General features: G+C 38.6%; 9 protein-coding genes across 15 annotated transcripts; 7 read left to right on the plus strand and 2 right to left on the minus strand.

The window, feature by feature from the left end:
* Window positions 1-10,735: 10,735 nt before the first annotated feature.
* scx (scleraxis bHLH transcription factor) lies at window positions 10,736-22,317 on the minus strand. Its single transcript, XM_004077782.4, has 3 exons — window positions 21,353-22,317; window positions 20,994-21,210; window positions 10,736-11,281 (listed from the first exon to the last, which is right to left on the minus strand). Exons 1-3 carry the CDS (start codon window positions 21,739-21,741, stop codon window positions 11,243-11,245), a joined length of 645 nt encoding a protein of 214 aa, XP_004077830.1. The 5' UTR covers window positions 21,742-22,317; the 3' UTR covers window positions 10,736-11,242.
* A 21,646-nt stretch (window positions 22,318-43,963) lies between these two features.
* On the plus strand, window positions 43,964-52,345 carry LOC105355898 (B-cell receptor CD22). Of its 2 annotated transcripts, none has more exons than XM_020710068.2 (19): window positions 43,964-44,581; window positions 44,688-44,751; window positions 45,335-45,433; window positions 45,659-45,770; window positions 45,864-46,009; window positions 46,153-46,273; window positions 46,363-46,499; window positions 46,698-46,820; window positions 48,151-48,297; window positions 48,389-48,494; window positions 48,583-48,746; window positions 48,898-49,047; window positions 49,197-49,328; window positions 50,153-50,234; window positions 50,365-50,413; window positions 50,556-50,645; window positions 50,741-50,874; window positions 51,075-51,194; window positions 51,503-51,550. In XM_020710068.2, exons 1-18 carry the CDS (start codon window positions 44,570-44,572, stop codon window positions 51,169-51,171), a joined length of 1,965 nt encoding a protein of 654 aa, XP_020565727.1. In that variant the 5' UTR covers window positions 43,964-44,569; the 3' UTR covers window positions 51,172-51,194; window positions 51,503-51,550. The 2 variants fall into 2 exon arrangements, with proteins under 2 accessions (XP_020565727.1, XP_011483382.1); XM_011485080.3 differs by lacking the exon at window positions 51,503-51,550 and adding an exon at window positions 51,781-52,345 and having other exon boundaries at window positions 43,966-44,581.
* A 1,337-nt stretch (window positions 52,346-53,682) lies between these two features.
* On the plus strand, window positions 53,683-57,622 carry LOC105355972 (B-cell receptor CD22). Its single transcript, XM_020710069.2, has 10 exons — window positions 53,683-53,874; window positions 53,955-54,284; window positions 54,361-54,585; window positions 55,312-55,590; window positions 55,714-56,004; window positions 56,120-56,201; window positions 56,317-56,347; window positions 56,579-56,703; window positions 56,785-56,894; window positions 57,212-57,622. The coding sequence occupies exons 1-9, from the start codon at window positions 53,835-53,837 to the stop codon at window positions 56,825-56,827; spliced, it is 1,446 nt and encodes a 481-aa protein (XP_020565728.1). The 5' UTR covers window positions 53,683-53,834; the 3' UTR covers window positions 56,828-56,894; window positions 57,212-57,622.
* On the minus strand, window positions 57,491-72,525 carry hpn (hepsin). The gene is made up of 13 exons (XM_004078051.3): window positions 72,379-72,525; window positions 71,593-71,749; window positions 64,706-64,813; window positions 63,432-63,473; window positions 63,183-63,312; window positions 62,890-63,009; window positions 62,664-62,704; window positions 62,302-62,467; window positions 61,570-61,760; window positions 61,092-61,187; window positions 60,713-60,855; window positions 60,403-60,567; window positions 57,491-59,835 (listed from the first exon to the last, which is right to left on the minus strand). Exons 2-13 carry the CDS (start codon window positions 71,627-71,629, stop codon window positions 59,791-59,793), a joined length of 1,284 nt encoding a protein of 427 aa, XP_004078099.1. The 5' UTR covers window positions 71,630-71,749; window positions 72,379-72,525; the 3' UTR covers window positions 57,491-59,790.
* Window positions 72,526-72,687: 162 nt separating this feature from the next.
* On the plus strand, window positions 72,688-78,269 carry LOC101171522 (sialoadhesin). Its single transcript, XM_011485081.2, has 9 exons — window positions 72,688-72,799; window positions 72,999-73,295; window positions 73,462-73,598; window positions 73,824-73,906; window positions 74,441-74,646; window positions 76,675-76,938; window positions 77,052-77,354; window positions 77,660-77,738; window positions 77,948-78,269. Exons 2-9 carry the CDS (start codon window positions 73,238-73,240, stop codon window positions 78,009-78,011), a joined length of 1,194 nt encoding a protein of 397 aa, XP_011483383.1. The 5' UTR covers window positions 72,688-72,799; window positions 72,999-73,237; the 3' UTR covers window positions 78,012-78,269.
* A 2,734-nt stretch (window positions 78,270-81,003) lies between these two features.
* LOC101168235 lies at window positions 81,004-84,193 on the plus strand. Of its 3 annotated transcripts, none has more exons than XM_011485084.3 (6): window positions 81,004-81,346; window positions 81,542-81,684; window positions 82,475-82,701; window positions 82,940-83,087; window positions 83,222-83,344; window positions 83,429-84,193. In XM_011485084.3, exons 2-6 carry the CDS (start codon window positions 81,603-81,605, stop codon window positions 83,470-83,472), a joined length of 624 nt encoding a protein of 207 aa, XP_011483386.1. In that variant the 5' UTR covers window positions 81,004-81,346; window positions 81,542-81,602; the 3' UTR covers window positions 83,473-84,193. The 3 variants fall into 3 exon arrangements, with proteins under 3 accessions (XP_011483386.1, XP_004077832.1, XP_004077831.1); XM_004077784.4 differs by having other exon boundaries at window positions 81,005-81,350; XM_004077783.4 differs by having other exon boundaries at window positions 81,007-81,330.
* Window positions 84,194-90,107: 5,914 nt separating this feature from the next.
* LOC105355900 (FXYD domain-containing ion transport regulator 11) lies at window positions 90,108-93,910 on the plus strand. The gene is made up of 7 exons (XM_023964308.1): window positions 90,108-90,174; window positions 92,215-92,268; window positions 92,450-92,482; window positions 92,820-92,834; window positions 93,041-93,115; window positions 93,713-93,737; window positions 93,874-93,910. The coding sequence occupies exons 2-7, from the start codon at window positions 92,235-92,237 to the stop codon at window positions 93,902-93,904; spliced, it is 213 nt and encodes a 70-aa protein (XP_023820076.1). The 5' UTR covers window positions 90,108-90,174; window positions 92,215-92,234; the 3' UTR covers window positions 93,905-93,910.
* Window positions 93,911-95,301: 1,391 nt separating this feature from the next.
* On the plus strand, window positions 95,302-112,487 carry LOC101168648 (FXYD domain-containing ion transport regulator 3). 4 transcript variants are annotated; one of them, XM_020710071.2, is made up of 9 exons: window positions 95,302-95,527; window positions 101,768-101,899; window positions 103,686-103,737; window positions 107,299-107,328; window positions 107,556-107,579; window positions 110,289-110,363; window positions 110,465-110,501; window positions 110,607-110,650; window positions 111,676-112,487. In XM_020710071.2, the coding sequence occupies exons 3-9, from the start codon at window positions 103,704-103,706 to the stop codon at window positions 111,705-111,707; spliced, it is 276 nt and encodes a 91-aa protein (XP_020565730.1). In that variant the 5' UTR covers window positions 95,302-95,527; window positions 101,768-101,899; window positions 103,686-103,703; the 3' UTR covers window positions 111,708-112,487. The 4 variants fall into 4 exon arrangements, with proteins under 4 accessions (XP_020565730.1, XP_004077836.1, XP_020565732.1 ...); XM_020710073.2 differs by having other exon boundaries at window positions 95,311-95,527; window positions 111,612-112,487; XM_004077788.4 differs by lacking the exon at window positions 101,768-101,899 and having other exon boundaries at window positions 95,308-95,527.
* A 1,698-nt stretch (window positions 112,488-114,185) lies between these two features.
* LOC105355901 (proline-rich transmembrane protein 1) lies at window positions 114,186-119,629 on the plus strand. Its single transcript, XM_023964307.1, has 3 exons — window positions 114,186-115,640; window positions 116,414-116,644; window positions 118,889-119,629. The coding sequence occupies exons 1-3, from the start codon at window positions 115,485-115,487 to the stop codon at window positions 119,033-119,035; spliced, it is 534 nt and encodes a 177-aa protein (XP_023820075.1). The 5' UTR covers window positions 114,186-115,484; the 3' UTR covers window positions 119,036-119,629.
* The last annotated feature ends 13,904 nt before the right edge of the window (window positions 119,630-133,533 follow it).

A 133,533-nucleotide genomic window follows, 5' to 3' on the forward strand; every position in this document is an offset into this window, starting at 1 on the left:
TCTCCGTTGCGTTGTGTTGCGTTGACAGAAAAAACTACGATGTTCATTAGTAATCAGAATGTTTACATCGTCTCTGTCATGTCTGTATCTGAAGTCCGACCCTCCGCTGCGCAAGCTTTTTGCAGGAGTTCTACTTCCAGTCCGCCAACAACAACACAAATTTTGTAAAAAAAAAAAAAAAAAGTTAACAAACTCCCCCAGTGTATATTTTGTTTTTTTAGAAAATATATTGGGCTTGCACCTTGGACCGGCTCTTTCATGGCTCCTCTCTCTTTGTGGGGAAGGGGGGGCCTGGGGGATGGTTGCTTCACCAATTGGGGGCCAGTCCAGCAGCTGCCCCGACCTACCCTGTACCGCGAATGTCTTATACCTATCTGTAAATAGCAATACGCGTATTGAATATGCACATCATCAGGTTTTGTAAAAAGGGGTGGGAGCAGACAAGATTTCTCCTTTTCAAGCACACGTTTTTTTTTAATGTCTTTTTAAACCAGTGTGTTACTTTGTCATTTGTTTTGTGTTTGAAATAAAAAAAACTAAACTGAAACTGAAAAACCCTCTTCCTCATATAATCACTTATCAGCCTGCGATGCACCTCAGGATTAGGAGCTACTTGGCAGTGGTCCCCCTCCCATGGTTGCCACACGGATTCTGGCCCCTCCCCTCTCGGTTTTGACTGCACCTTAGACATGTAGGGCCCTTGGTAGGGGGGATGCTTGGACATCACTGTGAGCAATCAGGATATGTCCTCTCAGTTCCCTACCCGCCAATTGAAACACCACCTTTTAATACACACACCGTTTACCCAGCAAAATATATGCTCCAGCACCCAAGCATACACAAAAATACACACACAAGGAAGGTGGGACCTCTGATCTTCTGTCCCCTACCCGATCCCTGGCAGGGGACTGAAGATCAGAGGGTGTTGGTTTCCTGGGCCCGTCGGCCCTTTTTACATTCCATCATCCACCTCAGCAGAGCATGAACACTCACTCGGACACAGGTGTTACCTCACCTCTGCACAAATAGTATGTGTGACTGAATAAAAATGTATGTCTGTATGCATAAGTTTGCCCTTGGGAACTGTCGTTGTATTGTGTCCATGTTTACCTGTTTGTATATGACCATTATTGGAGCCAACAAGTATGTTTGTAACATTTGAGTGTGTATGTGGACAGGCCCCGCCTTTTTTAGATTTATTATTCATTTACACCTGACAGTAATGACTATAAACTTCCAGCAACTTCTTGCTTTATAATTTGATATGTTTTATGATTTTACACCCTCCCCCCTTTTCTAAAATCATCTTTCTATATTTCCCCTCTCTAACATCCCTCTATCTTTTCCGTCCGGTCCAACCAAAAACAGTAAGATATATAATTAATACAAATAAAGTTTAGCCTAAATTACAAAAGGGGTTTATTCAAATATACATCTTGCGTGTCAGAAGATTCAATACCCCATGTTGTAACAGTTAAATATGTCCATCACAAGAGACCTTCAGCTCTCGCGTGTTTGCTCAGCTGTTAGACAGGACAAGTAGAAAAAAATCAAATATATATATATATATATATATATATATATATATATATATATATATATATATATATATATATATATATATATATATATATAATATCCCAACATTTTACATATGGGATTTAAATGGATTTTAGACATAAGAAGCAATTCAAGGAAAAGATCAGTATATCACTAAAGGCTGAAACGTCAAGGCATATTTTCCTGAAGTGAGAGGTGGAGTAAAGAAGACATACTTGTTGACTAACCTGCAGCTCATTCAGAGCCAGATACCAATGTTGGTAGAGGTTTTTCTTGCTTCAGGTGGTAGAAAAAAAAGAGTTCATTAGTTTCACACATGCCATTTGATGCCAAATGCCACTCAGCGAGTCAGTAATTGACACTCATCAGCCAGCCAGTCAATCTTTCATTCTGTCAGCTAAGTTCGCCAGCTTGTCAGCGCCCAGCAAGCCCATCAGCTCCACTGTTAACCAAAGAAATTACAAAAGAAAAAACAAAAACACTCAATCAGCCGGCGAGACAAATCAAATCTCATCATGTAGGTTCAGAATAGTTTCCCCTCAAGCAAATCTGATTATCCGTGAAATAGACAGCAAGAGAAACCGGATTCTACATGAACCATGTCTGGAACATACTTCCTCACCAACGAATGAAGGGAGATACACATCTGTGTGTGTGTCCGTGTGTGTGTCTGTGTGTGTGCGTTTGCCGGTAGATCCGAGAGTTATTTTCTGTCATACCCCCAGTTTCATTTCAGGTTTGGTTTTGGTCCAGGTGGTTGGCTTTAATGCAGTCCAGATGGAGAGACGCAGGGAGAAGAGTGGCCAGATTTTCCAGAGCTTTTGTCGAAGTAGGACTATGCTAATAAAAGCAGAGGAGATTTTCACAGTTCCGCAGACAAAACCTTGCGTTCTAATTCTCGAAGGGGAAGAGAGAGCGAGTAAGACCGCAATGTTATACTTTGTTTTTATTAAAGGAGCTGATTGACAGCTTGGAGAGAATTTTCCAGCATTAAACGAAGGGTCTTATTGGAGAGGACAGAGTGGAGTGCAGAGGGACCTGGCGGAGCAAAGCAATGCTGCTGGCAGGCTGCTACTGACTGAAGGCTTGGCGTCTTTTCTAATTTTCTATTTCTTACCATCCGTGTCTTTCTCCAGTTTCTTCCTTACAAAAGAGTTGCTGGTGGTGTGAACCTGCTAATCTTCCTAAAAGAGACGCCTTTCCGTTTGATCAATTCTCCAAAGTGATCAGTTTTTACATTGTGCTTCACGTTCTTTTTTTCTAATTTTTTATTTTTTATTTTATCTCAACTATGTGTTTTTAGTGCACTTTTAATAATAAATCTGTGCAGACTTTTAAATGCAAATTAAACCTTATGTGCCACCTGGTTTGCAGGTAGGCTGTAATATAAATCTCTTTCAGCAGTTTGTGTCACTTGTCTCTGCATATTTTGTTTTATTTTGGTCCACCAGTCTCAATCACTTCCATGTTTCATGTAGGTGTTGATTATGCTTGACAGCTCAATGGTGCAGTGATGGAGGTCATCAGCATCACTTGTTCAGCAGCTTTGATTGCTTGGTTCTTACTCATTTCCTGCAGCTGCGATCAACCATAAACCTCTCCATGATGGAACCCCCTCCCATATTGCGTGAATGTTATCAGGTTTTATCTTGCATCGGGCAAAAAAAAAAAAAACTACAAAAAACAAACAAAACGTTTTGTTTGTTCCTTCTTGTTCATTTTTTAAAGGATTGAAATAATATATTTTTATACAATACCAAAAGGAAATCTTGAGATCAGACTTTTTTTTTTCAGGATGTGCCTAAGATCTCTGCACTGACAACACTCCAGGCTGTCGTTTGTTTGTTTGTGGCCTAAGTTACAGAAATGTAGGCTTCTAGCTAGAGGGTCCCTGCCTCAGTTCATGTACCAACGGGATGAGATCTGGGTGGGACAGATGTCCAGCAAAATTTGCTTCACCCTAAATAACATTTCTGTGGTGTCCTTTAGCAAGGCACTTGACCCTAAATTGCTCCAGTGGAAGTGCTCAGTGGTCAAAGGCAAGTCTGTGGTTATACGGAGCAGCTTCCAGATGTGAATGAATGAAGGGGAGTCCCATTCTTAACAGACCTTCCCAGTTCACGTAAAGCTTGAAGAGAAATCGTGGAGGGAAATCAGTGTCGGCACTCTTAGTTTTTCAGGTTTACATGCAGCTCCTGCCATCCTGTGTTTTTCCAATTATATTTATCCTCACAGCTTTGGGCCAACAGGCTCTCATCTTTACAAAGCAATTTACCATTATGCTCTACTTATTTAAATCCACTCATTACCATATTACCAATCATGACCTTCTCCACGTGTCCAGACTCCGAGGTTCTTACCAAATGGATATAATCAATAATTGTTTCTGAAGACTTTCACACAATCACAAACTAAACTCACGTTCATTTACCAATAAATTTCTTATTGGAACCAAAGTAACCAGGTAAATGTTTTTGATTCATTTTCAAACACAACAAATTGTTAATTAAAGAATTATGTCTTTCAGAGTATAATTTTTTGCATTTTCCATAGTTTGGCCAGTGGTGCGACTTATTCTCAGCTGTGACTTATTTACTAAATTCACTTTAAAAAGGCAAATTTATTAGTTATTTTCCCACTAACAGCGAGGGCACTGTAGGTGCGTGTATCAGTATTCACTACTGACATCAACACAGAAGAAGAAGCGATACTCAAACAAACATGGAGGAAAATCTGTTTATTTTCTTCCTGAACTCTATGATATTTTTCTTATTCATATCAAGAAATTGAAACTATTATTTTCTTTTTCTGTCTTTGACTATTGCGAAACAGCAAGTCATCAAAGTGGGTTACTGAGAGACGGAAGTATTGCTGAAAGTGGCCGTCATTCAGATGCAGCTCCTGCAGTTGATGGTGATTATCACCTTACTCGTGGAGTCTCTGATCTCAGGAACCCAGCCATGCAGACATGTTTACTGATGCCTTTGTAGAGCTCTACAAAAAAAAACCCTGATCTCTCATCACCCGTGTCTTGTAGTGTAAATGAGATATATAGTCAAGTTGGGACAAGTGTCGAGCAGATTTGACCTGCACAAAGAAAGAGAGGGGGCAGAGGAAAATCTGACAAGTGAATCATGTTAGGTGTGAAAGGAGGATAATGCCAGGCTTATCGGAGTTCTTCAGGAGCGTTGCACTTTTCACACAAAAGTGCGGCTTTTATTCTTTTACTTGGTTCACTCTGCAGCGACTCTGTAGTCACAAAACTACAGTGGCAAGTAAGAAAGGCACTATTTTTTTATAAATTTAATTTATAGTCCCCCTCCAATAAAAATCATGTTTTTTTGAGTTTTTGACATGTACATGTCGCATTTTCTTATGAAAGAGAACAAATGTAATAAAAACATCATTTCATTTTTGCATTTCTGAGTATCCCGTAATACCAAATTGAACCCTTCCTCTAGTATCAAGGGTGGAGCTAATCACCTCAGCACCAAAAACCACGCCCAAGTAGGTGAGATTTTGGGCTTCAGATAGAGATGAATATGGCTTTTTAAGACATTTAGGTTGTGGGATTTTGGCTAAAAACGTCATGTTCATAATTAAAACTCCAGTTAGAATGTTTTTATTAAAAAAAGTCATAGTTTGACTTTAAATTATTCAATTTTAGCCTCAAAACAAATGTTACAACCCATAAATTCACATGGTTCCTGCTTTTCTGCCCTACTATGTCTTTTAACACATCCTGTCGGGTGGTATCAAACAACCAAAAACTGATGCAGTCTACAAATTTGTAGGAAGCTCCTGCAAGGACACATTTGGTAAGTGAACAAACAATTCTTCCTGAAAACACATGCAGTCAAAAAGGCTTTCAATGGCGGCATTCTTAACAGGAAATGTCTTTTTAACAACCAATTAATGATGAGCCAGTCGGCTTACTTGTAACATGAATGTTTACCCTGCAGACCTGTCAGGGAAGGACAGAGGAAAAGATTCATGGAGGAGGGAGGAAGACACGGTAAGACAGGGAGAAGTACGACGAAAGAGCCGGAGATTTGGCGCTTTCACAGGTGTGCACAACAGGGGATTAAAGGAGGAAGAGGTTTGTGTAGATGTGTCCAACTAAATGCACACATGTGTGTTACAAGGTGTGTGCATGTGTATAAAGCTGCCAAACTGGCCACCTGTCTTTTCCTCGTTGTAGTTTTAGTGTTTCCTTTCATCCGGCCCTCAGCAGCACAGCTCCCACTTGGAGCGCTTTGCCTCCTGCCGCATGTCTGTGTGTGCATGTGTGTTTGTGTAGCTCTGGTCCCAGCTGGGCTAGAAAGACTAATGTTCCTAAAGGCGCATTTCACTTTTCCCTCCACCTTGCTATATCTTTGTTCTTCATGTTTTATAGAGACAGCTCAAGCGGGGGCAGGAAGTTGGCCTGAAAGCCCACAGAGCAGAGGAGGACACCAGAGGAAGCTTCTCTTCTAAAGTCAGCAGGAGGTCACGCTTCAGGAGAAGGCCGGCTACCAATCCAGCTTTAATTAATAGGCTTTATTCATCCAGGTGCCTTCTCGGTGCAAAACATGAACAAATTGGGAAGCATCCTGTCTTCTTAAGTGATTCTGATATCAAGAAATTTTAAAAAGTTGTGTAGATTTTTCAGGGAAGGTCCTAAAGCCCTCCTGTCCACTTGTTATAAAGGAAGGTTTTTATTTGTAAAACCTGCAGTGCAAATCGGCTTCAATTTTTCTAACTTTATTTTCATTTTCCAACTCAGTGGTTTATGAATCCACAGAGCAAGAAAAAAAAAGGTTGAAGCAGATACTCCATCAAACCAAGCAGTTACTGCGAATTCATGTTTTTGTTATTCTAATAATGGCTTGTTAACTGGATTTATCAATATTTTTACAGCAATACTGTTATGACAATTGTTTAGGGGATTTTAGATGTTAGGGGATGTTAGAATCCTTTGAGGGATTTCAGACTTTCTTGTTTAAATTTGAGAGAAGGAGTGGAAAAATTGAGATTGTTGCTAATACACTATACTTTCGTAGGGTCACCTTTGCACTTTGGTTGACATTCATGCTCAAATGAATCAGGATATGTTTGCTTGGTTGACTCTTGGATCCCCGTACAAAAAGATCTTCCCATGTGAACACTTTCTATAATGCTTTTTGTTAGGTCTTATTCTCACCAGAACATTCCATTTGTTCCTTCTTTGGTCCTGATAGAGTCCGGATTCATTTATCTTGGTTAATATTCCCCTAGTACTTTTTGTAAGTGGACTACAATTTGTACACATGCATGTGTGTGAAAATCACTGCTCCAACCAAGTGGGTCAACACACATTTAGTAAAACAACCATGAAGGTGTTGCATGCAGGATTTAAGATAATTATTCAGATAGGAATTTTTGAAAATGAATGAATGAATTTCACGAGCAGCAGTTTCATAGTCTGTTTCAACTTGTTCTGCTTGCTGTAGCTCAAAGCATCAACAACAATTTAGGAAATCAAATGAAACCAAGTCCCCCCTCTTAGTGACTGTATAAGAAAACTGGACTGAGTGAGCCTTCCCCATCACGTTCCAAACAGGAAGTGCCCACTGGTTCCAAGAAGCTAAAATCCCATAGACTTCCATTAAGAAATAAACAGCTATTACTAAGTCATTATATTTGTCAGAATAACCATTCTTTCTCTGCAACTTTTTTTACTACCAAGTTCTTAATAATCCTAATTTTTTTATGATATTTTTTACGTAGCTCAAGTTATTCAAGTTATAAAATGGCCAACCAGATGCCTCAATAAAAGGATATGGTAGCGCTGGTGCCACATCAAACATTCAATGCCAGATTCTTCCTATTGAAAGGGGTGTTGACTTCCAACAAACCTATGTTAAACACTCTCACTTGCAAACTTGCACTGGAACAAACAAATTTCAAACAAATGGTGTTCTTATTTATTTGTTGTGAGATTTTGTTCGGTAACTGGTCATGTGCCATGTATGCAAATGAAGTAGGAGAATGCTATTAGCCTTCTCATGGGGTGATAGTAGATCCAGTCATCACACCGAGAGACTCAGGGTTTGAGAGCAACAATTAATGTTTATTTATTCCTTAATTCTGCTGCAAGTCAGACTGACAACTGCTTGTCAAGCAAGAATTGATTAGTAAGCACATTGCTTCTGATTAAATTGGTAAATTTGTAATTAATGGTCAGATCAGAGAAGATCTATTATTTTAGTTCTTTAACCCTTGTGCTATCCTAGGCACTTTGACATTGGGAGTTGGGTCATCTAGACCCACTAGACAGTGCGCTGAACCTTTTTTCTTCAATGATTTGTGATCTTCACTGGTGTCCATGGATTACATGAAATCTATCCACCATTATTCACCTTTGTCATGGTAGGGAGAACACGTCAATGCAAGGGTGGGGTCACCTAATTTAGCACAAGGGTTACACACAGAAACACTTAGGTGTACTTTGATATTTTTCTGATTAATTCATGATTTCTCGATTACAAACTAGAAATGCTAAACCATAACCAATATTGATAATATTTTTTGTCCAATACTAACCATTTCAAGAATAGTTTGGACGACAGCAATAGAGATACAAAAATCATTTCTTTGTGTACTAAACCATCCTACCACCAGTGTTTTGAAAAGATTCTGAAGAGGTCGAGACTGAAGTAACCTGATAGACCTGACCTGAAAGAAATATTATAGCTGCACATACTTCTACTGTATTAATCACTTTACACACAGCATTTAGCAACTCATCTGAGTGGTGGACAAATTTGAATGTAATAGCAGTTTTTGGTTTAATGAATTAGAACTTTAGTTTCTTTTTCATATATTTTCCAGAGATGACAAGGTAACCAGCAATACAACAAATGCTGCCATCATAGTAAATCGTCTAAAATGGTTTCACATGGCTTCGATGGGTGGATTGATGATCTGTTGTCAGATGAAGAGCAATATTTCAATCCAAACATTATTAGTATTGTATTGTGGTTATTTAATCAGAAGAAAAGCTTACACTCTATTTTTTTAGTTTAGTCTGCCACTACTTTGGCATTTTTATTCTTGTTCTGAGATGATGATTTTATCATTCTTTCCACTGTCAGTCTTTTTAAGCACACTGTCAAATAGAGCATTATTGACAGACTATTATATGCATAAAAACAGACAGTGAATACTGCAACCTCCAGTTCACCCAGATCCAAAAGCTCCCACTTCAACACGGAGCAGCATTTGCCCTCTCAGCTGATCTGTTTTATCAATGTGAAATACAGAGATCATTAGACAGCTAAGCTATATCACAGATCCTTTGCTTTAGTGCGAGTGTGTGCACACGCAGGCGTGCGTGTCCATTCATAAAGCACACTCATCTATTTGTGCATAGGCTCATTGGCACAGGAGTGTGTAAATGGTCAACTGTGTGTGCTAAATTGTGTGTGTAGGCGTATGGGGAACCTGATCTGGTCTGTGTGGGAGGAACCCAGTTCCTTTCTCCCCCCTTTCTGGTGTTCAGACAGACGGCCTGCTAGAGAGATCAGACTCTCCGACTAACTGGACCAGAAGTCATTAAGAAACACTAGACACACAGAACTTCCTTCAAAGCTATTGCATCTTTTACACATACATATATTAAAAAGTAGAAAGATTATCTGTCTTTCATGGGCTCATAATGGGACTAAGGAATTTTAAACAAGATGCACAGGACTATTGGTGTCTCAGAATTGAGAGAACAGCAGGAATTACTTTACTTTTCTTTTTTGCTCTTCTATGTGTTAAGTTTTTAAGGGAGAAAAGCAGCTCTGGCACTTGAGCTTATGAGCATTTCAAGCATAGAATGCCATAATTGCATTATGTATTTGGCATGAGTGATTTTCCAGACTTTCCAGAGACAACAGTCTCTGGGTGAGGTTTGGACTGCAGTTCCTTCAGCTAGACAACTAGTAGAGATGCTCCAAGGCTGACAGCAAGTGTTCAACACTATTTGCAGTTCAACACTGTTTGTTTAGAAGCCCCCGTACAATGAGTCAATTAGGTTTTATATTAGCTTTAAATGCTGTGCGGAGTGGTGTTTGTCATTTTTGTTGGTTGGTTTTCGCTCACCAGACAGTTTACACTCTGTAGGAAAAATCTCCATAATTGGCACCTCAGTCTTAGAGGCAACTTGTTAGCGTTGTTTAAGGAAAATTATTTAAAAAGCTGTTTGTTCCCTTTAGAAGAAGGGCTCATTGACACGAATTTTAACTGTAAAATGTAAATAAGAGAAAATTTTTCTGGTTTTTGTCAAATAGTAGAGATAGTATTTAAATTGATTCGATTTTTATTTTTAAAAAAGCACCAAAATCTTTCTAACAAAGCTTAAAGGAAGTTTTTTTCCCTCAAAGCTACAGTTATGAGTGACATGTGCAAATGATAATTTTTCTTTTCCGTTGACAATTTCAGCCAACTTTTAACACATTTAAAAGAGATAAAAGCGTCCCCCCCCCCCCCCCCCCCATGCAAAAGAATTGCCATTGGACATGTGGATGGCTGGATCAGTTTATACAGGGACTGGCAGACGAGGCAGAGAAAGTAAGTGGTGTGAGGAAGAACACACTGGAAAGCCATCACCAACCAGACTCTGGCCAGTGGCACTCCAGGGAACTGAGAGGAAGAGAAGAAAGAACAAGCATGTGGAAAGGTAAGGAAGAGACAGCAAAGGGACAGAGGCAGATGTCCAAAAGGCCATACCTGTAAATTCAATTTCGATTCCCTCCCGGCTTTTCCTGCGCTCCTTGAACCTGTCTTGTCCATCACACCATTTGACCGTCTTTGTCTAAGTTTGCTCTGCTTTCTGGTCAACAAACAGCAGACGGAGGATATTTGTTTCCCCAGAGGTGAGAAAGAAGGCCGATAAATTTGAAAAACAAAAGAAAACAGGCAGGGATTACGGTAAAATTATAATTCATGTGAGAAACTCTAGTTTGTCTCAAAACGTGGTACTTCTTCTTGATTGAGGGCGCAGTTGAAGAAACGTCATCTCACTCTCATTATTAAGAAATAGAAACATTAAAGTTTTATTATTTGAATCTAAAGACGGCCTAAGGAAGAGCTATGAACAAAAAACAAACAAAAAAAACATGGGCATGAATTGTTTTTAGTTTTACATTTTATTAATCCCTTTGAGTTATTTTCCACGTTTAAAAATTTGTTTATTCTGCTGAATGTTTCTTTTTTAACCAAGTTGAAGCAAATGTTTGTAACTTCATAAAAAATGAACATTGTCAAGAATGTTAGACAACCGTTAAATAACATCATTTCATTACATAATGTTATGTTACATAAATATACATTTATATTTCAGTTTACACAATAATAACACACAGCCTTTGATTAATGCAAAGTTGTGGGGTTTGTATGATCATGCGCCAAAAACAGTTAACACTGAGTAAAAAGTCACTGTGCAATACAGGGAGAAGTGCTTGATTGTCATTGGTAATTGTGTAAAAGCCCTCTGAAAGTATTATTGAGTTCTTTGTAAAAAGCAATGGAAAAAGGCAGGTCCTGGAAGTGCTATAAAAAGTCCTTCAAAAGTCTTACAAGTGGATTAGGAGCTTGTGTTCCAGCTGCAGTGATAAAAAAAAAAATCACTGTCAAAGAGATGAGGATTTCATCTGAGGGACTGTCAATGTGGCTGTTAGCTCCGGATGGTAGTTTTCCTGTCTCTGTCTTTGTTCTGCAAAAGAGAAAAACAACATATTATCAAGAAATTCATATAGAAATCGATTTATCGACAAAATGGACAAAATTAAACAGGAAGTATTGGCCTTAATGCTGACATTGACACAATCCCGTCTGTCCTCAGTGTATTTATACACTGTGAATAAATGTCCTTGGCTGTGAAAGCTCAGTTTGTTGACACCTTTTTTTTTTCTTGGAGGCTGAGGAGGGGCCTCATGAGCTCACATTTTTTACAGCAGCCCGTGACGACACACTCCATTTATCTGTGGTATCAGAACCCAGAGGCTGCGATTTCCTGGCTGGTTCGGAGCCCTTCTCTATCAGGCCAGGAAAAATAACATCACATTTTCCCCGTTGGCCTGACCTGCTTAGTGCTCACCGCCCAGACCCTCCAACGCTGGCTTTCAAAGCAATGGTGAAGACATTTTAATGAACCAGGGTTTGAGAGATATGCGATGGATTGATTGAGGACAGAACTTCCAAAGATAAATCACAAGGCTCAAAACGGGCTGAGGAACAAATAAACCATATTTGTTTTCAACACTGAGTTAAGTCCTAAAAATCTCAAACAGTCAATCAATAAAGGCAAATATAATTTGGGAGAACCAATCAGTTTTCTAATCAAAGTATAAAGTAATTTGTTAGTTTAAATTTAAACTTAAAAACAATAAGGTGGAATTTTGATCTCTTTTAGAATTGTATTTTTGAAAAAAAAAAAATTAAAAAGTATGTTTGTTTGTTTTTCATGGCAATAACTTTGTTACCTTTGGCACTCGAGGCGCCTGAGGTGGGGTTCTCGCCCCTCGCTGTGCCCCTGTCCTCTCCTGACTTCTCTCTGCCCCCACCTCAGGCCCCCCTCTCATCAGCCCAACACCTGTTACACATTTCCTCCCAGACAGAGTGCAAGGTGTAGGTGTTTTGGAAAGGCTTTTTGACTGACATCAGCAAAGGTGTGTAGGTGTTTGGAAGGATATAGGGCAGTAATAAGAGAGTGAAATCATAGGATCTGGACGGGAATCAATCCTCCCACTGATGAAGGTGAGTAAACGGAGAAAGGAACTGCTTTTATTCAGCTGGAACAAGCACTGTTTTGCTTAGATTGAGACTCTACTCGGATCAGTTTATAGTTTTTATGAATTCCTATGCATTCTAGATACAGGAAACAGAAGGAAAATGAAGGTTTTGGCAAAAAGACAATCTATCACTTTATGTCTGAAACCTGCAAAAATCAGAGGGGTTTTCCCTTGGAGAAAATGTGAAACTTTATCGAAGACATGAGAAAATGAGTCTGTAAAGCTTCAAACGTTTTTGAATTTAAAGCAAAGGTCTTTTAGTTTGTGCTAAATGAGAGTGAATGCCTTGGTTTGGTGAAAAAAAATCATCCCTTAAAACAAAGTTTTACAACAATTTCTGGGCCAAGGTAAACATTTGATAAAAATCCCACACTACTAACTGAAAATGTAAAAAAAAAAGAAACGGTATTGTGTATTAACAGCAGTATACATTTATTGTTATCAACGTCTCTTGGATAAGCATCAAACGAACACAAAGAAAAGAGTAATTTATGATTTTCATTTTCCTAACTAGTCTGTGTAAAATCTGGGCCTCTGGGTGAACACAGAGCTGATATTCTGACCATGGTGAAAGTTTTTTTACACTAATTGGATAAAATGTAATAATTTTGCAAAGCACACCTGATCATCTGTCACAGCGCACTAGGGTATTGTGGCGCACAGATTAAAAACATTGATTTAAAAGAAGTTATCAGTGATAGAAACTCTAATATACAATGCTCTGTTACTGCAAAACTTGTTTCTGTCTGTTCAGAATCCCTGAGTGTAAACAGCAATGCACTGTTCTTAGGGGGATACTAGTGTGACGGCTTTATGAACTTTAAAGGGATGTGAAAGTTTTAAACCTCCAAAAGGAAAAATATTAATAAGAAGTCCTGTCTTCAAACTAAAGGTTTTCTTGTAATTATTGCTTGTTATTTCTTACATATGTCTGAGTACAAACAAGAGCCTATGAAGCAACATCTTAAGTGTGCTTCACTTTTTGGACACCAAAAACACTATTAGATTAAAACATGACTGCACTACAAAAATAGGCCACTTAAAAATGAGTCAAAAATTCTTACCCCATTGGCAGATGTTTTTTAAATGAGCAAAAAAAAAAATCTGCCAATGTGGCAAAAAAATGGTCCAACCAAGAATTTTCATTTTTAGAAAAATAATTTTAAGATGTGCTTTTTCAAACTTTTGCTATATTGGCAAACTTTTTTGATAGGATTATTTTTCTTGCAAGACAGAAAAAAAGAAAATTTTTCTGGTAAATAAAGGGTCTTTTTCCTTTTGTTAATATTACGTTTTTGCAGTGTGAGGAAGTGCCAAACAGCTGATTAAAGGACCATTTTACAGGCAGATCAAACTGTTTTTTGTTGTGTCCTGCACTAAGGATAAAGCTCAGTTTCACAACCTTGACCCCTCCAGAGACTAAAAAACTATTGGAAATCTACCAGACCGCATTCACAGTAGCTCTCTATGAAGATTGAGAGTGGTAGTCCATCTAAAATCAACTTACTTCATGTGCCTCTATGCCATTATGTGAACCCCAAAAAAAGCAAGTTCAAGGCCGAGCGGGGGAATTTGGAATTTGGCCAGAGAGCCTATTTTCTCCTGAAAGAAATTGCTAGAGTATGGGAAACTTTGTCTCATTTCAGCATTGCTGTTATTGTTCTTTTTTCCTGGGACACACACACACGGAGACACACAAAATAAAACAACAGCTGGAAGACGGCAGTGGAGCCGTGCTCTTTGGTTCGTAGGAAAGTGCTGTGGAAAATTGAAGGTATTTATCAGTGAAGGGAAAAGTAGTGGAGGTTTGAGAAAGGGGATACACGAAAAATTTCACTTAAAGCTCATGCGTTACAATTCGATGATTTCCCCAAATTACATGAAATTACAAGGGAATCACTTGGAAGCACTGTGCGAGCGCTTTGTGACTTCAGTGAAGCACAGCTGCTGCTGGTGAGGCTGGTTCACTGGTTTAGTCGAAACAGAGAGGACGGGGAGCTCTGAGGCAGGCCTGGCAGTCAAAACAACTTCTTAAAGACTAACAGGTCACAGTCGAATGACATCTCTGCTCTCTTTCCAAACACACACTCACAGACATACCACTAACTCCCCAAGGAGTGATTTGTCCAACACTAATGCAATTACCTGCTGATGTTTATTTTTGATTTTATAAGATATCACCACCCTGGAACATAATTGTTTAACCAGCAAATTTAAAAAAAAAATCAACGCTTTTTACCCAGCATCTTGTCAAATACCTTTTATTATAGCTTTTTGTCTATGCAAACTTTATGTTTTAGCTGTTTCCATTCAGCTGGTCCGTGGAAGACAAATATCTAATTTAGTCTGGCTGCATTCGAACAGGACTGACTGGATGGAAAAATTAATTCCGCTTTGGCATTGGTCTGCAATCTTATAAGGAGATTGGTATTTAACCATTAAATAAAAAAGGGTCATATCCTTTAGCCTATTGAATAAAAATATTTAAGTCTGTGTTGGTCCCTGGAGCGGCTTATATAAGCTGTAATTAGCCTCATAAATGACCCTCAATTAAAAAAAAATAACACATTGAACATTTATGCTGAACTACCCAACACACTGAATAGCTCCAGTCTGCTGGTGTGCAGCTTGGAAACAGCTCCGCATTTGTGGTTATGTGGCGTCAATCTTGATTGTTTCTGGGGAAAAAAAAACCTTTTATTTTAATTTTTCTTTTTCCAACCATCCAACCACGTTGGATTTTAAAGATACTCTGTAACAACTACACAATCTTTTCTTGATTTTGATAAAACTTCATAGTGCTACCTTTGACTTGAGATGGTAAGATAGTCACCTTGGCCATTAAATTCAGCTTGAGAAACGGTATAATTAAAACACTCAGCCGCTGCTTTTGTCCTCACTGGGTTGCACACTGACCGGCTCAGTTGTCTGTAGTTATTTTTTAATTTGCTTTGTGAGCACTCTTCTTTCCCTGAAGACTATATGACAACAGACTGATAGCTCTGCTAATAGATTTTGTTAGTTATCTGACCCGGCTTCTTTTGTTGGTTTTAAATTAGGGCCTAACAGCTTCCATCTGTGCAGAAACGAAACAGACAGGTTAATGCTTAATTGCACACAGTCATACACAAAACCAGGCTCTTACACTTAACTTGGGGGAGAAGGTTTTCTTTTTTTTTTAAAACTGCCCACATAAAGAAGGTACCCTCAATGCATCCCAGCAGTATATTTTAAAATAATAGGAGGTGAAGCTTGGGAACTTCAAATCAACTTAAGTTTAATTTGGCACCAAGGATAATTTGCTTTTCATATACTAGTCTTAAAAATTGTTCTTTAACCCTGCTTCTATAAAAAAAAAATCAAAAACCGCATTAGCGTGCTCCTTTGTGCGCTCTGTCCCACGGACCATTTGGTCTTCATACGGAAGCAAAGCGTCGCTTCAGTAAAACTCAAACCAACTTCTCCAGACTGGAAGAGAAATAGTTTGATTTTCCCACAAGTCCCCTTTCTCTTCACCTTCTTTCTGCACACTATCAGTTCAAAAAGTCTTGAAGACAGCACTTTTCATAATGTATGTGGCTAGAAGCAAAGAACTTCTGTCTGGTTAAAAAGATGAGAAGAAAATGCACAAAATACTGTTTTTCATAAAAGGCTCTATGTGGTGGATTGTGCACAAGTGCGTGGCAGCATGTGTGTGTATGGGTCACTTGTGTGGCTGCAAGTGTAAGCAGGAGGGCGTTTCACAGAGAGTGGTTTCCAGGCCCCTTTAACATGACCATCAAAGCCCAGCGTCAATGTGTTTCTAATAGCAGTCGCTGAATTAAACACTGGCTGTTCAGCCTCAGCAGAGGATAAATCATTTACAGAACAATTAGCTCATTTGTTGCTCTGCTCTGTTCTGCCAATGACTTCCAGACACAGAAACCCAGTCTGTGCGTGTGTTTGTGTCTGTGTGTTTGGACAGACACACAAGACACAAATATATCCCCATTGGATTTGTCATTCACAATCTTCTCAATGAAGAAAATTTGCAAACATTTCTTATTTGTCATTTTTTACATTAGTAGTCATGGTTGACATTCATTCATATGTCATGTGTTATCACATAAGTTTACACAAATGGGCGAAGATTTGGAAAAATTACTCAAATAATAAAAAAAAAAACTATTAATAAAAAAGTTTAACAAGTACATAAAAAAGAACTGCTTACATTTATTAGAAGCAGTTTTATCGTTGATGTCAATATAGACAACCTTCTAAAAGTTTAAGAAACTACAAAAATAATAATAATCCCATAGAAAAAAAGCCTGTGTTCTTTCACAAAAGAATTCAATTTAACAGAAACAACATTTTTACTGCAGCTTTGTCATTCAAATCTAGCTTTGATGGTTTAATTCTTTTTTTTATTTCAGACACAAAACTTCTACTCTCCAGAAAATGGTCACATTGGAAAAACTGAACTTGTAAAGCTAAATATGAGAAAACCCTCCCAAAGATGAAAAATATTGTAAAGAACACTTTATTTTTATTCTTCATTGAGTAAATCGGGTTTTCTTCTTCGGACCTGAAAAAATAATAAGTGACCATCTTGGGAAAAGCTGTAAAACTCAGCAGACTGCTGCAACCTGAAGTAGACACATTAGCACATTTGAAAATGTTATGCACTGAATAAACACCAATTCAACAATTTGGAGCAGCTCTGCTTTCAAACCTTTGAGCAAAAAGGTCAAGTGAGCAAAAAGTGCTCAAATGAGCCACATAGCAAACAAGGATTGAGGGGCACATTTCTCTGAAAATCTGGCATTATTGAATCGTATTCTCTAAAACAATCCAAAAACAGTTTGATCTACAATCTTAAAATGGAAGAAAAATTATTTAACAGGTTTTTATGGGATTTTATTGACACGTTACTTAATCATGGTGTGAAATGAGTTTGTTGGGAGAAAGATTTATGTGTGTAAACAACACAAACACAAGTATTGTATTTTTGAAAGAGATTTTTTCCAGAAATGCATTTTTTAAAAATACTGAATAACAGAAATGATGTCAAAAGACAAGAGAATTTGTTTAAACTCAAGGAAATAGTCCACAGAAAAGCAACAATGAGAAGTTTTAAAATCTGTTTTACATTCACTTTCACTGACGGCCCACTCCTAAATAAAGACAATGAAAAACAGAAAAGCATGATTACTTATAATATCCATTTCAATCTCCCTGAAGCCTGAACTTAAAGACACACGGATAATGAAATCACATCAGTATTCACCTCACAGTTCCTCTGAATATGGAACATGCAACAGTTAGCCCTGTGCACAGTGGTCATTAGTACCACGACTGTTTGTTTTGCAACAGTTATACTGCAGTCACACATAATAAGAGGAAATGATTGTACTCTTTTCTCACTCTCACCTTCTCTTGCATTAGAAATGAGTGTAACTGAGGCGGCTGGTCTAAGCAGACCTGACAGCTGTGATGAACCTCAGTGACCATAAAAAACATACAAAAGAGAGAACTCAGGACATAGACTGTGATTTTCCTCCACACTCGTTGCGTCTCTGTAATCACCAGCACTCACTCTGCCCTTCAGCCCACTCAAACCCACTGCGGAGAGCTTCCAATAAAAATAAAACACTCTCAGGTGCTGCCAATCACAGATCTCTGGTATTCAACCCCTAAAACATTTTGAAAGGTTGAAACATCCACTTTGTTCTGAGACTCCACATTTTTACAGAAATAACAGCTGAATTTAGGTGATGCTGGAGCGATGCACATTTATCAAAATAACCCAAGGACATAAAAATCAACAACAGTTTGCTACAGTAGCAAAATATTTATTTTGACATGATTAATTTGCATATTCTTGCTACCATAACTATGGTGCAGACGGGTAAAAAAAATGCAGTCATAAACCTTTTCTAATTAAACTTAAAGTTTTTTGTTATTAGAATGGATATTACTGATATGATTGCTTCACCGACCAAAACACTTTAGCTTCATTTTTGTGTGCTTAAAACATGTGTTATTGTCTGGTTTAATGCACAGAAACAGCAGATGTCGTTTGTGTTGTGTTTGTGTAAGCCAGGTGCATTTTCACCTGCTTTTCTTTGGCAGTTTTTTTTTTCTGTATAGCAGGCACACTGCCCTCAGTTTCTAAGTTTGGTTTCTGATTTTCATTTTTTAAAAACAAATATCCAATATTTAATGGAATAAACTGACAGAGGGGTTTTTCCTCCAATTGTGCTTTCACTTTATCAAATACGCAATAATTTTAGTTAAACCATTCTGCCTCCCATAATATAATTGTGAAATACACGTCATATGTTGTCTTCTACTTTTGCAGGTGTAATTAACCCCTTGATGCCTGAATTAATTTCCAGGTATGAAATAAAAATCACTTGTGTTTTTGCTCTCATGTAGATGCAAATTTAAGGTAATTTTGAAGTGGCTTGGTGCATACCAGTGTTGAGAAAAAAACTTACTTGTAACACAGGAGTCATGGACTGCATTTTGATTTTGACAAAGAAACATGGTGAGTTAAGGGATTTATTGCATTTAGAAGTAACCTGAACAACACTGTTCATTGGCTTATTGGTGGGTGAATACTTGGCATAGTGCACATAAATCTTAAGTCAGAAAGGGGACACAAGTCATCCTGCTAATGAAAACCCGTGTGTCAGCCAGAAACACAAGCCTTTGTCAAAGTCTAAGCTTTTGAATTGTCTGACAAGAGTTTTTTTTTTTTTTTTGAACCATTACTGCACAGCGTGCATTTACAGGTCAGTCATGCATCTGCAAAGATGGGTTGACAGCAGTAGATAGTATTACATGGCCCCACGTGACAGCTCTGACCTTCACTAGCCTGATCGATTTGCACCAAGCCAGTGGGGGTTGCAAGTTAACCAGGAAAAGAGTAAAAAGAAAGAGATGCTGGGGAAGAGGGGGGAGGGGGGGGGTTGTGGATAAATATGAAAGACTTGGGGAAGACAGTCAGAAGAAGAAAAATAGAAGACAGAAGGGTGAGAATGACACAGGTCTCAGGCTAATTATCTCTCAGCTGAGGACGTCTGGGTTTAGACACTGAGGACATCTAGGCTTTCACTTGCAAAGGTTCATTGTGGAGACACAGGGTGGGGAGAGGAGACTCGCTGAGAGTCAAGTTATCCCTCAGCTAAAGGGACGGAGGAGGGTATTAGCTTTCACACACTGCTGGGGTAACGGGGGAGTCTGCCAGATGTCAGCTCCCTACCCATAAATCCTACTAAATGGGCAGCAGCTTTGGTTATAGAGGGAGAAATAAGAGGAAGTCAGCTCTCTATCATCTTCTGCGGTGTTTGTCAAAATCTGAGCCGGGCTCATAAATATTTGCTTTCACTCAGCTGATGGTAATTCTTCACTCGCTGTTATTTCTCATCAGACCAATGACTTTCTTATGCGAGATTGTTCTTGATTACATCAGTTTCCTGGATCGTATCAATCAAATGTGAGCAGACAGCTCACACTTAGTCAAGTTATGTTTGCGCTAAAGTGCAGGTCACCTAAATGAGGAAGGCAATGAGGAATTACAAAATTAAAGGGTCAGATTCAGTCAGTTACTAGTGTATGATATAAATCTTAGCTTTCTGGCCATCTTACACATTTTTTAAGCTGTCACATTCTGACTCATATCAAATCCCTCAGAATATCATACCCACAAAGGGATTATGAGCTTGCAGTCATTTCTTTCCTGGCGTAAACACCCCTAACATGCACATTTTATCTTAGATCATGTTTTTTAAGAAATTAAAAAAGGTTTTTTATTCTTATGCTTCCCTAAAAAAATTCAACTTTTTTACATGAAATGTCACTACGCCTAGAAACCTTTACTTTTGAGTAAAATTTACCCCTAAGACTGAAAAAACTGTTGATAGGTGTTTTAAAATCTCTATTAGCCAAACTTTACATGCACTGTCACTGATCTCAGGTCAGCTGGCCCTTAGCACAATAGTAGTACAGTAAAGTTTATTTTATTAAGGATAAGTGTGGTAAATAAACTATCATATATGTGTGTAGTGTACAAAGTATCCTAACTGAATACTTCTATAGATTAAATTGGAACATTTTAAATTTACAATACATAGATAGTGGATGAAAAGTAAACTTCAACTATACGGCCACACTTTTAGTATAAATGAAACATACTTACAGTTGCAGTATTACTATTGATGCACTATATTGGTACTGTCATATACAAATGTCAGTTGCATGTTTTGTCGTTTGCCAGTGCCAGTCACTCTTGTATTTTTTTTTTGTTTCCTTTTGTCAAACGTGAAATCTCATTGGAATTATAAACATAAAAAAACATATACTTTGTAATACACTTAAATAGACCACTTTTTGCAAAAGGGGTAGCATTAAACCCATCCAGATCTCCATGCAGCTGGGATGACCAACTTTTTAATCTTTTATTTTTTTTTAATTCTGTAAATTTTCACAATTCACTTAAGTTGAAAGCTATAGCACAAAATGTATTAATAGCTTCTAGCTTTTTTGAGTTCATAATGAAATTTTGTCACAAGAGCTTTAATGATCTCATGTCCAACTTTCCTAATTTTCTGTTTATCTAACATTTGTCAGACTCATTTGTTTTTTGCTCACCATTCTCCTCTGGTTGCTCAGGCAGAAGGTGCAGATGTGCTTGGGCTGAGTTGATTGGTCAGATCCTCGGGTGGGGGAGGAGCTGACATGGAAAAATGGGGGCGATGGCGCGTGGCAAGGCTGTCCATCATGAAGCCCTTCACCCAGAAGCAACACGTTTCCCAGATGGCTGATGTAGCTGCTGGCCAAGCGTAGTGTCTCGATCTTCGACAACTTCCTGAAAGCATCAGAAATGTGTGGAACAACAAAAAACTTTTTAGACCAGGAACATCAGAAACAGGGAAATTGTTGCCTTGACAGACAAAAATGGCAGAAGTTAAAGAGATGTAAGTGTGAAAAAGGTGCATCAGTCAAAGTACCTGTCTGCAGGCTCAGTGGGGATGAGAGTGCGCAGCGCTGTGAAGGCTGTGTTCACAGAATTGGTGCGATCTCTCTCCCGGGCATTGGCGGCGGTCCTCTGGCGGACCTCCACATGAGGTGATGATCCAGGGGTGCCCAGCCTCCCCACCATGGCCCCCAGACCTCCACCCCCTCCAGCCACACACATTTTTCTCTTTCTGTTCACCTTGATGTGGAAGGACGTTGGGGACGACGAGGAAGACAAGCGAAACGCAGAGGAGTTGGTGGTTCGCTCCTCAGAGCCAGAGCCTTCGCTGCCATTCTCCTCATCGTCTTCGGAGAGGAGAGCGATGTCGCCGTATAGGAAGCGGCCTGCAGGAGGCGCTGTGCGTAGCATGGCGTATGTCATCTTTAGAGCTGTGGATTTCAATGAGTCCTCTGGAGAAGCCTCAAAGGCAAGGTGCAAGCTGTAGGAGACAATGATGCTCGACAGCGACTGGGGTTGGCTAAAAGTGTGCACCACTTTGTTCACCAGGTCTACCTGAGATTTACCTGGTCCCAGGGATTATTCTTCTTTTCCTAACAATGAAGCATATGTGAAATGGTCCCAAAGTGCAGGTCAAAGAGCTCCACCTCAGTTCTGCTGTCAGGTAAATGGAGATTCCTGGTTCTCGTTGATTTGAACAGAAAAAAAGCTTCAAATCCCAAAAGATCCCCGTCTCTTGCAGTTATTCCTTTTGAATTAAAAAAAATCTTATTGTGGCATTTTAAAGTCAAAACTTGCCTTTACTTTGCTACATTAAACCTTCACCCTTCTAGTTTGTTTTTTTAATATTTGTCATTTATGAAAGCCAAACTAGCAAAAACTGCTCTGTTGCAACAGCATCATGATCTCTTGCTTTCTATTGGTCTCCTGCTCGTGCTGCTTTTTTTCCGCCTCTTTGCTCCACGTGTGTCTGCAGTCTGAGTGTTTCAGTCTGTCTCTGATCTTATAGCCAGTGGGAGGTCCAGGGGACTGCTTGGCTCCTCCCTTTGAGCTGCGAGTCCCTCGGCTGCTGTCTAAAAGCAGACCAGAAAGACCGGAGGCAAGAGGCAAACCATCGGCTGGAGTTTGTTTTGGCTTCATGCTGATGCGTACCAAGGGAAATCCATCATTCTTGCATCAACCCAGGAGCCATCTGCAACTCACTATGCAGCCGACATGAACACAGTTAAAAAAAAAAGATAAAAATATGTCTTCTGAAAGGGTTAATACACAGTTAAACTATAAACAAACAAATGTATCCTTGTAGCTTTCTTTTGTTTGTTTTCACAAACAAATGCTCTCTGCATTTGTGCAGGACGGCAGCCCAGGGGGTGGTGCAGTCATGGAGCCAGAAGCTGGAGGATCAGGCCGATCTTGTGAATGAAAGCTGGAACAGGATTTATTTAGTCATGGCCAAACTTTTTTTTTTTTTTATCTACTCAAGCCTTGACACCAGAAAGTAGTTTATCCTCAAGGGATTTAGATGTTTTAGGGTGGAGTATTTGGATAATGGAAGCAAAATTCATAGATTTTCAGTCTGTGCTTTCCACTCCCTAACCATCTGTCTACCTTTAGATAGGACAAGTGAATGACACAAGAGTCACAAAGCTGAGGATAAGACATAAGAAAACAGCAGAGGTAGACAGAAAAAAATCCTAATCTTTATATTTATAGCAAGACATAATGGAAATAAACTTTAATTGTTTTTACCACCTAACCTCCTGGGATTTTATTAGCCATGACCGAGCAACTGAACACTGTACATTTTTCTTCAGACTCTAAGTTCACGGTGGTTGCAAACCGATGTAAAACTCAGCTAAGAAGTCCATAACCCTCAGTGGTACCTTACTGAAAACTTTAAACCCCACTGCCATTGTTGGCATGCTTCTTTTGTGTAGATTGGCAACAGTAACCTGCTGCTGAAAACTAACTGCACAATGAATAATTCGACAGTTACACAATGTTATAGTCAACATTCATCACTCTCAATTTCTCTGTCTTTTTTTTCCCTTTGCGTCCACTTATCCCCCCCTCCTCCTCTTTGCCTATCTCTGCTCTGCAATCATCTGCGCTGTTTATGCTGTGGTAGTGAGCGAATGAACAGAGGCCAGCCGTGGTTTCAGTGATTGATTTGAGAAGGAGAGAGCTTGAAACTGCAAGGAAAGGAAAGGAGAAAAGGTTTAGATGGAGTTCAAACATTTGTCTATTAACGAAAACTGGGGCAAAGATGTGGGTCCATTTTCCTCAAACGAAATGTTTTAATAATAGTTTAGAAATTAAAATAATAAAAAACACCATACCCTGATTAATTCTACATTAGCAACCCAATTAAGCACATGTCGTAGCTACAAACACTAATAATGATTGTAATATATTTCTACAGAAACATTATTTTACATAAATCATTTTTACTTGCAGTTAATGCTACAGTGTTTCATATACTGCATAGTCAAAATGAACATTAGTGAATTAGTAGGCCTATTAGCTAAAAATACCTGTATTGCTCACAAGTAACTTTTTTAATCTTTAACACAGAGTTGGTCAAATAAATTAGCAATTTAACAAGAATTTAACAAGAATTTAAGAAGAATAGTGTTTCTTTGGGAACCTTTATGACATTAAGCTTACACCATAGCTCCTAACAGTGGTCGGTTGTTCAAATACGTATTTAAAGCAACATGATCTATAACTTCCTTATAGAAAGTCAAGAACAGAAACAGAGCAGTTATCTGTTGCTACTAATAAAGGTGTGACAAGGTGTGTACTTCTTTGAGCTAAGAACCAATATTAGCTGGTTGGTCTTTATCCAAGGAATAAAAGTTTGGGGTCAAGTTACCTAAATTTTTAAATAGATCAGTGTTGCTCAAACGTACACACGGAAAATTTACAAAAATGTGAATTGATTTCCTTTCTCCAGCCAGCTCATAGTGAGCATTCAAGGATCTGCAACTTTCAAGGCTAGATAGGTTTCCATGATCAAGGAAACTTTAGACTTACAGATGGAAGCCTGCTTTAAAAAGCAAGTGATCTGATCCAAGTCACCAAGGAACCATGAGAGGGCTAGGAAGTTCCAAACCATCCATCCATTCATTCATCCAGGTTGCCAGTCTGTTGCAGTGCAAGTTCCTAATAACTCCAATGAAAAAAAATTCAACATTTACAACAAATAATTATACTTGCTGTCAGGTTTTGTTTTTTACTTTTTTGCCTCTGGCATTAAATGGCTGATAACCCAATCCCACGGTGGTGCAGTGGTTAGCGCTCTTGCCTCACAACAAGAAGTCCCCTGGTTCAAGTCCCGGCTGGAAGATGTGAAAAACAACATTGACGGGGACCTTTCTGTGTGGAGTCTGCATGTTCTCCCCGTGCATGTGTGGGTTCTCTCCGGGGTCTCCGGCTTCCTCCCACCATCCAAAAACATGCTTCATAGGTTGATTGGCAACTCTAAATTGACCATAGGTATGACTGTGAGAGTGAACGGATGTGTGATTGTGAATATTCTACCCTGCGACAGACTGGCGACCTGTCCAGGGTGTCCCCTGCCTTTGCCCATAGGCCGGGATCAGTTCCGGCAGCCCCGTGACCCTGAAAGGGAAAAACGGTATAGAAAATGAATGAATGGCTGATAACTGTACTAAGGATGCATCTTTTAGAACCTTGGTGATCAAATTTGACAATGCACACAAACAGACTAACAAGTGATATTTGGAAGTTTAGGTATCATGAGCCTTAAGGCTAAGTAGAGTGTTGTTGTTGTTTTAAACAGGCTTGTTTGTCCCGGCCAATCTTTTGAGAAAGTTTAGGATGTAAAATGTAACTGTTATGCGGACAACTTCATAGTTATAAAACATGCCTTAAAGTTGGTTTAAAGTTGGTTTAAATCACCTGCTGTACCATTTTTACATGATTACATGATTATTCTTATTTTTTCTTTTAGATGTACCGGTAACTAACTTTAGTCATTGGATTATAGTTGTGCTGATTGTTTTATTTGCATTGGCAAAATCATTCTACTTGACCAAAAATATTGGCGTAATAAAATTTTCCGTTTCACAAATTCTACACTGTATTTCTTTGCATTTTAAACTTTTATTGAATAGGATTTTTTCCAAACCAGTCACACCCGCTGTGGTCCAGCATCAAATGCATTAACATGATCTTCCTCTCATTTGCATCTCCCTCAGGGGGCACCTCATCAGTTTCATTCTAAATCGCAGCCCGCAGGCCGGAACATGTTGGAGAGGAGACAAGGTTATCTGTGGCTGGTTGTAGAGTCATGTGTCTGAATGTGTGCAAAAGGGGAAAAGCTGCACTGTAGCACAATATATACTGCATTACTTTAAAATGATAGGAAACAAGAATTCTTGTCCACAACTCTTTCAAGACCATATATAAATAAGTAAAATCTAGGTCCTTCCAAAAATGTGGTCAGAAAACACTCACACCCTTTATGTATATTACAAATTACAATACAATTATAAACACAAGCAGCAGCTGTGGTAAAAATAAAACCAGATGTGGCAGAAAGAACTTAACATATTGGAGCAAACAACAATTGGTTTTGACTAAATTCAGAATAAAAAACAAAACAGAAGTGGAAAAAGATAAAAATTTAACTGACAGTAAGGGCAGGACATTTGACCTGATTTTGACACACTGTGCAATTTTGGGAGAAATGTGTCTTTATTCCTAATGACTTAGGATATGCATTCAGACAGTATGTCAAATATGTGCATTTCTTATGGACTTTGTAAAACAAAAAAAACTTTAAACTGTGCTTAAAAAAAGGAAATATTTAAATAAAATTGTTGCAAATTGGAGGGAATTATACAATGCTTAACGTCTAAAAATTTGTTTTGTATTTTTCTCTGTTTTCTTTTTTTCAATTTATTTATTTTCTTATTATATGTGTTGCCATAAAATACTTTTTCAACAGAAGTGGTAAATTGCAGTTTTAAGGAGTTGATTTGCAAAGAAAACAACAACAAAAAAACCATGTAGCTTCCTACTTAAGAAAAATATTCAGACTCAGTAAAACGCTGAACTAAAGGCTTCCAACGGGGTTCATAAATGGTAGAGGTGACATCATCTGACCATCAATTCTATAAACAGTCTGCGGGTTTGAACCAAGCAAGTGAAAGTGAAAAGTGTGTTGAGTAAGGATCCCCTATTTGACAGTTTTCAGACTTCCAACTTTCTTTTTACTTACTTTGTCACTTTTTGTCAAAATTATGGAAAAAAATAGCTCTGATAATTTACATTTCAAAGGGGTTCTCCCGTACAGATGCAGCAGTGGTGGCAGCAACAGTAGTAGAACGGCATCTGATAGTCATTACTCCTCCCGTCTCCTCCCCCATCTTTTCCCTTTTCCTTCTCCTCCTCCTGCTCAATAGTGTTTTCTCAGCTCAGACGTATTATTCATTAGTCTGATGAAAAACACCCACCAGCTAATCTGGGCCCAGTCTCACTGGCACAGACATATGCAGGCAAAATAACAAAAAGACAGATACACAGCACACACACAGTCCCAACTCAGCTGAACCGCTCTGGTATGGGTCAGGGACGCGTCAAAATACGGAAGCGAGTCTGGACCTAATATGGTACTAGCGCTCAGGCAGTGGGGGACAAGCACTTCATTCCTTCAGGTCCTTGAATTGGTCTTTTTTAGTTCTGACCTAGAGGGACTGAGAAAGCAATTTTTTTGGGGGGGGGGCTCACACAGTGCCATTAAGCAGACGTCTGGGGAGTCAAAAGGGACTGTCTGCTTTCCACAGCTGGCTCACAGAAAGTATGGCAACAGGAAAAAGACAGGGGGAAGAAGACAGAGAAAGCGAAGCGGGAGAGCAAGACAGAAAAGAAAAGAGGGAAAGAAAGAAGACTGCCAAGAAGGCGACGGGGAGAGGCGGTGGCGTCCTGCCAGCTCTCCAGACTGCACGCTGTATTATATGGGGAAAATGATCGGAAGTGCATGCTCCCCCCCAACTAGCATCCCCCCACCAGCACTGCTAGCCCCAATTTCAGCCTCAGTCAGCCTTAGCGCCAGCCACACTCTACTGCGTTTCCCAAGAGGGCCAGACCCTACAGCTGGCCTTATTAAACAGAGAGAGGCAGAGAGACAGAAAAAAGAAGCAGAAGGAAAGAGAGGTCACACAACTGGAAGACATCAGTTGAAACCGTGCTTGCTCACTTCGTTTTTTCCATTCATATCCCATTTTATGATAGAGTTTCTCACAAACATGCTTGCGGTGCACTGGGTTCAGGCACACAGTAAAAAGTTATTGTTTAATTTGACGTCCTTCAGAATGCTGTAAAACAACGACAAAAATGCTGGGAAATTGAAGTCTTTGTGACTTTTATCTCATTCGTCTGAGAACGTCCTGAAGGCTGACACACATTCGTGGCATGAGGGCAACTCTTCCAGTTCTCGTGGAGCTTGCTGCATTTCTGAAAACGGCGGTGGATGAAAGAAAAGTGGCAGGCTGGAAATATTTTTCCAGTCTGTAATCTGGGATAAACTTGGAATTTGCCTAATTTTTATGGGCTAAAATTTAGCCTCTACATTTTTTTCACACAAACTCATTTCTGTTTAGTCAGTCAGTTGCACAAATTTACACCTGCACCAAGTTTGACCACAAGCTCCTTCTGGTCATTGAACTGTTTTTGTCGAACCACCACAATTCTGAAGGTGTGCTTTTATTTTCAGCGATGAAAACTGACCATAGCAGATTAATACATCTTTTAAATCACGTGTTTTGGCTCTCTACTATGAGATTTGTTGGAAAGTTTTTTTTCCCCCTTTTTTTTTTATCAATCACAGCTCTTTAATCATCCATGAGGCTTTCTGTAGGCCTCATTTACCAGACAAAAAGTTTTAACCACGCTTTGGAAATAGTTGAATGTTGCCCATGTTGAAATTTGATGCTGAGTCAGTCTGATTTTAATTCAGATCTTAATAAGATTCGGCAACAACGTCTGTTTAAAAAACATGTAAAAAAAAGTGTATTTGTTGTTGACAGTAAGAAATGCCTTTGTCACATGCACCCTTACGGGGGTTTACTTGTACTGGTGCTGCAGGTTTTTGGGTTGTCCGGGCCTGTGAAGGGTCATAGAGAGGTGCCGTCGCATCATAAAGGGAGCACAGGTGTGTCTTGCAGTTCCCTTGAGGCTCATGCGGCCACCTTAAGGGAGGTCATGAAAATGGAACATACCAATGGCGTGCATGTGCTGAGTTCATCGTGAAGTATTTGTAAGGATATTGTAAGTCAAACGCAGTTATGGCTTATGGGTAATCCTGTCGTACGGTGCTCTTTAACTCTGTTAGTAAGGTACACAAATTGGCTCCTTACATTTATGAAAATGCTGCACGCACGGGGTGTCCACGTGATATATAAGTGTCCTTAAGACACTCATAGGATGCCGACACAAACCACACTCTGTCTAATTTCTTCATTTCTAGCAGGTTACGCACAAGGGATGCCCAATTGGCACGCAAGGAGTTAGGAGTAATCATATGAACAGCACTAACATGCTCCTTGTGCAGTATGCAGAAAATCCGTACATCACGCCCGTGTCTCACCTGTTGTTTCAAAGGCCTATATCTGTCATGACTTGCTATGCGAGACAGACCCAGACGCTGAAACCCGGAAGGAAACACAGGAGATTGAGATGGTGAGTAATGAGTTTATTTTCCTGGACGAGGATCCAAAGGTAAGTTTGTTGAAGAAGCGCTGGCGATGCGCCGATATTGGTTTGGTGAGTGAGAGCTATGGCTTGAAGGCGTGGCGTGGTTGGAGGTCTTGGCGTGGCTGTGAATCATGGCTTGGCTGGAGTGTAGCGTGGATCAGGCTGCTCTTGGGAAACTGAGACTCAGGTGAACACTCGTGGTCTTTGATCCTGTAGGCGAGGTAGAAAACAAGATTAGTGAGGAGCAAGAGCACATGAGCATAGAGGACTCACTAGTAGACCAGGCTAAGCACCATTAGGGGCAACGAACTGGCGATGAAAGCTGGAGCTGGATCTCCTTAAGAAGGCTGGTATTAGATGAGGTGAGCGTCCACAGCTGGTCTCAATCAGAAGGCAGAGCAGAGAGGGGAGGAAGAGGAGAGACTGCCAGAGGCACCACGACAGTACCCCCCCTCAACGACCGCCGCCGGGCGGTCCAGGGTGAGCCCTGTAAAAGTCCTCGATGATGGACGGATCCAAGATGAGAGAATGGGAGATCCAGGACTATTCCTCAGGACCGTAACCCTCCCAGTCCACCAGGAACTGGAGATCTCGACCCTGGCACCGAACAACCAACACCCAGCTAACAGTGAAAGCCAGGGCGCCATTAATGATACGGGCAGGCGGGGGGAAAGCGGACGGTGGGCACAGAGGACTTTCTTGGATGGGCTTAATCTGGGAAAAATGGAAAGACGAGTGTACCTTGAGGGCCGCAGGTAACCGAAGGTAGACACAGGAGGGGTTGATGATCCTCTCAATGACGTATGGACCGATGAAACGGGGAGCCAGTTTGCGGGAAGTGGACTTAATGGGGATGTTCCGTGATGACCCAAACCCTTTGATCAGGCTGGTAAGTAGGTCCCACCACCCGGTGGCGATTGGCGATACGGCAGTTGCTCTCCTTGGTGCACAGGAGAGCAGCCCTGGTTTGACGCCAGATGCGCTGGCATCTTTGCAGATGGTGTTGGACCGGGGCACTGCCAAATCGAGTTCCTGTGACGGAAACAGAGGTGGTGAGTACCCAAGGGAGGCCTCAAACGGAGACACCCCTGAGGCCGAAGATGGGTGAATGTTGTGGGCATACTCAATCCACACCAGGTGATTGTACCAGTCAGAAGTGTTCTGAGCTGCCAGGCAACGGAGTGCCGCTTCCGGCTCCTGGTTCGCCCTCTCCACTCGACCATTCCGCACTCATCTATGTCACAATGTGAGAACCCACTTGTTTTTAATGGATTGTAAGGGGCGGGCGCACAGAGACCGAGTTTTTAAAGGAATACTCAGAAATGTGTGGATGAACTAATACACCGCTTTGAGGTTGTTTATAGAGAGGAATTAACGTTATAATACACTTAAAAGATCAAAAAGTCAATTTTGCATGATGCAGGCCCTTTAAGTGTTCACTAGGACATTCAGCATGCCCATAGAAAAAATGTGCATGAACCTTTACACCCTATGGCTCACAACTTTGATATTTCCTGCACGCCCGCCACCTGCATACCTCGTAAAGTTTTGCCCATTTTTCACCCGCAGACAGTGCTTATGGGCAGTTCTTACTAAGGCATAAGGTTCTAAAAATCAGATTGACACAAGTGGGCAAAATGGATCACATCTAAAGGTAATATTTTTTCTTGCAACAAATATGCCTTTTTGACTCCAACTGCCTGATCGGGAATTCAATGATTTCACACATCACTAAAAGAAATCAAAATATAATTTAACTAAATGTTTCAGGATTGCATACCTGAACCTCATGCTAATCTGTTATTGGGTTTGATAGTGTAGCTATAGCCATTCGTTTTTCAATGGAAATTGCAAATATTTATTCTGTAAGTCTGTGTAAACTCATCATTTATGAAAAGTTTGAAAAGTGCCTAAAATTCCTCGGGTTAAAAGATGTTTTTAATCACAATGATCCAACATTACCCTTTCTGAGCTGTTTTTTTTTTCTTTTATTGATCATTTAAAAAAATGCAAGTATTGCCAACCCATAAATGCAAGTTTTTGTTTTCACATAATATTTTGTGTAAATCTTCAGACATGCAAGCAACACACAAAAGTTAGTCAAAAACGACCAAGTCAAGTTTACTCTGTTTCTCTATTTATCAAGAGATTGGGTGACGTTCCCAAATGTAAAAAACAAAAACCTGTGGGTTCAGAAGGTTTCTGTCAATCATTTGTTCCTCCTCTCCAACTTGGCTGTAGGAAACTGTATGTGAAGTTGGCAACTCTGTCTACCCCTTCCGTTCCCCAGTTTTATGTTTTTTCTCAAGTAAGGAGGTGACTGTACATTCATGTGCGAATGTGCTAAAACTCCTGCTTACAAGGTCAACGTTGTCATTCCGTTTAATGGTGTCATGTGTTCCCATGCCAGCAAAGGGTGGTGGAGACTCAAGGAGATATATTCCCTTTAAGAAAATGTTGTCGTTGTAAAATTATTTCCATAAATGTAATAAAAGTTTTGCATTTTCGACATAAATGTGTGCGTTATTTCAAGGGTTTTTGTGTTAAAACAAAGTAATGACTACAAAAAATATTTGAGCAAATGTAAAAAGTTTTGCTTTAGAATTGCAATGACTTTTTCTAAGGATGCACAAATTTAGTTTGAAGATGCAAACCTTACTTACAGCTTTACTTTTGAAAAGAAATTAACTTTTTGTGACTTTGTAGTTGAAACACCAGATTTTATCTCAAAGTTTTCATTAGAACGCTCCTGTTCACAATAGGAATTCTAAAATGCTCATTTGAATCCTAAATCCGAGGCTGTCAAAATACATGTTTACAATTCTCTCAATAGTCATTCCTAAATGAATAACTGTGGTGTTTGTTTTATATAAAACAATTGTGTGATGTATTGCATTGCTTTGGTAGCTGGTAGAAAACATATAATTTTCTCTATCATTATGTTCAAACGTGTTTGATAGCAGCCATATGATTCAGATACATTTTTTTCTAACTTAAGTGACAGATCTGCTTCATGTCAAAGCATAAAAAGTTTTGGTTTTCAGCAGTCAGTCAGAGCCTAAGCCCTATTAAAAAAAAATCTCCTTGTATTTAGACTTTAGTTTGTCTAAAATGAATGCTGGACACAAAAGGTTGAGTCTCCTTTCAAAGAGAAAATAACTGACTAGTATTGATGGGAGTGAGTTTTGATGATCAAATGAGAATTTTTCATTGTTCATGTATTGAAAATTTTAAAGCTCCATGATGGAGTAAATACATTAAATACATACAGTAAAGACATTAAGTATTAAATAGTTGTTTTTTTTTTCCAGTAGCATAAAACACAGCAGCCCTTCTATAATAACGGGTGCGGCCACTGACAGTGAAAATCAATTTTGTAATTAATTAGCAAAATAAAAGCCTGTCTAATCAGTGCAGCTACAACCTATGTTTCTTTCAGAGTTATTGATGAGCGCAGCGGCTCTCCTCATTCGGTTTGTCTAAACTCTCAGTGACCAGAGGCTGGAAATCGGCTGTGATGTCTACTAGCTAATGAGGAGACGGAAACAAAGTGAGCAGCAGACTCACTCAACACTTCATCTCTGTCTGTATTTTTAACGTTCTCTTAAAGTCTCTCAATCGCTTCCCCCTTGCTTTGTCTTGCCAGTCCTGGTGTGACCATCTTTGCCCCCCCGCCCTTTTTTTTTTGTTCTCTGCCTGGGTCCTCCCGCGGTGATCCTATGAAAGAAGCTGTCCTGCTGCTTGTGGCTGACTCCGATCATTTCCAGAGCTTTTACCCTCCAATGAAGCCATTGGGAGGTTAGAATTTGTGGAGATAAACTAAAATCAGACCCAACCTCTAATCAGAGACCAATGATTTATGCTGGTGGGGGTCTGTCTACTGTAAAAAGCAACAATAAATAAAACCTTTACACTCTTTGGTTTTCCAAACTCTTTGGGCTCAAGTTGGCTCCAGTATGTTCCATGGTGTAATGACTGGCTGCCTCAAATGCCAGGGAGCTCACATCACTAAAAGAAAGACAGAGGAGGAACAAAAAGAGGGGGGAAATTTAGCATTCAACATGAAGGGACATGGTTAAAGTGGTTATGAGTCTGCTGGCAGAAATGTATGATGCTGATTAGCTTTTACAAAAGATAAATGCACAGAATGTTTTTTTTTTTTTACCATATTATTGTGACTGCTGTCACTGAAACACAACAGTATCACTACATTATAAGTAAAAGTCAAATTAAAGATGAAAATGATAGGAATATAGTTTTTATGCTCAATAGAGATAATAAATAAGCAATGTTTGTTTAAAATGTTGACAATGTGAGACTACATGGCTGTGCAAATGCAAGTACACGCCCCTGAAATAACACTTAGTGTGGCCGAAGGCCTGATTGTACCAGCCAATAAATAAAGCTTTCTTAAGTCAATGACGGTGGTCACATTTAACAACTGTGGTGACATTTCTGTAACCTTTGAGAAACAGCACAACATCTGAGTTTGCATTCTTTTTTACTTTTGTGGCTGAACATAAGACCCTGAAGACATAAAGTATCTAAGTAAAAGGAAAAAAAAGACCACATTTTAAAAATAAAAGGCTCATTTTAAAATGGTAATAAAGTCACTGGCACTTGAGGCTGTGCTGCAAACAAAGCAAATCTGTTTTCTTATGCTACGTGTGGATCTGCAAATAGTGTGTCTAAGTCTCTAGGTTCCGAATCAAAAAAGCCCAACCATCATCCCTGAATATGAAAAGAGAGAATGAATCTAACAAGGAACTGCATCTCCTAACTAATGTGTGAAGAAAGTTATTCAAATAAGTGTGCTCGGAACATTTCTTTCAAATTTGTTTGCAAAACCTATGGAAACACAAAATAAAGCCAAATTACTTAACATGTAATAAACATAAACAGGCATTATTTTTATTTTCTGCTGAAATACCACTTTTCCAATACTTAGCATGAAGCTCCTATGATTATCTCTGTAAAAACTTTTGCTGGGGGGGGGCACAGCTGTCTTAAAGGGTCCAACTCAGGACAACATGATGGGAAGCTGTATTAAAAATAAACATAAAGCACAAAAGCAGTTTTATGGCAGGTCAAGTGCAAGCATTTCATACTTAACTCAGCATTTTATGATGGTTGTACTGCTGCGCAGCAGTCAAGCTACTTTCACACGAACGACCTTGAAGAGTGAAAACTATCCTTCATTACAAGTGTCACTGAAATCGCAGGAGAGCAGAGGGAGCTTTTTGCTCCTCCTCCCTTGGTGAGGTCAGAGGTTACGGTCACCTGCAGGGATCCACCTGTTGAGCTCATTCTTGAGAATTTGTCCGTTTTTCCCAGGAGTCCTTTTTGCACTCTCTTGATACATTGACTCCACCCTTTTTACACACAAAAAAGTCTCTTACATCTCACACTCCACTGCAGAAAAACTGTTATAAGCTCAAAAAACACTTTATAATAAAAGTTGGTTTACAGGAGGGGACAGATGAAAGATCAGTGAGAAATGGAAGAAAAGAGGAAAGTTCGTTTGATGACCTTGTTATGGGAGGCACAGGGTTGAGGGGGAAGACGTGTGAAGTCAAAGACCTGTGTTAAAAGTGTGAGTATGTGTGTGTTTGATGTTATAGTCTTGTAAAGCAGCAGCTGGAGAGGGCTGTCCCCTGAGAACCACATCAGCTCGCTAGTAAACCTCACACACACACGTACACACGCACACACGTGCACTGTTTCATAAAGCCATTGCTGTGAAAATGAACCAGACACCACCAGTCAGATGTGACTGACACCCTCACATTTATATAGATCTTCTTATTTTTTTTTAAATCAACTGGTTTAAATCAGATTCAATGAACACAGGAGCCAACATTTTACCTGTGGAGCGTGAAAGAGAAAAAAAGTTTGAGATAAAAATTGAGACATAAGTCAAGACAGTTTAATGTGAAATTTTTCTCACTGACGTGTGCTCTTATATGTATTTGCCTGCATATGGTTCTACTGTAAAACTATAATTGTACTGTAAAACTCCCCCATCCAGATGTAGAGTTGGTAATACAGGCCTCAGTAGGGGGGAGCACCTTTCGAGTGCTACAAAGTCCGTGAGAGTCTTTAGAAAAGCGAGCCGTGTGAAATGCATGCAAAGAGTTTTACTGTGTTTTTGTGATTCTTCTTTTTTTTTTTTGTTCTTTCTGACCTTCATTTAAGCAAGTTTTTGTCAATGACACATCGACATTCAGACAACCACAAATGGAGCTGTCAGTCAGTGTGCACACAAACGCAGTCCAAGCATAGGAAACCACTTTGCTGCACTCACTCGCGTGTCATCTAATATCTTTTATTTCCCTTGATTGTAGCAGCGTGTGACATCATACTGCAGCTGACTGGGAGCAAACACTCCTATTTTAAAGCAGTGGACCGTTTCCAGGGAGATGATATAACATAGTCCAGATGAGCCCCTCCAAAGATTGCCTCATTATCACACATACCGCAGCTGCACCCAACCACTGTGTGCACGAGCGGTTCTGTTTATGTGTGCAGGCATGTAGCCGCTGCCTGTGACTGTGCAGACATGTGTGTGTCTGTGACCATTTAAGCTCTACTCGCAGTCAATTACCAGAAAATGACTCTTGTGGACTGTTTTTCTCTCCAGAAAAACAAATTATAGGGTTTAGGTTAGGCTGGGATTGGGGTTGGAATTGCAGGAAAGTCCTGGCTTAGCCTGTTTCATGTGAAGGACATGAAACCAGGGGGTTGGGCCAGGAAGCTACGTCTATGAATAGCACTCCAAATTTCAATTTGGAATAGTTTTAGGTGTTTTGGGTTTCCTAACATTAAAAAAATACATTCTAATGAGTCACTCATGAATATTTCTGCTAAAAAAAATATTGGGCAAATAATTGTTTATATATTCCATAAATACATTTTATGTGATGCTTCTGACAGTAAGAAATAGGTTACTGCATAATTGAATAATTATGAGTTTTGGTAGAACAGAGAAAGGGTTCATTCAGTTCCCTTATAACTATGTTGCCACAAAGGGGGGCCCGTCTGGATCCTCCTGTGCAGGTCCCCAGCCTGGATTAAACACAGACTTGTGTCAGGAAGGGTATGTCTGCCTGTTCAAATCAGTGAAAGCTGATTTACTGTGGTGACCCTAAAAGTATTTGCAGGAGGTGAACAACATGGCTATAATCTACAGAAAAGAAAGTCTTCCTGATTACGGGAATAACACCTGAAATAAATTATGACGAAAGACAACAATAAATGAGTTACATAAATTGTGGTTATTTTGATTTTATGAGAAATCTTTTTATTTATTTAATTATTTATTTTTTACAGTGAGTCTTAACTGACTGTTTAAGTTATGGGAAAGTATTCAGATAAAACATTGACATTTTTTTGGGTCATAAACTCCAGCTTATAGCAGTAAATAATTACATTATACATTTATTTTGTATAAAATCTTTTTCCTCCTCCGTCTTTTTTTCTTTTTTTGCAATTGACCCTTCATTTTTCTAATATATGAGATGCCAACATTTAATTTGTTTTTAAAGTTTCATTGTTAGTTTATGCAGGGTTAAATTTAATTGTTCTCTCTGGTCCCTATTATAAGTGTACCATTTTTGCAGTAAATGATTATCTATTTGCTTTTTAAATAGAGGGCATAAAAAGCAATGAGTTTACTTAATAATGCTTTTTCTGAAAGTGTACTTAAAGCACATCTGGATAACCACAATTTAACAGTTATAACCTTGTTGGACTTGGCGTGGACATCATATTTTGGATTGCAACACCACAGTGGTTAATTCTGCTTTTAACTGCAGCCCTATACTACATGTTCAGAGGGTCAGCTAACTATAAGCTCAGGTCTTAAAAGGTTAAACAATGTAAAAATATTTGGGCCTGAAACGTGGCAAATGTGTAAATTTGAAAAGTAATCCTTATTGTACTCATGAAGTATTCCATTGCTAAAAGTATTTTTTTAGGATAAATTTCAAAATTAAACATTTTCATGATTTTTCCCTTTTTAAATATTTCCACATTTGAAAAATTTACAACAAATGATATTTTTTAAAGTTTTATTCTGTTTCATTGTAACAGCAGCAGGAAGTTTTATTGTTCAATATTGGTGCCAATTGAATGGTTTCTTGCTTCACACAGCTTTTTTTCAGTTTATATTTGTTAAGATGAAAACTTTAAATCCTAGAAAGTTTAAGTTCTATTAACTTTATTTTACAAAGAGTAAAACAGTTTTTTAAAATCTGCTTCCAAAATCTAAAGATTAAATGTTAACCTCTTGAGACCAGAGATCTAGTTTAATCTGTTTTTGCATAGTCACAGGGCCCCAGGTAATCAGAATTAACTACAGTAAAAATAAAAGCCTCAATGTGACGTCCACGTATGTGAACGCAAGGTCTCAAGAGGTTAACAATAATAAATATTAATGGATTTATAAAGCATTGCGATAAATGTTAAACAGGAAGCTTGATGTGTGTACAGAATTTGGGTCTGATCATCTGAATGGGGGAGGAAAAGGAAGGGGGGGGGCATAGGTTAGTAGAGGGAAGGTTTCCGACAGTAGCCCCGACCTGACAGGTTCCTTCATTTCCAACTTCATTCAGTCCCATACAGGGACTCTGCACATGGTAAAACCATCACAGACAGGCAGAACACACACACGCACGTCTCTCACATATAAAGGACACATGTTTGCTTTCTTCTTAACCAGGAAATGGGCTTCATTCTCATTTGAACACAGGAAAAAAAAAGGACAGACAGACGCAGAGGCAGAAAGCTATTTAGCTGTCAGGAGACAATTTGTGCCACTGCTGACACAGATCAGGATTCCCCACTGGGAGAATTTTGGACTTGAGATGTTAACAAGATGTACTTGTCTCTTCTTCCGAACCATTTGCCTGTGAACTTTTGATTTTTTGGCAAACAGTTGAATACCTTTACGACTGAATATATTTTCTCTAGATCTGGTTTACAGATCTAAGGTTTTTTTTTTTGTCTGGAAGAGAAATGCAAAACAAACAAAGGTCGAGATTAAAGTCATTGATTTTAAAGTTACTTTTTAAAATTGATGTACATGTTGTTTCTCAGCATGCAAAAAGTTTCTGTTTTTTTTTTTTTATTGGAGTCACAATCTAGACACAAACCTTTACATTTGAAATGTCTTTCAAGTGTTATCATTTCTGGAAAAAAAAAAAAAACACCAACACCCACAGAAACACTGTGAACCTCATATATTTTTCTTTAAGTAGATGAACAAATGACCAAGGTATTCTACATTTACCAGTTGTTTGCTGGTACAACAAAGCCAAACAGTTGCACATCAACATGATCAGTGCGCCGGTGGTAAATTTCTTGAACGTGTGCTTAAAAAAAACCTGGTTAGAATTGATATTTGAGTCCAAAGTCGTTGATTGGCCACTTAAGGTTTGTGCAAAAATTACAACACTCACGTTCGGTCTCGAATAACAGTTTCTACCAAGCTTAATGTCAAGTTTTCTATGTTGATGAATACATCAACACACTCATCAGGTTCAGGCATATAACCTGCATGAACCCCCCCTTTAGCCACGGAAACCCGTCCTGTCCGGCTCACAGGTTCGGATTGGTTCAAACGTGTTCTTACACCACACTAAGCAAACTTGGATAATTAACTCGCTATACTTGATTACACGAGACCCGATCTTTGCTGGATGAGGTACAAAAAACATGTAATTTTGCCACTAGACAGGGTGAGAGTCTAAGAGGAGGGGGGGGGGGGGGGGGTCAAACGCCTGCCCATAATAACCACCAGACATGACGCATTCAGCGTGGAATACCACAGCAGCCACAGACAGGTCTCTGGCAGACGAGGGGCAGAAATCCGACCCTACAGCCAGTTTGTGAATGGGACAGGAATGAGTAAAACCAGGCTAAATGTAATAAAACTTCAATAACTTTTGAAGATTTAAGAGCTTTAAGAAATCACCAAATGTTTAGTTTGGCTTATTTGTAAAACTGAGTGTGAAATTGACTAAACACTGTCTATTTCAGCTTGTGGTATAACATTTTTAAAAATGGAATATATGTCTTTTATGTCCATCAGTTCCAGTTGTTTGTGTCTTTTACTAAAGTCCCTAACGAATCCATTTGGCAAACATCAACTCATCAAGCCCTCCAGTAGACCTCCTTTAGGACAGCACACAGACAACATATCACCCTGTCAGATATGATTGTAGTGCTGATCATCGTCATCCTTGCCCAGACTCCCCGCCACGGGGAGCTCCGCTCAGTATGAAGACTAACACATGTTGGACAATCGAATCATTATTTGCTTACATGGACTTCAGCCAAGAGAGCCTGGAGAGCTAAAGTTTCTAATCCGTGGGCATAAGACATAGCAAAGAACTGACATATTGTAAAACTCAAAAAGTGTGGCAGGGGGGAGAAAAATTTGAGTGGTCACATTACATGAAAACAGCAGGCAGGAAGTGTTTTGCAACAGCGGAAAATCCTCAGGTCCAGTTTGACCACCAGACGGTCACACTTCATTGGGCCTGGAGGCTGCGGTCAGGGCATGGATACCTTCCTCACCATAAGAGCAGAAAGACTGTCAAATATTTGTCTTTGTCTTTGATTAACAATTACCTCTTATCTACTCATCCCCCCTTTTCAGCCACCTCTCAGTCCCAACCCTCAGGCTTCCTACCCTTACTCTCCATTCTGTCCTCCTCAGCAACTTTGACACATTATGTTTGTTTTTTTTTGCCCCCTCCAAATCACCCTTCTTACCATTTCTCGTCAAACTTTCTCATTGCTCTCCCTCACCCTCCCTCTCTCTCTCTCTGTTTGTGGTCAGTCACACTTAATCTAGCTTCATCCATCTGTTTCTCTTCATTCATTTAGGCCCGTCTGTTTTCGATTAAGATTACACCAGGCTTTGACCTGTTAGTGTGCCACGATCCTTTTGAAGTCATGCTGTGGTTGCAGGTTAAACTCAAAGCCCACCAATCTTTATACTCAACCAAATACAGATTTGGTGGAAAGAGAAAAAAAATGGCAATAATGGGTTCTGAAACTCTTTTTTATTTTTTCTTTAGCCAGGAACCAAAGTCTGTTGCTTTTTTTTCTGTGCGAGTTTTGATCATTAAATCATGTAGGAGTTCTACAAATGAGGACACACACTCAAAGAAGGCCTGTTACCCATTTGGGTTCCCAACTCATAATCCAACCTAGCAAGCTGTGAACTGGAATATATTTTAAATTTAAGTTCACATCCTGAGGATTTTCATTGTAGTGTAAAGGTAGGTTCTGTTTTCCATTATGGTTTCTCTTTAAGCCGAGTGTTTCCACTAAGTATCACGGAAATTTTGGGGGGCCAGATGAAGAATATAAAGGGCCTTATCTAACTAAACACTTCTCTCAGAATTCACATTAAAACGACACCCTAATAACCTTGTTTATTTCTAAAGGCGCATGAAAACAAAGCGTACTGATTCAAAAACCTATTGGATAAATGATGGATTTGATGGCACAGGCTTCCTGTTGTCTCCCTCCATCATCCACATGATCAACTGGCTAACAAGGCAAACGCCAACCTTCATTTGCAGACATTAAGCAAGATTTCTTTAAACCTTACAGCTCACTTCACTTCTCTCCCTTTGCATGAATGCCTTTGACCAAAGATGAACTTCAACGTTCAACAGTACATCATCATTATTCCTGGGTCAACGCTGGGCGAGTAGCCAATACGCTGACTGGTAACGCTGAACTGACATCTATTGGCCAGGTTGTGGCAGGGTAGGATGTTAAAGTCATTGAAACTCATCAGGCTAAGTGGACGCAGTTGACTGAGAGGTCCTGAACCTCCTCAAGTCTGGTTGCGGGTTGCTTTCAGTGCCAGCAATTGTCAATTAGGGCAGAGAACTTGTGGGCTGTTGAGCCTGCTTGATTTAAATATATTAATATGTACGTGCCGGCTGGGTTTTATGTCATACTTGAGCTACATGTGTAGATCAGTAAGTCCTGCTGTGCACAGTTCATCTCAGGATTATCACGACATCTTTGCTTTTACCCTGCATCTAAAGAAATCCTGCCCTTTTGAATGTTAAATAGAAAAACCAGACCTGATTACTTTTGACTTTCTCCATTTATATGCTCGTTCATGTGGCCTTTTCATTTCCTATTTTTATCAATGCTATAACTTTTTGATCATATAACATATCACATTTTTCCCTGTTCGCTCCTAAATGTTTGTGCTGGTTTGTGTCTTCAGGCCCAAGTAAGCCTGATTTTGAAAGTCTATATAAAAATATTCCAGTCAAAATGGACTCATTGATATATCATTATGACATTAGTGCAATTTGTCACAATGAATAATGAGAATAAAGAAACTGAAAACAATTTTTTTTTGCTTTCACCATAAAAAAATGCAAATTCCATAAAGGTTCTAAAAATACATGGGCAGCAGTCCAAACAAAGACACATCTTCAATTTTGTTGTGTATATTAAAAAAACACATTTTTTTGTTAAACCATTCCGAGGTGATTCTTTACTGTGATTCTTCAGGATGAAGAAATGAAGTACTTGCTCTGCTGCATGGTCTGCGCTCATCCTTGTTATGGAGAGACCGATCCTAGCCACAGACATGTTTTGTTAATGGCAAAGGAGGCAAAGTTCCAGGTCGGTTTGACGCACCAAAGAGAGCTGCAGTCAGACAGGTTGAGCAGATTGCAAGCATAAGAGAACATTATGGTCTCCGCTGGATCATAAAGAAAAATTTCTCAAGATGTAAAAATTGAAAAGAAGTACCAATTTAGACAAGTTAAGATGTTGCACGTTCTCATCTAATTGACTCTGGAGTGAGCAGCGTCACCATGGACCCATGCTGTTTTTAGGTAACAGATCTGCAATCACAAATCCAAAAGGGAAATACAGGTGTAAACATATCTAATGCTTCTGTTTTTTCTAGAGACATCGAATCCTGCTTTTCCAGAGTCACGGACCGGCTGCTGCTCCAGTACTTCAGACCCACCACACTGTAGCAGCTGGAAGTCATTCTGCATGAAACCTTCCACCAATGTGAGTAGATCACAACAAAAACATTTATCAAACAGAACCTGAAGATCAACGAAGACCTGTGGAAACAAAAGAACAACTCTGCTTTGCTACAGCTCATACTATCCTCTTTCTCCAAAGTGCCAAAATTTACCACAAGCTTGTTTTTAGCACCTGCTCTGAGGAGCGCCTTCAGCTGAAAGATCTGCTGCGACATCCATGACTCAGAGAAAGCACCGCACAAACACAACAAGCAGTAGTGTCATGTGTTAACATATCTTCTCTGTTCCAGGACCCCTGCTGCTGGATGTGCTTCACATTATGCGGTTTGCACACTTTTCTGCAGCCTCCTTTAAACCGCAGCTATTGGGGGAAAGGCGATCTCTTTTTCTTTATGGTTCTTCTTGTCTGGTTTTCATAGAGAGGAATGTGAATAATCCAGATCCGCTTTTCCAAATTTTAATTGACAGTTTTTAAACCCAATTGGAAAAAAAAAACCTGTTGATTTTTTTTATAATTGCTACAAGGTTAATACATTTATTTTTTCACAAAGCTAGACATTAAAAACAATGACAGGTTTTGATTTGCTATGGTAGAAAACACTAGATGGAAAAAAATATATTTTTTATTTTCAAACAGATGCAAACAAAACTTTCTGCTTATTTTGAATTACAGTTTAAAGTAGATGCAGCTGTGGGAAAAATGAACACATTTGTTTTTCTGTATTCAGCCAAAAAAACGGGTTAAATTTAAGGTAACTTCTGACCTTGATTGGTATAAGTCAAAAGTCTATTAATGGTTGGACATTTGTTATTACAAAGATGTAACTTTACATATTTACAGAAAAAAACAATAATTTCTGTAAACAATCCCATGTTTCCCAGGAAACAGTGGTGTAGCACCCAAAATGTAACTTTGGAGGAAACTCAGAGGTTTAATGATATAAACTGAAATAAAAAAACAAACTATGAAACAAAGCAGAAATAACAAGTGTGACAACACAGATGACCTGAAAAACAGAAATCTCGACACACTGGGAGTGATTAACTTCAATTAGAACAGCTGTGGATGATTAGAAACTTGAACCTGGTGTGACTGACAGGAGGAAACAGACCTTTACAAAAAACAAAGAAATATGAAGAGCACAAACCTCTCATATTCTTTGTAAATGTTCTACCATTTCTCCAAGTTGTCTTTTTTTTCTTTTAAGAAAAACTGGTTATTTAACTTATGCAAAAAACACTGACTTCTCTTTTAGCACTAATAGATGTGAATACTGGTAAAAACGTGATCAAACGTATTTCTGATTTGTCATGACGTGAATATTTTATTGTTTCTTGGTGTATTTTTTGTTTAGGTCAAACATAAAAGTAGTTCAAAAGTTATGAATCAAAACTGTAATATCAGTGCTTCCTCAGTGGTGGTATTTGGTTTTGTTTTGTTCTGTTTATTCTGTGTTTTGTGTGTTTGGATTTGTATCAGAGTGGGACTTCTGTGTTTTTGTGGATCTTTGTGTGTTTGTCTGTGTGATTATTTCCAGGTGTTGTGCTAGAAAGAGTGTGGCCTCCATTTGGACCCCAGCTGATGAAGGCGGCCTTTAAAGGCACCATTTGGACCTCCAGCCTGCGAATTGGTTTTGGACCTCCAGCCGTAACAAACAGACGCCTTTATTTGAGGCACTATAGTTTAGCTTCATATTGAGCAGATGCCATAGAATTTGTATCAAAAAAGTTAAAGTGGTCCTACACTTTAGCAACTTCATTACACACACAAAAAAACACTGATAGGAAGGTCTGGATGCATCAAAATCTCATAAAAAAAATAAAAAAAAGAATAGCATCGCAAAAAGTGAGAAAATCTCTAAAAGTTTTAGGATCACAGGGAAAAAATCCTGTGTTCCAATTATTTTTAACCTTTTTGTGCAAAAATAATTTATTTTTATGCATTCTTTTATGTATAACATCCTCACAGCTGCAAACGATACTTAATGCCTAATTTCACTGCATTTTTTAAACCAAATATGTAAAAAACCAAAGCAAAACAGTTAAACTTATACTTTTGCTGATGGTTTATAAACAGTCTTGTGGCATGCAACATGTTTTAAACTATACCTAAGAGAGTTTAACAAGCAATAAAAGTGAACTGAGACAGCTGTGGAAGTGTAATTGTCACGAGGATGTCACACTGTCACTGCATCACTTTAGATGAGACTATCAAAAACAAAAGAACCCTAAAAGTGGTTCTCAGACAGAGAAGTGGGAAGAAAAAAACCTAACAGTAAACATTCTGATAACCAAAGATCTGAGCCTGACTCTTCCCCATCATCATCTCTCTCTGGACTCTTTCATTACTCCTCCCATCTCTAACCAGACCGTTCCTGTCTCCACTGCAACAACTATCAATAAAAAACCTCCCTCACTGTAAGGGTTGGAGTACCGGTAATCGTTCGGGTTTGAAGCTTTTCCTTCCCATGCTGCGGTGGATGTAGATGCTCGAGGATGTGAGTACTTTGTATTGCAACAGCTGGATATTTCTTTATCTCGATTTATTATCGGGAGCAGTTCTTCACGTCCTGCTGTTCTCCTTCTCGGGTGACATTTTCACAGCTCGTGTCAGCGGAGATGTTGGCAGGTGCATTACTTCTGGGCACCATCCTTACAATTTTTCCAGGTAAGAGAGGAATGCCAAAACCCTTGAGACATTATTTCTTTAGTCTGCGTGCGCACCAGACTGAAACTGAATAAGGTGTTTAAAGTACTTTGGGAATTTTTGAGGGGATGACGGATAATCCTTTAGATATTTGTATTATATTCCAAATTTTCATTTCTGGCTTGCCATAAATCAAGTCAAAAGCAGCTTAAAACAGTAACGGGATGTCTTTTTGAAAGGCATTATATGAAAATGCTTCTGCAGCCAGGTGCCCTTGCCTTTACACTCAGGTTACTTTATAAGTATTGATTGACTTTTGTGCAAGGTGGTCAAGTCAGACCGACAAGTCAGCAGGATGACACCCTGACTGCTAATCAGAGCTCTTTTAAATGTCTGAATATTTATGATTTTCAGCCTAATCAAAGCCAGTAAAAAGTCATTTTTTGAAAATATGGAAAACTTGCAAAGGCATCAATGTTGATTGTGTGAGTGCCTGTATTGCTTTTAATTCTACAGGTGTACGCTCAGAATTATTCTGTGTTTGCTCTTTCACTGACACGTTTATTTGCAAGATTTTCTTCTCTTTCTTTTGTGCCTTTCGCAGGCACGCAGTGCAGGTGGAGTGTGTCATTCTCAAGGAGGGAAATCTGTGTGTGGGCAGGAACTTCAGTCACTTTACCCTGCCGTTACGACCACCCCTCGGGTAAAAATAAGCCCATTTTATTTTGCTATGATAGAAAATTGATGTTATTTCTTTCAGTTTTATTCATTCAAAACACAAATCTTTACAATACAAACTGAAAATGATTTGTCTCTCCAGTTTGCATGTCCCATAGCTCTCATTTTTCTTTTTACTCCACTTACATTTTCTTCATTTGTGGAAAAACTAAAGCTGAATTTCTTTCATAGCAAAGCCTTGTCTTCCCAGGTCACACGGTGAAGAATGTCATGTGGTTCCGTGTGTCAGCCCAGGGTCAGAGGGAATTTGCTCACCACACTGACACCAACTTGATCAGCCTGTCGTACCGCGGACGAACCCGGTGAGCAAAATTCAAATGGCAGTTGTTTCAAAAAATGGAATTTTGGTCTTATTGGCCTTCACAATTTTTGATTACATCATGTTCATGATCCAGCTACATAGGCGGCAGCTATTCCAGCTGTTCAGTCCAGATTCGGAGTGTGAAGCTGAGCGATGCTGGACAGTATCACTTCAGGTTTGAGACGGACAAGCAGCTAGGAAGATGGACTTCCCCGAACACTATTACCCTAGATGTAACAGGTTGGTTCATATTAACAAAATCTTCTGTGAACTTTTATTATATTTTATTATAATATTATATTTTATTTTATTATATTTTATTATAACTATGACACAGGAGTAAACTCTTCTGTCTTCATCATGCTTTCATGTTTGCATCTTAGACCTTAAGGTCCTGGTTCATCCCCCCAGAGCTGCCAACATGTATGGCTCTGGAGAAACGGTTTTCGTCGGCTGCCAGGCTGGGGGGTGTGCTGCTCCTGGTCGCAGTCTTGCCCTCTACAGGTGAGCACACCTGTCAGATGCACTTACAGTTCATCATCAATTCAAAGTGTTAGGTATGATGTCAACGACTTTTCTACGTGATGCTGCAGGAACGGACTGAACCTAGGCTCCTATGAGAAGTGGATGACAATCAGCCGCTTTGACCAGCAACATGCTGGAGCTTACAGCTGCAGACCAATCCCCCCCCAGAATGTACAATCACCATCTGTCACTCTGACTCTGGGGTGTGAGTAGACAGTCAACCAAAGCAGAAATTCTGCCTCACTTGTATGTGTAACCTGACAATGACATTAGAAATGAATAGGATCCTAAATGTTTAACTCCTGGTAACGTGTTTGGTTTAGTTAGATCACATTACACCACTTCTGTCACCAAATGTAAGTTTGATAAGTGCAGTTTGCTCTTTTCTCATGTTTTTCTGCAGATAAACCTCGCTTCACTTCCATAACCATTTTCCCTGTGGGGGAAGTTTCAGAGGGAGGGTCTGTTACTCTGGCTTGCAGCAGTGATGCAGCTCCTCCTGTGGAGAGTTTTGCATGGTTTAAAGGTGCTTCGCAGCATAATTTCTAATTTCTTCATACAAATTACAGCTAAATGCTCATTTGATTCAGTTATATCAATCTTACACAGAACTTACATTGTAAATCGAAAAAGGCTTTACTCAGCCTGGTACTCAGGTTTTACCTGTCATATATAACTGGCACCAACACTATTTAAGCCTGGATAACAATGGGACTCTTACAGGTGAGGTCAAGATTTGTTTGAGGTGGACCTTCAAGTTCCATCTCCCAAAGAGCTACTGGAAGGGCTTTGAGGGATTCTATTAGCTTGCATTCATGGCCTCCAGTGCTATTGCAGTAGAATGTTACAGTTGCTTAAGGGTGGATGTGACAGATGCAGCAGAAACACCTGAAGTAAATTCTTTAACAACTCTGAAAACACTGATGGCGTCTAACCATCACTGTCTGTCAAAGGGAATAGAGATCAGAAATACTATCTCTGGATTGGGATACTTTAAAAGAAGTGCTCTAAAATCAAACTGCTTTGGAGTCTTTGTCTGAAATGGTTAATTCCTGATGGTTGTTGGACTCCTGTTTGGCTGTCTCATGTAACAGAGTTGGTTAATACCTGTCATGCTTTGATAGACAGTTTCAGTTTGGACTGCACTCTGGTCAGCACATGACTGTGTTTCTGCTTCTTGTGGTCATGTTTTGCTTCACTGAATGGGGGCCCCCTAGCAGTTTTTGAGGGGGGTTTGCAGACAAGTGGGAAATCAAGGGTTTCTTTCTCTGAGGTGGGAATTAGCCAGTACCCCAGTGGAGGAGTTAGCTTCAGGAGTTAGAAAGTAGCAATGATGGGGAGATTGAAAACATGATCCCAGAGAACAAATTAAGCTATGTAAAATGGTTTCGACATTTGGTTGAAATGTTTTGTGGAAAGACCCAAAAATCAACAGTAACCTATCAGCATGGTATGAAAATGATGATGAGGGAAGTCCAGGAAGGTCTTGATGTGAGTGATAGCAACTTCAAGACAATGTCACCTCGAGGAATGAGAGTCAAAGTCCAGGCATCTTACTAAAAATGACTGGATGACTGGATGGATGGATGGATGGATGGATGGATGGATGGATGGATGGATGGATGGATGGATGGATGGATGGATGGATGGATAGATGGATGACAAACTATGTTCTGCATTTGAGAAGGCTGATCTCAGTTGGATGGATCATCCTTCCTGTCAGGAATAGTTTTTTTTTAATTCTTACAAACAATTGACACTTTCCATCACATTTGCTCTTTTTGTAAATGCTTGTGCACATGTCTTTGTGTTATTCTAATGTGCTATGACTTCTTCCATTTTTTTTTTTGCTGTAGACATGGAAAGTGGCAGCATCCCAGACAGCTTCAGCCCTCAGCTCCATCTGTCCTTCCTCAGACACACTGATAGAGGAGAGTATTACTGTGTGGCACGCAATTCACTGGGAACAGATCGCTCCAAATCAATCCTACTCAATGTTACCTGTATGTCTGTTCTGTTGGTTTGTTGGTTTTAGTTTACATGACATAAACCACATTAATGAAGAGGAATTGAAATTGCCTTCTGCCCGTTCAGACTCACCAAAGGACACTCATGTGCTTGTGAGTCCTCGGAGAGACATCAGAGAAGGTTCTCATGTAAACATGAGCTGCGTCACCTTTTCTCACCCTCCCCCCAGCAGGTAAAGCAGTCTAACATAAATACCACTTTGATCACTAAATAATTCATCACTCAAATGATGAGAAACACTGTTACAATTACTGCTTTAGGTATTCTTGGTATCGTATCCAAGGTGACCAGTTGATGGCTAAAGGTAATTTTCAGAACCTGATCTTTCCGTCTGTGCACGCCCACCACACTGGTCAGTACTACTGCGTGGCATCAAATCGATTAGGATCCCAGACCTCCCCTGTCGTAACTCTCACTGTTCTCTGTAAGTAGATGGCTGAGTGTGACACAATGTCTAGTAGTTATGAAGTAAACATTGCTCTGGTAATACTCCTCTGATTGTCTTCTTTTCTGCTGCTGGTGTCATGGACAGTAGACTGGACCAGCTTTTAAACTTTGTTCTTTCTTCCATGCAGATCCTCCCAAAAATACCTCCATTCTGGCCCGCCCCTCCCCTGTGGTGGACGCGGGTCGACCTCTGACCCTGACCTGCAGCAGTCAGGCCTACCCGGCAGTGGACAACTTTACCTGGCACCGTCTAACTCCAGATGGAGGCTCAACACAATGTTAGCAAAAACCATGCAATTCCACTTAAGGTTTTGACTTTTAAAAAAAAAATCAACATTGATCTGCTGAGATTTGAAGTCTGTACTTTCTCTGTATTGTTTGCAGGTATGTCAGATTTTTCCTTTCTTTTCTGCTCTCTGCTGTTTAGCGTGGGGCACAAAATCTGGTCCTGTCTTCACGTTTTCAGAGGTTGGCCCTGGTGAAAGTGGTCAGTATTACTGTGAAGCCAGGAATCGAATTGGAGCAAACAGCTCTCCGGTGCTCACCGTCAGAGTCAGAGGTGCGTGCTAACTCATGCACGGTCATACTTCATGCCTCATTTTTCTAAATTTATACCTCAGAAAGACCCTCCAGAGGCAGCCATACCGTTCCTGTTAATCCTTGACTGTTCCCCCAACAGCACCGAGCTGTCAGCCTGAAACATCTCAGCAGCTGCTGAGCGGTCATCAATTCTGGTATCACCTCTTATTATTTGACACATTCACATGCAGCCCGAAGACCTACGGTGGCTCATCTCTGCTGCACTATCACCAACACCTACATGGATAGTGCACGGCGTTCCATCACGGTCTGCTTGTCTGTCAGAGTCAGAGACGAGCTGACGCTGAAAAGTGAGAGTGGAGTCCTCCTGCCTCTCATTAACAGATATGTTTCAGATTATTTCAGACATGTCAAGACTCTGGCTTGAGTGTTTACCTGCGATTATATGACGGGTGATGAAACTTGCCTGTCACTTCCACAAAGGCTCTGGCTTTCATTGTCTCATGATTCCTGGCTGCTTTTGTATGAGTCACAGTGAGTCATGTTAAGTGCTCTGACTGTAACAGAAGAGGGGAAGGTGATGAGGTGCTGTGGAAAACGGCTATTAGAGTCTAAACAGCTAAAGAAGTGCAGATTTGGAAATCAGAAGTGGAAACATAAGACTTGAGTCTGGATGGCTGCTTGTTGATCCACAGGTTTTAGTTCCTCCCTCCACTGTGTTCTGTTTCTATTGTGGTGCCTACTTTTGATTTTTAACTTTTTTCTGTATTTCACCACCACGTTTGTGGAATTCCTCGTTGTTTCCAGTCAGACTAAAGAACTATATGATCCTTTCATTGGCAGGTCGTCTGAAAGTAATTGCCCTGGCATCCGCAGTGGGCGTGTCTGCAGGACTCATCACTCTGACTGTGGCCATCATGATCAGGTGACTTAAAGTATCACCGTCACTGCAGATTTAAGCCCTGTATCCAACCCCAGCAGTTAAAAAAATGTACATTTTATGAAGTTCTAATACCTTTTTTAAGTATTGTCCTGTTTTGGTCTGTTTTTTACAGTAAGAACATGCACAGAGTAGACACTGATACGGCAGAAGATCCAACCAAGGTGCAGCATCTGTTGTTTTGCAGAAGTTTTTTGAAGGATCTGCTGTTCCTAGCATAGAATGATTAATCATAAAGTTTTATTGCTGACTCTTACTTAATCTTGATCACATGTTTTCTTTTTTATGTTGCTTGTGACCCCACAGCGTTTACCAGTGACAACCGACAGCAGCATGTTCCATGAATCAGCCGTACAAACATTTCCAGTTAGAAAGGGCAAGATGTCAGACATACCAGTGAGAAAATGACTGTGTAATCAGAGGTTTATGCAACCGTGGAAAGTATGCCGGGGCTGTTTTCAATGTGCGTGTCTGTGTGTTTGTGTGTGCAGGAGGAACCTGAAGAATTGAGTGACAGCTCTCATCCTGCCATCGTTCCTCTGAGAGATGCTCCACCAATCACTGAAGCCGAAAGTTGCAGTTCTGCCTCCAACTGCATCTCTGTTCAGTATTCCCGGCTGTCGAGGTGAACTTTTTTCATTAACTCTCTAGTTTCAGCTCTCAAGTTTTTCTTTTGTTATCATTGCAGAGATTTTTATCGCTCTGAGAGCAAACCTTTTTTTTACTTGTTTTATGTGATTTCTGACACAAACTTTTCAAGAATATTCACTTTTTTAATGGTGATTTTCAGCTCATGAGATGTATTCTTTTTTTTTGTGCGTGTAGTATGGATGAAGTACAGGTGCACAACCTGACTTGTAAGAAAAAGTCAAAGGATTCCTCCAGAGTTGTTTATACTTTACTTCCTGGGCCTCACTACTGACCAGGAGATAACAATCTCAAAAGGTAGGAAAGTCACTTTAAAAGATATTTTTAGGAGTTTCAAAGAATTTTCACAATTAGATTTATGTTTCGAGTCTTTCCCTAGTGGAAAGGATTTTTTTTCTTTTTTTATGTTTATTTGTTGCTAACATTTTGGTGACTTTTTCCAGTGCCACAGTAAAAATTTGAGACCCTTAAATAGTATAATTTCAAAGTAAAAAAAAAATACAGTTAAACTGCTTTAACGTTTTTGTGAAAAGCAAACTAATCAAGAAACAAATGAGAAAAGTGAAAAATGAGTAACAATAACATTAACCCTTGTGCTATCTTAGATGACCCCACCCTTACTTTGACGTGTTCTCCCTACCATGACAAAGGTGGATAAAGGTGGAAAGATTTCATGTGATCCATGGACACCAGTGAAGATCATAAATCATTGAAGAAAAAAGGTTCAGAGCACTGTCTAGTGGGTCTAGATGACCCAACTCCCAATGTTAAAGTGCCTAAAATAGCACAAGGGTTATATTGCAATCAACACTTTCTGTGACTTGACAGGTTCCTGCTTCTTGCTGTAATCAGTTCCACTGTCTTTTGTCCTGTTTTCCTCCAGTAAACAGCTCATGGGTCCATACAAACCAGCTCCTTCTGTCTCCACCCTTCTGTGACACAGAAAAACTTTCCTCACTTCTGAGTAGTGAGAGTCAGACTCTCATAAAAGGCAGCACATTGACCAGGATTTGAATAAAACTCATGAATAACATTGCATGCCTTTCCCTTTTGGGTTTGATGCATCCCTCAAGACTGCCTGATAAAATGGTAATCTAAAAGCATATTAAGTTTTTTTTTTTCTTTCCTTTGAACAGGTGTGTATTCAGTGTATATTTTTTGTAAGGATTCCTCATGTTCAATCACACATTATGTGTTTTCACTGGTTGCTAGATTGCATTGCATTGTTGGACTGTTAAAATTCAGAATTTGTATGAAAATAAAACTAACTTAAAATGCAACTGTGCAAAACATTTTAACCTGCAAGTGGATCTACTGTATTTGAAATGGAATGGACCTGCATTGTGCTTGTTACGATTGAATGCTCTGCATTATTCATTCAACGACTGCAGATAATTTTATGAAAACATGCATTCCATATTATAGATTGTTACAATAAAGACATATGGAAAGAAACAAAATCTTACTGCTTGGCCTGCTGTGTTTGGTCTTTCTAATAAAATAAACTAGTTCGGAATTTTGCACATCTCCTATTAAAACATCAACGCATTTTAGAAATAGCTGTGTGATAATGTCACTGAACAGTTTACTGCAGTTAGAATTTAACTATACAATTTTTAGTTTGAATATTTTAAACACATTTTAAAAAGGAAAAAAAAATCCATGAAACATTGTAATAAAGGATTCAGTTCTTGAAAGTTTTAAACATGTCAGGAAAAGTATTAACACAGCAAACATCAAATGAATGGGAAGGTGTGTCCAAACGTTTGGTCTGTACTGTATATGCAGTATATCAACCCATTAATTTTCAAAATTAATTGCTTTTGCCAATTGTGTTAAAAAAACAAAACACAAAAGAAAATTGAGGTTTTCAAAAGTCGTACTTTTACTTAAAAAATGTGTTTGTTTTTAATATCTAAGCACAGGTTTATGATTTACCTTTGGAGTAAATATTTTTTTACCACTAGGTTAAAACAAAGAAGCTTTAAAATTTTGTTGCAAAGTACCAGATTTGAACATGCTGCTCCTTCTTTTTTCTTCTTTCCTTTCTTAATTTATTTGCTAATGTGGAATGTGTTTTATTCCACATCTGTGGGCAGAGCTAAGATCAGGCAGAGCCACAGAGAATTGTTCTTTAACCTGTTTCGCCACCTTGTGGATTTAGGAAAAATGTTGGCATTGATGAGACAGAAACAAACCAATGCAATGAAACCTAACAAGTCATATGGTGACACTTTTTGTTCATCAGTTGACAATCTTAAATAAAAACGAGACAGACGTTCCCATCTGTCAGATCCCAAACGATGGAAAGGATGATAAACAAATGTGGCTTTTTAATCTTGATTGCGACTAACAACATTTGTGGACTTTAGCCCTTCCCTTTTGAATTTCACTTACTAGTCCTCATCAAAACAATCTGGATAAAAGCAGCAGCATCTATCACTCCCCAAACACTTTCTCCTCTCATTAGAAAAGGAGAAAGGAAAAAAGGAAGCGTTGTTTTAGGGGAAAGTGAACATTTTGTAGCTTTGATGACTGTCCTAACAGAAGGATTCTCTTAAACTGTAGTGGAATAAAACATTAAACACAACAGATTTGAGCAACAGATTGAATAAAGTGTGGGTGGTGTGGCAACAATAGAATCCCTGACACAACTGCTTTGTGACATCAATGTAGTTTTTATTCTGAACACGCTGTACTGTGAGTCAACTGCTGAAGACCAGAACTCTAGACATCCTGTCTGGCAATCACTTTAGAAAGTGAGTATCATGAGTTATTATGACATGATGGGAGGAGGGATAACTTTTAACTTCTCCTTTTCACAGTCAGATAAAAAATTCTGAGAAGGAATATTAAGTTTGCTTTGGATGGGTATAATATTTTTCAAAGCAAAATAATAGACTTTAGTTTCAATTGTAGAAACTGTGATTTCCGACAATGGAAAGACTGATTTTGACAACAATGCTAGTTATATCAGGTAAGGAAAATTTCCTTTCACTTTTCTTTTTCTTGTGCGTCATTTTGTAAATGGTTGCTGTTGTTGGATTTTGTTCAAAGGTGTCTCGAGTGACGAGATCCTGAAGCACCAGTGTGCTCTAAGAGGGACGTCAGTGGTTTTAAAGTGCAAGTACAACAATATTCCTGGGTTGAGCGTCCTTTCCATCAACTGGTACAAAATCCAAAAAGTGGCAGACAAGTTAAAGTATTTTCTCCTATCAGAACTTCCCTCACCCACCAACCACGTTGAGTACATGTTTGACCATCAGAATGGCTGTAGTCTTAGAATTAATGATGTGCAATTCGGTGATGAAGGAGAATATGCTGTTGGTTTCGTAACAACACATAAAGAAATTAAAGGTCACGTGCACACTTTTTTGTCTGTGAAAGGTAATGGCACAAAACTATGACCAGATTTGTGTGTCTGATACAGATTTGAGTGATAATCAATTTGTCTCTGTGTCAGAACTGACAGCTGTGGTGCACCCACACCAAGTGGATGAGGGGGACACCGTGAGGCTGACCTGTGTGTCAGGCTGTCCCGAACAGGCAGACATTATGTGGATGAGAGAGGGGCTACCTGTTAACACCACGGTTTTCCAGGCCACCAAGAAGGATGCTGGGAGATATTACTGTGCTGTGTACCAACAGGATTCAGCCAGATCGGCCTCTGTTGCTCTGACTGTTCTCTGTGAGTAACTGGAAATACTTAAAAGTTCACTCAATCTAGGCCAGAGGTCTGCAACCTTCAACACTAAATGAGCCATTTGGTCTAATTTCCTGCTGACCAAAACCTAATGAGAGTCACAAAACCAGTGCTTGTTTTATGTATAAAATGTAGTTTTTAAATATTTACGATAGTAAATTCTAAAAGTTGTGCAATTTTCTTTACATAATAATTTTAACTTACCGGTACTTTATTTTTACAGATAAAATATAAAATACAACAAATAAAATACAACTTGTGTAAAACAAGATCCTCTTGTTACAACAGATCTACTTGAACTAAAAATGTAAGAAAGACAAACATTGCAATTTTCTTCAACAATGACATCATCCTTATTCTCATTTTACTCTCAAATATCAATATGACAACAGTGGTGTAATTTTTCTCTCTTTTTTTTTTTACATGGGATTTAACCTTCTAATAATAAACCACTCTTACCATCATTTTTCTCAGTTATCTGACATGTTAAACATCAACATGACAAAACTTAAAACAACTAAAGAAAACTAACTAAAAGGATGTGGCTAAAATTGTTTATCCAAATTGAGGGATGAAAGAGCCTCATGTGGTTCCAGAGCCTCAGGTTGCAGACCTCTGATCTAGACTCACTACTAATGATGTTCTTCAAACACTAATATTAATTATATTCTGTCTATTATTTACTAAAGTAGTTTTACTTTTGTTAAACAGATGCTCCTACAGGGGTGTTTCTGTCTGTGAGTCCGGCAGGAACCGTCAACGCAGGAAGCACTGTGACCTTTACCTGCAGCAGTGATGCCAACCCTTCTGTTACTCAAACAGGCTACAGTCTGTTCAAAGACGGAAAACTCGTCCACTCTGGGCAGAACTTCATCATTTCAGACATTCATCCCAGCCAGACCGGCCAATACCACTGCATTGCCTGGAACGGCATACGCTGGAGAGGCAGTAGCCTAGTAAAGTCATTAGGGATCCATCTAGAGGTTCAGTGTGAGTATGAAGACGATCTGATCCATCAAAAACATCACACATGTAATTCATTATTTCAACAAGGGAGGTAAATAAGTGAAGAAAATCTATACAAAGTGATGAATCTGCTAACGTTTCTTTCAGACCCTCCCATGAACATTACAGTGTCAGTAAATCCGGAGCGTGCTGTTGAAGGCAGCAGTATAAACCTGACCTGTAGCTGTGAAGCTAACACTGCAGCAGACACCTACACCTGGTACAGGAGGACGCTCTCAGACAGCTCCAGCACTCCGGTCCAGGTCGGCTCGGGAAAGATGTTGTCTCTCGTGTTCATGATGGAACTCCATTCCGGTCTATACTTTTGCAATGTCAGAACCAGTTTCGGAGAAAACAACTCAACTGAAGTCCTGCTGGCCATGCCAGAAAGCCCTCATGGTTGGTGCTGCACATTTACACTTCAGACTTTTACATCTTTTAGAAAAGGGTTAACTTATTGTTGCTGCTGCAATTTAAACATTTCCATTCAAAGATGATTCTGTGTCTACCACAGACAGAAATCTCCTCCCAATCTTAGCTGGAACAGGAGTCTGTCTTTCTGCAGTGGTGCTGCTGATGGGGCTGCTTTTGTTCAGGTGAGTCACTGTTTGAAGAGGAGAGTTGTTGTTTTCTTGATTTTTTTTTAATGTTGCTCAGTGTTCATCAACATTCTCTTAGCCTCTTATAAAGTTTTTTTTTTCCTCTTGGCAGGAAGACACGGAAAAGCACTTTAAGCCAAAAGGTGAGCATGTTTGACATATAATTATGTAGAATTCTGTTATGGCAAAATGTCAATGCTGCAAATAACCAGTTAGTTTCAAACACTGAGCTTTCAAGGCTTTTATACTAGCTTTTCAGCGAAGACATTTTTTTCTTAAAAACCCAATAAAGTTTTTATATTTGAATTCAAGAGCAGAAAATGTTAACACGACAAGTCAAAAACAGATTCATTTTGTTGAATTGTCTCCAACAGACAGCAGTTGACCTCAGGCCTGGTGTGAGAAAGTCAAACTCTGATCCCAATGCTGTTTATGCCAACATTACCATGCTACCCCTTTCTCCTCTGCTGCAGCTTCTCAGGGGGATTCACATCAAAATGTAAAACTTAGACTAAACAGTACTTTTTCGGTTGACTAAAACAGAAATTTGCAGGAAACCAAATATTTTTGTTTTTCTTAGGCTTCTACATCGTACGAGGATGAAGTTTCTTACTCCACACTAAACATCAAATGCAGACACCCGAAGTCTTCAGTCAGTGTTGATGACAGCAGGGGATCACATGGCTCACGGTTTGTTTATTTTAATTGAACTAGTAGCTCGTCTTTATTGTTTTTCTCAAAAAAATCTCCCCAAATTGCAACCAATCAGTAACTGAACGATAAATAAGAGTTTTTGTCCTTTTTGATGAATTTAATTGTAAATGATGCCAAATGATTATTTCATGGTTTTAAGTTTCTTCAAGTTGTTGTTATTTACATCAAACGTGAGTTTACTTTGTTTTAATATAAATTTGATTTTTCTTAATTATTATTTTACATTTTAATAAAGACCAAAAATAAAAATAGAATCATTCTAAATTTGCTTAAAATGTTTTTTTCTTTCACAGATTCAAGGAAGATAACTGTGTGGTTTATGCCACAGTGGTCAAAACCAGCTAAGATTCTCTTCTGCTGCAAGTATTTTAAAATGTTCAAAAAACACATTATACATGCTATATTCATTTAGGGGCATTTATTTTACAGTAGTTTTTAAACAAAAAGTAAATACTAGTTGTTTAAGTTGTTTCCTTTGCTTTACCTTTTTTTGCCTTTCAAAAAATATGTATTGATGATCATAAAAAAAACACGTTTGTGTTTGAAAAAAAAAACAACATTATTGCCACAAGTTGTCAAAAAATGTTATTTATTAACAAGTTTCAGTTTACATTGTTTATTTACTATGTCCATGTAATAGCTACAAACATACATTGGCTGATCTGCTATCTAGCAGCAAGAAAATAAAATGTACATAAATCAACCATTTTCTTTTACTTTTTTGTCTACTATAAATGTATATTTAAACTGCATTATTCTCTTTAGCCAAGAGACTCAAAACTTTGTTGCATTCACTTCAACAGCAAAAACGTATAGCAAGAGCTGCAGTATTTTGTTTAAATGATGTGCCTTTGGTTTCTTCTTATTTCTAAACACTTTAAAAATATGTGTTCTGATTAGCCATTGTACTGTTTACAGAAAAAAATGTAAAAAAAAAGAGGTGACATGAGAGGATGACACTGCAACCTAAACTTCAGAAATTAGGAACCCACTTTAATAAACACAGAAAAACAGATTTGTTTTTCATCATAATAAAATGGCTGATATTTGTGTTTTTATTGTTTAGATTTTGTTTTAATCATGTTGTACATGACCGTACAGTTAATATTATATTTTATATTACTCATTATACAAGTAGCTTAGTTTATTTAAGTCATGTGAAAAAAGTAAGTACACTGTCAGGACTAAAATTTTACCATTCAAGCCTAAAGGGACGAAGGAAGAAAGATCAAATCCACTTAATTCAGTAATCACCTTCAAAGCTAAGGACACACAGGACATGTGACGCAAGATCATGAATGCGTTTAATGCAGGTTCTTCAGTACGCTTTTAGCCCTTAGTGTTCACACTGGACAAGCAGGGAGGGGATTCTGCTGTTTCTTTTTCTACTAGCGCATGTTCACCACATATAGTTGGAAAAAGCTTGGTGCAAAATGTTAAAGCAGCCCAAATCCCAGGACTCTTGCTCTAAGCTTTTACTTTCACAGCTCTACTCCAATATATGAAAGATATATAAGATATATAAGAAAGATATAAAGAGATCGCAATTATTAATGATCAATTTTCATACGGGTGACACTTCCGTGAATTGAAAAGGATTGGTCAATTGTCAAGACTGACAGTGATGGTTAATAAGTTCTGGTTTTGCTGCCATGCAGCAAAGTTTTAAAGCCTTTAATCAGTCATTAAAGCTCTTTGTTTTAAGTTTAAATAATTTAAAATTTAAAGGTTTCCTTGTGCATCCAAATGTTCACTTGGGCAGTTTGGCTCAGTGGAGATTCATGTCACTAACTTCTACAAGACTGGATTCGTTTTTAACTATCTTATAAATAAGTTGGAGTAATAGATAAAATATTTAGTCATTTTAAGGCTGTAAAGGTTGTGTTAAGTAGCAGGTTTATATCCTGACAGTTAAACAAGTGTCCTCAGTTTTCCACATGACATGATGTTTGTTAACGCGGGAACGTGGATTCTGGGTTGAAAACAGTGAAGTAACACAGAGAACAAAGAAACTGCATCTGCTGAGAACATGTAGCATTAACTGCACTTGAATCTTAATCTTTTAAAGATTGTAACATGTTTGAAGTTTCAATGATTATGACTATTTACAACCTAATGACTGGAATATGAGGAACCGTCATCATTATAAGATTTTACTGAATGAGATTGTAAGTTTCCATGAGACAAACTAATGTACATAAAAAGATGAGAATGAATGACAAAAGTTCTCTATTTCACACGAATGATGTAATCTGTTTTGACTTTGGAATATTCATTTTATCAAATCAATCTGTACTGCTTAATTCCTAATACTTAACATTTTTCCTTTCCTGCAACTTTCTGTGCCAGTTATACTTAGAATTTGTCAAATCTGTAGGAAATCTGGCCCTGAAGACTAGGATTCTATAAAGCAAACTAATAAAAACATCACAAAAAGATACATTTTATTAACCTAGGATCAATAAAGAATCGTTGTCAGGTAAGTTTATGCTTCAAACATAAAAATATTGTTATAATTTATGATGTATTTTTGTGTTTTTTAGCTTTCTCAACAACAACAAAACCTGAAGAAAATAATATAATTCTATTTCTGCAAAATACAAGACAAAAAGACTCAGCTTCTCCTCTTTGACCTTATTATGTCATTGTAACTCAATAGGAGCTATTTGGCCAAGTTCCTTCAGTCTTTTTCTGATGAGTCTTTCTTTACACTTTTAATAGGACTTTTTTTTTAATTCTCAGTAAAATATTTTAGTGAGAACAAAATATAGAGGATTGATCACATCCTTACATCCATCTGCCACAAAGTCACAGTATAATAATCAAAACTGTTCATATTGCAATTAAATAGAAAGCTGAGCAGACAAAAACTTCATATTCGGGCCATTTTGTGAACACCCGGAATGTTGTGATAGTTCTGGAAAACAAAAGGAGCAGACAATCTGAGTCAAAGAAAATTGAAATGTGTGTGTCTGACAAGAGAACTATTTAACAAATTCTTAAGTACATTTAATGATACGACACTAAAGCATCTGTGATTGCAACATAAAAAACTTAATTTGTCTCAAATATAAAGAGACATTTTTTTTAGCTGTTCCAAGCTGACACTATAAGTAATATACAGACTAAAAAAAGCAGTCAGTTGGTTTTATGTTTGTTAAACAGCATCTACCAGCTTTAAAAAGAAATTAAAAAACTGACACTTTCTGATATTTCCTATTGTTGCAGCTTTGAGGTTGGCACATCATACATTTTTTGTGTTTTCCTAGTCTAAAGAATGTATAACTTTTCCAAAACCACGGCTAATTGAACTAAATTTTAAATATTTTTGCGATCCTGAATAGCATGAAAGTTTTATAAGGGCAGGCTCAGAATCACTGCTTTTGAAATTAGCTTTTTATAACAGAGCTGTGATAAGTTAAGTACAGCAGATTTTAAAAGGATAACTTTTTTTTCCTATGTGAAAATATAGTGTGATTCTTACCCTCATGGCTGTAGATATCCATGGCAGAAATCGTGACACTCTGGTGTAGACACCAGGTTTTTTGGCCATGGCACAGCCCGTTCCCCAGCTCACCACTCCCAATAAACGATAGCGACTAGTCTTTGACAGACAGTCAGTGGCAACAAAAGGACCCCCACTGTCTCCCTAAAGGCACAACAGCAGTTGATCTCATGACAAAAAACACCTTCCGATATCACTGATATTCAAGTTCAAGCTAAAAACAACAAAAGATGGCAAATAAAAGCACAGAAATCTAACTGTCCTACGGTAAAAGCTCTCTCCCTCTCACCTGACAGGCATCAATGCCTCCTTTCTCATAACCAGCACAGAACATGCTGGTGGTGATTTGGTTATCATAGTAATCAGGGCCGTTACAGACAACATCACTAATGATGGGGACGTTTGCTTCTTGGAGAACATCTGCCAGAGCCCCTGTAAGCAGATAAAAACACATAAAAAAAAATTTAAATATGCAAAAGCACACGTTCACTTGTCAGGACTCATTCACAGAAAAAGCTCCAAAGTATGACTTGTGGAAACTGGTGTCATAGCACACATACTCAGCAAACATGTGAAAGCAAAAGCATGGTCATCCATACGTAGTAAACCTTTCTGATAATCAGGAAGTTGCTGTCAAAAAGAGAGCTGTAATGACACTGAGACCTTACCATAGTAGCCAACATTTCCCCAGCCTGTTACTGTCCCAACCTGTCCATCTATTAGCCTTTGACCATATGTGGGCAGACAGACAGGCTGGATATTTTCTGCAAGCACAAATACATGTGTCAAAGAAAAAGAAAAACACCATCAATTATGAATTGTGAACATGATGAAACCAACAACAGATGTGACCAAATCGATTTATATTTATCAGCTAGATTCAATTTTCCTCAGCTGTTTTTCTACTTAAAAAATCTCTTAGACAAGAGATGTGTCTAAGAGAAAAAAAGGGTTTGTCAGTAGGGAGGTGCCAGCGAAGCTTTGTAAATCAAGTAAATCAGCCAAATTCCCTAATACCCCCAACAGTAAAACATTAACCACACAAAAAAGCCTCATAATATGGTTAGTATAAATTCTCATGCAACCAAATGTGCACAGACACATGGTGTTGTCCCATACTTGTATCTGAAAAGCATAATAACTTACCGCTGAAAGTGAGAGGTTGAGCAAGAGCCAGGACTGCGATGTCTCTGCTGTTGTCATCAATGTTAGCATCTACAAAGGGCAGGTAGCTGCTGTGGTAAACTATGGTCTTCACTTCTGCAACATTGGCGTTGACTGGTTTGTTGTAGATAGAGCCCAGCAATACACGCCACCGATTGACAAAACGATAACGCCTGGTGTGAAAAAAAGCACACAATATGATATCTTAAACAGGGTTTTATCTTAATTTCATAAACTAAAGACAGAAAAGGAGAGACCTACATTTAAAACTTCAGCGTGTTTAAAGAGCCACTCTAACGAAAATTGTCTTTTTGGTGTTTTTTAATGTGTTCTTGGGGCACTTTTCTGATAATAGAAAAGATATACTACACATCAAAATTAAGCTTAAAATTGCATTTCTGAGTATTTCTTTATTTAAATTGTTGTAAATCAGGAACAGACGCTAAAATGTTGTTGGAAAAAGAAAATACAGCCCACAAGCTCCCTGCTCCAAGTTCAGTATTGGAGAGGGGGAAGCAGGGGGTTTGCCCTGTGCCTACAGTCCCCACCTAATGAACTACTGCCACTCAGCTGAAACTATGTCCTAGAAGACAACACAGGTTTTTTGATTTTGGCTAAAAAAATCCGGCATAATCATAATTAAAAGACCTCTGGGAATACTTTTAGAAAAGTAAAATGATCAGAGTGGGTTTTTAAGAGCTAAAAGGAACTAACTCTGGGAAGCAGTGAGCTGCAGAAATAATCCAGTGGTTGGAGATGATGGATCCTCCACACTGGTGAACGCCATCATACTGCAAGCTGACCTGCCAGGGCCAGCTGCCCTGACGTGCATCCACGCCCCCCACTATACGGTCTGCAGCAAAACTGCGCCGGCCACAGTCTGAGAGAGGAGTGAAAATACAAATATATAGTCACAGTTAACCAATAAAAACTGCAAGTATTTCTAAAATGAAAAAAAAGACTATAGGCAGACAAGAAAATAGGTACCAAACAAATAAGACAGTGCTTGGTTTAGATATCAGCACATAAAGTGTGCCAGTGTGTTAGACAGAAAGAGAGCAGATCTGGTATCTTACCTTGGCACAGCAGTGTGAGAACTTCCCTGCTCTCACAGTCACTGGAAAAGAGAAAACAGTAACAGAACAGACAGAAAAAGTTACTTTTCTTTTGGAATACCAAGAGTGAAAGAAAACTTGTTAGAAAAAACTAAAACAAGTTTGGATTAAAAAACGTGTTTACATTTTTCCTTTTTGATATCATTTATCATTTTTGTTGGAATACAAAAAGAAACCAAATACTTACCATGGATATAATGAGTCCTTGATTTTTTTGCCAAAGCTGAGTTCTTCCTGTCTGACACAGAAGAAATCTCCAACATCACCGCTGCCCTCTGGCACTGCAGCCACCGAGTAGTTTACCACACTGAAACAACACGGGCTTTGGTTATTACAACTATTTCACTTGTAAATATGGAAGGACAGGACAGGAAATGCTGGATCAGCTCTTTTTTACATACTGACGGTTTTCAGATTCAAATTTAAACCATCAGATTACAATACATTAAACATTTGCGATGCTTAATTGAAATTCCTCACCTGACAAAACCAACTTCTTCACAACTGATGCTAGCGAGGAGTTCATTGGCTGAAGAGGAACACACCTGACGCCACCTCCTCTGGGCGGAGTCAAAGACTCTGAGACGCTGGTCAGAGGAGTTCACCTGAACTGCAGGGAGAGAACAAGTTAATATTAGCATTAATTATAACAAAATTAGAAAAGTAACAACAATTTATGTAAACATATTCAGGTTCAAGTGAACAAACAAAAGTTTCTCTTTAACTCACCATCATACAGCCCTGTCTCCTCTTCTGTTGTGCAATATGTGACTACAATGATACAATATATATATATACATATATTAAATCAATGGATGTAAAAAAGGTGTTTTTATTTTTATCTTGTACAAACAGAATCACACAATTACACTCAATGCTGCAAACAATTTCAAGAGTGGATATTTACAGCAGACAACATATTTTAACAGACCTAACAACTTAAACAAATGTTGTTTTGCCTTCCTTTGGAAAGAATAGTGTATATTTATAAAACCAAACAACACCTACTGTATTTGAAGACATTTGTGGACCCTTTATCAGTTATATTCAAAATCTAGACCTAACAGACGATTCAACAGATTTTTGATTTCAACTGCATGGAATTTTGCAACCTCATCTTAAAAGCTTTTTGTTAAGGAGTGCTGTGACGGTATCAGATAAGAGAAGCAATGTTCATTGTTTTTAAGTTTTGTTTTAAGTAATTACTATTTTTTATTTTGTTTGTTTGTGTGTAGATATGTGTTTTGAGTAAAATTTCATACGATACAGCTTATCTTTTCTTCTTCCTTTTTTTTCCTTTTTTTCATGAGATAGATAGATAGATAGAATTTATTCCAGACTCATAGTCCAATCAGTATAAAGGAGTACACAGACCCACTACATTTAAAAAATACACAGTGTCAAGAATACACAGTGTAATAATAAGGAAAATGTAACTCGTATTATTGAAGTTGCTGTGTTGTCATGACTCATTCTTTAATAAAAAGCTGTGGAAAAATAATAAAATAAATTCTATTCATTCTATTTCTGTTGTTTTGTTGTGATTTATTAAAAAAAAATAATAAAAGTTCCTGCACTTTGGGTGTTATTATCGCGTTTAGATGGAGCAAATTTAAATATTATGCTACAAAATGAATGGAATAAGTGTTGAACCTTAATAAGAAAAAACAGCTTTCTGGAAATAAACAATGACGTGTTGTGTTTCCAATTTTTGTTATGAATTCAAGATAAAATCATCACCCCTATGATAGAAGTACATTAAATACCTTCCTTCTAGTTCTAGTACTAGTTCTCCCACTGAATCAAGGTTGATTTCTTTTTACTTTATGTCAAGCTCAAACTTCCTGATGTAAATTTACTTCTGCTGGTGTAAATAGCCATACCCTGAATTTTATAGTTTGTTAAAAACATTTAGATTTGTGCTGCACCTGTTGGATTGCTTTTTGTTGTGAAATTAATGTATGAGACAAAAACATGTGTATGAAAAAGAAATGCAATCTGACCTACGGCCCAAACAGCAGCTCCAATGGCTCCCAGGATCATGACAGTTACACACACCCCGATCAGCCGCCAGGGGGTCAGCACGCAGGTCAGAGAGATCCCCCTGCTCCCTACACTCAGACAGACACCACAAACACAAGTCACTCACAAAATGCATCAAATATTTGTCTAAACTGCATTGACAAGTTGTAAAATGTTGAGAAAATAATTTAAGGTATTTGGTTTTCAACGTTAATAATGCATTGATATGTTTGCACAAGTGATCTGGTAAAAGTGGAAATTCATTCTATATTTTATTCTTGGACCATAAAGTTCTAGTAAACGGTGGTAAAATGCACTCAGCTCAGTTGACCAAAGTAAAAAAAAAAGAAAAAAGCCTGGCACAGACAGAAAGGTACAAATGATACCGATTCAGTCAATAGTCTAAAGTCTATCCTTTCTCCACAAAGCAAGTACAAACTCTTAAAAGTGGGATATAGTGCCATGCCTGTCCCATGTGCACATGTAATTTGTGACCTGTGCACCTTCACACAGATGTTGTTCTCAGAGACCTTCTCTGTGTGTCGTTTTCCTCTGTTCTGAGCTGTATTTCTCAGTTTGCATCTTATGTTTGTAATTATAATTAATCTGAGTCCATATATTTTATTTAAGAATTCTCCCTTCAAAGTCATCGTTTCCCTTAGTTCTGTGCTTCTGCCCATCAAGGCAATAACACAACTATACTTAGAAACCTGCTTTACAAAATGTGCACTGTCAGTGTGTCTGCACGCCCGTTATCACTTGGGACAGGTCACTGCCTATCATTTCCCAGTGCACAAACCAGTGGTCATCATCATCATCATCAAGGTTAAAGCAACACAGCAGACCAGACAATAGCTGGAGGTTAGGGTCACCCTGCTAACACAGAGTCTGTAAGACAAGAAATCAGATTCTGCAAGCTGCAAGTCTCGACGGTATATTTGAATGCAGGATAATTCAGTTTTTAAAGGTTTTAAGATGTGGCTGCAGAAATAGTCACCTGTTATAATGACAGCAGAAAAGAAGCATGCTATTGCACAGCATACAACAAGATCCACCTTTGATTTTGCGAGTTTAGAATACTTTGCAGGTAATAGACATGCACAATGCTGAATGAGCACCACAACACAATTGTTTATCTAAATTACTCATTTTGACTGTCGGTTGCAGACTTGTTTCTGTCATTAGAGTCTCCCAATGTATTTACATTTAAGCGATCAACAGGGACAAGCCCTGTTTTATCTAACACATCTCAAGTCATTGCAACACTGATACATCATAAACACATTATGATCACAAACACATTATTGAATTATGAAAAGCACTTTAATGTACATCATATAGAATTAGATTAAGCCTCTTAACCTGATACTTCATCGTGTCTCATCTCCAAAAGTGGACATTTGCTTCTTACACAATATTTTATCCTGGCTTTAGATACAATGAGGCATGCCAGTATGTTGCATCCTTTAGAGCAGCATATTCCACTGTGTTACCTGTCCCTGCAAACCTTCCTACTCGCCCCATGCTACTTTTTTATTTCTTTTAGTGATCTTTGTTTTGTTTTTGTTTTTATTGGATTTACAAAAACTTTAGTTATTGTTCAGTTATTCCTGCAACGCAAGTATTTTTCAAACAAAAACTTTTATTCAAACAAACATTTAATTTGAAAGCAAGAGATGTACTGTATGTATTGACACAATTTTACAGGTTGTGAAAGATTTAGGACAACTATCTGCAAGCACTGAAGATTGCCATAAGCTGAGCAACAATTAGTCTTGAACAATCATCAATAATTTGCCTTCGTTGAGGCTTCAACACGCACAGTGTCTGAATCATAGTTAAGTGTTCAGGCTGCAAAGATCCTACTATTGCATTGATTTTTATCTTTATGCATGTTTAGAATAATTTCTAATTTCTTAACGAGTTCAGTGACTTCTATTTACAAGCGTACAAAATAAATAAATAAATGAAAATATCTCAGAAAAGACCTGGGACATTTTCATTATAATTGGACACCATAGTTGTGATTGACAATGTCTGTTATGTACTTTCAGTCTAAGTACACAAAGAACAAATGTTAATGTGTTTTACGGACTATCAGATAATTTAAAATAAAAAAACACATTTCTCTTTAGGAAGAAATTAAATATTTAAATTTGCATTTGGAAGGAATTTATTGAAGAGTAGAAAAAGTGCAATAAAAGTGAACAACAACACTTAACAAGAACTATAGGCTGCCTCACACTAAATAATGTTAAGGTCTTTAAGGAGGAGTTATACGAGGTTACTATATGTTTCAACGAGTGACGGCCATGCCCATGTAATAGTTATCTATGTTTATGTTTATTAGCTATAATAATGTACTATCTAACTTTCTATTTCCTGAAGACAAAACCAAGAGTCCATCTGCATTTACTACCATAATAAAAAAAATTAGATCTTGCTTGATAGGTCTATGCTGGCCAGTGGGGCAGCCAGGAATCCATAAACTGTATGTGTGTATTTGGAAGGGGTTGTGTAAAAACTCCTCATTATTGCATTTTATACACTTTTGAGATTCTACAATCTAAAACTGTTCCCTCTCCTTCGTTTGTCAAAGGTAACTGTGACCACACAGATGGCAATTGGTTTCTTTGTGGTAAAAAGTGCTCAGTTACAGATCAGAACTGATAATAGACACACTGCCTGTTCAGGGTGAGACTGATGCACCTTTGTTGTGTTTTGGCATCGCGTTTGAAAGCAAAGGAGAGAGTAACGGGGCTGACTTCGGCTAATAACCTTCCTTCTTTTGTCAATGAACAGTCTTGCTTTTCCAGGTGTTTTGAAGTTGAGTCCTGACATCTGGACTTAAGAGCTTCTTTCTTGAGATGTTTTACCACTCATTCAAGAGCTTTCATTAGGGGTTAAGTGATGAGGCCTCTTGGATGAGTGGGGAAACATTTCAAAACATGAGACAATGACAAGAAAACCCACTGTATGTCCAATACTTAACCAATACTTTCACCTATGGGTTAAAATACAGCATTAGATTTATAATGTACTAATCTCCTGTGATTTATATAGAACAAAACTAGATTTTTCCAATATTTATAGTCCACTAAAAAATAAAGAATAAAACTATCTTGACAGGTAATTACATAGCCATTAATCTGTCAATAGCCCAATCACATCAATCTGACCCTTAAGTTTATTAAGGATGAATGCAGCAATGATTACTCTGACGGAAGAAACACTACATGTACCAGTAGTCAGATTATTATCTGTCATCACAAATAATATTGCAAAAGTCTTGAACAAAGAAAATCTCAGGTTTATGCATCAAATCATACAAGAAGTTTTTGATAAATTTACATTTTCAGCTCTTTTCAGATCTTTGCATGGTATCAGTCAAATGTTATTTCTAGGGATGTCACGTCCAAGTTTTTTTGGCCCTATACCATCCCAAGTCATTTGATTTTGAGTATTTGCCGATCAAGTCCTGATCTGATACTGTTTTAACACGTTAAAAAAATGAACAAATGCAAAATAACAGATCTGATTTGTTCCCCATTTTTATTTTATTCACTTAATTTGTTCATTTAACACGTAAAAAGAGCACATCTGTGAAGTAGCTTGAGCAATCAAGTAAAATACTTAAATCAAGTAGGAAAAACAATGATCTATTAACTAGTAAAAATAGATGAAGCATGTGAGAAAGTTTTGTGACCATAGCTTTAGTATCTTCAGAACTATTGAAGATTTTGGTCATATTTGATTCAAATCTCCATTTAAAGATCCTAAAAATAAATGATGACTGTCTTCCAAAATTGTTGCATGAATAGCGCCTCCTACTCAAACTGCTGCTGTAATCTGCCGTCCTTTACAGCAAAATAATGTCAAGATCTGTTCATAACAAGTAGACTTCTCATAGTGGATTTATCTGATAATAATATTTATCTGATAATAATAAAAACAAAATAAATATTCGATCCCTGATTGGGACACAACATCAGATACAGATCGAGTCTGAAATTACTTTACAACAGCCACTAATAAATAAATAAAATGATTAATTAAATGTTTTTTTTTAATATGGCAAAACAATAAATAAACGAATTCTATCTATAGTCATAAAGCAAGAGATAAAAAAGATAAGAGACATAAATGCCTCTGTGCTGTTGTTACATATTAAAAGTTAACATAATCAAAATGTTACAATTTTAATTGTAATGGATCTGAATGTGAAAATGTTTTTCCTAATCCTACCTTTCCCACCCCCCCTTTTTTAATTGTTGTACTGTCTATACTCCACAGTCTGTCCGTTGATAACATTCCTGTTCAAAAAAAAAAAAATGACAAGAAGTCCGTGTTGTTCTGGGACAATAACTGGCTCTGTGTTTGCTGACTTTCTGTTTTTCCATTTCGAAACCTGATATCTGTGGAGATTTGATCATTCAATGACCTTAAAGCCTCTTCTCTAGACTCCACACATCTGTGCACTCTCTGTCCCTCAACATCCATTCCCCTCTCTACATTTTCTTCCATTTATTTGTCTTCACATGAAACTATTTAAACTGTTTTCTTCCCAAAACAGCAAGTTAACGTTCAAAAAATAGTAAACACTCTAGATTTGATAAAGTGCACCCAAAAACAACGGAAAACAGTGAAAAAGTCAGATAATGACAATAGTCTGACAATTTATCATGGGCTGAAAGAAAGCAGCATATTACCAATTTCTGTTTTTTTCATTCAGATTTAGTTTTTCTTGAAAACACCTCACCTCAGTCCCAACATGTACAACAGGTGTGGTTTCAATGAGTCATACCGTTGTCATTGTCCAACAGGCCAAAAATCTAATCTCTTTGCTTGTCATTCTGTGTTTTTGTGTGTGTGTGTTGGGTTTTTATTTTGAGAGGTGCATGTGTAATATATGTTTACTTGTCTGTCTTCAGTTGTTTGTTGGGAAATGGGATTTATCTGAACGTTTTGTAACAGTTATTTAGCTCTGCTGCTGACAAACCGGTAGTTAAGTGAGTATAGAGTCAGTGATGCACTGAACTTAGAAGCTCAGACATTCACACTTTGACAAAAAGACTCAAAAAGAAAACAAACAAAAACAATCAGAGCAACAACAAAAAAAAAGCAGATTTCCGACTCTGACTAATGCATGTCGTAGTTGTCATGGTGCAAAAGCAGAAACTAACAAAACCATGGTGTGTAGCAGAGATGTAATGAGGCCTGTGGTTGCCGGGAATGCATGGCTGTTTGCTTATGCTTCTCTATGGATGTGGTGAGTCAGTATGCCACAAAGAAGGCCAAAAAAAACAGACAGTTTCTGAAAATAGTAGGTGTTGGCCCACTTGATCTCAGCCCAAACATGAAGAAAATAAACCACACCATATGTGCCACTCCTAGTTCCACTACCTTACTCTAGTAATTACTGTAGACACACAAAAAACACTTCACTTTGCGTGGACCTTCGGCTGAATACAAGCAAGCTTTGAATAAAAATTGCAGCAAAGACAGAAACCAAGAAGAAAACTTTAAGGAAAAGAAAAGAAATCCTGGAATAAGATCTTTGAAGCAAAGATAACTTCTCTTTCGCTGCTGATGTGAGGTAAGATTTCAGTACAAGAACTCTACAGATGTCAGGATAGGTTTTTTTGGCAGCAACAAAATGTGAAAGATCAGCCTTTTTGCATGCATTACTAAAAATGTGATGGCTTAATTGTGTGATGCTTTCTAGTACTGGTACTTGTATAACAGCACAGCTTTTAGGTCTTATGTTTCCTTCACTGACAGCAACACCTCAAGAGCAGACATTACACAGCTGCAGCCATCATCAAGGAGCAGGAGAACACATCAGTGCCGTCTTCCTTCTAATGCACATAAAACTGTTGGAATATAGAAGGAAAACTTAATATTTCTTACTGATGCTGACAACAAATATTGCTTTTTCAGGTGAAGATCTTGAAAAAAATACCACTGCGTTGACTCCAGAGCTAAGTAAAAGTCTCCAACTGGATTTTTGCATATGTATTTGCTGATCTTAAGTCTTTTTTCTGAGTTAAAAGATTGCGTTTGACATATAATGAGCATGCAAAACTGAAGCAGGATTGTTAAATGTGAGTAACCTTCACGGAAGCATCCATGACTGCACTTGGACTCAAACCAGTGAGCTGTTCATGAGCCCACTGCACCATAGACTGAGTGACCACTTGGAAGAAAAAATTCAAACTGACTGTTGATGAAGTTTATAAAAAAGAATGGTAAAAGACTGTAACAGATCCAGTCACATCAATCACGTTTCTACCCTTTTTTCTGCATTGATATCAAATGTCAAATCTTTTGCCCGTCTGTCGCTTCAGCATGCTGGGTCATGGATCTATGGTTAATCATGAACTCAAGGAGAAAGGTTCAGTTTTGCCTCTCAACACAGAATTAAGAAAGAAATATGACTATGATGTCAACACGCATGCTTTAGAGAGTTAGAGAATAAACAAATTCCAAATTCTGCACACAAAAAAAATCTCATTTGCTGCTTTATTACATTTAACTTGATGTTTTTTCTTCTTTTAAATGTGAATGGTTCTCACAAATTCATGTTTTAATTCCTGTCAAATATTACAATGAGAACATGTCTGTTGTCTGAGCTAAAAAATCAAGTTAAAAATAAATGCAGGGACAATGTGGAGCGACAGCCAGCAGTTCTGAACAGGCCAGTTAATGGTTAACTGCAGGATGAGCTGATGTCTTTGCCCACATAGAGAAAACAAGCAGAATGGCCTCCAACATGGCTGCAGAGCCTGTTGATCCCTGCATGGTAAGTGTGAGTGAGTGTAAAGAAAGAGGAAAAAGAAGAAAAGAAATAAAACGCTGTAATACTCACCCATCTTTCCATCCGTCACTACCTTCTCAGCATACATGTGTTCACAGTAGGAAGCAGAGGCTGACAGCTGATAATGATAATGGTACTTTCCTCTTTCCTTCCCTCTTTTGTAGGCCACACTGGGCAGGTGCTCTGGGTCCTTGGCAGCGCTTAATGTCTGAGGGTGTTTTCAAAAACACAAAAGTCATCAAATACAACAAAAAAAAAGTTGGATTTGTTAGTAGCATTAAACTGCAGTAGCATTAAACTGAGTTCTTCTAAAATTTGTAAAAACAAAAGGTTTATTACCAAATTAAATTTCACTGCTTATTAGTTTGAGTGTAGCTTTATTATCTATATCTGAGATATAGACATTTGTTTATTCTTAGGAGCTTTACTACAGTTGAATAACTAGTTGATTAAAAACACTGAGTTCCCTAAACTTGCTGAAAAAACAAAAATCAGGTTTTTATTGGGGTTTTTTTTGCTTTTATTTTTGGTTGTTGCTATTATTTTAGCCAATTTAATGATACGTTACTCATTAAAAATGTGGGTAAGTAGTGCTTGGCTGAAAACTGAATAATTAATGACCAAAAGAAAGAACAACAGAGCAACAATGAGAGAAAAGAGCCCAAAAAGAGTTCAACAAAAAAAGAGCCCAAAAAAGTAGTTTTGACTTTTTTTTAAGCTTAAGATGTGACAGTCTGAATGACTTTAAAGCATTTTTTTTCCATTTCAAATTTGACTATATTTAATAATTACATTTCTGTGAGGTATACTGTTGTTTTTTTTTAAAGAAGGACTTACCTTTCTGAAAGTGGATGTCTGCCTTTTAACCTTTAGAGAAAAATAAATAAAATCCCCTTTTGTTTATTTCCTCTGTGAAATGATAACCACAGAAGATTGACTTTTCTGTGGATTTAATTTTAACAAAAATTCCTTGTTTCAGTTAGTCCTCTCTTCGCAGGTTACTGACTCCCCCCACCAAAAAAAGGGGGGAAAAAGAAAAAAAATGAAGGTAAAATTCCTGCCAGCGTCTCTATCAACCAAAACCACCAGCGCCCGCTTCTAATAGGAAGGAGAGCAACATTTGGAAGACTGGAGTAATTAAAGTAGAGCAACTGAAAATGTTGGAAACTGAAGTTTGGCCGCTTGGAGAGCTGCTGTCCTTCTGCGCGCGACCACCTGTACTCCAGTCAGAGGGGCACGCGTGACGTCAGCGTCCCACGTGAGTCTGATTTCACCTGAGTGGATCCTTTTTTATTTAAAAATATAAGATTTTTTATTTTTTTTTAAATATTGGATTTTGTATAGTTATTAAAACTATTAATACTAATATTATTTTTGAAAACTGCATTTTGTTTAATTATTAAAACTCTGTTTTCATAAGCTAGTTGTTTTTGTTTGTTTGTCTGTTTGTTTTGCAGTGGGAAGGAAAAAAGGACAAATTGACTGAGGCAGCTGTGTGTCAAGTTCTCTCTGATGACACACAAAAACCCAGTGGCTAACCAAGTTCCTTTTGTGCAAAAAATAAAGACTAAAAAGGAAGAAAGACTGTTAGACGTTTGGGACTGAAACCAGCAAACACAGAAACACTCAGAGGCAGTAAGAACTGGGAAGGAAGGAAGAACGAGAGACAAGAAAACAAACATCTGTAGCAAAGATCATGGGAGACATTCATGGACAACATAGCTACTACTTTTTTGTTGCCTTTTGTGTTCAGGGTAAGTGCAATTCTCAGTCCTATTCTCAAACCAAATCAGTCTTTATTTACATCACTAAATACAAAGAACTGTGCCATCTCGATGATTGAAAGATGGATATCAGTCTCCTTCAGTGGCTAGAATTCTCTGCCTTTTTTTGTAATTTAACACAGCCTTTTCTCCACAGGTATTCTGGCTGGTGATTGGTCTGTGGACATCCCATCTGGTCCCATTTGTGCTGTGGTTGGTTCTTCAGTTGTCCTCCCTTGTTCCTATGACTACCCCCAGACCGCAAAAGAAACTAAAGGAGGGCTCTCAGCTCAGGTAGTTTGATAAAGAAAGCATTGTTAACTTGGGCAGCAGTTCATCTTGGGGGGTGGAGGGTGGGGGTTTGGAGATGGTCCCAGAGAAACTTCACTGCAATGTGATGCTCTATGAAAATATGACAACTAATAATAGCTTATTAATCCAAAAAATGTATATTATTTTGTAAGCTTGCAGGAAGTAATTTGGTTCAAATTTTTTCTTTCTTCTATTTTTCACTGTTAGGTTACAGGAAGTGAAGAGTTGCCAGACTACAAAGTGTTGAATGAAATGTGGTGCCTAGAAGAAAGTCGTTGTATTACACAAAGGTATGATGTAAGATCCACTTTAAAGACACACTCCAATGAAAATTGTGTTTTTGGTGTTTATAACATGTTTTTGTGGCATTTTTCTCATAATGTAAGACATGTAACAAGAAATTTAAGATTGCTTTTCTGAGTATTTCTTTATTCAAGTTGTGAATCAGGAGTGGACAAAAAAATGCAGGTTGAACAAGCCTGAAGTAGTGTTATAAGTGGGCTAAAAGCTCCCTTCTTTGCTCCATTCCAAGGCGTCCACTTACAGACAAATAGTTTCATGTACGTCTTTGTTTTCCTCGTCTGAGCTGACATCTGGCTCAAAACTGTAATGGGGTGCTGTAAGCTAGCAAGAAAGAGTGTGCACAAATGGATGACAGGAAGTGGAGGGAGGCTTACTCCGCACCAACGGTCCTGCCTGCAACTCAGAGGCGAATTTCTGATGAACTCCTGCAGCAAAAGTGGACTTGAGTGGGACTTTAAAGCACACAATACCACCATGTGATGAACAATTTATCTACAAATGTTCAACTGTGTCTCTGTCAGATATGTGTTCCACAGTGCGGGAATATTTCCAGACCCCTCATATCAGAGCAGAGTGAAGTACCTTGGACAGTCAGGAACCAAGAACTGTTCTCTAAGAATCAATGATCTGAAACAGACCGACACTGGAACCTACGTATTCTACCTCATCACCAACCATCCAACGGAGAAAATGCCTGCTCAGACAGGAATTCAGCTGCTGGTGACAGGTGAGAACATTGACATTTACCATCAAAACATTTCACAAACTGAGCATGAAGTAGAAAAACTTAAATCTATGATTTATTTTCAACATAATTGAATCTTTAATTGAATTGAATCTTTCGTGACTCTTTTGATGTTGTGTTTGCTTCTTTCATTCAATGCCTCATTGAGGAGGATAAAAGCATCTGTTGCTACACACAGATCTTTTGGTCACACAGTCTTCTGTTTGTTGACCTCTAAGATGCTTTTGTTTAGTCTCTGTTTTTGGGGTTTGCTTGTCTGAACCTGTTGTCACATTTCCGTTGTGTAATCTTTTGTGACACATCTTGTACTATTTAGAGGAAGCAGAACTGAAATAGAGAATGGCTTCCTTGTAACAAAACGCACTTGATGTTACAGGTCTGCTGTCTTAGTGCAGCCTATTTTTTAAAGAGCCAGTTTCAACATTAAAACCAAACCATAGGCTGCAAACGGGAATAATAATTTGGTTCACGGTCAAAGCTAAACATCCGAAAACAAACAGTTTGTACTGTTTTTGAGACAAAGGTCACATGATTTTAGGGAAATAAAACTGAATCCCCACAGACAGCAGCTGAGCTTTTGTCTGTGGATCAGCAGAACTGATGATGGGAAAGCTGAGGAGAAAATCTTTTGTAATGGTGCTGGTGAAAAATAAAAACTTTGAATTTCTTAAGTTTTATTTCATTTGTTGCATTCTATTTGACATACCGCTTAAAGTCCCACTCCAATCATCTTGCGATCTATTGTAAAAGACTTCCCAGTGGTCTTTTAATTATGATGATGCTGTTTTTAGACCAACTCAAAAATCCTGTGTTGACTTCAAGGACATAGTTTCTGCAAAGCAGCAGTAGTTTATTAGAAATTTGCCTCAGAGTTGGTGTGAAGTAAGCTCACCCACATCCCAATATTTATGTATTTGTTTACACTCTCTACTGCTAGTTTGCAGCCCCTCACAACCCCAATCTAAAATTACCAGTTTTAGATTTGACGTCACACCTACAAGCATTTTCCAACAACATTTTTGCGTCTGTTCCTGATTCACAATAATTTGAATACAGAAATACTCAGAAATCCATTTTAGGATTAATTTTCTTTACATTTGCCCTCCATCATGAAAAAAAAATGCTACAGGAACTTTTTTTTTTATTAAACAACTTTTTATGGGAGTGGGTCTTTAAAATACTACAGCTGCAGATTTTCATGTTTTATCTAGGAAATTGGTGATAAATAAATGAAATGGTATTAAAATTCCCAAACTGTGATCAACTTTACAGACTCCTTGAACTTTGCAGAGACACACTAAAATAAGAACAATTTCTTTCACCAGTTGCTATCAGACTCTTACACTGTTTTTCAACCCTTCCTTAAAAGACCATATATTGAGTTGGATGCATTTTTAATGATTTCATCTGGACAACTGACATGATAATTATGTCATTGTTATTTTGATGGATTTGTCTGCTGCATTAGACACCATCGACCTCAAGATCTTGCTGTTTAGGCTAAATGGTTTGGGGGGTTTCTAGTACGACTCTTCATTGTCTGCCTGTGCATTCTGAGTTCATGATTCTGAGGTCTAAGGGGAAGCTCAGAGGGGAACAAGCTTATTCAGTCTTTACACAGAATCTGTGGAATGTGTTACCACTGAGCTTTTTTCAAGCATCCTCATTGTCCATTTTTAAACACTTCTTAAAATTCCTTTTTACATCCAGGCATGACATTCTGCTCTTTGGTTGTTTTACATTTTTTACCAGTTAATTTGTTTTTATCTGTTCGTTTATACTTTGAATTGTGTTTTAACGTTTTTTGCTTGTAACTTCGGATGCCTCGTGTGACCGCTGTCATGTTTGGGCAGCATATAAACTTTTCTTTACTTAAATGTTTTGTCCTGCTGAAATATGAGTACTCAGTGTTTTATCAATGGGTAAAATAAGGGGTTTTGAACAGACCAGGTTAAACCATTGTCTTATTTACACTTTTCTTTTTTTACTCTATATCTTTGTCTGTGTCAGAGTCCCCCAATGATGTGGCAGCTTTAGCAGGTCCATCAAGCTTCATCACTGAAGGTGCAGCTTTACGTCTGGCCTGCTGCAGCCCCGCCTCAACTTCTCAGAGTATTTTCAGGTGGTTTAGGAGCACAAATCCCAGTCAAGTACATGATGGACAGGTGTGGAGGTTCAGTAAAGTTAAATCTGACCAGTCTGGCAGCTACTACTGTCAGTTACAGACTGGAGAAAGAAAGCAGAATTCAACAACGGTGGCTATAGATGTAGAATGTGAGTAAAGTTTAAACCTATTTTATTTACATTATGTCATACCCAATAATATGCAATACAAATGTGAAGGTATAGACACTTGCAGTAGTAATAATCAAAGTCCTCTTGTCTAGATCCTCCTCGAAACATGACTCTTTCAGTCTGGCACCCTGACTCGGACGATGATCTACGGGTAACTCTGAGCTGCAGCAGTGATGCTAACCCGCCTGTGCACTCCTACATCTGGTACCAGGGTGAATCCTGTTCCACTGCTGCAGACAAAAGCTTTTTTCAGGGTAGACAGACCTTGGCTTCATCAACAGGAAGAGGCCCAACATTCAGCAACATCACCACTGAGAATCGTGGGCAGCACTGCTGCGTGGCGCTCAACCAGCACGGCTCACAGGCTTTAACCATTACACTCAGAGGATCTACAGGTGGGTCAGTGAAGTTCAGACACAACACTCAGTTTTTAAATTTAGGAGAAATCCCAAATCCAGAGAAAAAACATTTTTAAAAATTTGATATTGACTTTGCTGGAATCAAAAAATAGGCGTTAAGTATGGTTTCTTTTTGCATAACAATTGCAACTTAGACGTTTAGGTTTCAATATTTTTCTCTGTACTCTGTCACTTTAAACGCAAAGCATTTTATAGGTATATGATATAGTTGTCCAATCAAAAGAGTTGGTTTAATTTTAGAATATTACATTGTTATCCTTTTTTGCTCTCATTTTTCATAGCATCCGTTGGTCTGGTCGTTGGAGTTTCTGTTGGAATCCTACTGGTTATTTTAGCTACAGTGGCGTTTCTAATTACAAGGTGGGATCTGAAAAACTGTTATTTTGTGTACCGGTACTTTAAAAAATGAATGTTGAATTCATCTGTGTGTTGCTTTTATTGAAATATAGAGAATTCTTAAAATTTACAACTTAAAAATTAAGTGTTTTCAATGCTAAAAAATAGTATCAAGACACAAATGTTTTTGAATCAATCGATCAATTTGTAATTGATCTTTTTGCGTTTTTTAGGAGGCAGAAGTCAACAAGACATCGATCTTATGCTCTTACTGAAACAATCACAACACAATCCTAAGGACTCAGTAAGCGCAACAACCAGCTGCCAATAATTCAATTCAACTCAATTTTATTTATATAGTCCAATATTTACAACAGTAGTTGTCTCAATGAGTTTCATACCGGTAATTGTATAATAAACGGGAAATCATAGTGAACATGAAGTCCTAGAATAAAATAGGTAATGGCTAAACTAAACTAAACAGACTATGCTAAACTGGGCATCCCTGCCCTTAGACCCTCCTTCTCGGTAAGGAAAAACTCCTAAAAAAAAACCAGATTCCTGAGAAAAGTAGAAACCTCAGGGATGTCCACATGAAGGAGGGATCCTCTCCCAGGACAGACAGGCGATTTACCAGAAGAATTAGCTTATCTACTCTATGACTACATGTTTAAATAGTCCAGCAGATGGGCTTCCTCCAGATGGAGTTAGGGGACGGCTGGGGGTGCGAGACAAGCCAAAGACGGAGTCCACGTCTAAGTGTGGGAGCAGGAGCAGAGACAATCCAGTACACGTTCAGGTACAGGAGCACGGACGGACCAACTGGAATCTGGAATCACTTGAAAGAGGGACAATACATGAATCACACTGCACCAAACAGAAGCATAGAGAACTAAATGATAAATAAATGATCAGGAATAGAGGAGCGGAGGAGAGTAGAAGTAGACGAGAATAGAGGACAGAACACCCCCCCCCCCCCCCAATAGTGCCAGCACATTAGATATGTTAGATAGAGTTTTGCCTTGTGTTTAAGCTTCTGTTGTTTGTCAATGCACTGTTTTACCGGAGCAGCATTGTTTTTCTTGCTTCATATTAATGTAGGTGTCATTTATGTAAGATGTAATGGATGACCTATAAATGTTCATTTATGCAATATTCATTATTGTTTCTTGTTGTGTTTTGTGACTAACGCCGTGAATAAGGAGGTTTTCTATAGTGTCAGCAGCTGCCCAGTTTCCCACTTAGAATATTGGGCCATATGACAACATGCCTGCTGCTGTGTCCAACAAGCACCAGATCTTACATGAAGCTGGAAATGAAATTCTTTTTTTATCAGTAAATGAAGTGTATTGGGATTTTATGCTTCCATGCAAATTGCAATGCAGTTGCTGCCTTATTTTCAGACTCATGACAAACTTTTTAGGCAAGTGGTTTTTTTTGAGGGAAAAAGATAGACTTGAAAAGCATCATGAGCACAAAAATCCATTCATCCGTCCATCCATCGTCAGTAAATTCCTTTCAGGGTCATAATCCTGCTGGAGCCAACCAAGCTACTGTCGGGCAAAGTCGCCTTTATGTTGTAGGACACAAGCAAAAACATTATAATAATATTTTACTTTATTGGAATTAAAAAGGAAGCGTTACCTTAATTGGAATAATAAATTTAATGCATATGAACATCACAGGGGTTTTGCCCGCACTGCTCGTTCCCAGCAGCATATTATAACAGTTTTTGGTATGAGCAATGTTCTGACAGATTTTAGCAATGACCACTTTACTCAACAAGATGAGACAAAAAGGCCGAAATAAAGGAAAGTGTATTCAGGTTAGAGCATGTTCCATGTGTACCTTTCTGCCTCCAGGTGGCAGCAAATCCACCACCATGATGTGTGAGTGCAGTGGCAAACTAACTATTTATTTAACCCTTGTGCTATCCTAGGCACTTTAACATTGGAAGTTGGGTCATCTAGACCCACCAAACAGTGCTCTGAACCTTTTTTCTTCAATGATTTGTGATCTTCACTGGTGTCCATGGATTACATGAAATCTTTCCACCTTTATCCACCTTTGTCATGGTAGGGAGAACAGGTCAATGTAAGGGTGGGGTCATTTAACACAAGGGTTAAATAAAAAATGTTAAAGTTACAGCTAACTGTCAATATTCTTCACTGAATTCCTTATTAACCTCACATGTTGTTTCCACTTGTTAATTTACACAATTGGTGCACCAGATGTTTTCACAATCATGGCTGTCCATTTGAAAATTTTAGAGAAATTTGATAAAATGCCCATATCTTCTCTTGAGCAGAACTTTGTTTCCTGCTCTTACATCTTCAGGTGCAGCAAACCATTGCCGCTCCCTTAGAAATGAGGATAGTTAATAATCAGAACACATATGTTAGAATATGCAGAATTCCTTGTGCTTCACTTATCTCCACCAGCCCAGACTATAACCACTAAAAGTAAGACCAAAATGACAGTTTTGACTTTATTACAAATTAATAACAGTAAAGAAAGAGAGAGGTTAACTTCAAGGACTACAATTTCTCTGTGTATTAAATGAAAATATAGGTGGTTTCAGCCTCGCAAAGACAGAAATGTGTGAAAGACCGTAGAAGGGTAAAGACAGAGCACCTGTCCAGCACCAACCTGGAGCAGGGAGCTGGACTTGCACATGTTGTTCCTTTATTAAAAGTGTTTTCTGCAGGGTGTGTGTCACTGTATCAGGTCACCACTGCACACCGACACACTGCTGTTATGGTTGACCTCAATGAGCACATTCAGTGGAAAACCTGTATTAAAATAAACAAAAAGGCTTTGCTGTTGTGTATAATAAACTTTTTCTTGCTGTTCTACTTCAGAGTTTTGAGTTTCTAAATAAAATGCATTAGGGTGTGGTAGCTTGCAGCATGAACCCAGATGGAATTCCATCAAAAGCTGCATGACTCAAACACTGAAGGCTTTAACCCTTGTGCTATCCTAGGCACTTTAGCATTGGGAGTTGGGTCATCTAGACCCACTAGACAGTGCGCTGAACCTTTTTTCTTCAATGATTTGTGATCTTCACTGGTGTCCATGGATTACATGAAATCTTTCCACCTTTATCCACCTTTGTCATGGTAGGGAGAACACTTCAATGTAAGGGTGGGGTCATCTAAGATAGCACAAGGGTTAAATGAGGACCTAAGCAGATCCTCAGAATGGTCTTTAGATGCATCGGCATATTAAATGTCACATTATTAACATTAGGAGGAACATTAAAAAATAAGACAGATACTTGCTGCTAATGAAAAAAGATTGAAAAAGTGACAACTTTCTTTGTTTTAGCTGCTGAACCAGGTTCAGGCCCGGCTTGTTCAACCTGTTTGCTGCTTCAAAAATCTTGCTTGTTATTCAGGAAGATGTCCACATTCCTCCAGATGGTTTGGAGTTTTTAGCTGACTTCTCCCTTCATCAGGGTTACAGAAATGAAGTAAGAAAGACTTGAGAAGACGTTCTATGTCTTTTAAATGACAGGCGGAGCACAGAAAAACAAGGAAACCTATTGTTTTTATCAACACATTCTCTAAAGGAAAGGACATTCCCACTAAAGGAAAGGACATTACCAGCTACCAAAGTTAGTTCATCCTGTGGTTGGTAAACAATTTTTATATTCTATTTTTAAATTCATGATCAGAAAAGTAAAATTTGTGTTCTTGAAATAAAAAATCTTGTTCTATTTTGTAAATTTGAGATGTGTTTTCTTTTTGACAAATTTAATATCACTTGTTTATGTCCTTTTGTATAAAAATTGAAAAGGTTATTTTTTTAATATCCAAAATTCACAGATCACTCAATGGAACAAGAATCACAGATCGTACGTTAATCAAGGACAGGAGGAACGAAAAAATGGAAAGAATGGAAAGAACAAAGTCTTTGTCATTGACAATACTATTTCTGGTGGTCCTTTACAAGAACCCACTCGCCTCAGGTAACTTAGACAGATTTGCAAAAAATATTAGTTTGGAATTGTTTCACTATAAAAAGCTTTAAATCATACCAATTTATTTTGGTACGGTTTTCTCTGGTAAGAAAACAACCTGTCAAACAACAAATATAGAACAAAATATAAAATCTATGAAAATCAAATAAAATCACAAATCAGACAATTAAAGTGCTGTCATACGCAAGGAAAATCAATTTAAAAAGGTCATTTTATCTCAAAGAAACATGTCTTGTTACAAGTTTTGTAAATCATTTAAATTGCAATTTACAATTTGTGTTAATGAATATTGTAGGTTTTGATTTGTTTTTGAGTGTGTAAACAGCACTACATATTTTAATAGGATTTGAAAGATTTCAAAAAAACTCCAAAAATGCTTCAATAATGAGGAAATAAAGAAGTTACATGTTCACTGTTTTTCCAGACAGTTATGTGCAAAAATAATCCAGTTTCCCACAGCGATTACTGCAAAATGACCATATTGACTGTCATTAGTGTTTTTCAGTCTCTAAGACTCTCAGCTACATTTACAGAGATCTGTGTCAGTCTTCCTCATTGTTCTGTTACGAGTCTTTCTTGCCTTTCAAGAAAAAACATAAGGGGAAAATGTTGTGTTTCCAGTTCAGTCTCACGTGGTTTGAAAGGACCACGATTTGCTTGATTTTCCTTTAGTTTAACCAAAATCCAAACCTTCTGGTTTTAAACTTGATCTTTTGTCATCTGTTGCTATTTACTTCGTAAACTTCCCTGTTGCTAACACGCATATCATCCAATCCAGCACAAAACTTCACAACAGTTGTTTCGTCTGCTGAGACCACAACAACAAATCCTCCGGTCCCTGGTTACCAAACCATTCCAGCTAATGTGACAGTGGCTGTGGGAGAACCTGTGGAGTTTAGATGTGGAGTGTCTAAACAATCTCCAAACCTTACATTAACTCTTTATGGTAGCCATGGGAACTACAGCCTCAAATGTCCAAATGACCACATAGAAGATATTCCCCAGGTGAGGCACAAATCTGCTGCAAATTCCATTTACATTGAACCAATGTCAATTTGTTAAATTTGTTGTTGATTTTTTGTGATTTTACTTACAAAAGTTGAAGGATTGCACACGTAATGAGTGTTTTTTTGCTATGCTGGTCTCAGATGTAGCATTTTATTGTTTAGTATAATTGTTCTTGTAGTGTTGTTGTCATATATGTCTGAACTAGATGCATCCCCTTTCCCTGCTGTGTGCTCAGGCTCTCAGTGGAAACTGCTACATAAAGGATGGGGAGTCACTGGCTGTGTGGACTCTGAAGGGAACAGCCTTCCCTGACAACGGCACAAGAGTCATTTGTCAGCAGGAAAACAACCCTAAAGCACCTTCTGCTGTCCTGCATCTTTATGGTAATGCACAGAATTATCTCTGAGTCATGGACCTGTGCAATGCATAATCACACCAACTTAAGTCACATTGCCTTAACCTCACTGTTGGAGAGAACAAACCATTTTACTCCTCCTTTTTCTATTCTCTATTTAAGATAATGGCTCCTCGTACGCAGCTCTTATTGGATGTTGCGTCGGGGGATTCTTTGGGATCCTGTTGGTGTTTGGTCTGATGTTCCTCATTTTAAGAAATTCTGCACTACCAACTCAGTGTCTCGGTAAGCAGTGTTTCACTGAACGAATGTAAAAAAATAAAATTTGGAAACTCACCTGCCCAACTTAATGCTTATTTCTGTTTTTAGAGAGAGGCCCAGAGGACGACTTGGATGAAATAATAAAGGAATAACAGAAGGCTTGAGAAACTCCAGAAAGAAATGTGGTTTGAATAATCCAATTCAAGTTCCATTATGAAGATGTTTTGTGTAAATAAATGTCCAAAAATAAGAATAAATCTAAAGTGAAGTGAAGCTGCATTACAACAATAACAAATTAGAGTTTTCATTTGACTCTCAGTTCACTGTTTTAATGGCTGCAAATGAAATTGGCCAAAAGTGATCAGCTGTTCTGCAGCAGGAGCCTGTTACAGAAATTGTGGTAACAATACAGAGGAGATAATCACAGAGATCCTTCTGTATGAAAAAAGAGATGAACACCAGCTGAAAACTGAGTCACTCTAAACTTTTCTAAGTACCGGTATTAACAATTTTTGCTGTTTCTACCTGTTTGGTCAGTTTACTGCAGTTACACAGTTTTCCCACTTGAGGGAAGCACTGAGATAAAGAAAAGGTCATCATAGATTGCAAACTGAAAGCATGCTTCCCCACGCCAGTTTTATTTGTTTTTTGTTTGTTTCTATGTAAAAAATAACAAAGAAAAGGGGGGGGGGGGGGGGTTAAGATCAAATATAATAATAACTTAGTCTTTCGCATTGCACTAACTAATGAAGGAATGGAAGGTTTGAAGTGAATTCTGTCCTACCTCTAGAATTTACCCTTTGCATTTATTTGCAGTTTTTGTTGTGGGGGTTTTGTGAATGCCCCCCTTTATTAAATATATACAAGTCTAAATCACCCTGTATCTATAAAGTTGTATTTTTTCAAACGTCACCAGACATCAAGTACCTTAAAGTTTAACCCAGAAAACTTTAGTCTGTTCAAAACAGGTTGAAGCAGAATGTTCCTTCAAATGAAGCCTGTCAATTCAGCGGCATGAAGGACACTGTGGAGAAAATAAGCATGCTCATTGAGTTGCTCACGTGATCTCATGTCTCAGCTTCCTTTTAGTGATGACCTCAAATCCCTGTTTGTGTCAAGAGCAGTGCATGTTATTTACCTTTATCTGCCGTCATGTGACACACAAAACAAAAGGTAACACAAACTCGAAGATAAAAATACAGCAGGTTGAAAAATGCCATGTTTTGTAGCATCTTGCAGAAAGGTTTTTGACATTTAAAATCATGTTTGCACTAAAATTCCTTTGATTGAGAATCAGATATTGTAAGAAATGAACCCCAGAGGTGTCACATGTTAACACAAGGGCCGGTCCAATTTCTCCGTTGTTGTTTATTCAGCTGCTCATCTACACCTGGCTTTACATGCTTGCGCTCCATCCTGCCCCAGCACTCTAATCTTTCACACTCCGAACGGAAAGTCAGTGGTTTTAGCTCACCGGGTGAGTTTGTCTCAGGTCCCTCTGTGAGTGTGTGATTTAACTCCGTCTAAACAGACACCACTTGTGTCATGTGACCACTACTGGGCAAGAATTCACATTCCTGAGTGTCCAAATGTGACCAATAAGGAGATTATAGGAATAGCAGCATTTTCCCATGTGGATCACTCTAATAGACTCTAATTTTTTTTCTGAAGTCATAATCCTGAGCAGACATCAGCTCTACCTCATTTTCTTTTAATCCTCCTAGCACCAAGTTTAAAACAGATTATTCTTTTTCTCTATGTTGTAATTTGGTCTGATCTGTCTAGGTGCTCTCTACCTGTCCTTAGACCTTTGAATCTGTTTACATACAAACACCAAGACATGCAGCCATAACAGACAGTGTGTTTTTGAGTAATCTACACTATTACGTGGGTGTTTAAAAGCTTACCCTTCACATTACAAATGTGAAGGAAGATCAGACATTGTTAATGCAATTTTAGTACATACTTAACTAGACTGTGCAGATTTTTTAAATAACTTTTGGTATAATTTTATTTTTCAATTTTCTTCTTTAAAAACCTAAATTGGCACATTCTCTTTTATTTGTTTTTATATCACATTATCTAGTAAATCAATCCACCCCGGTCAGTTTTACTCAAAATGTCACTGAATGATGGTGAAATAAATGGGACTGTGTGAGGAAATTTGGAAAAGAGAGAAACAACTTAGTGAAAGGATCCAGTGTGCCGTCTATTGGTCTGCCAAATGTCTTGGAGCACAGTGACCTTTATCTCACTTCTCTTACAATAATTCCAGCAGCCAGAGTGCCTGCAGAATAGCTGCTTAGGTTTCGGATCTGAATTTAAAAGTAATCTAGAGTGGATAAGAAGTACTTTCGAATGATCTGCTAAAAAAAAATTAAATTCAATGTTTCATTGTTTTATTGTGGAGCAAATTACCAAATAAATCACAATGTGCCACAAACAGCTTGGTGGGAGCTAGAAACTTTTTAAGACAAGTTGTTGGGTTGTCTTTTTGGTGCCGCCTGTTTCTCACCTTTCTGTGGAAAGATAATTGCATTAACACCTTCACACAACAGCACACACCTCAAGGTATGTATCGTGTTACTTTTTTCATAGTTATCACTTGTGAAGAGGCTGGTACAGGCTGCTGCTTTCAACCGTGTGGCAGAAAGAGGTATAAATAGTATCAGAGTGCCTGTGTGCACACATATTTCTGCTCACAGATAGACCTGTAAACTGATGAAGCCCATCGACACCCATTATGATATGCGAATAAGGGAGAGGATGATAATTTATTCCTGCTGTGTAACTTTCAACATCTTCGAGTGAAAGTAAGAAGGGGTTTGGTATGTGTTTTTTAAAGAAGCAAAAAAAGTTCTTCCTCCAACCCAGTTAAGAGGAAAATGCCTGACACACACAAAACCAACTCAGAGAAGGCCGTTGTGCAGGGACTACACACTGGGAATACCTAGATACTTGAGAATGCTCCAGGGAGTTTAAAGAAAACAACTCATGGAGCGTGTGAAGAAAAGCAAAGAGACAAAAGAAGAGGAAAAATCCACTGCAAAACAAAAGCTTAGCTCTGTATCTCATCTGAAATTTGAAAATATGGTACAGACATTTACTGTAAATCCATTAGTAATGCCTCTGTTACCGGAAAAAAACTTATATGTTTATCGTATTATCTTATTTTTGTGCTATATTATCTCCAAAACTGTTGATAACTTTTAAAAAAGGATTTGCTTTGCCTTAAATAACAATTATGACATTGCAATTATGCAAAATTGCACCACATCTTAGTGATTCTTTGAATTAGTATGTTCAAACAGATTGAGAATTTTTGTAAAGGTGATTAAATTAACTGCACATCATTTTGCATCAACTGTTTAAAAAGGATTTTCCCTTTTCCACCCTTTCTGACCAAACTTTCATGTCATTTTTCTTTTCTGTGTGTTGAATCTCGAAGTGCAAAAACTTATTTATTTTGTTATGTTTTTAAGCAACAAATTTATAGATTTAAGTTACAAATACCTACACATTCTAACTTTTTCACCAGTGATTTTATTTTTCTTTCACAAGCATGAGCTATCAAAAAAGATGGACGTTTGTGGTCATGTTGTCTTTCCGGGAACTTCAGAATGCTTGAAAATCTGTTTAAGTGCAGTCTTGGATGTGTGAAGTCTGAAGGGTTTATTGCTGAGTCATAGACATTTTAGAAACATTGGGGAGTGAGCAAGATATGCTCCCAGCACAATTTTCTGCAAACAGCACTCTGACTTTGATAAGAAATGATAATGTTTCTTTTGGGACACATGCTTTAAAGGAAAAATAGGACGCGATATAAAAAATTAAATAAAAAAAACAAGAACCCCCTGATACACTCTCAGACGCTACAATCTCCCTTCTTCTCAAGAAGGAGAAAGATCCCCTCCTTTGCAGTAGTTATAGGCCCATCTCCCTTTTGAATGTGGATTTTAAAATTCTTTTAAAAATTCCTTTATTCTGTACTGGCCAAATTCTGATTGGGTGGGACATTTGTCGACTGGGTTAAGCTTTTATACTCTGCCCCTAAAGTATCTGTTTGTACTAATGGCATCCTTTCCCCCTCATTTTTCCTGCACTGTGGCACCAGGCAATGGTGCCCTCTTTCCCCCCTGCTTTTTATTTTTTTTATAGAACCTTTAGCAATATGGTTACGCTCTGAACTAGCCTTTACAGGAATTGAACGGTTCGGCACCATCCATAAGGTCTCACTTTATGATCTTTTCCTTTATGTTGCTGACCCTGTGAACTCATTTCCGGCCATACTTAACATCTTACAGAATTACAGTGCAGCATCTGGCTAAACTCAATTATCAGAAGAGTTACGGTTTTCGTTACCTCTGTGTTCAGGTCACGCTCTCCTTGCCAGGGCTATTGTGTAAAAATTTCACCCCCCTGATTGAACAAATTGAAAGTGATTTTGCCCGCTGGTCAACACTTCCCCTCTCACTGGCAGGTCGCGTGAGCCTGGTAAAGATGGTTTTCCTCCCAAAGTTTTTATATTTATTTCAACATCTCCAAATCATCCTGAATAAATCCCTTTTTTGATAGACTGGACAGACTTATTTCAACCTTTTTGTGGGCCAGCAAGCCGCCACATCTTCATAAGTCTGTGTTACAATCGCCTAGAAACAAAGGAGGACGGGCTCTCCCAGATTTTAGGCTTTATTACTGGGCAGTCAATCTACAGAAACTTTTATTTTGGATGACTGACGAGGAGGATTCAAAGCCGAGTTGGGTAAGGTTGGAAAGAAGGTCTTTGCAAGTCTCATTGCGTTCTGTTTTTTGTTTGCAACTTCCTCTTTCGTACTTTCCTAATAACCCAGTGATTTCCACCTCCTTGAAAATTTGGAATCAATTCAGGAAGCAGTTAGGTCTCGTTGGCACTACTGTCCTGACATCTGTTTTTAAAAATTTTGTATTTGAACCATCTGGCATTTAAAATCTGGCACACAAAAGGAATCAAATCTGTAGCGGATCTCTACACAAATGGCGTCTTTCATCATTTGACCAACTTTCACTTGAATACGGCATTGCTAAGAATCACCTGTTTCGTTTCTTTCAGGTTCGTAACTTTGTAAAGAAACTGTTTCCTCACTTCTCAAACCGTCCCCCAGAAACACTGTTAGACTCTCTTTTCTCTGTTGACCATGTATGTAAAGGTTGTATCAGTTTTATAGAAACTCATTTGGCTCTCGACTTCAACATCAACCAACGCTGTTAAGACTGCTTGGGAGGACAGTATTAATTTTAAGTTAACAGAACAAGTCTGGAAATCGGCGTTATCCCTTGTTTATTCTTCATCTATTTGTGCTCGCCATGGATTACTTCAATGTAAAGTTGTGAACAGGGTTCAGTATATCAATTCAAAACTTGCCAATGTCAAAAGTCCCCTGCTAACCACGTTCACATGCTCTGGTCGTGTCCTGAGCTCAAACAATTCTGGTTCTATGTGTCTAATGTGTTATCTGTAGCATATACCTATCACAGTTTCAACCCGATCACTGCAATATTTGGAGTTGCCCCAAATGATGCTGTACCAGGCACGATGAAACGGGCTCTGGCTTTTACCACTCTACTGGCCCGTCGTCTGATTTTACTTAAATGGAAAGATTCCCGTGCCCCTTCGAATGTCCACTGGCTCCATGACGTGCTTTATAAACTTAAACTTGAGAAATTTCGGTTCTCACTTAGAGGCTAAATTAAATCATATCAGGCCACCTGGAATCCCTTTCTACAATTTGTCAGTCCCATGGTCTTGCCTTCTGATTACAATTGAACTCTAGCCATGTTTTCTACAAAGTTTTCCTCCTAAATTCACACTTGTACCCCAAATTACCTATTTTTCTTTATTATTATCATTTTTTTTGGTGTTGTTCTATATTGTTTTATTTATTTATTTTGGTTATTTTTTTATTTTGGCCAAGGACAGGAGGGAGGGTTTTGGGAAGGGAAGATGGGAGGGCTGGCTGGGTTATGTAGATTGGGTTGGGGGATGGATAGAATGGGAAGGGAAAAGGGTTGAAGGGGTTGAGGAGGACGGTGACATTCTTTGATTGTTCTCGTTGTTTTTATAATTGTTCAATAAACAAAGTTGGGAAGGAACAAGAACCAAATTCCAAATTTTCAAAACTCAATTAAATTTTGTTGACATAACCCAACATCACAACAATAGTCATCTCATAAAGTAAGTGAGAAGAAATTGTTTAACTAACAATATTGTAGAGAATGACACAGAGGTTGGAGAGCTCAGTTCTTTGAGTTCTGTCAAATATGGAGTGGTAAATGGTAAATGGCGTATACTTACGTATATAGCACTTTTCTACCTTCTTTGGAGGCCCAAAGCGCTTTACAGTCACAGACCCATTCTCCAATTTACAAACTGCTGAACACCAGAAGCAAGGTGGGGTTCAATGTCTTGCCCAAGGACACTTCGACACATGGGCGGGTAAGGTGGGAATTGAACCTGCAATCTCACGATCAGATGAATCTCCAATCAACAATGTTTAATAAAGCTTTATAAATTATTAAAAACTACATATTCTTAATCATGTTTGCATGCTAAAGGAGGCAGCCTAAAATCAAAGAAGGTTTTAAACCTGCTCTATCACATTTATGGAATAAAAACGTAGCTGATCTCCTTCACGCTGGTACGTAAGCCTTTCCACCATGTCACATTGAAAATTTCCACACAGTCACACAAATGTTTATACCCCAAACAAAGAGGAGGAGCTGAGAGTACTTATTCAGGTAGAATAGAAAACACATTTTTAACCAGGTGGTGTCTTGGAGCCGTCACACACTCGTCTGCTTCTGATCCAGTGCCTCAGGTAAGCAGCACACTGTTCAAGGTCAAGTTTTTGAGGTCACTTATCTGCAGCAAATATGCCATCTACAATATGTTTTTGAACTAATCTTTTTTTCCACAAGTGGTTGTATATCTGTTGATTAGGTGACTCCATTCATTTGTGGCATCAAGGTCAAACTCCACTTTGAACCTAAACAGGCAATGTCAGGCAGATTCATTGTGGAGCACAATCCATACAGCACAATCCGTGCTTTTCTTAAACGAAGAGGCAAATGTTGCAAAGATTGTATTTACCTTCATCAAGGAGGTAAATAGTAAAAAATGTCTATCAACATCTCAGACTATGCCAAATTAATGGAAGTTTGTCAGTGTTGATCCTGGTTAATTATAGAAAACCTGATCACACAGGACAAAGAGTTCACCTGAATGTACTGTGTGTGGCTGTTTTGTTGTGGGAAGGACAAAGGCCTTGTGGACCTTGACTTGTGCCATGTTACCTGATCCTGCACTTAAATCATGCTCTAACAAGGTCATGATGAACATGACAAAAATAGCATCATCTAGGCATCGTAACTGCTTTTTTTCTGTCTCTAAATCTGATGATCTTTTGGTTATATGTCTGATTTTCTGCTATTGCAAAATACAGTGCAAATGCAAAGAAAAATCCACAAAACATGTACTGACATTTACATGCCAGAATGAATGAGCTAATGGGCATAGAACTAGAACAAGCTCAAAAGAGCAGCACTGCAGAGTTTTTAAAAATACAGGGAATCCTAAAACAGAATTTAAACAAGTGCAGACAAGGTTATTAATCAAAAGGCAGTATCACTCCACTACACCTTTTGAATGTATTTCCTTCAAATCAAGAATAAAGAAAGATTTATGAATAAACATTTTTTTGGGTGTGTGTGTGTGTGGGGGGGGGGGGGGGGGGGGTGTTAAAAATCTCATTATAAGACTGAACCTATGTACCGGTAGATGAACCTTTGGACTGCTGAAGAAAAAAGGTAGAATTTATGATATAGGATATCTTCCCTGAGGTTAGCTGAAGTTTTCATAAATGTACTAAAATTAATTATAGCAGTTAAAATCCAGTTAAAATCAAAGGTGCCTGACAGAAACATATTTCCATTTTAAATCATTAAAATTAAAGTTCAACACTTGAAGTGTGTCATTTTGCTTTGGTTTCCTCTGCAGCTACTATACGGAAATTTAGAATTTAATTCGAGTTTTTAAAAAATATAGGAACTTTTCCTTTTTAAGAGGTTTCCTTGAAAGCAGTTATTCTGTTACTTGGTTGGTTGGTTTTACCAAAGTCTGTAAAGTGCTGCAATGCAAGCTGCAGACAAAGATAACTCGTAACTCTTATATATTATAACATACATTTTTGGGTCAATTTTTAAGAATTCTTTGATGAACTGCAACTTGACCTAGTTTCTATGTTCTTTTCAAAGGCATGACTTTGAAGTCCAAGTGCAAACACGTTAGATTATGATCAACTGTCACCCTAATGGAAACTTCATTTACAGTAAACAGAAATGAAGCGATGCCACCTTAACCCTCCACGTGCAATGACAAAGTGTAAATGTCAAATCTGTCAAACAAAACATTTTGGTTGCATAGTCGATTGTTTATTATTTTAATTGAGTAAGACAGAGCACTTAATTTTTGACTGTATTAAACAGACCTAAACTTTATTAGGCCATTCATAAATTGTGTGTCTAACATCTCTGAAAGTCCAAAATACACCATCAAAAATTAGAATAATTGTTTATTGACAAAGCACCTAACTGTGTTTTACAAGGTGTAAAAAGTTGTCTCTGTGGTGGAGGAGAGGAAAGTTTTCTAGAGTCCTGCTGGGTTTCACCCCATGACAAAAGGCGATCCACTGTTTACTGTCCAAACACCCAGAATGCATCCCTGCTGACAATACACTGACCTCTCACACCACCAAGGCATTCCTCCCCAAGAGAGGACAAAATGTTCGTAGGGTTTTTGGTGAGAAAAAATGTCTCACCATCATGTTTTCCCTTCTTTGTTTACCCTTGTTGTTCTGTAGCGGACTCTGTGTTGGTGAAGATGGGACATCTCACTCTTGCGGCTTTCACAGCAGGTAAACCAAAAAATAGTAAAATATTTTACATCAGCCATTGAAAACATTGGGGAACATGTGTTTTTTGACATGAAAAACATTTTTTTTTCATGTTTATTTTGGAATAAAAATTGGTAACTCTGTTTGCTTTTTATTTCACTCTTAATCTTTCAAATTCTGACCTATGACTTTTTTTCTTCAGTGCTGTGCTGCCTTTTCCTGGAAACTGAAGCAAGTAAGACCAAAACTCTATCCCTGATATAACATTTGACTGGTTTTACTGGAAGTGGTTAGCAAACAAGTAAAACACATTATATTACACAATACACATAAACAATTTTATTGTCTGTTTAAACATTTTATGAATTTAACTATTCTCTCATTCTTGTAATTGTGTTTTATGTTTTGTGCTTTACTGGTAAGGTGCTCAAAAAGGCAGCATATAGTTACAATTTATGTATTAATTTATTTCTTTGTTGTTTGGGTTGCTGTTATTGTCTTAGCCAAGGTAGTAAATACATCTCTGACATTTCTTATCTTTTCTTCAAACACAACCCTGTCCTTGTCTACAGATCCATTTGTGTACAGTAAGTACAATCTCCCATGTTTTGTGTGTAATACTGAATTTTATCGTTTGAACTTTTGTGTAATAAAAAGCTTTTCAAAAACCTTTAAAACATGTTTTTTACAGTAACCAATTTTACAAATGCAGATGTAAATCCTTAGTATAAATGCTGTAAAACAAATGTCTTTCTTGTTAATCTAATTATTTATTTATTTTTGTATTGACCAGACTATGAGGGTCTAAGAATTGGAGGCCTCGTCATTGTCGGCCTGTTGATAGCTGGAGCAGTCGTCTTGTTAACCTGTAAGTGCTTCAACAATGGGCAGAAATTGACTGGTCTACGTTGGCATTTAAACTTTTTCTTTCAGATTTCAATGAATAGAAGGTAAACTCATCAACCAGCATTCAGGCAGGAGAAGAAAGTCTGCATTCTCAAAAGAGTTCTGGTTTCAGTTTTTTAAAAATCCCCAAGAAAATCTGATCTATTAGAAAAGAGGGTTGTTTCTTTTTTGACAAAATAAGTTGAGTTAGCAGCATTTTTTTATGTTGCAAAATGCTAACAGTGACCCCAATTTCCTTTTACCCAACAAGGGTGAATTGAAAAAATAAATAAACAGCGCAATCAAATTCTATACAAGCTGTGCAGTAAAAGTTTTATTTTCAGCCCAACTTCCTAACTAAATGCACTGATTCACATGTCACCATGTTTGATGGATTTGAATAAGCTTGTTAAGAAATTAACATATTTCCTTTTTTTTTTTATTCTTAAAACCCCTTAGACCTGTATTCAGACATTTATTCACTGGAACACCGACCATTTGCAAGACTTTAGAAAAGGAGTGTTTGTGAGAAAAATGTACCTGACCTGACCTGAGGCTTGTTCTTCTCTTTTTTTAATAGATAACCAGTGTGCCAGGTTAGCCAGGTAAGATATGATGTAATGTTATCATATCAACTTTCAACATGTCTCCCCTCTAACATTCCCCCTTATATTATTATTTATTTCATTCCCTGTCTATTCTAAATACTGCAATGTTGCTCCTTCTCCTGTGTGACAATAGAGGGAAACAAAGTGATGACAGTGGGATCTGATGCCCCCCCCCCCCCCCCCCCCCCCCGCCCCGGAAAAACCAGTTTTTGGCCTGGAAGAAGAGTTGACAGGGGAAGGGTGGAGACCTGTAGTGCATGGTGGAAAATGAAGAGGACATCTGTTTGCAGAAACAATTTGAATTTTTTGTGTTCAAACTACTAATCTATGGAGTTGCACCATGTGAAGTATAATTGAACACAATGGGAAAAAAACGAAATTTTCAAAAACTAAGTACCTAGTTGAATCATTCATTTAATTCTTGTTTCCCTGTCAATATTGAAGAGGTGGATAGCAGCCCCTGATAATCAGCTGAGATCTGGCAGGAAGACCACATGGAAAAACCCTCAGTTCTTTGGAATTCTTACCCTAAGACATTATGGGTTGTTACTGTTCATTGCATCTTTTCTTATGTAGTTACTGTTATAAACCAGGTAAACAGTTTAAACCAGAAAGCCATTTTTTTGGGGGGAAATGACAAAACAACCTAAAGAGAAGAATTATTAACATTTAATTGATTAATAAATAATGCCATAAAAAAACTAATTTTGTGTTGAAATCATGTTTTTTATTCTTAAACGGGGGTTCGATTTGAAAACTTAAAATCCGACTCCAATCATCTTTTGATCTAATCCAAAAGTGTTCCCAGGGATTTTTGTTATGATTATGCTGTCTTTAAAATAAATTTTAAAAAAGGTTGTTTTTTAGGAGATATCTTCTGCAAAGCAGCAGTGGTTCATTAGAAATTCGCCTCTTGTTGCTGCAGTATTTGCAGTAGAACTGTTGGCTTGAAGTGACCCCGCCCGCATTCCCCATCATCTGTTCGTTTACACTCTCTTCCATTAGGTTATAGCCCCTCACAACTTCAACCTTTAACATTAGTAGTGCAGTAAAAAGGATGAACAATTCTGAGCTATCCTGCCATACAGTTTTAATTCCAGCTCTGGAAAACGAAGACCTACATGGATCTATTCTGCATCAGAATGGAGCAGAGCAGACAACTTGTGGCTCACCGATTTTAGATTTAATGTAACAAAAACTAGCATTTTACATTTTTTATCTGCTCCTGATTCACTAATGAAATAAGGACATTCAGAAATGCAATTTTCACCTTCATTTACTTTAAATGTCCCCCATCATGGGAAAAATACTGCAAAAAAATGTATTTTTGCATTTGTTTTTGTTTTTTTTTAAACAGTGGTTGTGTTGCATCATAAAACAAAAAACGTCTTCAAATATTTCAAGGTATGTTTGAAACAGCGGGAACCTTTGACAGAATTTCTGGATTTTCGTTCCTGACAAACAAAAACATATCTTAAGCCCTCCTCATCCTCTCGACGCTTCCTGCTGGTCCCAGATCAGCAACCACGCCCCTCTTCCCAACTGTCTTCTGGTGCCCCACCGCTAGGCAAAAGCAGAAACCGACCTCAGGTCAGGACTATACAACAAAGCTGGAACTGCATCCGTTTCGGGTTTTTTCTGAAAGCGGTCTAACCTGTTGAGTCTAGAACTGAGAGCGCTGCGGTTCGAGCGCGCACAGAGAAGATACGTCGTTACCGGTCTCCCACGTGTCCCTCCGCCCGTGAGAAATATTTTTCTGTTTTTCCTTTGCCAAAGAACGAGTCAGGGTAAGTGTTGGAAACGCTTTTTGCTGCGCAAAACACTTATTTTACAATGTAAAAATGTAAAAAAATGTAAAGTGTTTATAGTAACTGAGGTTTAACTTTTTGAACCGGAACGTTTAACATCAGTTTTGAGGAGTTCTTTGATGAAGAAAAATGGCTTTTTTTTAAATGAGTGTGTGTGACGTAGTCCATGTCGAATACTTTTAGAAGGAAAAAAGTAGATACGCCTAAATATTTTCTCAAATTTGACACTTCTAGCAAAACCTTCTTAAAACTCTGAGCTCGAATTATCCTCGTGCCCACTGGAATTAAGACACTCATTTTCATCTTCAATTGCAATTTTTATTTTTATATAAAATAGCGTAAAATAAGAAACCCAAAAACAGCACGTTAAAAGATGAAAAGGTTAAATTCTTTGTCCTGTCCTAAATTCTCATCGATGCTGATTTACTGCTTTACCATTTGCATATGTACTGCGCACGCGCGCGTTGGTCAGAAGGAACAAACCAACTGATAAGAGCACAGGGGACTGTTTGTGGAGTGTCACAAGTTCAAACATGGACAAGGACCTAACACGGACTAGGATGCAGATAGGAGCTGCTCTAATCTGTGTAACCTGGTTTCGAGGGTAAAACCTGGTCTCGTAGAATAGAAATCCGTTTGGATTTGGTTTGGAGGTTTACATGTGCAGCACTAACCAGGTTTTCACATCTCAAATGTTCCACAAAGACACCATCACATCACACAATGTGCTTTTGATGTAGTTGACAGTCACATGTCAGAGGAACCAGATTTCCATGGAAGGAAATAATCTATCAGGAAATGAAACTTTTTTTTTAAGGAAGCAGGTTACTTATAGCTGATTGTAACCTTATTGTTGCTTCCTTTTATAATGTCTGTATTTGCTAATCTGCAAACCACAGCAATTTGTGCCTTTTGTGAAAAACATTTAACCCATCCCGATAAAGCAGATATGTGGATCATTCCTTTGCACGTTTCCCTGCCAAAAAAATGGGTTTGACTGCTACAGGTGTATCCTACCATTAAAAGAAGAAAAGATGTTGGTGTTGATGGATAAAGTTGTCATTTGTGTCTAAGGTCAGAACACATCTTTTTGGTCCTTCTCTCAAATGACAACAGGCTGTGGAAAAGAGGAACCGACAGGAGCAATTTAAACAGGAAAGGAGAGCACTCAGGCGACAGATTTTTTGTCTTCCCTGCATCACTGTGGGGACTCACAAACACAAATTTAGAAACCCTGACAAGGAGGTATTGATTTGATATTGACATCCTGACGCTGACCTTCGGTTGATTTATTTTAAGGTTGACCTTCCTCTTGCAGGAACTTCTTATCTGGCTATTTAATTTAAGTGCAAATTAAAAGATTTTAATTTTAAATCAATTAAAAATATATTTACAATTCATCATTAATAGACAAAGAATGATATGGATTTAAGCTCTTATCCTTTTCACCAGTTGAGTCAGTCTGCAGAAGCAGGAAGTCAGTCGCTCTTAGTCGCTCATGACAGGACTTGTGGTTACCATGCGTGACTCACGCCTGTACTATGCAGCCCTCCCTTGAGCTCCCCGTCTGTGTCTTTGACTCTCCTCTTTCCTTCAGTTTCCTAACAGCACTCTCCCTTGTCTCTTTTTATTCCAGAGGCCCAAACCCCTCAAATGACACACCTATTGTTCACCCAAACTTCCAAACTTTAGGTCAACTTTCACAAATGTAGTCACTTCCAGAGTCGGCATCTGTTGAATCATGTTTTTTGCCCAGCATCTGTTGAAACATGTTTGCCTTTAACCGACATTGTCGGAAGTCCCTTATTGTCGGGCAAACCCTCCACCTTTCTTCAACATTGCTAAAAACGAATAGCGAAATTAAAGTTTTAGCTCTGTTTATGTTGTTAAAACCAGTAATTATACCAAGCAGCAAGTCTTGTATGTCTACTCCTCAACAGAGGCTTTACTGTCTGAGTCTCTCATAAAGGATGTGTTACAGACTGGAATGCACCGGTTGCTAATTTAGGAAGAAAGTAAAGGCCGTGAGCAGAGGCAGCTGTCTTTGTAGAGGAGTGCAAGAACAGATGTGTGGGATGTGTGGGAGGCATGGAGCACATAAACCAGGCCAAGGGAACCCCAGACCTCATGACCTGCTGTGATTACCTGGATCAGGTGTGTCCAGTCTATCAGAACTTGCTAGAGCTGGACATGTTGGAAAACAAGCGGGAATGTGGCCTTCGATCCCCACCTCTGATAGAAACTCTATGCATGGTGGGAACCCAGCAGATTTAGTCATTTGTCCGTGTTGGTCATTATCAAAGCACTGCTTCCCACCAAAGTCAAAACGTTAAGTCACACAACCTGCAAAGTATTTTCCTTTTATCTGAATTCTTTCATGTGATCCTTGCCCCCATTACTCCAAAGAAGCTGAAAATGAGAGATGATCATTATCGTTAAAGAAAGCCCTGCAACATGAGCCAAAGGAAGAGCTTAATTTTATTTGCTTTGAGTGCTGCCGCTGTTTGTCTGCATCAGACTTCTACGCTAAGATGGGTTTAGTTAGCCCTTTTGTGTCAAATTCCACAGATTTGGTTAACAAAATGTACATGGTCCTCTGCTAATATTGTTTGTTTATCTCACAGACAAAGACACCAACATTTTAAAAATAGGTTCATTTCACCAGTGAAAGAATGAAAACAAAAAACAAAGAATTATCTTGGTTAAAAAGCAGACTTTCACATTAATGAATGTATATACTGTACGTGTATATACTATAATGTACAGCATATACATTTATTAAAATGAAAGACATCCATCAATCTGTATTTAAAACTAAATCTAGGTGGGAACTTCTGCCTTTCCTGTTCAAATCAAAAGCAATCAAACTCCAAACTCCCCATTATGTCCAAATCCAAATAAAATGCCAAGTTTGGGAAACATTTTTTTCCCCATTAAGGCTTTAACAGTTTATAAGAAGATACAGTATAGCAGTAAACACTCTAATTATGAGATTCAACTCAGATTAATCTTCACACAAATTAATTTTTCTGATCGAATGTATTGTTGAGGTTGAAACTCGCCGTTTCTTCTAAATTCTGCACATCTGCAGAAAGGTAGCTGTAATGCAAACAGTTCAGCAAAACGACCACTTTGTCATGTATACATTTAAATTTATCCCACAATGGGGACATTTTTTCTCTGCATTTGACCCATCCCCTGGGGTAGCAGTGAGCTGCAGACGAGCCAGGCTCAGGAACCAAAGTGATTCGAGGCCCATTCAAATATTAACATGTTCATTTAAAATTATTTATGTCTTGTTTGATTTCTATTTAATAATTAAATCAAGTCCTTTTACTAAACCTTGTGGGGGAAAAATATGATACAATGTGATCATCTCAAAGACATTTATTTTCACACGGAACAGGTAAACCAGGGTCGTCATGCTTAACACAGATTAGAACTCCAACAATATTTATAAGGCATTTTGATATATACATTTTCGTGGTAATAAAACAAGCACAGTTAAAATAAAAGTTTCAAATTAAATATACTGTAAATTACATTTAAATAAAGTGCTGATTAAAATATTACCTTATAACCTGCTGATGAACTAGACAAATTAGTCATCTTAATTTTTGTCACAACAGTCTGTTTTTTAAACATGTTACAAATCCCATGTTCACCTCCTAATGAGACTCTTGGACCTGTCTCCTCGACATGATCAAATCTAGTCTGTCAAAATCTACAATTCCAGAATCGGAACAAGGAAGTGAAGACTTTAACCACTTCTGATTGGTCAGACTGATGACATGTGATTAAGCCTCCAAGACTGATCGGTGGAGACAGTTAAAGGGGCGGGACTTTTCCCAAAACAGCTGACAATACAGCTAAATCGCGGTACCGTCATTCTTATCAAATTGTCTTTAATATAATCAAATAAACACAAAGAAAAAAAGTCTTTTACGATCTTTCACATTCCTAACTACTCAGTGTTTTATCAGGGCCTGTTTGGATGAACACAGAGCTGATATCCTAGAGATGGTAAATGTTTTTAGATCAGTTAATGAGGACAATTTCCCACGGCACACCTGACCATCTCCCACGGCACACTATTGTGCCGCGGCACACTGGTTGAAAAACACTGGTATAGACTATAAACTATGTTAAATGATGGAGGAGGAGTAATCACTTCACAGCTAAGATAGTTGAAGTTTTAAAAGTCAGTCTCTTTAAAGATGACTCCAATTCATTGCAGGTGATGTGCTGCATTTGCTTCGGTAGCATGATCAACAACAGAGGCTTCTCTTTCATTTCTGCTTGTGCTTTTACAATGCAATAAAAGCTTCAAAAAGAGCATCAAACAAAGCTTTGGTTGCTGCGGATGCCTGGATTTGTAGTTTATTGGCAATAGAAGTTTGACAGGAAAAGGGAAAACAATTACGGAGTCTGCTTCTTCAGAGGTCTACCTCCTGGGAGTTTTTAATCTAAGCAATGAATGAGTTTGATTTTTTTTTTTTTTTAAAGGAACAAAGCAAAAGTGAATAGAAGAGTGTTGTAGAAAATGAAGCATTTCTAAAGTAAGTGAAAAGATCAGTTGGAGACAGAAGTTTATATAGAAAGTGTAAAAGACCAACTTCAAACAAATATCATATTTTTAAATTTATGAAGACATTATTTCCCCTTTTTTAATTTTCAATTTAATTAGCGAAAACAAAAAACAAAGAAAGGCCTAACATGTAATAGCTGATACTCTGCTGAGAGTTTGAATGTTTCATACATTGTCTTCTCTTAAAGCAGATGTTTGTTTTTAACCTGAAGCAGCTAATCAACAGATGCAAATGGATGGATTACTTGTTCCAGAAAGAAGTGACAGAGATCTGTGAAAACCTGTTGTAATGTGGTTGAGATTGAGTTGACAGCAGCTGCTACTGTCTTGAGGGTTTTTCAAACTTTAGCTCACACCACTGTAGGATCCAGAAACCTTAAAAAACCTATTTTCTCTGGAAACATTCTATGTTTTATGCCACTTGTTGACCTACCGACATCCCTGCTTCAAAAAATAAAAATAAAAAGAAGAAAGAAGCTCAAACAATATATATCCGATGGCATGTCCAAAGCACGGCCCACATAGTCAATTTTAAACTTGCCAACAGCCCTTCTAAAAAAAAAAAAATATGGCTCCAGCACTTTTGGCAGAGGCATAATCTACATGCATCCCAAAAAAAAGTGACTTTTATAGTTGGTACACACTCAAACGCCGGCGGTCTGCGGCAACGCTGTGAACGTGGCTAGCAGAGCTGTGGTCATGTGGATTTTGAAAGCTTAGGTTGGATTTTCGCTCCAAAAACGTAGCTCTACGTCGGCCTATTTTAGAGAGTCCATAACTACTAAAATTGCTAAAACAAGTTGTGTCTCGAAACAAAAACAAACATTAATAAAAAGGTCAAATCTCCCTATTCATGTGTAATTTTTTTATATCTTAGAAATATATAACATAATCGGTGTACTAAATATGTTCACTTGTTTTAATACACACAATAGACAATGCTGTTGGTTATTTCTTCCAAATATGTGGCCCTCTAACTATTTGGAGAGTGATTGAGGGAAAAAAAGTACCTAAAGATTAAACCTCTGGAAACAGGAAAAGGGGAAAAAGGACTCCAGATGGGAAGAAAAAAATGCATTGAGAGCTAAAAACAACAGAAAAGAGAAGGAAAGAAATAGGGAGAGTATTGTGCCACAGCTAGAACAGAAAGCTCTTTATCTCAGCTTCAAGCAGAGCTGAGTGGTTTTCTACAGACGGGAAAAACAAAAATGTAGATGCATCCGTTTCCCAGTATTTGCTCAAAAACAGTATAAAACATAAATTGAGCTGAAAAGAATGCTTTTTTCTTTTTAAAATAAAGATATCAAGAAATTTATGTGCAAGTCATCCAGTTTAAGATTCTGTCACTTCTTTTTAAGTATAATCTGAGATTATTTGTGGAAAATTAAAACATTTGTTTAAAAACTAACAATAGAAAAATTCTTGCAATTTAAAAAATGAAACTTTAACCTTCAACTGAACCGGGTTTACAGATTCTTTCACAGTGGATGACAAAGTGTTCAAAAGTCTTTTTTTGTTCTTTAAATCTGTGACAGCCTTAAAGTCAAAGTTAACATGTTAGACTATCCAGGTAAAACATGGAAGGTTGGGTCAAGTAGATGGGTTTGATCGTTTCCCACCCTTACCAACAGGTGGATGCTGACGTTTGCATGAACACAATGGTTTGAAAAGGCTGCTCCAGCACTTCCCTCCAGCCCCACCCAACACAAACATTTGTCAGACAGGGTCTTGGTAAAGGAGCAGCGAGGTGCCATCTTTAAAGTGTAAACACTCTTTTACTCCCCTCCACCTGACCTTTGAATAGTCTCACCTTCATTTTGTTTGCTCTATGTCTTTTGATACTCTTTTTTTCTGTTTGTCTTAGTTCGTTGTCACACCCAGCTCTCTGTTTCTTTTTTCTTCTGTAAACCATTCTCCATTGCTTGTTGGCGTAATTCCCATTCTCTGCATTCCCCCCGCCTGGCCCTGGGTTGCTGTGGGGAGGCGCTGGGAGAGAAGCACTCACCCTGCTCTTCTCTTTCTTTCTCCATGCCAAACTCCCACCAGCCATCACGGAAGGAGGGATTATTTACATAATATCCTTTACTGGGATCACTTTAAACTAAAGGCCACTTGTTTCTCTTTTGTATTAACGAGTGTTAGATCATTCTAGGATTCTAGGGCAGGAACATTTTAATTAATGTCCCACTCCGATCATCTTTTGACTGAATCTTAACATTAGCGTTGCAAAAACAATTGCGAACAATATTGGAGCTATCCAGCTGTACAGTTTGAGCCAAATGCCAGCTCTGACGAGTAAAAAAAAAAAAAAAAAAAAAAAAAAAGACATGAATGGATCTGGGTTTTTAAGTGGATGCATCGGAATGGAGCAGAGCAGGGAACTTGTGGCCTTCTGACTGTAGGACCTAGGTCCAGCTACAGTCTTTTCCAACCGTGTTTTTGTTTCTATTTTATTTGAATTTAGGATTAAAAATAAACTAGAAAACAAATAATAAAGTACTGAAGAGCTTTTTATTTCATTCTCTTAAGTTTATTAAACCAGCAAACAATTCAAGAAACACCTTTTATTTTCTGTGTACAAAATTACACTGGTTTCTCCTTTCTGGTCCTTTTGGTCAATCTACGACCAAAGAACCATCCAGAAAGTTGTAAAAGCAACAACAAACTCTAACAGTGCAAGTGTTTTAGAGCTATTTCGGGGAAACTTCTTTCATGATTGAGTTTCTGCAAAACTCCATTCTAAACAGTTTGGAAAATTCAGTGTGTGCTTTCACCGTCCACAGAAGTGAAGTCGTATCAATAAATATAATGCATTTTTGCTTAAAAAATTGCTTAAAATATACAACATAAGCAAAAACAAGCCCAATTTGTGTAGGTGTAATCTGCAATGGAACAGAAAATAACGTTTGGCTTAAGTTGTGGCGTCTTTCTGCTTTATTTCTCCAAAAGAATTCTTGCATGTTTTGATTTGAGCTTAAACCAAATTTCAGACTATCCTGCTATCCTGATATTATTGTGTCTACAATTAGTTCTAAAATTGCTCTTTAATATTGAATAATATTGTTTTTGTTCTTTTGTTTCGTAACAGTAATTTTTGGTCTCTGCATTTTATCATCCCTACAAAAGGCGGGCATCACACTGCAGCTGACTCCGCGACTCACTTCATTCATAAACATCCAATCCGCTCGTCTACTTTTGCTCAGCAGTCACATTTTGCTCACACGTCTAAACTCAAGTAACTGTGACATAGCTTTGGGGTGTGTGCTCGTCTCCATGGTGGGGCGGTCAGTGGAAAACTGCAGTAAATGGAAAATCTGCTGTGTTATTTAAGCCGCTTCCCTCCTGATCTGCATGCTTTCTCTGCTGGTGTTACTCAGCGTGGCAGATATTACAGGATGATCTGTGAACAGTTCCTTTCATTTAATTACATGTTTCTGCTGCCATCAGACTCCATAACTTTGTTATCCCCACGAAACAAAAGCCTTGCTCAAGATTATGATAAAAATGCTGTGACTAACCAATATTTCCATTTTTCGTGTTCCTTTACAGACGTCCTCAAGTCTGAAGATGACGAAGATCTGCGCTTTGGTGCTGATGACACGTAAGTATAAATCTTTTGAGTCGTAATTTAAAATTAAAGTCCCAATCTGATCATCTTTTGATCCATTGTAAAAGCGTTCCCAGTGGTCTTTTAATGAGGATTATGACATTTTTAGCAGGAATTTAAAAAGCTGTGAGGTTTTCCAGGACATAGTTCTGCAGAGTGGCAGTAGTTCATTAGAAAATTCACCTCTGAGTTTTGTGTGGGACCGTTGGCATGGAGCAACCCCGTCCCCCTTCCCTTTCTGGTTGCTGAGAGCACGGAGCATGGAGTTTGTGGCCCACGCATTGTGTTTCTATGTCACAAAAAAGCTCTTTTTCAAATGCCTTTTTTTCCTTCTGCTCCTGTTTTACAACCGTTTGAATAAGAAAATACTCAGAAATGCAATTTTAGACATAATTTCCTCTATCATTAGAAAAACACACTAAAGACGTTTTAAAAATACCAAAAACACAATTTCCATTGGAGTGGGTCTTTAGTGAGAATACATGTATCATTTGAAATGATAAAGAACTGCTTTACCACTTCATGCTGTTAGTTATTCAAACATAATTTTATTTTCTTAATAGTAAATGATCCTTCATTTTTTTGTACTACATAAACTAGAATATGCATCTGCTAAGCAAAGAGAGAATCATTATAGCAACTAGGGTTGTGCCGATGGACGATATCATCGTCCATCGTGATGGGTGACTGACATCCCGATGGAGAGACCACCATCGTGATGCCACGCCCCCGCCACGTTGCGCGTCGACATCATAAGCCGCGGTTACATGAATCCAACCGTGTACATGGGCCCAGAAAAATGTTTTCAGAATATAAAAACGTTCACTAAGGTCACAATTTCGGTCGGAATAAATCATTCGCACACGCGCAGTATTCGCACATGCGCAGTTTGAAAACCGGAAGAGGATACAACTTCCGCCGAGCGGCTTTTTTTCCAAACTTTATTGAAGGTAACAATTCAATACAAAACGATAACAGCGCCGAGCGGCTATATGCATTGACATGTCAGCTCGGTAAAATACGAGACGATTTTCTAAACGTGCTTTTAATAATGTTACGGTTATTATGAAACACCTGTTCGCTCATCATTTGAATTTTAATCCGTGTGGTCAGTGCTTTTTCTGAACGTAGCCAGGATTAGCAGTATGCTAACACGGGCTAACAACATTAGCTTTGGGTGGTGCTGCATCCTGTGAATAACATCAGCCTTTATTTAGTCGGGACACGACTGGAAACACAAATCCACGTGATTGATTGAATGTTTTCTAAGGACTGAGCGACATTTCTGCTTTGAAGCTCAAACCGCTGTGTCTGCTGACGATCCGAACTGTGCTCAGACACACGTTTAGACCCGGTTCTGAGTTTGATAGCTCGTACCCCTAGAGCTGCGGGACGGATCGCAGTCTTAAATCTCCCACACATACCGCTCATGTACCCCCCCCCCCCTTCCCATCAAACATAAAGCTGTAAATCCGCCCTCCGCTGGTCCACTTCGCTAGTTAAGTGCGGGAGCGGACCACTTCTTTTCTATTTTGCTTGTTACTTTTTCTGTAAAAGTCACTTCCCTCAGTTTATACTGGATCATCGCGGATTAACCATTAGTTGGGAAATAAAAGGAAAAAAGCAAAATAACAAATAGCAGTTATATAAGAACGAAAAATGTAAAAATACCCCCCCCCCCGACGATGTCATCGTCCATCCCGATGGTTGACAGCAAACATCGTCAACGGCCAAATTAGGGGACATCGCCCAACCCTAATAGCAACCATAAAAAGTTTAAGTAAAACAAAAAACCATATGTCATTTCTATTATGCAGTATTTTCCCCTATATTCGCGAGAGACAGCCGCAAATCCGCTGAATCCGCCAATATGGAGAACCGCCCCCCACCCCTGCAGCTGAAGAATGTCCGTCACAAATCCTCACTCATCAAAAAACCTTCTGAAACATTTCTGATGCTTTGGAAAAACATTTATTAAAGAACATTGGAATATTGCTCCACATAAGGAGTTTGTTTTATTCATAGGAACCGACTGTACCGTAGTGTACTTTAAAACACACATTAGGAGCGTCACTCTTTCTCTCTGTGCCTTAACAACACCAGGATTATGTGCTTCCTCCTTCATCAGTTAAGTGAGACAGGGAGTCTTCTTCCAGAACAGGTCGGTTTCATCCATCATTTATTCATCCGGATGATAATTATTCTCCAGGATTATCTTCCTCAGCAAATCAGGATATTTTCCGGCCACACCTGAGTCAGCTGATGCCATTTCTCCTTGCAGGGACACAAACTTTGGTTGGTAGCGCTTAGGACCCGGTGAAAATAGCTGTGAGAAATTCCTTTGCAGCCGGCGTGCCCTTCATCTCCACTCCCCTCCACTCCACTCCCCCCGCCGCTGCACCACTTTCAAACACAAAAGTCTCATACAAGCATCTTGAGCTGAGTTTTTGTGATGAACCAGAGGAATCACATGACTGGAAAAAAATCTGCGAATACGAGAAACCGCAAATATTGACATGTGAATAAGTGGGGGAACACTGTAGACTTATACTGTGGGTCATAATAACTTACAGCAGAACAGATCTTAGAATAAAGTGAATATAGAAATAACCTACCAAAATATTGCTTTTAAGAATGCAAAAACAAAACAAAAAACAACCCTAACCCACTTATTTATTATAAAATGGTATTTTTATGTTGTCATCCTGTCATTCAAGGGTTTACAATATAAGTTCAGTGAATTTTGGGGTCAGGCACACACCACATTAAAATTCTTTGCAGTTCTGCTTCACTTGTTTGAAGCATTAAATAAAAAAAAACATAGCAAACACCGGCCATTACCCAGCAACAGGATGTTTAGATGTAATAGTTTTCAAAACTACAATTGAATTATGGTTTAACCCCCACTCCAATGAAAATGCTGTTTTTGGTGTTTTTAACATTGTTTTGTAGCATTTTCTCGTGATATATATAAAGAAAAATCCGATTAAAACTTGCATTTCTGAGTATTTCTTAATAAAAATCATGGTGAATCAAGAGCAGACTAAAAAATGCTGTTTGAAAAAGCTTGTGGTTGTTCAAACTACAGTCAGCGGGTTGCAAGCTCCCTGCTCCGCTCCGTTCTGATGCATCCACTTACAGACAAATAGATCCATGTACGTCTTCATGTTCCTCGCCTGAGCTGGTAATTGGCTCAAAACTGTACAGCTGCATAACTCTAAGGTTGCTCACCATTTTTGTAGCGCCGCTAATGTTCGCTTGGGGTTATGGGGGGTGTTAGCTAGTGGTAGGGAGTGTAAACAAAGGCATCATGGGAAATGACCGCTGGCTTACTTCCACGCCAACAACTTGTAGGCGAATTTCTTATGAACTACTGCCGCTCTACAGCAGAGGTTTTTTAATTTTCCCTTAAAACCACAAAATCGTCATTTTAAAGAAATATTGAAAAATGCTTTTACAATATATCAAAATATAACTAGTGGGAGATTTGAAACAGCATCAAAGCTTCAACTGCATTTAACCCTTCTAATATGTGTCTGTTTCCCCCTCCTACAGTCATATCACTGGTGTTTGCAGAAGAGACTGGTTAGTATTTTACTTCTGGATGTTCTTTTTTAAGTTTTGCCTTCCTGTATTTCACTGTTCTTGTTTTTTTACACCAATTTAATTTAGCTAATGTAAATACATTTCAATGTTGTAATTTTATTATCTTTCCATGTCATTAGTTTGGAACTAAGTCAAATGTTTGTGGTCATCTTTTCTTGTGTGTCACAACTTGTAATGTTCTTTTTTTTCTCTTTTAATTTCTTCAGGAACAGATGATCCTTTCAACTTTGGTAAATAACCATTATTCTGCATTTTTGCAGAAAATAGATGTAACAAAAGTCACAATTAGCTACTAAGAGTAAAGTTAAATCAAGTTTCGATTTTCCCCTCTAAGTAAGTTTTCTCTCATCTGTTGACATTTGTTATTAATGAGCCCCCTCCGTTTAGCCCAGAAGTAATATTTTTTTAAAACAGCTCAGCTAAACAGCATTAAAGAAAAGAAATCACACAGAGATGTATTATCCATCCATCCATCTTCTTCCGCTTATCCGGGACCGAGTCGCGGGGGCAGCAGTCTAAGCAGAAATGCCCAGACTTCCCTCACCCCTGCCACTTCCTCCAGCTCCTCTGGGGGGACCCTGAGGCGTTCCCAGGCCAGCCGACAGACATAGTCTCTCCCATGTGTCCTGGGTCTTCCCCGGGGCCTCCCCCCATCAGGTCATGCCCGGAACACCTCTCCAGTGAGGCGTCCAGGAGGCATCCAGACTAGATGCCCGAGCCACCTCAACTGGCTCCTTTTGATGTGGAAGAGAAGCAGTTCTACTCCAAACTCCCCGTGGGTGATCAAGCTTCTCACCCTATCTCTAAGGGAGCGCCCAGCCACCCTGCGGAGGAAGCTCATTTCAGCCGCTTGTATTCGGGTCCTCGACCCACAGCTCATGATCATAGGTGAGTATTGGAACGAAGATCGACTGGTAAATTGAGAGCTTTGCTTTTTGGCTCAGCTCTCTCTTGACCACGACGGACCGATACAGCGCTCGCATAACTACGGATGCTGCTCCGATCCGCCTGTCAATCTCACGCTCCGGTCTTCCCTCACTCGTGTACAAGACCCCAAGGTATTCCTGCCCCATGTGGTACTCCTCCACATGGGGCAGGGAGACTCCACCCACCGAGAGATGGCAAACTACCTTTCTCCAGTCGAGAACCATGGCCTCAGATTTAGCGGTGCTGACCCTCATCCCACCCCGCTTCACACTCGGCCACAAACTGCCCCAATGCACGCTGGAGGTCCCAGGTTGATGAAGCCAACAGGACAAAGTCATCTGCAAAAAGCAGAGATGAAATCCTGTGGTCCCCAAACCAGACCCCCTCTGGCCTCTGGCTGCGCCTAGAAATTCTGTCCATAAAAACTATGAACAGAACCGGTGATAGAGGGCAGCCCTGCCAGAGTCCAACGTGCACCGGGAACAGGTCTGACTTACTGCTGGCTATGTGAACCAAGCTCCTACTCTGGTCATACAGAGACCAGACAGCCCTCAGCAAGGCTCTCCCAGAGCACCCTCCACAGGATACCACGGGGGATGCAGTTGAACGCCTTCTCCAAAACCACAAAACACATATGGACTGGATGAGGGAACTCCCACAATCCCTCTAGCACCCTAAAGATGGTGTAGAGCTGGTCCACTGTTCCGCGACCAGGACGGAAACCGCACTGTTGTTCCTGGATCTGAGGTTTGACTGACAGATGGACTCTCCTCTCCAGTACCCTGGCATAGACTTTCCCAGGGAGGCTGAGGAGTGTAATTCCCCGGTAGTTGGTACACACCCTCCGGTCTCCCTTCTTAAAGAGGGGAACCACCACCCCTGTCTGCCAGTCCAGTGGTACAGTTCCCAACTCCCCTGTGAACCGCCACCTTAACGTGGTGGGGGAGTTTGAGAGCTCGAGTGATCCCAGAAGCTAAGCTGTCTGGGGCTTAAAGCCCGTGGTAGGGTCTCCCATGGCAGACAGATGGGTGACGAGTCAGACAAAGAGTGGTTAGAAGCCCCCGATGTGAAGACCCAATTACGTCGCCCAGATTGGCGTCACTGGGGCCCTACTCTGGAGCCAGGCCTGGGGTTGGGGCTCACAGGCGAGCGCCTGGTGACCGGGGCTCTTGCCACGGGCCCCGGTCAGGCTCAGCCTGAAGGAGCAACGTAGGACCACTCTCCCATGCGCCCACCACCCGTAGGAGACCTCAAAAGGGGCCGATGCAATGTGGTTTGGGTGGCAGTCGAGAGCGGGTGTCTCGGTGGCCCAAACCCCGGTCATGGAACTTGGCTTTTAGAGATGTATTATAAAGTATTATATATTTATTTATTTATTTTTTATTTTTTTTAACTTGTCCTGTCCAACAGCTGGGCAGACAGATGAGAGCTGAGGGCCTCTTGTGTTGGACATATTTTACTTTAACAAGAGGGGTTATTAATCTTCAGACAAACCAAAGGTATGTCTGAATAAACCCCTTTTGTAATTGAGGCCAAACTTTATTAATTTCAATCATGTCTGAAAATCTTTGGTGTTGGACCGGACGGAAAAGGAAAGAGGGGAAGAAGAGAGAGGGACGTTAGAGAGAGGGGGGGTAGGGGGTGATAATAGGAGGGGAAGGGGGATAAGACCATGAAGCAGCATAAAGCAACAAGTTTACTGGTTGTTAATCATTATGGTAAGGTTCAAATGTAGAAAAAAAAGAAAAAAAAGGGGCGGAGCCTGTCCACACACACACTCAAATGTTATAAACACACCTGCTAGCTGCAAAAATGTCCACCTGTCGACATGTACACAAAACAGATAGTGTTCACACGCATACTTATGCCTTAAAACCAACTAGTGTGAAATATTTCAGTCATTCAGTCATGCAAACTGTTAGTGCAAAAAAAAATAAAGTATTATATTTAATTACTTTGCTAGTGGCTGATTTGAATGTATGTTCCATGACTTATTTTTGTTTTTATTACAGACTACTACAGACTGCGGGTCGGGGGCCTCATTCTTGCTGCGGTCCTTTGTCTCATTGGCATCACTATCCTGCTAAGTAAGATGTGTCACGGACACACACACACACAGGGATGCACAAAAACAGTCTGGTAAATTCTTGGATGTCTATAAACAGAGCCGACGTCTCTTCTCTTGTAGGTGGCCACTGCAGGTGCAAGTTCAACCAGGACAAGAGGTCATCATTAATCCATTTGGAAAACTTTTCTAGTGCTGGAACGGAAGCTTTTAGCTCATAACTCTTTGTTTTTGTTCTCATTGTGTGGTTTGCTTTTGTTTGCAGGAGGAGGACAGGAAGCAATGCTCAGCCAATGCTCACCGATGAAGGTATTTCACAGACAAACACGTCCTTTAACTGATGGAGAGATCCACTGCATAAGCCGTCAGAGTCAAACAGCTTTACATGCTTCCAATTTTAGGAATGTAGTCAAATGTAGAGCTAAAAAATAATTATTCTGAAGTATACAAGAAGATATATTTGCAGTGGAAGTTGATTTAAAAGAGAATATTTTATTTACGGAATATCTACAAAATAAATCTTCCCTTTTTTTTAAAAGACTTTTAACATTCAAAGGACAATTTCACTCCACTCTGGTTTTAAGAGGCACTTCTACCTTTGCTTCAAACTATTTGGTTTGTCATCCCCTCCCTAAGCTCACTGCCAAGGTCCAAAGTTATATTTACTCTGTCCATCTGCTTCATGGCAAAAAGCCTTATGTCACACACATGCGCGCTATCTCCGAGTGGAAAACTCTCATTGAGCGGCGCTGAGATGCCACGGACCTCGCTGTGGAACAGGTGGCGGAACACGGGGTGCCCCTTAGGCACAGAGGGGGGAGAGGACCGGTGTTATATGCTGCCTTTTTGTGCTTTAGAGTTGGGCACAGTTAATAAAACAGAAAAATGATATGGTTTAACCTTTGAAGACCTGAGGATATCCAGGTGCTTCCTGGTAAATTGGAGTTTTTTATCCATCAAATCATTTCTCATTATTCCAACTGTAACTCTACAAACTGGTTCCAAAAAACCCTTAGATTAAAGGTTAATAGAATACATGAAATTTAAAGAAATAATTCCAAAAAAGGTATTTCATGAAGTGCAGATTTTTTGTGTGTTTTTGTTTTGCATAAGGCACTGTGGTTAGGGTTTCTGTGAATTGAACTTGCTAGTGTTACATACCTAAATTGTCCTAATATTATTTACATGACTCAATGCTTGTTTGTATACGGATGGCAGTCATTTTGCGCATCCATTTTGACAGTGTCCTTGCCTTTTTGTTTGTGTACAGGTCGTGCCTGCAACTGCTAAATTCCGACAGTAAACATCACCTTTCTCAAACTTGTAATTGACAGAAAACAGTCGACAGAGTCATCCGACCGGATGAGATGCTTTTTGTTCTGATGCGGAGTCAAACAGGAAGTAGACGGCACGCAACTGATCTTTGGTGTGAAGCTGAAAAGTGAGCTTCTCATCTGCAGCCTGTACCTCTATGTGTACAGATGCAGCCCCTTAGAAATGCATTTTTAGTTTTCAGACAGTTTTTAAGCATATTTGAATCCCCCCACCTTTAAAACCATGTAATAAGCAACAGGTCTTTCTTAAACCAATCAACAGTTTTAAATGTACATACTTCACATGTGATTCTGTTACTTTTATGGAACTTTGAACTTTGACAAAACACAGAATAATCAGGACTTTTAACTATTTTTTGGCCCAAACCTTTGATTCTAGAAAAGACAAAGAGAAAGTAACTTTAAAACAAAGGATTACAACCAAAAATGACTTTTAATATCCACATACTGTACTGTAGCTTGTGTCTGAAATGTTTTCTTTTCTCACATAGTGTGCATTTAAAATAAATGTCAGTTTAGATAATAGTCTCCCGCCTGACCAGCTTTAACTTTTTTTAATGTCTTTACATCATTTCATAAATATCACCTTCCTGTAGTTGTGAGGGATTAGAATGATGCTGGTGTTTTTACATTTACAGGTTTAGCTTTATGGAGGAGCGCTCTGAACTGTACTGTGGAGATTTGTTTCTATAAAGGAAATGTAACCATTAGGAGAGTGGGGCTCACTGTAATATCTGCGTAACTGTGTAGATGGATGTATTGCACTACTCTGACTTGAGTAATATAAATTTTTAATAAACACTAAAATTCTACTTCGTCTTGAGTTCTTTATTTATTGTAAGCATGACTTTTTATTTATACTTCCACCTTAAGTCAAAAACAAGATTTATTTAGGAGGCAGCATAAGGGATGATTTCTTAATTTGACTTGGCTGATATTTGTCAAAAGTTCTTATGTAGATTTTGTAGTTACCCAAAAACTGTTTTTCATTTTCTATAAAAATCTAATTTAACAATTAATTGAACAAATCTGTTTTGTTGTACCTTTTATCAAAATCATTTAATTTAATATCCTATCTAAGAAATAGATTTTTGTTCTGCAACTTGTGCCTTTATTTAGAACAGATATTTTACAATCATGTCAAGTGTGTCATGAAGAAGCAATAATGAAGGTAAAAGCAGCTGCTACTTTCACACAGCTAAATTCTCCAAATGAATGAACGTTAGTGGGATTCAGCAAAGCCCTGCATGCTCTTTTTTTTTTTTAGTTATACAGTTCTGATTTTTTTATATCATTTATGTAGATTTCATGGCGGTCACCTGAAGCCATTGCATAGAAGGGATTCACTGCTACTGTCAATGCCACATGACATTATTAAAAAAAATATAAACTATTTCACCAGGAAAACAGTCTCTTGGGGAAAGGTTTTTCTTTAACCCTTGTGCTATCCTAGGCACTTGAACATTGGGAGTTGGGTCATCTAGACCCACTAGACAGTGCGCTGAACCTTTGTTCTTCAATGATTTGTTAACCTCACTGGTGTCCATGGATTACATGAAATCCTCTCCGCCTTGATCCACCTTTTTCATGGTAGGGAGAACACGTCAATGTAAGGGTGGGTTCATCTAGGATAGCACAAGGGTTAAGAGAAAATCCTCAAAAATACACAGAGATGGATTACTGTGAACAACCCACAGGAGACAAGAAAGTCATTTAAAAAATAGTGTTTACTGAAGTAACTGAACCAGAAAAAATGACTGGGATGGGGGGGAAAACAGGATTTCACAGAGATCAACCAAAACCAGGTGAGACGAAAGAAAGGTCAGAGCTGGAAGTGAATCCCACTTGTTAGATTTGAAGAGAGGTTGTGGTTCCATCTGGAGGACACTCAAAGAAATCTGTTTATTTCCCACTATTTTAGAAATGTCATTTGAATTACTGTTGCTTTTGTTTATACATGTAACTGTTTTTAGAGTTCTACCATTCAGCATTTCCAGAAAAATGCTGCTCACTGGCTCTGTCTCAATCAGTTTTTATCAGCACTTATATTATATTAGCATTTATATGAGCACTTCCTGATATCATTAAAGTTTCTGCCGTAACTAAAACTGCCCATTTTCCTTGTCCATTATCAAATTTGGTGACTTTTATTGTGTTATTTTTAATCTTTTCATGTTACCAGAACAGGTAAATAAATAGGGAAAAAAACTGGAATACCAATATTGCCTGCATAGTGCTGGAAACAGCTATATTATTTTCCCCAATCTGGCTTTTTAAATATAAAAAAGATCCCTTTATTCCCTTCAAGATATTTCATACACGGAGACCTGCTTGAAAGGAGAGGAACAAGATTTATCTAAAGATCATCAGAAAGCTTCAAGAAAGCAAGAAAAGCATCTGACCTCATTTCAACTTGTGAATAAATTAAAAAACAAAGTATTGAGGAAAACTTTTTCAATGTTTGACTTGATAAAGATAATGTTTGCTCAGAGAATGTTTTCTTTTTTGTTTGTTATTGTTGCTGTGAATTAGTTTTACAGGAAACTATAAATCACGTTGCTGTTCCTGTGCATGAAGGAACCTTGTATCCTCCTTTTGTTGTCACATTGTTGGCCAATGGGGTTGAATTCCAGTACTGAAGGGGTGAAGAGATGTTGAAAACTCAGCAGTGCCCTCAAAACCGCAGTTTGAGGTCCACGTGGAAGTTTGATTTAGGGCAGGAGACTTTTATCCCTGATTCTTCTAATCATACTTTCCCACCACTATTACCTTTTTTTTCTCTTGCTTTTTTTTTTCAAACTAGAATCCCCCTCACTGTTTTGTTATGATTATCTAAAACGTTCCATCAAGAAGCAGGAAATATTTAATTAATTTTAAACATAGTGTAGAAAAGGTCTCTGAGACTCCAACAATCAAAACTGAATTTTAGAGCATTTAAAGGTTAGAATATCCTGGACAAACAGTCTGTATACAATAGTATTCAACCATCTACTCTGGTTTATTTGGGCTCAAATACGACTACATGGGAAAATATTACTTCTTTTTTCTTCCACACCATGTAACCATGTGTCATAAAAGGACTTTGAAATAAGGCTTGAAGGTGACTAACACCCATATCTAACTCAGACGGAAATTGAAGATCTATCATTATTACCCAGAGGCAACATTTGGCTGTAAGAAGATAAGGCTGTTCAGAGGTCAGTGACGTGTGCAGCTTATGACATCTTTCAACATTTGCGTGAATGATGGAAAGATCACTGAGAGTCTGAGCAAAAGGGGGAGGAGACAACAGACCAGTACCACAAGGAAATATACCACCACAAAACAAAGTTGGAGCCACACTAAAAGCAGTAGAGACCCTTTTATTTCAAATCAGGAAAACAGTATTTTTATTATAATAATTAACATTAGTATTACATAGACAATGCATTTTAATATGACAAAGATTTCCTCTTTACTCTTCACAAACTATTTAGAATTTTTTTTGGATATGACAGATTTTTTTCTTTTGCTTTTTTCCTGGAACTCAATAAACATAATTGTTCTTTGTCTGAATTTCCTGATAACAGCTGTTTCCCTGTGCTTTTATTTTGAAAGTACTTACCTGAACTCAGGCACAAACCTTTTTTTCAGCTTGATGAGTCAGGGTGTTTTGTCTCACCTGCACTAAGCCGTTTAGCAGACACAGCAGAGGTCTTAGGATCGACAAAGTCTTTAAAAGTTTTATTTTTAAGTCTTCGTATTTTTATAAAGTTTTTTTATTTCTTTGTCTTTCATAGGCAAAGCATTCAAACTGTTTCCAGACTATTATGGATCCAAACCATCAACATCAGATTCCAAGCGCTCCTCCACAGGATCTGAACGAGGACAAGTCTTTTCCAAGTAACTACCCTGCTCCTCCACCTTACCAGACTCTGCAGTTTCCAGGACCCTCTCAGCCTGGAATGGGATTCCCGCAGCCACAGGTAGAACAAAAAAAATGCTTCATTGTATGTAGTTTGGGTAATTAAAGTAAATGTTAAATAACATTAACTGACAGTACAGTCTCAAACAAAGGATTTTTTTGGAGCGCTGACCACTTGGAGATGTCTGAAATGATGATTTGAGGTTTTATTTTTTAATATATTTCCGAACAGAAGCTATAAATTATTTGTAAAAGTTAATCTCCAATCAACTTTGTTAAATTAAACATTATGTTATTATCATAATATTTTTTATTATTTTTTTTAGTCTTTCCATTTTTCTGTTTTCCTTTTTTGTCTCTTGAAAAACACATATTTTTTTATAAATATTTCTTTATTTTTTTTTCTTTTATCTCATATTATTAATTGATAATAGATTTTTTTCCTTTTCATTTGAATGTAATAAACATCTTGTAATCTTATCTAATGACAAGTATTACAAGTAAGAACAATACTATGGAAAAGTTTACCCCATGGAACACTAGTGGAGTTGGATAAAATGCCACCTGTCCAAGAACAAAGACATAAATCACATTACAATGAACACTGGGCAACTTATTAGGATGAAAGCCCTTTTTAAAAGTTAAGGAAATGTAAAAAATGAATAAAAGAAACACAAAAAGAAATGGTGAAGCAATGTAGTAAATCATTCAAATTGCAGTTTTCATAAAAGATAAAAGTTGGACTCTCTGTCTTTTTTTTTGTCTTAGCTTATTTTAACATATGATCATAAATTCATCCTAAAATTAGTTTTTATATCTCTAATGGGTTTCTAGCAGGGATTTGGAAGTCCGCCACCATTTCCGGTTGCAACATACGAACAGCAGCCGTACCCTCCAGGCTTCCAGTACCCAGCGCACCCCGGTGCCTTCAGTGTCCCCCCCACAGTTGTACTGACCAGAGCCCCTTTACAAGACCCTGTTAACAACTACATGTGCTACTCCATCTTCACCACCATCTTCTGCTGCCTGCCGTTTGGAATCGCTGCCCTCATCCATTCCAATGCCGTGAGTTTACTTTGGTATCTAACTACAGTTTTGAACCAAATTGGTTGAGCACTGTTGTCATACAACATAAAAGTGATTTTGGTTTTTGCAATACTTACATTTGGTTAATGTTGCGGGGAACTATATTTATATATTTTGGGTATGATGTAATTTCACATGAATGTACACACAACAGTAATGAATGAGCAAGTAAATATTTGAATCTGGGCCTTTTTAATTTAAACACAACAATATTGAAACGAGCAAGGAATTACCTCTTAATTTGGAATAATTCATAATTCAATTAAACTCATACAAGTATCAGTTCATAAGTAAGGCTGTGTGCAATCTAAACTGATGTAGAAGTGATTAATAGTTGATATTTTGCCAATTTAGAATTTTTTGTCTGAAATCAAAATGTCATCATTGTTAGGTCAGCTTGTCTATGAATTTATCATTAGGCAAACCATTCAGCAAACTAATATGTGAGTTTATAAAATGATCAGTAATGACTGACCACCGACAACCAGGAAGTTCTTATCTTTTTTCCACTAGTTAGGCAAACTTTTCTTTAAATTATGACTTCAGAAATACATTATTCCAGGGTGTAAATAGCCTTTTTCAGAGAGGTTGTGACTATGTGTGAGTCTTTTCAGATTTCTCCCACAGAAAAACATTTTATTAGGGTTATCAGGGTATACCTACAGTGGCTAAGATCAGCCCCTTAGCTATTCCATGAAGAAATGGTACATAGATGCATGCATTGACTGTTAATAATTAACCAGCAGGTTACTTGGATAGGTTACTTACTTCGCCGCCTCAGTTTGGTCTCTCATTGCTAAGTAAAAGAACTAAGAAGGGTTTCAAATAATGCATGAATCATATTAAAAAATGATTATTTTATTTATCATAAAGGAGATGTCAACAGACAAGACTTGAAACTCTTAAATCCTGAGTATTTCTTGAGCTTTTGTGACTACAGCTGACTCGTTTTAAATGCATTTCTGTTTCCAATGTGCTATAAAATAGATGTTCCACATTAAAAACTGCATTCTTCCCCCCACACAAAAGCAAACAAAGGCAGTTTAAACAAAGGCAGTTTAAATTTACAAAGGGAATAAAGCACTGTGTCCTGGTTAGTCCATCCAAATGGAGGCACGCAATTGAGGGAGGGTGGAAGGTTGAGATGGTTTATTGTGAAAGGGAGTTACTCCATTGCTGTTAGCACTCTGCCCTTTATTGTGTCCATGGAAAATACCTGTTGTGTGTTCAAGAACAGGATTAACAACCCCCTCCAAAAAAGTCTTATGTTTCATTATCAGAAAGGATCTTTAGAAATCAGCTACTTTAGTAAGGAGAAAATAAACACCATGAAGACATGAATGATGTAGTAAAGAGTTGTGACTATCAGCTGCTGTAAAAAGACTGACTGTAATCAACCTTTGGTTTACGGAAAATGTTTTCCCAAGTCATAAATTAGCCATCTGGTGGGTGAACTTTGTGCGTCATTTCCAGTAGTGAGTGGGTTTGGAGAGCGGAAGCTCTTGTATTTGTATCATTAGAATAAAAAATGTAGTAATTCATCTGATTATTCTGTCATTTTAAAAAAAAAGTACGTTTTTATCATTTTTGGTAAGAGTCCTCCTTTTTATATTTTGCTTTCTTTCTGTAGTGACCAGTTTAAATAAATTATGGGAGCGTTCTGAGAGAGTTCTGGGGCGATTGGAGCCCAGTCACCCATGCAGAAATGTAAAAAAAATGAATTAAAATAAAGTCAAACCAAGTGAAATATCCTATAACAGAAAGCTATAATAACACTAGTTTCTTGGTTTGACTGAATGCAGCTTTAATGACATTATTATAAGGTGTATTTACACTGTTTTCATAGTATTAGTTATTAAAGACCAACCCCAATGAAAAATGTGTTTTAACATGTTTTGGTAGCATTTTTCTCACGATGGAGGACATGAATTTTGATGAACTATCACTGCTCTGCAGAAACTATGTCCTAAAAAAATTACGTGATTTTCATTTTGCCTAAGAATTCATAATTAAAAGACCACTGGGAATGCTTTTACAATATATCAAAGATGATTGCACGATCATAATAGTATTGTTTTGAACAAAAAATGTTTTTATGCTAATTTTTGCAGAGTTATAATTGAACAACAGAGTTTTAGCACCACTTCCTAATTAATTTTCCTCTAACATGGAGATTCTCTCATCACCTGTATATGTGATTTTGTTTCTTTCTTCCACCTTCAGGCCAGCAGAGCCAATCAGATGGGCGACCGGGCTGGAGCAGAGAAAAATGCCAGATTAGCCCGGAACCTAAATCACACAGCTGTAGGATTGGGGATTCTGGTTTACATCATTTTTGTTGCTGTAATGGTGTTTGTTCTTCTTTATTAATAAGTTAGTTGGAGCATCTTTATTTAATGCTCACTCATGTCAGAGACTCAGACAGCATTATTGACATTATTGACATGATTTAGTAAACACAAAACCACAAGACATGTTAGAAATATGTTGAAACTAATGTTGCAAAGAAACTGTGATCAAGTCTGATGATCAGTAAATGTTTAAATACTGTAAAGGTGTTCTTATATCTATGTACATATGCTATAATGTAGTTGTCAAATGATTGTGTTTTTATTTGCACTAAAACTGTGTCTCTCATTTTGGGGCACTTGTACCCACTAGGGTTATGCATTGCACATTTTTAGGTCTTTTAGGTAGTTTTCATATTTTTTATATATCATACTAAAAATGTTTTTAAAAAAGTTTTAACACACATTTCAGAAATATATATTTTTAGTTAGGAAGTCTATATCTAGCTTTTGTTTTTAATGCTAATGGCCAATACTCACCCATGACATCATACATGATATTAGAAGTGTCTTCAAAACCCACAACTTTGTGAATTCTAACAATGAAGTCATGATTTATTTAGTATTTATCTTTACCTACAACTGTATTTTAAAAAATAAAGCATTTCCACTTGTTTATTGGTCTTTTATTTATGCCAAAGGCATCAACAGCATGAAAGCATGGATCCATCCTGGCTTGTTTTAACAGTTCAAGTAAAATTGGGGGATATTTTCTTGGCACATTTTGAGTCCCTTAGTACCCATTGAGCATCATTACAAAGCCTCAGCCTACCTGAGAATTGTTGCTGACCATGTCCATCCCTTCATGACCACAGTATACTATCTTCTGATGGCTGCTTCCAGCAGGATAAAGCTAGAATAATCTCAGACCTTTCTTGAACATGAGAGTTCGCTGGACTCCAACAGCCTCCACAGTCACCAGATCAGGATACCTTTAGGACGGGATGGAACTGGAGATTGGCATCATGGATGTGCAGCAGACAAATCTGCAGCAACTGTGTGATGCTGTCATGTCAACATGGACCAAACTCTCTGGAGAATGGTTCCAGTACCTTGTTGAATCTATGCCACTAAGGATTAGTTCCGAAGGCAACAGAGGGTCCAATGCGGTAGCATGATGTAAAGTGGCCGGCGAGTGGATATATACTGTATGTATTAATATGTATGTGTGTGTGGGGGGGGGGGGGGTGTATGTGAGCGCGCGTGTAGTTGCTGTCTTGTTTTGTTAGTCCTATAGATGGCAGCAGAGGACAAGATGGCCTCGTGGCCAGATATTTCTGGGGTGCCCTTTGTTAAGCTGCAGAGTCAAAAAATAACTGCAATATTTTGGGTTATTTAGCCTGTTGTAGGAGAGAGAAAAAACTGTTTTATTTTTTTCAAATGCCTATTTCTACCTTTTAATTCATTTATATTTAAATGTTACATTCAGCAACTAAATCTCAGCAAGCTAAATATTTATTTAAAGTAAAAAAAAAATTATATTTACATATTCAGTTTACGTCCAATGTCTTCGTCCTGCAGGTTGGAAGTGTCTTCTATCAGTATAGCACAAGGACATGCATAGACAATTCAGTTTAGATAGCTCAAAATCCAGCTTTTATTTTGGTAGAATATTTCCGTTTATCAGCATATTCCTTTGTATGTTAGCAAAATATTTAGTCAGGAGTTAAGCATTCAGATCCAAACTAAATATTTGGTTATAAACGAAATATTTATTTTGAACTTAAATATTTAAACAAGTATGTATTTAGTTACAAAGCTTAAATATTTAAAAATATAGTTCATACTTACAGTATTTTACCATGGAGTTCTTATCTCAAGAAAGGAGGATGTAATGGGTGACGTAAACAGGTAGGAAGCTGTGTGTTGGATGCACATTGTGTTGCCTTGGAAGAAACAATGGCGTTGAACTTGTGTTAAGCTGCAAACGTGCCTCTTGGATGGAGTGAGCCGAACGATTATTTTATACAAATGCAACTTACTAAACCACAGTTTATTAGGATGACTGCAAACAAGATTATAGATCAATGTTAAAGTGCTACTGCAAGACAAACCGAGAAACTCCAGATCCAAGAGAATAAGAGCTTTGTATGTCCAGAATTTGACCTACATTTGGTTTGTTGTTTGTCACCTTAGACAGCAAAACCTGAGCTTTTTCTATGTTAACGCTGCATTTATTACACCTGTTGCATGTTATTTGATTCTAGTCTCAACCTGATTTTTTTGTTTCTTGTAAATCCATTTGTTTGCCAACCTGCCAAAAGTTGTTTGAACACAGGCTCTGATGATCTTGAAATCTAAAATTTCAGACCTTTTTTTTCCTTCTTTTTCTTAGTTGCATTGTTCAAATGTGTTGAAGGAGTGTTCAAATCACAATACATGTGTCTGATTCATTGACAACGTTGTGATTTGATATGGGGACTTAGGTTTCAATGTCATCCAAAATTAGTCTAATCTCTGCAGGCGTTTTGTTTTGAAAGTCCCAACAGGAAGTCATTGTTAGAGCAACTTGATTACAAAGTAAAAGCCTGTCATCCAGTCGGACTACTGCCCTTTGACCTCTAGACTGTCAGAGCTCTGATCAGTAGCAAAACTATTTTTGTTTCTCTAGCTTATAAAAAGGTGCATTCCTCAGAAATTACAAAACCTTGAATTTATGGATCTCAGCAAGTTGTCCAGTGCTCCTCCGCGAGAATTGGATGAGGTGCGTCTACCTATGGTTCACAACCCGCTCCCTCCAGCTTACCAGGCAGGAGACAGCTCACCAGGGGCCTCATTTATAAAACTTTGCGTAGGATTTGCGTCAGAAGTGGCGTACGGATGAAACATAGGATGTGCGTACGCACAGAAATATTCGGATTTATAAAACCGTGCGCACGCACATCCTACGCATCTTTCCCTTAATAAATCACAACCAATTCGCAGCTTTTGCGGCTTCATGACACGCCCATAGTTGCCCACAAATAGTCCGTGAAACGCCCACAAGTTAATATTCATGGCTTGTGAAATCATGGCAAACACAGAGAGGAAATCAAAAAAACGTAACTTCACTTAATGGGAAGTAGAAGTTATCGTTGCTGGCGAGGTGGAAAAGAGGTGAAAAATGTTGTTTGAAGGGCACAGTGTGGGCATTACTAATGCCGAAAAGTCATGTGAGTGGCAAACGCTGGCAGACGCCGTAAATGCTGTAGCCTCACAACCTCGGACCGTGGCCAAAATAAAAAAGAAATGGTCGGACATCAAAGTCGAGGCGGATAGACGTCTAGCGCTGCATCGCCAGAGTGTGTCTGACACAGGTGGGGGACAGGGAACACCGGAGCTGACCCCTCTTGATGAGAGACTGGCGACTATTATTGGGGAATCCCTTTAGTGGAGTGGTGACTGAGGCGGAGGGGGACAGACGCGCCAGATGCACCGGGTGGCACAGGTAAGAGAAATAATTAAAATGAATGCAGTCAAGTCACATGTATGCAGGCTACACAATTACAGTTTATTAATATAGAACAATTTTATTTTAGCTGCTGGGTGTTCCAGCGGGGCCAGTGGTTACGATGCTGCAGCTGAGCAGCCGTCTGGACCCAGCGTCTCCACGGCACGCGGCTCTCAACCCTCCAGCAGTGGACGTGTCCTCACCGATGCAGTCCTTGAAATGCAGAAGGAAGTCATTAGTTCAGACAGGTGGTCAAGGAGTTGGGCGAAATCAAGACTGACTGAAATAAACTGCACGATGAGGGAATTCTTGAATAAATAATATTTTCCAAACCTTTTGTTGTTCTTTACAAGAGACGCATCACTTCCAAACGCTGGCGCACAGCAGCAGCATTTGGTTCAAATGCGTGGCGATGGGGTTCAGGCTCGGGGCCAACACAGCAATCGGCGGCAGGGGTAGAGGCACGTTTTTAAGCTGTGCCACATTGTGTAGCACAGCACATGCCGGCACGATTTGGTTCACACTGTCACTTTCACGTGTTTCTTCCATCTGCCGACGGTGTCGCCGTTTCTCATTTCACCAGTTTTTGTGCGTACGCCTGGGTCAGAGCTTGCGTGGAGGACCGCACATTTTCCCATCAAGTTTGCTTTTTATAAATATCAACTATTGTGTAGAGAGTGGCGTACGCCTTCTTTTGCGCGTATGCAACGTTTATAAATGAGGCCCCTGGAACCCACACACCACCTGGGGCCTCATAAACGTTGCGTACGCACAAAAGAAGGCGTACGCCAATCATGGTACGCTGTGCCATGATTTCGTAATCAATGAATATTCATTTGTGGGCGTTTCACGGACTATTTATGGGCAACTATGGGCGTGTCATGAAGCCGCAAAAGCTGCGCTGCATTTAGAATTGGTTGTGATTTATTAATGGAAAGACGCGGGGATGTGCGTGCGCACGGTTTTATAAATCCGAATATTTCTGTGCATACGCACGTCCTATGTTTCATCCGCACGCCACTTCTGACGCAAATCCTACGCAAAGTTTTATAAATGAGGCCCCAGGAAACACGCCACAGATAACCGGGCTAAAAGAACAATGTGTTGATTTATATCAGGCAATTTTGAGACCAGGCGTTAATAATATGCTAAATATACTTTTAAAAACACATGTAAACTAGTCTTATTTTATTTATGTAATTCAAAATAAGGTTTAAGAACCTTTTTCTTTAATGCGGTGGAAAGCTACTGAAGTGCTTATGTGTCTTGCCTTCCCACTATAGGCACAGGATTTCTATCTATGTGACACAGGTAGATTCTAGTACAGGGGTGGCGACACGCGGCTCTTCAGTGGCCAATGAGCGTGCGGCTCTTTGCGTCTCATCATATTTTATAAATACTGTGCCTCATTTCATAGGTTTTCCTCTTAAACCACACTCAAACCATCAGAGGGTATTAAAAATAAATAATAATAAAAGTAACTTGGCAGTGTGTGTGTTTGATTGCGTTCCCGACACATACATGACCGCCAATCATTTGCGCAGGTTACGCCCAGTGCTGGAAAACATAGATAACCATTTGATGTGTGTGCAGACTGTTACACTCATGGTCAAAATTATGAGGTGCCGTGTAGGACATTATTCAGAATTAGCATTCATAAACACATATGAAATCTCTCACACACACTAGTGAAATGCTTGTATACATAAAACTGAAAATATATTCATTCACATACACATGTGAAATCTCTCACATACACATGTGAAAATGCTCTCACACACACTACTGAAAATGCTCTCACACACACTACTGAAAATGCTCTCACACACACTACTGAAAATGCTCTCACACACACTACTGAAAATGCTCTCACACACACTACTGAAAATGCTCTCACACACACTACTGAAAATGCTCTCACACACACTACTGAAAATGCTCTCACACACACTACTGAAAATGCTCTCACACACACTACTGAAAATGCTCTCACACACACATGTGAAAATCCTCTCACACACACTACTGAAAATGCTCTCACACACACATGTGAAAATCCTCTCACACACACTACTGAAAATACTCTCACATACACATGTGAAAATCCTCTCACACATACTACTGAAAAGTTCGATAGAAACGGAAGGCATTTCAGTAGAAACGGAAGTTGGCTGATTATCGCGAGATTTAACGGCAGTCAAAAGCGTTGCTATGGTGATGTGTATCGACAGCCTGCACCAGAAGTCTCTACGAAAAACCAGTGTGGATCGATGTAGAGGGCTGCATTGGGATTGCCAAAATCTCGCGTGATTGGGCGGTTTGAATTGTGCTGCGGGCGGGAGCGGGCGGCAGAAATAAAACCCCGCGGGAATCATCATGAATCATGAATATATATTAGCGGACCACGTTAGGCTGTGCGGCTTTTGGAGTCTTATGTACTGAAGCTCCGTGAAAGCACCAGGTAGAGACGCCTAATGGCAACTGTCATCTAACCCGTTGTTGGGGGTGTGCAACGCCCCGCCCCGCCTCTTAGAAATTGTGTTCTTTAAAGCCTGATACCGCGGTCGCGTGTGGGCGGAGCTACCAGCTAGAGGTTATGGTCTGATCGCTGCATGGAGCGATGTGTGCATCAATGCATGGTAGACACTGAGAATGTGGAGAGATCAGGTTTATTATCTTGAAGAGTTCTACTTGGTAATCATGTTTCCATGTTTGAGTTCATAAAATCATCCCAGGGAAAGTCTCTGCTTCAACTCCCGCAGGGAAAGCTGCGTCTGAATCTGACGCCCGCGTTGTCATCTCTCTGACAGGGTTTGAAGCCAAAGCCCCTCCCCCGCCTCTTTACCTGCTTCTCCTCTCTACCTGTTCACCTGTTCACATCCTCTGCAGCTGAGAGTTATTTTTCCCCGCGCTCCCAGTGTATTCCACAGAGAGCACGCACGATAGTTGGGACAGCAGAAGGATAAAAGAGCTGTGACTCTATCTGGCAACACTGCGCTGGATGAGGAAGGAAGGAGCAGGTTTCCTGGCAGGGACATGATGTCAATTGATAAAGCAGAAAAGAACCTCAAACGAGCTTCATCGTGAGACACGCATGGTGTTCAGATCTGCGTGCCGATGCCCAACTGAGGCCAGAACAGCAAAAACGGGAAATAGCTGAAGCTAAAAAAAAAGTATTTTTCCATCAGGAAAAAATTAATTCATAGATTTTCAGCTCTGTTGAACCATTACAATGTTTTTTTTTTACTTTGACCTGCATCTTTACCAGTTGGTTTAGCGCGCTTCAGGCCGTCTGTCTGCGCGCGGGTCCACGCACACTTTTCACCGAACAGGATTTGTGAAAATATATCTAATAATTAAGTTGCACATTACACAAAGGAGGAATGCATGAAAAGATGAGGCTGGAGGAGGGACATGAATCTCTTTAATAATATCAATACCAATACCTGTTTTTTTTTCTTCCTGCGGGGCGGGGGACGATACAAAATGATCTCACGAAAAATGGTTGAATTATTGCCATGAACACGGACAGATTCATATTCAAAGCCAATTTAGTAAGGTGTGAGAAAACTACAGAAGAAAAATGCCTCCTCGCAAGAGCCGGTTAATCGTTCAGCGGCACAAAAATAAATATTGCCATGAATAAATAACTTGGGGGTTTATTTATGAACAAATACATTAAATCAACACCAAAGTGTTTGTAATTTAATTATTTATAAATCAGCCACGTTTTCCATGATCAGAACAGAGCAGTCTTTGTAAAATGTCCATATTTATTGTGTTTTTACTCTGACAAATAGGTGTCATTCTCTGCGTTAAATAGGAGTAGTTCGCCTCCAGACCAGGTGGTGGCGGTAATGCGCCAATTTGTTTTCGTGTCAAGCACCTTATGAACAACACCCGAAAGAAAAAAGTAGTGAGCATGGGTGTCCAAATTGCTTTTAAAATTCAGAGAACTATATAGAGAACTATATAGTGCTGCACTCTATAGGGTTTTTGTAATTAGGGATTAGGGCAGGAATTCGGACACAGGTTCGTTTCCACTGAAATGCCTTCCGTCGACCAACTTCGTTTCTAACAAAGTTTAAAAAAAACTGTCTCTACTGAAATGCCTTCCGTCGTTTCTATTGAAAATTTCAGTAGTGTGTGTGAGAGCATTTTCACATATGTGTGTGAGAGCATTTTCACATGTGTGTGTGAGAGCATTTTCACATGTGTGTGTGAGAGCATTTTCACATGTGTGTGTGAGAGCATTTTCAGTAGTGTGTGTGAGAGCATTTTCACATGTGTGTGTGAGAGCATTTTCGCATGTGTGTGTGAGAGCATTTTCACATGTGTGTGTGAGAGCATTTTCAGTAGTGTGTGTGAGAGCATTTTCACATGTGTGTGTGAGAGCATTTTCACATGTGTGTGTGAGAGCATTTTCACATGTGTGTGTGAGAGCATTTTCACATGTGTGTGTGAGAGCATTTTCGCATGTGTGTGTGAGAGCATTTTCGCATGTGTGTGTGAGAGCATTTTCACATGTGTGTGTGAGAGCATTTTCACATGTGTGTGTGAGAGCATTTTCGCATGTGTGTGTGAGAGCATTTTCACATGTGTGTGTGAGAGCATTTTCGCATGTGTGTGTGAGAGCATTTTCACATGTGTGTGTGAGAGCATTTTCAGTAGTGTGTGTGAGAGCATTTTCACATGTGTGTGTGAGAGCATTTTCAGTAGTGTGTGTGAGAGCATTTTCACATGTGTGTGTGAGAGCATTTTCAGTAGTGTGTGTGAGAGCATTTTCACATGTGTGTGTGAGAGCATTTTCACATGTGTGTGTGAGAGCATTTTCACATGTGTGTGTGTGAGAGCATTTTCACATGTGTGTGTGAGAGCATTTTCACATGTGTGTGTGAGAGCATTTTCACATGTGTGTGTGAGAGCATTTTCACATGTGTGTGTGAGAGCATTTTCACATGTGTGTGTGAGAGCATTTTCACATGTGTGTGTGTGAGAGCATTTTCAGTAGTGTGTGTGAGAGCATTTTCACATGTGTATGTGAATGAATACATTTTCAGTTGTATGTATACAAGCATTTCACTAGTGTGTGTGAGAGATTTCATATGTGTTGATGAATGCTAATTCTGAATAATGTCCTACACGGCACCTCATACAAAATGGTGAAATTCAGAGTATAATAAACACAGGATGTTTCTGGAAGAACGGGAAGATTCTTATTTTTTTACTGAACAGAATGACAAGTCACTATGTTTATCATTATGAGCTTTTGGAAGCAGTAAAATAGTTCATGGCAGAAAAGAACAAAACGTACCCCAGAGAAAATTAAAACTTTTCCTGATCAACACAAATTGTCTCCTTTATTAACAAGTTGAAGCTTTTCAAAGTGCACATTCAAAACGGCCATCATCCCACTTTCCTTCTTTGAGGAGCTCACAGCAGAAAGCTGCAATACAAATGAATAAAGCCCAGAACGTGACGCTGCTTGCGCAACTGGACGGAAACGACCGCAGATCAATTTTCTCATCAATTCTTTACTGCAGAGACTGACTGCCTGAGATCTCCGCTTGTCACTGATGAGGCAGCGAGAGAACTGGAGATGATTGAGCTGAAATCTCTCTGAAAGAAGGCCCTGTTACGTTTTGGAGAACGGAAAAATACCCGTGTGTAAAAGTGCCACTCTCAAGCTGCTGTCGACGTTCTCCTCAATATATGTCTGCGAGTCCCTGTTTATTACCTTGAAACACATGAAATCAAGGCATTGGTCCGTTCTGACCGACACTCATGTAAAGGAACCGATCTGAGAGGCTACAACTGGCCTGGGGGTTAGCCCCGCCTTCAGCCCCTAAGACTTATGGGAAGTTGGGAATCTTAAGTGTAAAACCATGAGCCAGGGAGCTGTGAGCAGAAGATACTTGAATGCCCTTTGGGTGAATGTGTATGTGTTTAAGTTGATGGGCTCTTGATGTGATGGGTGCAAACAACTCATCCGTTATTATGGTAATTTTGCATGTGTTAGCTCATTTCATTGAATAATGAACTGAGATGTTGGAATGTATTACCATTTAATAAATCAATTGATTTTGATGCAAAAAGTCAGTCATTCAATTTTAAATTAAAAAAACATAAAACCAAGATATTCTAATGAAGGCAAAAGTTAGTTTGAGTTTCACACAACTGAAATGTAATGTATTTAATGTGTTTATTGTGATTATGAATCACTTAGACACCAGAAGGAGGCTATGTCCAGATTAGGGGTGCTCACACTTTTTTGGCTTGTGAGCCACTTTTGAATCGACAATGTCTTGAAGATCCACCTATATATATATATATAACCTACATAAAACCACCTATATATATAAAAAAAATACTATTAGTAAATTTTTGTTAGTTATGTTTGTCAGTTACATGTTTATTTGAACATTATTGTTTATGTACTGATGATTAAAAGCTAAACAGTGAGATTACACAAAGAGACTTTTGTATTAACAGATGAGGCGATTTATTACAAACACAGAAAGCAGAGCAACCATCGTATGTCATGCTCTGCTGTAAACCGTGCAATCAGTAGCGGTTCTAGGCACGGGCCGTCCGGGCGGTGGCCTGGGGCGGAAAACTGAAGGGGGGCGGCACCGGCGGCTCAGCCCTTGTAAAATATTATATGCACCACTATTGGTTTACTTATGTCACAGTTTGTGAGTTTGTAACAGCCTGAACCTGGCCGCGCCGCCGCCCTCGCCCCGCAGCTGCGCTCTCCTGTCTTTGAGAAGTAGACACAAATGTGTGTGAAGAAGGAGAAGGGAGGGGGCGCGGTGTGAGCACGGAGCGCCGCCGCGTTTGCGCATGCGCAAAACCTGGCTGGCTCATCTTTCAGGGGAGGCGACGGTCGCGGGCTTGATGAAAAAAATAAAAGTAAAAACTGCGACTGCGCCGTCATGTAGCGAATCAGCGCCCCTGGCTGTAGCTGCACGCGCTCCTGCTGGAAATGTGTGAAGAAAGGGGGGGGGGGGGGGGCTGCGGGGAATCAGTTCAATTGTGGGACGCTTCCAAATTAAGTGGCTAGGTGGGGACAAGGGCGGGGGTTTGAATCTACTTCATAAAACCTTTTTATAAGTCAGTCATAAGGTGACATTCTATAACCTACATTTTAATAAAGGTATAAAAAATATATTCTGCTTTTTTGGGTTAATTTTGTGTGAAATGCCCAAATGAAAAAATGGCAACACAAAACAATGCTGTCACTAAGGTGACAGTTGGTTCAGTCGATGGACTTGATGCCTTCTTCGTGACGTTAGGACCTTTATGCCAAACAAACGCCAAAAACATCTAAAATATGGAGAAAAAAAGGTCAAAGCCATCTGGTGCCCAATTTAGAAAGAAAAGAAAAGAAGAAGAGGAGAAAAGAGATAAAGAAAAGGGTAAGTCATCACAGCTTGATGCATGTTCTTTCTAAATTCTAATGCTACCTGCCCTACAACAACGTTGCCGATGAAAACTTTATTTTGGTGTATTACCAACACTGAAGTAGGCTCAAATGTTGCAAATAGCGTCATTTTTTATTTATTTTTTAGATTTTATTCTTAAAAATTTGCTCTGCTTTAACTTGTAACATTAGTTATGATTCATGTGTCTGTCTGCTCTGCTGTAACACAAAGGTTGTGTTGTGTTTTGCTGTTGTATACTAGTTCATAATGTTAAAAAAGCTGTGATGATTACACAGCATGCTGCTGCTGCTGCCATAAGATGCTAATGGGGCAAATAATTTGAGATTGGTCATTAATTTAATAATTGTTTGTGGCAGCCTAAACGTTTTCCCAATGTTTTTTTGACATTTAACTGGGGATTTAGGGGTTAATTTTGAGCCTGCATATGAAGTTTATTTTTTATTTGTTTTACAAATGTGGGGTTATATTTTTAGCCAATAGAATTTCCATAAATCTGTAGGTAGTTTTAAAAATGAATATTTACCATTTACTGCAACTCTATGGGGACAAAACATAATGTAACAGGTCATAACTAAAAATGTGCCAATCAAAGGATTGAAGACGGAAAACATGAGCTAATTTTTCTTCTCTGAAGTAGAGATCGATATAGAACATGACAATTTAAATTTCCAATTCATAAATGTTTTTAAAATATTTATTTTATATTATTTATTTAATATTGAGTTTGATTCAATATTTTCTTAGCTAACTGTATTTTTGCCATGCTTATGGTCTTTTATTTTTTGTGTTCTGATAACTATTATAATGCTGTTCAGAATTCTGACATCTTTGGTATCCACTTCTTAATTTCAATGACAATAAAACATGTCAGTTGACAAAGACAAACAAAGTTCTGTTGTGACTATTGGGGGGGGGGGGGGGCGCCTGGGGGGGGTCTCGCCCGGGGAGTAATTCAGGGTAGAACCGCCACTGCGTGCAATAGGGGGAGCATCATGGCATTTCAAAGGCGCTGCTGGCTCCGTACGAAGCGCGTGCCTCGGACAAAACAGCTTCCTTAATGAGATCGTATTTATCGGGCGAGAACTGCAGAGCTGACAGCAGGAGGACACATGCAGGGCGGCTTCAATAAACACTCCGGTTGTCCGGAGTGATCTTCTGCCGGGGACTTGACGTGCCGCGGAAGCGACTTTTTGATGACGGAGTTTGAGCTCAGTGAATTTAAACACCCGTCTGCAGTGACGTATGCATCAGAGGATGTCCGATTGGCCATTCTGCATGTCAATCATGTCCCGTACTTCTCGGTGAGGATTTTAATTGGCTCGTGGATTTTTAAGAAGTAATTTATTTATCTTTTTTGGCCCGCGATCTACCCTCATGTCCTTGAAGATCGACCGGTCGATCGCGATCGACGTAATGAGCACCCCTGTGTCAGGTTGGGGGGGCTGTGGTAGCATGAAGGACCCAAAATGCAGAGACGGGACCACACAGTTCCTGGCCAAGGGATTTATTAACTTAACAAAAAGTGCTGCTAAGCAGGGAAACAAAAAACAAAACTCACTGTGGGCATAGCATGATAAACAGGGCAGAAGACGTACATGGAAGAGACATTAATGACGTTAATGGACCAGCACAAGAGGAAGGCAGAGACAAGACTTATATACAGACAGGGCAGACAAGACACAGGTGAACATGATCAGGAGAGATTGGGACAAAGGAAGTATAACTCAAAAACATGACAAAACAGGAAACCTTTCAAAATAAAACAGGAAACAGAACTCAAACATGACAGAACAAGATATAAAGGAAAAACCAATACAAACAAAACCCAAACCATGACACCCTGGTCCAGATGTTTGTGTATTTGTTGCTGTGAGGGTCATTGAAAGAGGAATGTTGAGATACAAAGAATTACCTGTCAAATACTGTTGGATGACTAGTGAAACATTCCGTTTTTATCATCGTAAATCTGACTTCAGGGGAGTCTGTGCCTCACCAGCAATCAACCTCACCGCCCGTCACTAAGTAGTAGTGTGTGTCAGAGAGAGGCAGAGAAAAGGGTGAGATAGAGAGAGAGAGAGAGTGTGTGTGTATGAGATGAGAGAGAGGTGCCTGTGTGCGTGGAGGGGGTATCTGACCACCAGGCTAGTTGCTGTGTTAACGTTGGCTAAGCTGCATTTGATGTGTGTATTGAGGTTGGACACTTTCCTTGAAATAAACACAAGTATAATACTTGCTGTTGTATTGTAGGGAGAGGAGTGTGTTATGGAAAATAATACGGCTTTAATTGCGTGTTTGTGTGTGTATGTCTTGGCAGGTCAGTGTGTGGTGTTGGTCTTTGACTCTCACAGTGAAAAAATTCGGCTCTTGGTGTCAAACTTGTTCGCCACCCCTGTTCTAGTTGATCAGAGGGATCCGATCTACTTTTGACTGTTGATTTTTTTAATAACTCCAGTGCAGCTCTGTTATTATTATAACTGATGTTGAAAAAGCTTCTAAAGCTTGAAAACAAACCCATTGTGGCAGAAATGTCTAATATATAACATCTGTAAAAATGTACATTATTGCATTGTTGCTGTGAGTTTCTGTTGTGCATTTTCCGTTTTGTTTCTTTAAATATCTTTCATTAAAACATTATTTTTTTAAATTATTTTGGTTTCATTGCTGTTTACCCTTTTTACTTAATTGTAAAAAATAATAATTTTTTAACATAACTAAATATATTTTGTTAAATGACATCATTTTATTAGAACATGAACAATGGGATAAATAGATGACATAGGCAAAAAAGCAATAGTGGAATTTATACTTGGGCAATGCAAAAGAGCTACTTGAGCAGCTAAACTTCGACAGCAAACGTCACCTTCCCAAACCACAGCTGACTGAAAACAGAAGAACTTGTCTGACTTTGCTGTTCCTATACACACAGGAACCTTGCATCCTCCTATTTGCCCTGCTTCTTTTAGATCTACCCCTGCCATGCCAGCTTCTCGCTGGCAGAACCCACTTGAACGGGTAACCAGCTGTATGTAGGACAGGGTGGAGAGATATGTTAAAAACCCAGCAGGACCTTCAAGAACCGCAGTTTGAGTTCAGACATGAACATTTGATTTAAAACAGGAGACTTTGATCCCTGATTCCTCTATTCATAATTTTGGAAATCCTACCACTGTTTCCTTCTCCTTTCTTGCTTTTTTTAAGTAGATTTACCTTCAATGTTGAAACATTGTATAAGTTAGTTTAAACATAATGTAGAAAAAATCTCCGAGGCTGCAACACTCAAAAGTGCATTCCTGAGCATTTTTTTTTAAATAGACAAAAAGTATGTACAAAGGTATTCAACCACCCAGCAGTTTATGTAGGTTCAAATACAACCACAAGGGAAAAGGTTTATTGCTTCAGGATGGTTAACCATATGTAAAAAAGTGATTTTTAAATTAGGCTTGAAGGTTTAACCCAGACTGAGAAAAAAGATATGTTTTCATCAGTCAAAGTCTCCCTTTGAGATTTTCCTTTCTTTCTGTTTAATTCTGAAGAAGTTCTGGTTCGATTTGAGCACAATCAGCCATGCATTGAATAATATTAAAATAGGTTAAGATAAAGTTAGATATAAAGTATAAAAAAATAGAACAAAGAACCATATTTGTG

The sequence above is a fragment of the Oryzias latipes genome, chromosome 16 (assembly GCF_002234675.1).
Source record: "Oryzias latipes chromosome 16, ASM223467v1".
Lineage (NCBI taxonomy): Eukaryota > Metazoa > Chordata > Actinopteri > Beloniformes > Adrianichthyidae > Oryzias > Oryzias latipes.

Bases quoted from the DNA above. Each gene is read 5' to 3' on its own strand.
- scx (XM_004077782.4), bottom strand. From the start codon at position 21,741: ATGACATACGCCATGCTACGCACAGCGCCTCCTGCAGGCCGCTTCCTA. The intron at 21,211-21,352 runs GTACTTTGACTG...TGATGCTTTCAG, and splicing joins CCCACTGAGCCTGCAGACAG to GAAGTTGTCGAAGATCGAGA. The intron at 11,282-20,993 runs GTGAGCAAAAAA...TCTCTTTTGCAG, and splicing joins TGAGCAACCAGAGGAGAATG to AACAAAGACAGAGACAGGAA.
- LOC105355898 (XM_020710068.2), top strand. The intron at 48,298-48,388 runs GTATGTCTGTTC...CTGCCCGTTCAG, and splicing joins AATCCTACTCAATGTTACCT to ACTCACCAAAGGACACTCAT. The intron at 50,235-50,364 runs GTGACTTAAAGT...TGTTTTTTACAG, and splicing joins ACTGTGGCCATCATGATCAG to TAAGAACATGCACAGAGTAG.
- LOC105355972 (XM_020710069.2), top strand. From the start codon at position 53,835: ATGGAAAGACTGATTTTGACAACAATGCTAGTTATATCAG. The intron at 56,005-56,119 runs GTTGGTGCTGCA...TGTCTACCACAG, and splicing joins CATGCCAGAAAGCCCTCATG to ACAGAAATCTCCTCCCAATC. The intron at 56,348-56,578 runs GTGAGCATGTTT...TGTCTCCAACAG, and splicing joins AAAGCACTTTAAGCCAAAAG to ACAGCAGTTGACCTCAGGCC.
- hpn (XM_004078051.3), bottom strand. From the start codon at position 71,629: ATGTATGCTGAGAAGGTAGTGACGGATGGAAAGATGG. The intron at 60,568-60,712 runs GTGAGAGGGAGA...TTGTGCCTTTAG, and splicing joins GAGGCATTGATGCCTGTCAG to GGAGACAGTGGGGGTCCTTT. The intron at 59,836-60,402 runs GTAAGAATCACA...TTTGTTTTCCAG, and splicing joins GGATATCTACAGCCATGAGG to AACTATCACAACATTCCGGG.
- LOC101171522 (XM_011485081.2), top strand. From the start codon at position 73,238: ATGGGAGACATTCATGGACAACATAGCTACTACTTTTTTGTTGCCTTT. The intron at 74,647-76,674 runs GTGAGAACATTG...TGTCTGTGTCAG, and splicing joins AATTCAGCTGCTGGTGACAG to AGTCCCCCAATGATGTGGCA. The intron at 77,739-77,947 runs GTGGGATCTGAA...TGCGTTTTTTAG, and splicing joins GTGGCGTTTCTAATTACAAG to GAGGCAGAAGTCAACAAGAC.
- LOC101168235 (XM_011485084.3), top strand. From the start codon at position 81,603: ATGGAAAGAATGGAAAGAACAAAGTCTTTGTCATTGACAATACTATTT. The intron at 81,685-82,474 runs GTAACTTAGACA...CATCCAATCCAG, and splicing joins CAAGAACCCACTCGCCTCAG to CACAAAACTTCACAACAGTT. The intron at 83,345-83,428 runs GTAAGCAGTGTT...TTCTGTTTTTAG, and splicing joins ACTACCAACTCAGTGTCTCG to AGAGAGGCCCAGAGGACGAC.
- LOC105355900 (XM_023964308.1), top strand. From the start codon at position 92,235: ATGGGACATCTCACTCTTGCGGCTTTCACAGCAG. The intron at 93,116-93,712 runs GTAAGTGCTTCA...TTTTTTTAATAG, and splicing joins AGCAGTCGTCTTGTTAACCT to ATAACCAGTGTGCCAGGTTA. The intron at 93,738-93,873 runs GTAAGATATGAT...GTGTGACAATAG, and splicing joins CAGTGTGCCAGGTTAGCCAG to AGGGAAACAAAGTGATGACA.
- LOC101168648 (XM_020710071.2), top strand. From the start codon at position 103,704: ATGACGAAGATCTGCGCTTTGGTGCTGATGACAC. The intron at 103,738-107,298 runs GTAAGTATAAAT...CCCCTCCTACAG, and splicing joins CGCTTTGGTGCTGATGACAC to TCATATCACTGGTGTTTGCA. The intron at 107,329-107,555 runs GTTAGTATTTTA...TAATTTCTTCAG, and splicing joins GGTGTTTGCAGAAGAGACTG to GAACAGATGATCCTTTCAAC.
- LOC105355901 (XM_023964307.1), top strand. From the start codon at position 115,485: ATGGATCCAAACCATCAACATCAGATTCCAAGCGCTCCTCCACAGGAT. The intron at 115,641-116,413 runs GTAGAACAAAAA...ATGGGTTTCTAG, and splicing joins TGGGATTCCCGCAGCCACAG to CAGGGATTTGGAAGTCCGCC. The intron at 116,645-118,888 runs GTGAGTTTACTT...TTCCACCTTCAG, and splicing joins CCCTCATCCATTCCAATGCC to GCCAGCAGAGCCAATCAGAT.